General features: G+C 43.6%; 1 protein-coding gene, 1 non-coding gene and 2 pseudogenes across 4 annotated transcripts; 2 read left to right on the top strand and 2 right to left on the bottom strand.

Annotated features, from left to right (window-relative positions):
• Positions 1-4,969: 4,969 nt before the first annotated feature.
• PTPN2 (protein tyrosine phosphatase non-receptor type 2) lies at positions 4,970-102,895 on the bottom strand. 3 transcript variants are annotated; one of them, XM_053571888.1, is made up of 11 exons: positions 102,665-102,853; positions 84,768-84,858; positions 56,039-56,139; positions 52,722-52,820; positions 48,221-48,355; positions 41,973-42,182; positions 38,660-38,812; positions 23,939-24,120; positions 17,742-17,843; positions 16,066-16,101; positions 4,970-5,337 (listed from the first exon to the last, which is right to left on the bottom strand). In XM_053571888.1, the coding sequence occupies exons 1-11, from the start codon at positions 102,731-102,733 to the stop codon at positions 5,316-5,318; spliced, it is 1,200 nt and encodes a 399-aa protein (XP_053427863.1). In that variant the 5' UTR covers positions 102,734-102,853; the 3' UTR covers positions 4,970-5,315. The 3 variants fall into 3 exon arrangements, with proteins under 3 accessions (XP_053427863.1, XP_053427864.1, XP_053427862.1); XM_053571889.1 differs by lacking the exon at positions 16,066-16,101; XM_053571887.1 differs by lacking the exons at positions 4,970-5,337; positions 16,066-16,101 and having other exon boundaries at positions 17,032-17,843; positions 102,665-102,895.
• On the top strand, positions 50,564-50,670 carry LOC128572161 (U6 spliceosomal RNA). The gene has a single exon (XR_008376073.1). It is a non-coding gene; the product is annotated as a U6 spliceosomal RNA (small nuclear RNA).
• LOC128571842 (THO complex subunit 3-like) lies at positions 73,643-75,755 on the bottom strand (annotated as a pseudogene).
• Positions 102,896-105,931: 3,036 nt separating the features above from the next.
• Positions 105,932-106,923, top strand: LOC128571994 (protein C1orf43 homolog; annotated as a pseudogene).
• Positions 106,924-137,491: the final 30,568 nt, after the last annotated feature.

Below are 137,491 nucleotides of genomic sequence, written 5' to 3' on the forward strand. Positions count from 1 at the left end.
TGACAGCTTGAGACTGTCGCAAAAAAAAAGAAAAATTCAGCATCCTTTTCTAACAAGAATACTTAAGAAAACAGGCATAGGTGGCATATTTCTTTCTTTCTTTCTTTTTTTTTTTTTTTTTTTAGAGACAGAGTCTCACTTTGTCGCCCTTGATAGAGTGCTGCGGCCTCACTGCTCACAGCAACCTCCAGCTCTTGGTTTAGGCGATTCTACTGCCTCAGCCTCCCAAGTAGCTGGGACTAAAGGTGCCCATCACAGCGCCCAGCTATTTTTTTGTTGCAGTTTGACCAGGGCCAGGTTTGAAGCCATCACCCTCCGTATATGGGGCTGGCACCCTACCCAGAGAGCCATAGGCACCGCCCTCTTTCTTTTTTTTTATTGAGACACAGTCTCACCATGTTGCCCTTGGTAGAGTACCCGGGCATCACAGCTCACCGCAACCTCCAACTCTTGGGCTTAAGTGATTTTCTTGCCTTACCCTCCCAAGTTGCTGGGACTATAGGCGCCTGCTACAACACCCAGCTATTTTTGTTGTTATTGTTGTTGCAGTTGTTATTGTTGCTTTAGCTGGCTTGGGCCAGGTTTGAACCCACCAGCTTCGGTATATGTGGCTGGCACCGTAACTACTGAGCTATGGGCACCGAGCCCAGCATCCATTTCTTTTTCTTTTTCTTTTTTAAGAGATAGAGTCTCACTTTATAGCTCTTGTTTGAGTGCTGCAATGTTACAGCTCACAGCAACCTCCAACTCCTCAGTTTAGGCAATTGTCTTGCCTCAGCCTCCTGAGCAGCTGGGACTCCAGGTGCCCACCACAATGCCTGGCTGTTTTTTTTGTTGCTTCAGTTTGGCCAGGCCGGGTTTGAACCTGCCACCGTTGGTATATGGAGCCGACGTCCTATTCACTGCCACAGGCACTGCCCCTGTTTTTTACTTTTTTGTTGCGGTTTGGCCAGGGCTGGGTTTGAACCTGCCACCCTCGGTATATGGGGCCAGCACCCTACCCAGTGAGCCACAGGCGCCGCCCTGTTTTTTACTTTTTAAAAAGCAATTCTGGGGCGGCGCCTATGGCTCAGTCGGTAGGGCGCCGGCCCCATATACCGAGGGTGATGGGTTCAAACCCGGCCCCGGCCAAACTGCAACCAAAAAATAGCCGGGCGTTGTGGTGGGCGCCTGTAGTCCCAGCTACTCGGGAGGCTGAGGCAAGAGAATCGCTTAAGCCCAGGAGTTGGAGGTTGCTGTGAGCTGTGTGAGGCCACGGCACTCTACCAAGGGCCATAAAGTGAGACTCTGTCTCTACAAAAAAAAAAAAAAAAAAGCAATTCTGATTCCCTTCTTTGGAGTCTGCTCTGTGCCCCAAGCACAATTTTCTCACGGAGACAGAAAGTTACAGCATTACTTGACTTCAGTGACTCCCTTCCATACCTAACAGCACTCACTGAACTTCTGCTTGGAATGCAACCATATGCCAGCTAGAGGTGTCCCTGGGGCCTTCCCCATTTCACTGACAACTTTTCTGGGGGAAACTTAAGTGTCCCTACTGTCTTGATTAGTGGAAGGCTGGTGTGATGGTTGATTTTAGGTGTCAACCTCACTGGATTAAGGGATGCTCAGATAGCTGGTAAACCATTAATTATTCTCAAGGCTTCAGGACACATGGAGCCTGTTGTCTTCTGCTGAAAGGTAAACTCAGAAGGTAGTTGTTCAGAAGATTGTGGTGCCCCAGGTGTGTTTTAGAGGGTGTTTGTGGGGGAGAGGGCATGTAAGTCGCTGGACTGAGTGGGGAAGATCCACCCTCACAGAGGCTGGGCACCAATCTGCTGGAGGCTGAATAGGACAAAAAGGTAAAGGGTGAATTCTCACTCACTTCTGGAGCAGGAATGCCCTTCTTCTGGACAATTCCAGGCTCTCCCATGAACTCTGGGATGCTCATCAGCAGCCCCGGGTTTCTCAGGCCTCTGTCTCACTGGCTTCACGGGCCGCCAGCATGCAGCAGCCTGCTATGGGGCTCGGCATCCACAGCGCAACCAGGGGCAGCTCCTCTCGTCTCATCTCTGGGTTCCCATTGGTTCCATCTCTCTGGGGGACTCTGACTAACACCAGGGAATGTGTTGGGCTACTTCACCTTACCTCAGCTTCCTTAAATTGTCCAAAGAGCCAAACAGAACTGGAACACGTTCTTCAACTTGAGTCTCACACCAAGCTCTGTCTGGTCTCCCTCTGGCAGGCGTCAGCTCACTGCTCGATCCTTCCAAAGTCCAGCCATGTGGCCAGGGTTTTCACACCAATCCCATTTCAACAATAGCTGCATTTCCAGAGTCGAGGAATGGTTGGGAGAGATTCATCCAAATACCCAGAGAATTCCATGAAGTTTCTGATTCTGTTGGGTTAGTAAACTTTGGGCAACAGGCCAGGCTTCTTTCAGAGGCATCTAGCTGGGCCCTGGCAGTCAGGGCACCCTGCTGACCACCTGGGTTTGCCACAGACCTGGCAAGCTTCATTCTTGCCTCGCCACTTCCCTTTGCAAACTGAGGGCCCAAGGTGCCATTCCAGAGAACATTCAGAGCCCACGTTTTCCTGAGTATCTCTGCTTCTGACTTCCCTAGTTCTGGAAAGCTAATTTTTCCACATCTAGATAGTCGGTGTCTGTTCATTTCCTGAGAGCACCTCATGTGTTTATTTACTGTTTAACCCTCCTGAGACTGTACCCAGTGCCTTGTGTAGTGCTGAGCACGTAAGTGTATAATAGTCCTTAAATGACTATTCCAGGAATTCTAAATGGCTTGGTGCAGCTGCAACTTGGGGTGATTGCTGAGGACAGACAGGGGACAGCCAGAAGATGGAGTGGTACACACAGTATGCTAAAAGATTTGGGATTGAAAATACAGGCAACCTTTTCCTAAAGCGACATTACAGAATTTCAAGGAGGGTGACAATGAGAGCTGCGCAGAGTGCAATGGCACCAAGAGGGGCACATGGCAGGCAGTAAGCCTGGGGCTGTGACCCACAGCAGGTAAGTTTAAATGGCGGTGGCGGAGCAGTGGGGGTTGCAGAGTTAACAGGACCTTGGGACCAAACCAGGCCTGGAGCCTCAGTGGAGGATGAAGTTCAGGTTTTCAGGGGCTGCCACCATGCTACCAAACTGACTGAAAGACAGAAGGAACATGACACTGAATGAGGGGCTGAAGAAGTTTTAGAGGATAAGGAACTTTCACAGTGACCAGTTAAGAAATAGAACTGAATATGTGGTTTATAGCCCTGAAGTGAGAGCTGACTGGGAATGGAAGTTGCATGAACTGGCTTAGCATCAAAGACTTGTGCAAAGACAAACTTACCCAAAGTGAAGTGTGTTAAAACCAAAGGGCCAGAGACAGAGTTCACGGAAACTCCAAAATTCAAGAGTCTGGCAGACGAACCAGAATGAAGAAAAGCCTGAGAAAGGTTCGGGGAATCAAAGGACAAAAGACAGAGCCTTTGATGCTGTAGCCACGAAGTCATGAAAGGTGAGAGCTGAAGATTTTGCTCGGCTGCAGCACTGGCCCAGCAACCTTCCCAGGCCACTCTGGGAGGGTACAAAACAAGAGTCTGGTAATATGGGGCAGCCTTCATGGGAAGTGAGGACACAGAGGTAGCTGAAAGGATCTGATTCTTTCCAGCTCTGCTGACACATGGGAAGATGGCCTTCCTATTTGCTTTGTGGTGTGATAAACTTTCCGTGTATACTTCAAGGAAGATTTAGCAGGAATTAAGTTAACTTCTAAAACAGACACAGAGAACCTGGCATATAAAGGAAAAAGGAACATACTGATTTAAATTTTTAAAAGATGAAATAGATGTATTTATGAATTGTATAAGAATTTCACAATTGGCAAAACAAAAAAAAATAATGAGTTATTACACCTTAAAATGCTGCTCGTGTAATGTGGGGAGGCTTGAGTGTCTCTAGACAGCAAACCCATCAGCAGTGATCTGACAAATGATGGGTATGCAGCCTGCACCCATGCCTGCGTGGGGATGAGACGGTAAAGGAAGCAAATGCCTCACTCCGGAAGGAACATTTGGCTTCCTTATTATAGAAAATATCTGAGGCAAGTATAACACCCAACACAGAAATAACCTTGTGATTCTTAAAAACTGCGCCAAATTGCTGTGCTTACTTGAAAGTAATTCTGACCTTAAGGCAATACCATTACCTATATTAATATTTTTCAAGGTAACAAAAGGAGTATTATAACTGTTCTGCTGTTGCTTTTACCTAACCAGTACTATTAGGACAGAAAGACTAGTAAGGGGTAAATAAAAACCTTTACGGGGCGGCGCCTGTGGCTCAGTCGGTAAGGCGCTGTCCCCATATACTGAGGGTGGCGGGTTCAAACCCGGCCCCAGCTGAACTGCAACCAAAAAATAGCCGGGCGTTGTGGCAGGCACCTGTAGTTCCAGCTACTCAGGAAGTTGAGGCAGGAGAATCGCTTAAGCCCAGGAGTTGGAGGTTGCTGTGAGCTGTGTGAGGCTACGGCACTCTACCGAGGGCCATAAAGTGAGACTCTGTCTCTACAAAAAAAAAAAAAAAACCTTTACAAGTGGCCATTATTTTGAACCTTTTTTTTTTTCTTGAGACAGAGTCTCACCTTGTTGCCCTGGGTAGAGTGCCCTGGCGTCACAGCTCATAGCAACATCCAACTCCTAGGCTTAGGCGATTCCCCTGCCTCAACTTCCTGAGTAGCTGGGACTACAGGCACCCGCCACAACACCCGGCTATTTTTTGGTTGCAGTTTGGCCGGGGCTGGGTTCAAACCCGCCGCCCTCGGTATATGGGGATGGCTCCCTACCCATTGAGCCATAGACACTACCCAGAACCAATTTTGATTTAAATATCAATTGCTAGTTACAGAAATTTAAGAGTAAACCCATAGGAAAATATCCATAATTTGAAGCAGAGCTGTCCTAAGACAATGCACACAAACCAACAAGTCTATTCAATAAAAATATTTAATGCTGCCAAAAGGTATAAAAATACAGTAGGAATGGCAGTACGATACAAAGTAGTCTCTCCTAATTTATTTCTTATATATCTTTCTACATTTCATACATGTATTAAAAAACACTTAACGATACATCAAATTAGAGGTTCTGCAAAGTCTTCTGCTGGTGGATGCTCTTCGTTCCCTGGATGTGAAGTTCACTTTGTAAACAGACGGCCGTGAAGCCATCTACAAGGCCAGCGGCCTCACCGCAGTGTCCAGAGTGGGCTTCGGTCTTGCTTTGCACATCAATGGTTCAAAACTTATAGCTGCAGAATATTCTCAAGTCATGAATATTTAGGTGTCTGTCAATCTTGGCCTAAAACATAAAATAAGAAGTCGTCTATTCAATTCATATTTACCAAACACACAGACATACGTAGATACACACAAACATAAAAGGGCTAACAGTGAAATAAAAGGCAACCAAAAATCATTCCAACATATCACTTCCAGCCATAGTAAGTGCTTCACTGTCACCTGCCAAAGGGCTTGATTTTTACACAGAATTGGTGGTACAAGGAAGACCCTTAAAGCACCATTACTCATTTCTTCAAGTAACTATGTATTATTTAGTCATCCCGATTTACTCAAGAAATGACCTCTGTATGGGATACTAACAGAAAGACAGCTTTTTAAAAAATGGTACCCATGAGGATTTACAAAGACTATATGGCATATACCAGACTTACCAATACTTTGAAATTCAGTGCAAAAGTATAATCCCATTTGGGCCTCCACTGTTTAAGACTGCTAAAAATATTATCAATGTAATATCTGAACATAAAGTTAGTTTGTATTTTTTTTTTTTTTGTAGAGACAGAGTGTCACTTTACTGCCCTTGGTAGAGTGCTGTGCCATCACAGCTCACAGCAACCTCCAGCTCCTGGGCTTAGGCGATTCTCTTGCCTCAGCCTCCCCAGTAGCTGGGACCACAGGTGCCCACCACAACGCCTGGCTATTTTTTGTTGCAGTTTGGCCGGGGCCGGGTTTGAACCCACCACCTTCAGTATATGGAGTTGGCACCCCACTCACTGAGCCACAGGTGCCGCCCGTTAGTTTGTATTTTTAAATCACATATTAGCAGGTTTTTGTCCTGAAGGATAATATTAATTATAGATATAAAATCGAAATGACATGATACTTAAGTTACTATCAATCCTAAAGAAAACACAGACATAAAATAATTCACAGACTTATTGTGTTTTAATGCCAAAGAATAAAATTTTAGAGGTTAAAAATAGAGAGATGGAATAACTATTATAAGGTAGCTGAGTTTTTCATGTTATTTGCCTAATATTTGCAAATAAATGAACTTCTCGGGAGGCTAATAGTATTATTCTTCCCCCAACTCCCCTCACTACCACAAGAAATCCCAAAGCTAAATATTTGTATTTTATCTCCACATGTAAAAACAAGAAATATAAACTACATCTGCACATTTAATCAAAACCCCCAAAATGCTGGGTGGGGTGGCTCACGCCTGTAATCCCAGCCAGGCGGGCTGATTGCTTGAGCTCAGGAGTTCGAGACCAGCTTGAACCAGAGCAAGACCCTGTCTCTAAAAATAGCTGAGTGCTGTGGTAGGGCACCTGTAGTCCCAACTACTCGGGAAGCTGAGGCAAGAGTTTGAGGTTGTTACGAGCAGTGACGCCACCGCACTCTACCAGGGGTGACAAAGTGGGAGTCTGTCTCCAAAAAACAAAATACCCTCCCAAAAATACTATGTCTGTCCTGCCTACTGGCTCCCTCCTCTTATGAAAGGCACCTTGTATCAACTATCTTCTCTGATTTTCCAATGCTGATGGAAAAACTTCATATTACCAAGAAAATATTTTCATCAGATGTCTGTAAGTCAAAAAGAGAATTTCAGAACCCCGAACCAAAGTTGGTAGAGTACGGAAAAGTACTTTTTTATTGATTCTGACGGTTGCTGCTGCTTCCAAACAAAACAGAAAAAACCTTATCTACATATATGTATATACATATGCATATATATAGTTTTGTATATATGTGTGTGTGTGTGTATATATATATATATACACATATATATTTATATATACATACACACATATATATTTTTATATATATATACACATATAGTTTTTTTGTTTTGGAGACAAGAGTCTCATGTTGTGACCTTTGGTAGAGTGTTATGGCAACACAGCTCACAGCAATCTCTTGCCCCGTCCCCCAAGTCCTGGGATTACAGGCACCTGCCACAATGCCCGGCTATTTTTTTTTTTTTTGCAGTTTTGGCTGGGGCAGGGCTTGAAGCCAGCACCCCTGGTATATGGGGCCGGCGCCCTACTCCTTGAGCCACAGGTGCTGCCCTGCCCGGTTATTGTTTAGAGATGAGGTTTCACTCCTCCTCAGGCTGGTCTCGAACTTGGCCTTGCAAAGTGCTAGGATTACAGGTATGAGCCACTGCACTCTGTTTGAGACAGGGTTTTGTTCTGTTGCCCCAGTCTAGAGTGCTGTGGTGTCATCACAGCTCACAGCGACCTCAAACTGCCTGAGCCAAGCAAGTTGCTGGAGAACAGATGAACACCACAGTGCCCAGCTAATGTTTCTGGTTTTTTTGTAGAGATGTGGTCTCGCTCTTGCTTAGACTGGTCTTGATCTCCTGACTTTTAAGAGATCCTCTTGCTTGGCCTCTCTAGGTGCTAAAATTATAGGTGTGAGCCCCTACACCTGGGGGTAGAAAATATATATATACACACACGTGTATGTGTGTGTGTGTGTGTGCAGTCCAAGCATTGAGTAGTCTGTCCTTTGAAATAAAGGAACAATTCAAAGTGAATGAAATAATGATTTGGTTTAGAGAATATTCTGATGTTCCAGTTCAAACTGTTGCACAAAGTTTTCTTAAATTTGCTTTACTTAACAAAAGACAGAGGCTGCTATTGTAGCCTCCAGCTCTGGGTTCAAGTGATCCTCCAGAACTGGCTCCTGAACAGCTGGGACTACAGGCATGTGCCACCATGCCTGGCTAATTCTTTTATTTTTGTAGGGACAGGGTCTCACTATCTTGCCCAGGCTTGTCTTGAATTCCTACCCTCAAGCAATCCCCACCTCAGCCTCCCAAGGTGCTGGGATTGTAAACAAGAGATACCATACTCACCCTACTTTGGGTTTTATTTATTATTTTTACATTGGTTGACTATTTCCCCATTTACATATTTGGTGTAAATACTCCATAAAGAACATAGTGAGACACAGTGGAAGAAGTATAAGAGTTGTATGGGTTAGGCTCAGCACCCATAGCACAGTGGTTATGGCGCCAGACACATATACTGAGGCTGGCGGGTTTGAACCCGGCCTGGGCCAGCTAAAGCAACAATGACAATTGCAACAAAAAAAATAGGTGGGTGTTGTGGCAGGTGCCTGTAGTCCCAGCTACTTGGGGGGCTGAGGCAAGAGAGTCACTTAAGCCCAAGAACTTGAGGTTGCTGTGAGCTGTGATGCCACAGCACATTACCAAGGGCATAGTGAGACTCTGAGAGACTCTTGTCTCAAAAAAAAAAAAAAAAAAGAAAGAAAGAATTGTATGGGTTAGAATTTGGATCTCAGTTCTGTACTAACTAGTGGTGCAGTCTTGGTTAAATTATTCTTTGACCTCATTTTCTTATTGTGAAAATAGAGATAATAATGCTATCTAAGGGCTGGGCATGGGGGTGTAGAAGGGGGAAGGAATCCCACTTATAATCCTAGCCTTCTGGGAGGCTTAGATGGATGGTCTGGTTGAGCTCAGGTGTTCAAGACCAGCCTGAGCAAGAGTGAGACGCATCTCTATGAAAAACAGAAAAACTAACCAGGCACAGTGGTGGGTGCCTGTAGTCCCAGCTACTTGAGAGGCTGAGGCAGGAAAATTGTTTGCACCCAAGAGTTTGAGGTAGCTGTGAGCTATGATGCCACCACAGTACTCTAGCCTGGGTGACAGAGTGAGGATCTGTCTAAACAAAAGTGCTATCTACACCTAGAAGAGGTGTTGTGGAGATTAAATTTACATTATGTATTTAAACTGGTTGCCAGAACTGTAGGTGTTCCACATAAACTGTTGCACTGTAGTTTGTTAGAGGTTTTACCAAGAATGATGTATCATTTATATCCACTAAAACAGTGCTCTTAAAAAATTCACTCATTGCGGGCAGCACCTGTGGCTCAGTGAGCAGGGTGCCGGCCCCATATACCGAGGGTGGCGGGTTCAAATCTGGCCCCGGCCAAACTGCAACAAAAAAACAGCCGGGCGTTGTGGCGGGCGCCTGAGGCAGGAGAATCGCCTAGGCCCAGGAGTTGGAGGTTGCTGTGAGCTGTGTGACGCCACGGCATTCTACTGAGGGCGATAAAGTGAAACTCTGCCTCTACAAAAAAAAATAAATAAAAAATAAAATAAAATAAAAAAATTCATTCATTGCTCCTTTGCAAATGTAATTCTGGGGGTAAGAAAATAAGATTAAATCACTGGAAGGGTTAGCTATTTTAAAAGACAATTTAAGGCTGGGTGCAGGGGCTCATGCTTGTAATAGTTTAAGCCCAGGAGTTTAAGGGTTCAAAGCTGCAGGCAGCTATGATCATACCACTGCCCTCAAGTCTGAGTCACAGAGAGAGACCCTCTCTCTTTAAACAAAATAAAACAAACAAACAAAAAAGGATATAAAGCTGGTGAGCGGGTGGGTCATGCTTGTAATCCTACCACTCTGGTGGATTGCTTGAGCTCAGGAGTTCCAGGCCAACCTGAGCAAGTGTGAGACCCAGTCTCTATTAAAAATAGACAAACTGCCTTGGCATTTGTAGCTCAGCTGGTGGGTTCGAACCCAACAACGACAATTACAACAAAAAATAGCTGGGCGTTGTTGTGGCAGGCACCTGTGGTCCCAGCTACTCGGCAGGCTGAGCAAGAGAATGGCTGAAACCCCAAGAGTTTGAGGTTGCTGTGATCTGTGATGCCATGGCACTCTGAGGGCGACATAGTGAGACTCTTGTCTCAAAAAAAAAAATTATAAAAATAGACAAACTAGGGGGGTGGGGCCTTGGTGTGTGTCACACTTTATGGGGGCAAGACATGATTGCAAGAGGGACTTTACCTAACAATTGCAATCAGTGTAACCTGGCTTATTGTACCCTCAATGAATCCCCAACAATAAAAAATAAATAAATAAATAAAATAAATTAAAAAAAAAAAAAAGAAACAACAACAACAACAAAAAAATAGACAAACTAGCCAAGCATTATAGCAGGTGCCTGTAGAACCAGCTACGTGGGATGCTGAGGCAGGAGGATCAAGTGAGCCAGAGTTTGAGGCTGCTGTGAGCTATGATGATGTCACAGCACTCTAGCCTGGGTGACAAAGTGAGATTCAGTCTCAAAAAAGAAAAGAATAAAAAGAAAACGTATTTGTAAGACTAAAAAGATAAATGGGCTTTATTTTAGAAAATTCTAATACATTCACTTGAATAAATTTTTGCTATTTTTTATTTATAAGGCAAAAACAGTAAAATGAGTCAAAACATAGTGCCCGTAGGTTGGTGGTTAGGGCACTGGCCATGTACACCAAGGCTGGTGGGTTCAAATCCAGCCCAGGCCAGCTAAACAATGACAACAGCAACAAAAAAATAGCCAGGCATTGTGACAGGTGCCTGTAATCCCAGCTACTTGGGAGGCTGAGGCAAAAGAAGAATCATTTAAGCCCAAGAGTTGGAGGTTGCTGTGAGCTGTGACCCCGTCGCACTCTACCGAGGGTGACAGCTTGAGATTCTATCTCCAAAAAAAAAAAAAAAGCGTCAGAACAAATCAAATGTAACAAGCTGGACTTGGTCACCTGGTACTTCCTGTGCAGCGGTGGCCCTGGCGCCGATTTATTATTTTTAGTAGAGACGGGGTCTTGCTTTTGTTCAGGCTGCTCTCGAACTCAAGCAATCCACTTGCCTCCGCCTCTCAGAGTGCTAGGATTACAGGCGTGAGCCACTGCAACCAACCAAACAACACACAAATATTCTAATGAAATGAGCCAAGGGGCCTCACAACACTGTCTTAAAAATGGTTTACCTAGGTTCCCTCTTCTGAATTCAGCAAGTTCAAAGAAATGAAAAGTTTTTTAATTGTAGTAATTTGATATGTCAAAAGCATAATATATCTGAAAAACATACATATGCCAAATTAGAGCAATAATAATAAATCATTTGATGCTTCTTAGAAAAATGGTGTCTAGGGTGGCGCCTGTGGCTAAAGGAGTAGGGTGCCAGTCCCATATGCCGGAGGTGGCGGGTTCAAACCCAGCCCCGGCCAAAAAAAAAAAAAAAAAAAACGAAAAATGGTGTCTAAGAAAAAAATTCCCATGCAAGTCTCCTTGTAGATCCTCCACACATTCTACCTGCGCTCGAACCAGACATCAGACTCTAATATCCTCATTAAACTGTACAATTCTCTATTTTTATTTTATTTTGAGACACAGCCTCAAGCTGGGTAGAAGCTTGTGGCAACTTTACCTCGGCTGCCTAGATTGCAGCTCAAAGCAACCTCCAACTCCTGGGCTCAAGCGATTCTCCTGCCTCAGCCTCCCAAGTAGCTGGGACTACAGGTGCCTGCCACAACACCTGGCTATTTTTTGGTTGCAGCTGTCATTGTTTGGCGGGCCTGCGCTGGATTTGAACCCGTCAGCTCAGATGTTATGTGGCTGGCACCTTAGCCACTTGAGCCACAGGCGCTGGGCCATAATTCTCTTATTCTACTCGAAATTAAAAAACAAAACTGAAAGAACTCAAAAGGTTGAACGTTTCTTCTCCCAAGAGATTGCCCAGAAACGGTCAGGGCTCGTCAAGATGTTTTCACCGTCAGTGTTGCTCCCCAGTCAGCCCCTCAGACCAGCTGCTGCCTCCACCTGGCCTGTGCTGGGGCAGACGGCACACAGCAGATGAGGGGCAGAGTGACACTGAGGACAACAGGTTTCTTCAGAATCTAGCAGCCATGGGAAGGAATCCTTCTCTCAAAGAGTGCTGAGAGAAAGCAGCTGGGCAGGGTCGCTCAATGCTACTACTCGAGCAGTTGGAACATGCTAAACATTTAGAAAGTTCCTGCCACTGAGGGAAAAATGGATAACCAAACTCACACCATTTTCTTAGAAATTATGACCTTAGGCTGGGCAAGGTGGCTCACGCCTGTAATCCTAGCACTCTGGGAGGCTGTGGTGGGTGGACTGCTTGAGCTCACGAGTTCGAGACCAGCCTGAGCAAAAGCAAGACTGTCTATTAAACAGAAAAACTGAGGCAAGAGGATCGCTTGAACCCAAGAGTTTGAGGTTGCTGTGAGCTATAATGATAACATGGTACTCTACCCAGGGTGACAGCTTAAGACTCTTCCCCCGCCCCCCCTCCCCGCAAAAAAAGGTTAAAAAAAAAAAAGAAATTGTTACTTTAAAAACATTACTCAAAAAAGAGAGAAAAAAAATCGTTTCTGATTGTGAATGAACAACAAAATGGGTATATTTGGCCAGGAACACAGAACACAACCAGTGAGTGTGTGCATAGCATTTAAACCGTGGGAGAGCAGGGACGGAGGGGTTTGCACGGCCTGAGCTTCTTTCTACCAAGGTATGTTACCATTTATACAGACATTCAATGGAACGGAAACAGCTGTGGTTTGTAATACATACACTGTTGTAGGGGCTCTTGGTGATATCCCTTGAAGGAAGGTATAAATATAGCTATTCACTATGGAATTCAAACAAACCAAGAAAAAAGATGAATTTTCATATAAGTATATTGAAATGTATTTATGTATTTATTTGTTTATTTTTGAGATAGAGTCTCACTCTGTTACCCTGGGTAGAGTGTCGTGGCATCATAGCTGGAGGTTGCTGGAGTTAGGTCAACTCCAGAGTAAACCATCCAGGCAATAACCAAGACCTATATTCAAATCTACTACCTGGAAAAATATTACAAGGCTTCTTAAAAGAAAAAGACTTTAAGCTGTTGCTATAGAGTTGAGAGTGGGATGTGGGTTTCTGCTGTGCACTTAGTTCCAAACTATGGGCAGAAGCGTCAAGTGTGACCAAGGATGACCTCAGAAACACACCTGCCCGGCCACGTGAGCAACAGATTGTGGCTAGCTCTGCCCTGATGATATACTCAATATCCCCAGAGAGCCCCTGTGGAAACCCAGTGGAAGGAAAAATAAACCAATTTTACCAAGGCTTGAACTCTGGCCAGACATGGAAGGAAATGTGGTACATACCTAATGGCATTTGGCTTATAACAGACTACATTTTTTTTTTTGGTAGAGACAGAGTCTCACTTTATGGCCCTCGGTAGAGTGCCGTGGCCTCACACAGCTCACAGCAACCTCCAACTCCTGGGCTTCGGCGATTCTCTTGACTCAGCCTCCCGAGTAGCTGGGACTACAGGTGCCCACCACAACACCCGGCTATTTTTTGGTTGCAGTTTGGCCAGGGCCAGGTTTGAACCTGCCACCCTTGGTATATGGGGCCGGCGCCTTACTGACTGAGCCACAGGCGCTGCCCTATAACAGACTATATTTAAAAAAAAAAAAATCTCTCAAAGATTTGTATCTGAAAGTAAAAACCAAGGCAGACTAGATTTTTAAATCTGTACAAGAGGCCAGACACACAGGGTTCATGCCTATATTCCTAGCACTCTGGGAGGCCATGGGGGGAGGATCCCGTTAGCTCAAGAGTTTGAGACCAGCCTGAACAAGAGTGAGACCTGGTCTCTACTAAAAATAGAAAACCACTCAGGCGTTGTGGCAGGTGCCTGTAGTCCCAGCTACTTAGGAGGCTGAGGCAAGAGGTTTCTTGAGACAAGGAGTTTGAGACTGTTGTGAGCTATGATGCCATGACACTCTACCCAGGGTGCCAGGGTGAGACTCTGTCTCAAAAATGAATGAATGAATAAATAAATAAATAAATACAGATAACTGTACAATAACCAGGCAGGCTATTTGGAAATGTAGGTACTCACTATGGAATGCAGTGGTCAATACATACTTTTAATAACACCAGGCTCTGGGCTGTGACTAGATACAGACTCTAACCAATGGTATTTTTCGAAGTGGGAAATAAATGGCAGTCTTTGAGAATTATCTAATTCTAAAATACACTGCTAAAAAATAAAAAAAGTGAAATACACTGTTCATCTGAAACTCTTCAACCCTAGCACCATAAAAGCTAGAAATGCCATGTCTCCAGCTGATAATGGCTGAGTAACACCACCAGCTACTGCATATGCTTATCGTGAGGATCAACAGGATAAATGTAAAAAGAGCTTGGTACATGGTCTGGCATGGAGCAAACGGTCAATAGGTAGTGCCTATCATCACTCTGAAAACGGGAGGACTATTCTATGTCATAAACCACTTTTTAAACCAATATATAGTTTTTGATTCATAATATTAATTCCAGTTTATTTAAGACGAGGGGGACAAGTCCAAGTGTGCATGGAAGTAACTCAGAGTTACACCCACTGACACACCTGCCAACAGCTACTTCAAAGGAAAATGAGTAACAAGATTTTCAAATTTCCTTTCTCTTTTATTGTTCATTATGAGGAAAATGAACCAAAAAGATAGAAGAGAAAAAGGGCAAATAGGTAGAAAACTTAGCAAATATACAAAATCACCTCCAGCCATAAGAAATGGCCTATATATTGTTCTAAAATCCCCTATGTACTTACTATATATTGCTTTTTAAAAACTCTTTTATAGGCCGGGCATAGTAGCTCATGCCTATAATCCTAGCACTCTGGGAGGCTGAGGCAGGTAGACAGGTGCCGAGCCATGATTTTCATTTTTTATATGGCAAAATTAAACAGGGAGAATTATATTTTTGTATTTTATACATGGTCAAGTATAGATACAAATCACTAGTAGGCTAACATAAAATAGTACTTGGCTGACTCAGCACCTGTAGCTCAAGCAGCTAAGGCGCCAGCCACATACACCAGAGCTAGCGGGTTCGAATCTAGCCCAGGCCTGCCAAACAACAATGACAACTACAACCCAAAAAATAGCCGGGCGTTGTGGTGGGCACCTGTGGTCCCAGCTACTTGGGAGGCTGAGGCAAGAGAATTGCTTAAGCCCAGGAGTTGGAGGTTGCTGTGAGCGGTGATGCAACAGCACTCTACCCAGGGCGACAGCTTGAGGCTCTGTCTAAATTAAACAAACAAAAAAATAGTACTTGGCTGAACTTGGAAAGGAGTATAAACCAAAGGTTGCTGTCAATTTATCAGAGGCATAGATACAACTGGAAATGCACTAAATGTGAATTAAAGATTCTTTTCTGAACATAATAACGCTGGTTTCAAAACAAAAACTTTTTTCTTCCTTAACCTATTCAAAAGGTGACATTACTTTATTAAAGTCAAACTACACATGTGTTAAAAATGAGAAAATGTTACCTAACATGCTGCCATGTATTTTCAATAATTAGTACCTGGCACCCACCAAAATTATTATTGCTGGTAAACACTGAACGCTCTTTAAAGCTTCCAATGTCATCACCATTCTCAAGGATCTACTTGCTTGGAGGAAAGATAGCTGAAATTTGAAGAAGTACAACGATGTATTCACTACACTAAATGTAATTTTAAAAACACATCACATCCAACACCACCCCAAAGGACAAAAAGCAGGCAAAAAGCACAGCAGAAATGCTGAACCCAATGAAGCACCTTCACTTGGCAAGGGGTTAGCATTTGTTTCCTCAAGTCTTTACCTTTGTGTTTAAAGCAAGGATACCTTCAATGGGAAATAAAGCCTGCCTACATTTGACTTACAAAGTAATATGTTACATTTTAGCAAAGATAAACCAATGCAAATTGGAAAGAAAGATTTTAAGTGAATAATGACCTAAATTGTAAAGGTACTGACACCTCAACCCCTAACCCTAACCCAGCCAAATACTATTATTATTATTATTATTATTTTTATTTAGACAGAGCCTCAGGCTGTCGCCCTGGGTAGAATGCCAGGACATCACCGCTCACAGCAGCCTCCAAGTTTAAAGCAGGCAGACATAAGAAAATGTCCCTCTTACCTCCTCTCCATTCCAAGGTTCCAGGACACAGATACACTGAATCAGGACACAGGCACATGTTATATAAAACCTCATTTAATACATAGCGCCACCTACATCCTACTTTCATAGTTGCAGCATGATTTAACACATTTAAGAAGGCTACAAAAATCAAAAATCAAAGAATTTTTCTATACCAATAGTTTCCAAACTGTTTTTAAATTATAATTATCTCCTTTAAAATAATTAATAAGTAATTAATTATCTCCTTATAAAAGGAGAAAAAACAGACATACTATGGTTGAAAGTAACCCCTTGGTCACCCTCCTGGAAATCCAATGAGCAGTTTGAAACCCACTAAATTATGTCTCCTCTCTAGGCCTCCTAGCAATGAAAGCAAATAACAACTATTTCAAGTAAAACAGGTTCAAGTAAAACAAGTTAAACACCGAATGGAATGTTGGGATCTGAAGAAAGCACTCAAATAAGGAGTCAAATTCACTAAAAACAATATGCTTTGAAAATACTCATTAAGAAGTTAAAATGACAATATAAGTTGTGTACATCATACTATTTATTGAAGTACAAAGAACTTTGAAAAAAATTTTACTTTAAAACTTCCGTCTAGTAAACTGAAACTGTGGAGCATAAAATTCTGCTTCTTACTTTTACTTCCTAAATCGTGATTTACCCCAATTATAAATTAGGGTAATTACACTGAAATTGTAAAAAGTAAATCATAGCAATGGGCTTTACAAAAATCAATTTCTTTACAAAGCCTTGACCGATGGTTACCTGACCATCCCGGTAAGAATTTTCCTTCAAAGGTATTTTTAGGAAAAAAAAAATTATTTTTCTTTTTAAAATGGGGAAAACTGCAAAACAAAAAAAAAATGCAAATATATAGTAGAAATTGCTTTTTCAGAGTTCTAATTGCTCATATCAAATTTCTCTTTAGAAAAATGGAAAATGTATCCAGTAGAATTGAATCAACATACAATTTATTTTTTTAATGGTAACATATTTTTCAAATTGAGCTTTTAAAAAGTACAGTTAACTACAAAATTAAGATTAAAACTTATAAAATATATTTACCGTGAAATGGTAAAGAATGTAAAGTGTTGCTGCCCATGTTCAACAGTACATTATACATTACACACATTATTTAAATGTCATTTTCTTTCCATTAATAACGTAGATAAAACCACAACATTTATTGCTTATATCAAGTGCAGGTTGAAATCCAGACAGCCGCCAAAAACATCCTGGGATAAAGGATTTCTCAGTGTTGGTCAGGTGAAATACTAAGTCTGATATGTATGAATACAGTTGCAAAATGTACCAGTTTGTAACAAACATGAATGCATTTATTTTAGACGCTGCCATTTACAGTGTGGGTTTCAGAGGAACCTGCTGTGAGTCCTGAGTGGCCGGGCTTCTGACTGGGCACACCACCTATCTGACGGATGTCTACTCTACTGCACCATTTATGGGATATGGGGCATTTGCTGTGAACAGACAAACCTGTGAGAGTAACACAGCACTGTCAGCTACTAGTGCAGAAGCTTGCTGGACAAAATTAATTGTTTATTCATAGGACATTTTGCTGAAAAAACAGTGTCCAGCCAACAACGGCGCCAACCAAAATGACTGACACAAACCCCATCTTAGTGAGAATAGGTTGCCAATATAACCACCTTTTCCTTTTTCGTTCAGTCTCATTTAGCCTCTGTTTCATCTGCTGCACCTTCTGAGCCGTGGTAGCTTTTCTGTCCTCTCGAATACGTTTCCGTAGAACACTATGAATAAATAAAGACAAATAAAAGAAGTGCATACCCAGCAGGATTTAATTCTTCTAATACAGAGGACCAAAACACAAATAAAGCTACATACAACTACGTATGTTTTATCTCACTTAGACACCGGAATAAAAAGGGGGAAAGCCTCTATATTCTAAATGGTCCAGAGATGTGCTCTGGCAACAATTGCTGGTACAGTTTTATATTAATAAGTTATGTTTAGTAGGACCTGCAAGTAATAATTTGAACATAAGGTACCTTCTTTCTTGAGAAGTGAATTGATAGTTTTCTTTCCTTTTGTGCTAATTAGCCAAAGAAGCAGGAGTGGGGACACAGGGGTCCACCCACTATCCAGCTGATCTTCTGAGGTCACATTTGACATATCACAAAAGCAGTCTATTGAATATCTCCATGAATATTATGTTGTGGGAATGCTGTTCTTCTGTTTGCCCATACATACCTCTAGCTTCTATTTTCCTATTCAATACAGAATTTCAGTTTCGATGGAAGTTCTAAGGCACCCAAGATACTTGGTCCTAGTACCACATGAAGAAAAATGGCCACGCTGATACTTGGGAAGAGGGTGAGGCAGCAGGATCACTTGAATGCAGGAGTTCAAGTTCAGCGTGGGCAATACAGGGAGACCGAATCTCTCAAAATGAAAAAACTAATGGCCAATGGCAGTATGTAGGTTACTATTTCTCTCTCTCTTTTTTTTTTGATGGTTTTTGGCCAAGCCTGGGTTTGAACCCACCACCTCCGGCATATGGGACCGGTGCCCTACCCCTTTGAGCCACAGGCGCCGCCCTGGTTACTATTTCTTATTTAAAAAAAAAAAAAAAAAAAATCTCACAAACTTCATCTCCTGTTTTCATTTGTCTGTATTACGCCCTACCCAGCTCACCTGCCCTCAAATTAAACATTATAGCCATGGTAATTTTTCTAAACCATAACTAGCTCTGAATAGTAGCTTGATTAAAAATCTTGAATTCAGGACGGGTGCAGTGGCTCATGCTGTAATCCCAGCACTCTGGGAGGCCGAGGTGGGTAGACTGTTTGAGCTCATAAGTTTGAGACTAGCCTGAGTCGGAGTAAGACTCCATCTCTTAAAAACAGCCAGGCATTGTGGTGAGTGTCTGTAGTTGCAGCTATTTGGGAGACTTAGGCAAGAGGATTGCTTGAGCCCATGAGTTTGAGGTTGCTGTGAGCTACGATGCCATAGCACTCTACTGAGGGTGACCAAGTGAGACTGTCACAAAAACAAAAAACAAAAAACAAAAACTTCAATTCTTCTTCCATGTGTGCTATATCAAGAGACAATTTTTTTTCTGGCCAAATGTTTAAAACTGAATCTAACTACGAAAAACAATGATTAAATCCAGATGGTGACGTATTCCAAAATACAACTGGTCTAGAGGCCTGGTCTCAAAGGGGACCAAAGAATCAACCAAATAGTGAATTTTTTTTTTTTTTTTTGGTTGCAGTTTGGCCGAGGCCAGGTTTGAACCTGCCACCTTCGGTATATGGGGCTGGCGCCTACCCACTGAGCCACAGGCACTGCAAGTGAATTTTTTTTATTTAAAAAGAGGCTGAGATCCTGAAAATGTTCTAAAATTAGATTACGGTGATGGCTACACAACTCCGTACACGTATTAAAATTCATTGAATTGTATAATTTAGATGAGTGAATTTTATGGTATGTAAATTATACCCCCCTCCCCGAGCTATTTATTTAGAAAGCCATAACGTGGGCATTTTAGACAACTGAAAAAGTTAATATGCACCACATCACAATACTTTTATCAATGTTACATTTCTTTGATATAATGGAACCTTCGGGGATTGCTGGTGGGAATGCAAAATGGCGCAGCCTCTGTAGAAAACTCCCAATGGCTCCTCAAAATGGTAAACACAGAGTTGCCCTGTGACCCTGCAATTCCACTTCTAAACCCAAGTTCTTATACCCACCAGAACTACAACATAATGTTTACGCAAACACAGGTCAATATTCTCCTGCTGTACAGAACTTTGTTCTAAATTTGTTCCCCACTAAAACAGAAACCTTCCCTTCTCTCTGTGTCTCATTTCAGTTCTGTTCTTCCACGCTCCCTCCTTCCACTCCCTTAGCGCTTCTTTCCGTTCTCACCTTATGGCATTTAATCTGCAGCCTGGGTGCTTGTTTCACCCCCGTAACCTACATCGACTCACGGCTGTGTCTGCTCGTCTGTGTGTGTCCTGTGTGCTTTCCCAAGTCTTCTTCAGTATTACTCGTCATATAGACAGCTATCCCTGGCTGTCTGAACTCTAAATATTTGCTATAATGACCTGTAAAAATTATTATTGGGAATTCACTAAGTTGAAAATTCACTATGACAAATATGTACGTACATACCTGCTAGGGAAGATACTACAGTGTGTTCATGTGCAGAAAAAGTGTATGTAAAATATCAGATATAAAAGTATAGCAGGGTTGGCCTTCCACGGGTCCCTATTTTGTTTTTGATAAGAATCTATGGATACTATCAATAAGAGTCCAATTTGGATAAAATCTTTAATGTATGGTATCATTTAAAAAAAATTTTTTTTTGAGACAGAGTCTCACTATGTCATCCTCAGTAGAGTGCCATGATGTCACGGCTCACAGCAATCTCCAACGCTTGGGCTTAAGTGATTCTCTTGCGTCAGCTTCCCAACTAGCTGGGACTACAGGTGCCCACCACAATGCCCGGCTATTTTTGTTGTTGTTATTGTTGCAGTGGTTTCAGCTGACCAGGGCTGGGTTTGAACCCGCCACCCTCCATGTATGTGACTGGCGCTGTAAACCACTGTGCTATTGGAGCTGAGCCTCATTTAAAATTTTTATTGCAGTACAGAAGGCAGTTATAATTTCTAAGCGGTACTTTATAATACTGTGATTTACCATATAAACCCAACAATGAGTTAAGTTGTTATATTATTACAGTACAATTAGGACTTTAAGTGCTGTATAGGACTTTAAAAGGGATTTTACTATATTTGGGGAAATTGGTTATGGCTTTTGGTTGGGCTGAGGACATTTACATTATCTCATTTAAAATAACAGAATAGAGGTTTTGCTTTCCACAAACGTACAATATAATTCAGGAATGGACTAGATGCAAATACCAAGACAGACTTTTACAGGTAGTTTCTGGGTCATGAACAAGATAGGTTCTGTAGATTTGTTCATTAGTTGAATTCATATGTAAGCTGGAGCAGCTGCTAAGTGTAAGTCATACCTCAGTTGGATGTTTGTAACTGGGGGATTGTCTGTATTTTAGTTTGAGAACACAGTTCTGGAGAAGGATGGACTACACCATTTGTGATATACTAAAACTCTCCACTTGTGATACAATAAAACTTTTTTTTACTTCATTGGGTCTAAGGAAACTATATCCATGTAATAACCTGCCAAGTGAGACCTGGCCCAGGTTTCCCATACATTTGCGTAACTTAGGTCATTAACCAAGAAGGAATGCCTCCTGTGCACCCTTGCCCCTGGAAGAGCACAGAGCATCACTCTTGGCAGCACATGTAGTAGCAACTGCCAAAACTCTATACTCTGGCATACTCTATACTACTTGAACATGTAGAAGAAGGGAAGGGCCTAAGCGATCAGATTTTTCTTCCATTCAAATTGTTCTCTAGGCCAGGCACTGTGGCTCATGAAATAATCCCAATACTATGGGAGCTTGAGGCTGGCAGATTGCCTGAGCTCACGAGTTCGAGACCTGCCGGAGCTGCAGCCAGGCCCCAGCTCTAAAAAATAGCTGGTTGTTGTGGCAGGCACCTGTAGTCCCAGTTAGTCAGGAAGCTAAGGCAAGAGAATCACTTGAGCCCTAGAGTTTGGGGTTGTTGTGAGCTATGATTCCACAGCACTTTACTGCGGGTGACCAAGTGAGACTCTGTCTCAAAAAACAAAAGAAAAACAAACAAAAAAGCAGTATTATTTCCTTATTTAAAAGTTATATTTAAGATGGAAAAGGAATAAACAACTTTTTGGTTTCACCTGTAGCCTAAAACTACTGAAGCAATAAATTAGGAGTAACATTGCTAAGTTATAATAAATTCTTCCACTATAATCTATAATAACACATGTACTATTTATCACCATGTGTTGTTAGGCTTTTATAAAATTTCAGATATACAATTTTTATATTAGAAAACCACAGAAGTGCAGCTACAATGTATGACAGACTTGACTTTTTTCAGAGTACACACGAAAACTCTAATAAATATGACAACATATAATTTCCTACAATAAAAAAATATATTTAACAAAAAGGAAAAAGTCATTTGGAGATGCAGCAGAGAGAAATAAAATGAGCTCATTCACTTTGCTCAGTAACTCATACCAGACACCAGCTCCCTAACATGTGTGACATGAGTAGAGCCTTAGAAATATAGTTTTGGTTTAAGTTTTCGAATAGTTCACACATTCACATGGACTCAAAAACCAAAAATGTATGAAAGGGTATTTTATGTAATTTTTTTTTTCAAAACTACCTTTTCTTCCTCCAACAATGGAATTAAGTTTAAATATTTAAGTATTTTATAATTTAATTAAAAGTGTATTATTACATTTTAATTACAACACATTCTATGATTGTACAAATGGGAGTTATTTATACCATTCATTGTCTGTACCATACTATATCTTTTAGCACCTAATTATATTAATTTTTTTACTCAATTAATATTGTTTTAAACAGCTTTTTAACTAGTTCCTATGTACTGAATTTTTCATAGGTCTGAAAGCTCCTTGAGAACAAGTATGACATCAGATGCTACTTGAACATCCTTTGGTAATAAATAGGTATAGTAATTCAATAAACAGAGGACCTATGTTATTTCACATCCACTAAATTTATTAAAATAAAAAAGCCTCATCTTTCTGAGCAGCGAGTCTCGGGAAGCTCACCTCGCACTGTTCTCTTCCACAGTACCCTGCACTTTCTGAGCAGAGAGTCACAGGAAGCTCACCTCGCACTGTTCTCTTCCACAGTACCCTGCACTTTCTGAGCAGAGAGTCACAGGAAGCTCACCTCGCACTGTTCTCTTCCACAGTACCCTGCACTTTCTGAGCAGAGAGTCACAGGAAGCTCACCTCGCACTGTTCTCTTCCACAGTACCCTGCACTTTCTGAACAGAGTCACAGGAAGCTCACCTCTCACTGTTCTCTTCCACAGTACCCTGCACTTTCTGAGCAGAGAGTCACAGGAAGCTCACCTCGCACTGTTCTCTTCCATAGTACCCTGCACTTTCTGGAAGCTCACCTCGCACTGTTCTCTTCCACAGTACCCTGCACTTTCTGAGCAGAGAGTCACGGGAAGCTCACCTCGCACTGTTCTCTTCCACAGTACCCTGCACTTTCTGAGCAGAGAGTCACGGGAAGCTCACCTCGCACTGTTCTCTTCCACAGTACCCTGCACTTTCTGAGCAGAGAGTCACAGGAAGCTCACCTCGCACTGTTCTCTTCCACAGTACCCTGCACTTTCTGAGCAGAGAGTCACGGGAAGCTCACCTCGCACTGTTCTCTTCCACAGTACCCTGCACTTTCTGAGCAGAGTCACGGGAAGCTCACCTCGCACTGTTCTCTTCCACAGTACCCTGCACTTTCTGAGCAGAGAGTCACGGGAAGCTCACCTCGCACTGTTCTCTTCCACAGTACCCTGCACTTTCTGAGCAGAGAGTCACGGGAAGCTCACCTCGCACTGTTCTCTTCCACAGTACCCTGCACTTTCTGAGCAGAGAGTCACGGGAAGCTCACCTCGCACTGTTCTCTTCCACAGTACCCTGCACTTTCTGAGCAGAGTGTCACAGGAAGCTCACCTCGCACTGTTCTCTTCCACAGTACCCTGCACTTTCTGAGCAGAGTGTCACAGGAAGCTCACCTCGCACTGTTCTCTTCCATAGTACCCTGCACTTTTGAGCAGAGAGTCACGGGAAGCTCACCTCGCACTGTTCTCTTCCATAGTACCCTGCACTTTTGAGCAGAGTGTCACAGGAAGCTCACCTCGCACTGTTCTCTTCCATAGTACCCTGCACTTTTGAGCAGGGAGTCACGGGAAGCTTACCTCTCATTCTTCTCTTCCACAGTCTCCTGTACTTTGGAGGAAAGTCCTGTGCATCGGTCTCCTGTCATTTTTTCATCTTCTAGACCTATTCTGTTCCCATTGTATTTTTCAGTAATTATTTTGCTTGGTGAATGATCAAAAGCAGGCGATAAGTCTTCCTTAGATAGCTCTTTCCACCGTTTCTAGGTAAGGAAGAGGAATGACAAACAAAAGCAAATACTACTATTCAAAGTAGTAAGATTTTAACACAGACATCCAGATCCATGAAGCTCAGTGACCCCAAACAGATTTCAACACAAAGAGGTCCTCTCTAAGGCACATTATTATAACCAAACTGTAAAAAGACAAAGGAATTCCAAAAAGCAGGAAGAATTTTAAAAAGTGTCAAAAGTCACCTATGGGGAATCCCCAGCACATTTCTATCAGGAGATTTCTTAGCAGACCAGGAGAATAGGATGATGCATTCAAAGTTCTAAAGGGGGGGAAAACCCCAAAACTACTAGGAGCACCTTTTCCTTCAGAAATGAAAAAGAAATAAAGCCTTTCCCAGATAAGCAAAAGCTGTAAAAATCTGTCAGCACTAGAATAGCCTTATAAATAATAATTAAAGCAGATGCTTCTACTGGAAGCAAAAGGACAGTAATCACTATCATGAAAATATACAAAAAGATAACTTCACTGACAGAGGTGAATCATCATCAAACTCAGAAAATTTTACTCCTGTACTGGTATTAAAATCTTTCAAATCTCTAGTATGATGGCTAAAAGTCAAAATGTCAATGATAATGATAGCTACAATAAGTGGTTATAGGACACTCATCATAAAATATATGAATTAAGGAACAAAATTATAAATTGTGTGCGTAGGGTGAAAGTCTAGTTTTATCATTTTAAAAATCACACAGTAACCACAGATTATTATTTGCGGATATACAAATAAGAAAGAGAAACGGATTCAAGCTTATCAACACACAAAATCACCAAACCACCAAGGTAAACAATAGAGAGGAATAAATGAACGAAGTATGTAGAAAATGAGCAGGAAAAAAATGAAAAGAATGGCAGGAGTAAGTCTTACTTATCAACACCCATTAATACGAATAAACTAAATTCTTCATTGTGAAGATGCACAGTGGCTAAAGAATTAAAAAAACAAATCCAATTACACGCTGCCTACAATAAGAAACTCACATCACCTGTAATGATATACATATACTAAATATGTATAGCAGGAATAGCTATACTTTTGTCAGATAAAATAGACTTTTTTTTTTTAAGTATTGTAGCACTGTACTCTATTTTTATTTTATTTTTGCAGTTTTTGGCCTGGGCTGGGTTTGAACCCGCCACCTCTGGCATATGGGGCCGGCGCCCTATCCCTTTGAGCCACAGGCGCCGCCCAAAATAGACTTTTAAGTAAAAAAAAAAAAAAAATTAAAGAGGCCAGGTGCAGTGGCTCATGTAATATAATCCTAGCACTCTGGAAGGACAAGCGGGTGGACTGCTTGAACTCAGAAGTTTGAGACTAGCCTGAGCAAAACCAAGATTCCATCTCTAAAAATAACCATTGTGCTGTTATTTGGGTATGTGTGGCAGACACCTGAAGTTCCAGCTATTCAGGGGGCTGAGGCAAGAGGATCACTTGAGCCCCAGAGTTTGGTCTGCTGTGAGTTATGATGTCACAGCATTCTGTGACAAAGTGAGACTCTGTCTCAAAAAAAAAAAAAAAAGAATTAAAAAAGATATTAAAAGGCAGCGCCTGTGGCTCAGTGAGTAGGGCGCCGGCCCCATATGCTGAGGGTGGCGGGTTCAGACCCAGCCCCGGCCAAACTGCAACCAAAAAATAGCCGGGCGTTGTGGTGGGCGCCTGTAGTCCCAGCTGCTCGGGAGGCTGAGGCAAGAGAATCGCGTAAGCCCAAGAGTTAGAGGTTGCTGTGAGCCGTGTGACGCCACGGCACTCTACCGAGGGCGGTACAGTGAGACTCTGTCTCTACAAAAAAAAAAAAAAAAGATATTAAAAAGGTCATTATGGCTCGGTGCCTCTAGGGCACCAGCCACATATACCAGCGCTGGCGAGTTCGAATCCAGCCCAGGTCTGCCAAACAACAATGACAATTGCAACAACAAAATACCAGGTGTTGTGGTGAGCACCTGTAGTCTCAGCTACTTGGGAGGCTGAGGCTGGAGAATCACTTAAACCCAAGAGTTTGAGGTTGCTGTGAGCTGTGATGCCACAGCACCTACCCAGGGCGACATGGTGAAACTCTGTCTCAAAATAAATAAATAAATAGGTCATTACATAATGATAAAGGGGTCAATTCAGCAAAAGGATATAATGATTGTAAATATATCTGCACCCAGTACCAGAGCACCCAAATATATAAAGCAAATATGAGATGGAAAGGTAAAGACAATCTGCAATACAGGAATAGAAGGGGACTTCGACGCCTCACTGTCAGCAATGCACAGATCATCCAGACAGAAAATCAAAACCAAAACATTAGTTTAAAACTGCATTTTAAGGGTAGTGCCTGTGGCTCAAGGAGTAGGGCGCCGGCCCCATATACCATAGGTGGTGGGTTCAAACCCGGCCCCAGCCAAAACAAAACCAAAATAAATAAATAAATAAATAAAACTGCAAAAAAATAAAAAACTGCATTTTAGTCCAAATGCACCTAAGAGATATTTACAGAATATGACATGTAAGCCACAGAATACTCAGTCTTCTCAACAGAACATGGAACTTCCCAGAATAAATCACGTTAGGCCACAAATCATCTCAAAAAAATTAGAATCATATCAAGCATTTTTTCTGACTACAATGGAATAAAATGAGAAGTCAATGATAGTCGGGAACTTTGGAAACTATACAAATACACTAAAATTAAAGAACATGCTTCTGAAAAACCATGTGTCAATGAAGAATTAAAAGAAAAATTTAAAAGTTTCTTGAGAAAATGAAAATGGAAACCCAATTCCCAAAACCTATGGGATATAACAAAAACAGTTCTAAGAGGGAAGTTTATAGCAGTAAGTGCCCACATCAAAAAAGTAGAAAACAAGATAAAACTAAATCCAAAATTAGAAGGAAATTATAAATATCACAGCAGAAATTTTAAAGAGACTAATAAAACACAAAAGATCAACAAAAACAGAGTTTTTAATATAAACAAAAGCAACAAACTTTCATTTCAATTGACTAAGAAACAAAAAGCAGACTCAAATAAAATCAAAGTTGTAAAAAGACATTACAATTGACACCACAGAAATACAAAGTATTATAAGAGGCCGATGGAAGACTGAGGCAAAAGAATTGCTTAAGCCCAAGAGTTTGAGGTTGCTGTGAGCTGTGACGCCACAGCACTCCATCCAGGGCGACATAGTGAGACTCTGTCTCCAAAAAAAAAAAGAGGCCGAGCACAGTGGTGCACAACTGTAATCCTAACACACTGGAAGGCTGAGGTAGGTAGGTAGATTGAGCTCAGGAGTTCGAGACCAGCCTGAGCAAGAGTAAGACCCTGTCTCTACTAAAAATGGAAAAAGTAGCTGGGCGTCACCGTGGGCACCTGTAGTCCCAGCTACTCGGGAGCCTGAGGCAGGAGGATTACTTGAGCCCAAGAGTTTGAGGTTGCTGTGAGCTGTGATGATGTCACAGCACTCTATAACGACTGACGGAGTAAGACTCTGTTTCAAAAAATAACTAAATAAATAAGTTTTTAAAAATCCCCCCCCAGCTCGATGCCTGTGGCTCAAGCGGCTAAGGCGCCAGCCACATACACCTGAGCTGGCAGGTTCGAATCCAGCCTGGGCCCACCAAACAACGACAACTGCGACCCAAAAAAACAAAAAAAAATGGCCAGGCATTGCAGCGGGCGCCTGTAGTCCCAGATACTTGGGAGGTGGAGACAGGAGAATAGCTTCAGCCCAGGAGCTGGAGGTTGCTGTGAGCTGTGATGCCATAGCACTCTAACCAGGGTGACAGCTTGAGGCTCTGTCTCAAAAAAAAAAAAAAAATCCTCCCCAATCTCCAAAGTATCATAAAAGACTATCATGGAAAATGAAACATTAAATTGGAAAACCTAGAGGAAATAGCTAAATTCCTTAACATATACAACCTACTAAAACAGAACCATGAAGAAACAGAAAACCTTTAATGAAAAATAATAAGTAACAAGATTGAATCAGTAATAACAAGTCTCCAATAAAAAAAAAAAAAAAAGGCCAGGAGCTGATGACCTCACTTCCACCAAACATTTAAAGAAGAATACCAATTCTTTTCAAATTATAGGAAAAAAGTAAAGAGAAGGGAAATCTTCCAAACTCATTCTACAAGGCCAACATTACCCTGATTCAGAAACCAGAACTACAGGCTAAGATCACTGATGAACAAGGTTGCAAAAATCCTCAACAAAACAACAGTAAATCAAATTCAACAGTACATTAAAAGTATCATTTGGCTCAGCACCCATGGCACAGCGGTTACAGCGCCAGCTACATACACCAAGGATGGCAGGTTTGAACCTGGCCCAGGCAAGCTAAACAATGACAACTGCAACAACAACAACAAAAAAACAGCAACTTGGGAGGTTGATGTAAGAGAATCACTTGAGCCCAGGAGTTTGAGGTTGGTGCGAGCAGTGATGCCACGGCACTCTACCGAGGGCAACATGGTATCATTCACCATGTTGATTCATCCCAGGGATGCAAGAATGGTTCAACACGGGCCACACGCAATGGCTCATGCCTGTAATCCTAGCACTTTGGGAGGCTGAGGCAGATGGACTGCCTGAGCTCACAGGTTCAAGACCAGCCTAAGCCTAGCGCAAGACTTCATCTCTAAAAATTAACAAGCATTGTGATGGGCGCCTGCAGTCCCAGCTACGCTGACGCAAGAGAATCGCTTAAGCCCATTAGTTTGAGGTTGCTGTGAGCTATGACACCACAGCACTCTACCCAGGGTGACATAGTGAGACTATGTCTCAAAAAAAAAGAAAAAATGATTCAACATAGGCAAATCAATTTGCCTTTATAATATTACATTAACAGAATCAAGAAAAAGATCATATCAATAGATACAGGAAAAGCATTTGATAACATTCAACAAACCTTTATGGTAAAAACTCTCAACAAATTAGGTACAGAAGGAACAAACCTCAACACAATAAAGGCCATAATGATGAACCCACAGGTAAACACAGGAAGAAGAAAGCTTTTCCTCCGAGGTCTGGAACAAGACAAAGATGTCTACTTTCACCAACTGTATTCTACACAATACTGGATAGAAGTCCTACCCAGAGCAATAGGCAAGAAAAAGAGAAATAAGGTCTTTAAAGAAATAAAGCCAACTGATTTTCGATAGAGATACCAAGAACATACACTGGGGAAAGGACAGTGTCTTCGACAAATGGTGATTCACATGCAGGAGAATGAAAACAGACCTGCACCTCTCACCCCACATACAAACTGACTCCAAATGTACCGAAGACCTCAACTGAGACCTGAAATTATAAAAGTACTGTGAAAAAGAGGAGACACTTCAGGGCATTTGTCTGGGCAAGGATTTTTTTGTTAACAAGAGTCTCACTCTGTCGCCCTGGGCAGAGTGCCATGGCATCACAGCTCACAGCAACCTCAAACTCCTGGGCTCAAGGATCCTCTTGCCTCAGCTTCCCAAGTAGCTAGGACTACAGGTATTTGCCACAACCCCCTGCTACTTTTGGTTTTTTAGGGACGAGGTCTCACTCTTGCTCAGGCTGGCCTCAAATTCCTGAGCTCAACCAATCCACCCGCCTCAGCCTCCCAAAGTGCTAGGATTATAGGCAAGAGCCACTGTAGCTGGCCTGGGCACGGATTTTTTGGACAAGACCTGAAAAGCGTAGGCAACAAAAGCAAAAACAGACAAGTGGGATTACAGTAAACTAAAAAGCTTTTGTAAACAACCAAGAGTGAAGAGATAACCTACTAAATGGGAGAAAATACCTGTACCTGACAAACAGTTAATATCAAGAATATATAAAGAATTCAAACAATTCAACATCAAAACCCCAAATAATACAATTAAAAAATGGGCAAAAAACATGAACAGATATTTCTCAAGCACGACATACAAATGGCTAATACACAAAAAAAAGACCAAATAACCAACTAATCATCAGAATAAAGCAAATCAATATCACAATGCCTTACCCCAATTAGAACAGCTATTATCAGAAAGACAAGAAAATAATGCAAATAAAGGTGAATTCTTACACCTTTAGTGGGAATGTAAATTCCTCAAAAAATTAATACTAGAACTAACACATGATACAGCAATCCTGCTTCTGGGTATTTATGCAAAGGAAGTAAAATTAGTTTGTTGAAGAGAAATCTACATTCCCATGTTTACTATAGCACTATTCACAATAGCAAAGATACAGAATCAACCGAAGTATTCAGCAATGAGGGAGAAAGAAAATATGGGATATGTGTGTATATAACAGAATATTATTCTACCATAACAAAGAAAGAAATCCCATCAATTGCAGCAAAATGGATGAAGCTGGAGAACATGACGGTGAGTGAGATAAGCCAGGCACGGAAAGACAGACATTGCGTGATCTCATTCACGTGTGGAATCTGAAAACGGTAATCTCGTACAAGGACAGACCAGAATAGCGGTTGCCAGAGGCTGGGGAGGGTAAAGAGCGGGGGCGACAGGTGTAGAGTCACAGTTAGAGGAGTGAGTCTGGTGTTCTGCTGCACAGTACAATGACTATGACTAACAATGCTTTATTTTATATTTCAAAATAGGATGCAGAATATCTCACCACAAAGAAATGATAGATGTATGTGGTAACAGATGTGCTAAATATCCCGATCTGACCATATATAATATATACGTGTATCAAAATATCACACTATACTCCAGAACTATATATAATAAGTAGGTGTCGATTAAAAACAAAATATAACTGGCATTAAATAAAAATGTAAAAAAAGAGAAGATTTTAGCCAAAGTTAGATTTTGCCTGCCCCCCAATCCAGGGTCCTAATCCACAATCCACTTGTTAGGTAACACTGGAGCAGTGACCACGACCGCACTTGAGTGACATTTGCTACTTTCTTGGTCCTGGCTACTGTCTAAGAGAGAACCAACCATGAGATCTCCAAGCAGGTACTTAGGATACCGAGGACTTTAATTTGGCTGTCCCTTCTAAGCACACTTACAGCCCCAGGTAGCTAGCCCACCACTGGGCTAAGGAAACATCCTCTAACACACCTAGACTTCCGAACAGATAACTGAAAGCAGAGCTCACACCAAGATGAGGAGAAATTTCATTTTCTTCTGTCAAAAAGGACACTGTCACCTACTCTGAGAGACTGCAGTGGTGACCAATGAGAACAGCATGAGGAAGTCCAGCATCACATCTGCCAAACACTAAGTTTCCTGTGCCCTCCTGCCACCAGACCTAGGAACAAAGGTAGGGAAGAAGAGGCCCATGTGTATCTGGGCCCCTGGAGATGAACCATAACTGCACAGCACCAGGAGGGCGCATGTGTCCCATATGCACTGGGACCATGTTCTCTGAAGTCCTTCAAGGGCTGGGCACACAGCTGCCTTCCATATACATGACAACAACGGTGGGCAAGACAGCAGCAGTGGGAGCCGATGGTTTTGATCACCTGTAACTCTGACTCTTGCTCCAGTGACCTGGTATTGATACCATGCTGGAAGCAAGGAGTCTTGGATCTAATTAACAAAGGACACTCTACTTGTTGTCTGAGGAGTGTGAAGATTTTACAGAGATGTAACACTGAGACTTACTTCTTTTTTTTTTTTTTTTTTTTGAGACAGAGTCTCAAGCTGTCACCCTGGATAGAGTGCCGTAGTGTCACAGCTCACAGCAACCTCAAACTCTTGGGCTTAAGTGATTCTCCTGCCTCAGTTTCCCAAGTAGCTGGGAAAACAGGCTCCCACCACAACATCAGGCTATATTTTGTTATTGTTGTTGCAGATGTCATTGTTTTAGCTGGCCAGGGCAGAGTTCGAACCTGTCAGACTCAGTGTATGTGGCCGGTGCCCTTCCCACTACAGGGACCGCCCTGAGACTTACATTTTTCTTGTACTTATGGAACATTCATTCCCCCGAGTTACTGCTGTGCAAAATGGTATTGTTAGAAGGAATGCTTATATATATATTTAGATTCTTCCTAAAACACCCTGGGAAATCCACACGCTGGATAAACCAGTTTCTAGTCTGTCTTGTCACTGTACAACAGAGGAATTAAAAAGAAAAAGGCATTTTTATCACATTCAACCTTTGCCACATAGGGCTACTTAACTTTGTCACATAATTGATGTATCTCTTTTGTTCTGTAATGGTTTATCTACAAAAGAACAAGAAAACCTGAAATTGTAATCTGCAGTATTTGGAGGACACTGTGCCAAAAGGATGAAAATACACAGTTCTCATGAGCAGGCGAGATGAGGCTGCAGGGGGCAGACTGGAGCAGTGTGGTCTCTACTCGAGCAGTGTGGTCTCTGCACCAGGAGAACCAGGGAGGTGGGGCTAACGGACCCTGAGCAGGAACCCTGCGGCAACTCCTGACAGTGCCCTGGAGAGATGTTTTCTCCATAGATAACTGTGTCAACTTTCTTTCTTCCCCTGTGTTACATTTTTGTTACTTACTCCAAACAGATTTTACACAAAGATGCCACAGTAGAGCATGTACAACACACTGTGCTGGACTCTGACACCTCACATGAACTGACTCTGACGCCACAATCACCTCCGGGAAGGAGCATTGACACCACTGTCATCACCACCCAAGGCTATGCAACTAATAAACAATAGGGCCAGAGTTTGTTTTTTTGAGATAGAGTCTTACTATGTCGCCCTCCGTGGACTGCCATGTCGTCATAGCTCACAGCAACCTCCAACTGCTGGGCTCAAGCAATTCTCTTGCCTCAGTCTCTCAAGTAGCTTTGACGACAGGTGCCCACCACAACGTCCAGCTTTTTTTTTTTTTTTTTGAGATAGAGTCTCACTTATTAACCCTCAGTAGGGTGCCATGGTGTCACAGCTCACAGCAATCTCCAGTACCTGGGCCTAGGCGATTCTCTTGCCTCAGCCTCCCAAGCAGCTAGGACTACAGGCGCCCACCACAATGCCCAGCTATTTTTTTGTTGCAGTTTGACTAGGGCCAGGTTCAAATCCGCCACCCTTGGTATATGGGGCCAGCGCCCTACTCACTAAGCCACAGGGGCCGCCCTACGCCCGGCTATTTTTTAGAGATGTGGTCTCACTCTTGCTCAGGCTGGTCTTGAACTCCTAAACTCAAGCAATCCAACCACCTCGGCCTCCCAAATGCTGGGATTACAAGCGTGAGCCACTGCGCCTGGCAGGAACAGAGTTTTCACTCACACTGCCTGGGATGATTATTTTGGAACACTTCCCAGAATATGCAACAAATTCAGAATATGTCAATAAGAAAAGTACTCAACTGGAGCCAAGCAGCCGAGGGCCCAGGAGGCAGGTGGAGATGTGGGCGCTCTCCCTGCTCCAGCCCGCGTGAGATCTAGAAAAAAATAGGTCTGCGCCTCCTATGGAATCAGAAAGATCCTGAATATCAAATGCAACCTTATGTAATAAGAACAAATCTGGAGGCATCACTTTACCAGACTCCAGGCTATACAACATGGCTGTCATAAACAAAGCAGCATGGTAATGGCATACAAACAGAGACACAGACCTGTGGATCAGAGCAGAGAACATGTGAGTGAAGCCATCCTCATAGTCCCCTCTGATCTCTGACAAACCAGACAAAAACATACACTGGGAAAAAGAATCTCTATTCAATGAGTGGTGCTGGGAAAACTGGACAGCCACATGTAAAAGACTGAAAGAGGACCCACATCTCTTGTCACTCACAGAAACTGATCATAGTGGACAATAGACTTAAACCTATAACAAGAAACTGTAAGAATTCTAGAAGAAAATGTTGGAAACTCTTATAGTGGCCTTGGTAAAGAACTTTTGAAGAAGACCACAAAGTAGTCACAGCAACAACAGAAATAAACAAATGTGACGTGATCAAATTTTAAAAAAGTATCTGCACAGCCAAAGACACAATCAGTAGAGCAAATAGACAACGTACAGAATGGGAGAAAATATTTGCACGCTATTCATCCAATATAGTTCTGATAACCAGAAACTATAAAGAACTCAAGCAAATCAGCAAAAAAAGATCAAACATTTAAAAAGTGGGCAGAAGACATGAACAGAAACTTTTCAAATGAAGATAGACTAATGGGCAAAAAACACATGAAAAAATGCCTTGTGTCTCTAATAATCAGGGAAATGCAAATTAATACCACATTAAAGATATCAAACTTAGGGCGGTGCCTGTGGTTCAGTGGGTAGGACGCCGGCCCCATATACTGAGGGTGGCAGGTTCAAAAGCTGGCCCCAGCCAAATTGCAACAAAAAAATAGCCGGGCGTTGTGGCAGGCGCCTGTAGTCCCAGCTAGTCGAGAGGCTGAGGCCAGAGAATCGCCTAAGCCCAAGAGCTGGAGGTTGCTGTGAGATGTGGCCACGGCACTCTACTTAGGGCAAGAAAGTGAGACCTTGTGTCTACAACAACAACAACAACAACAACAAAATATGTATATCAAACTTAACTCCAGTGAGACTGGCTTATATCAAAAAGTCCCCAAACAACAGAAGCTGGTGTGGATGTGGAGAGAAAGGAACACTCAGACACTGTTGGTGGGACTGCAAACTAGTACAACCCCTATAGGAAATTCTATGAAGATACCTCAAAGAACTAAAGTAGACCTCCCATTTGATCTAGCAATCCCACTACTAGGCATTTACTCAAAGGAAAAAACAAATTTTATGAGAAAGACACTTGCACTCAAATGTTTATTGCAGCACAATTCAGTGTCAAAAGATGTGGAAACAACCCAAATGTCCATCAATATATGAGGGGATTAATAAAATGTGGCGTATGTATATCGTGGAATACTACTGAGCCATAAAACACAGTGATCTAGTAGTATCTTTTGTAACAACCTGGATGGAATTGGAGAACATTCTCCTAAGTGAAGTAGCATAAGAACACATGTATTCAAAACTAAATTGGAACCAGTTGATTAACTATGTGTATGTAAGGAAGCAAAACTCAATGGAATTCAAAAAGGTGAGAGGGGGAAGAAAGGGGATGTATAAATTTACACCTAATGGTTATACCACACACTTCTGGGTGAAGGGCATGCTTATAACTTTGACTTAAAATATACAAAAGCAAACTAATGTGTGTATCCCCATTATACTCTAGAAAAAAAATGTATGTCAGAAAGAAAGAACAAAACAAGCGAAAACAATAAATAATGCAAATTAAAAAAAAAAAAAGAAATAAAGAAAAGTGCTCAACTGGCCCGGAAAGATGGTTCAAGCCTATAATCCCAGCACTCTGGGAGGCCGAGGCGGGTGGATTGCTTGAGCTCACAGTTTCATGACTAGCCTGAGCAAAGAGCAAAACCCTATCTCTACTAAAAATAGAAAAACTGAGGCAAGATTGCTTGAACCCAAGTTGGAGGTTGCTGTGAGCTATGATGCCATGGTACTCTACCCAGGGCAACAGCTTGAGACTCTGTCTCAAAAAACAAAAAAAAGAAAAGTACTCAACAAAGAAGAACAAAAAGACAAATCTAATGCTAATGAATTAAAACAAAGGACAAAACTACCATCCTGCCATGTCTGTTCAGCAAGCCCACTCTTTGCCCTCCCTGCATCATACATGTGAGCAGGCACTCCTGAGTCACCTGTGCTGCCTCCGTCTGTCACTGCTGACTGGTGAAAGCCCAGGAACTACATCTCACTGTGTACGAACTCACATGAGTGCTCCTGCCGAGGTTTGTACAGTTCAATCATCCTTTCTAAACTCTACAGTCATGCTGAAACACACCGTGTATCAAATGCTGCTAAGAGCAATCTTCCACATACTGCCTGGAACCTAACGCCACCCATTTCTATCACTGACGAAAACAGGAAAGTGATATGATTAAACTTGAAATTCCCTGTAATTTGTTAGACCATTTGTATTTCATCTTTTATCAGTCATTTCAAATTATCAGCTAGAAATCTTATAACATCACATCTGAATTGCCAAACTAGATATCTACTCTGGTAAGTTTACTGTCATCACTGATACTGGGAGTTTGCTAATAAATACATAGTAATATCAGCAACTACTTTCTGTATTTGTTCCTGACCTTGTGCCAAGAGGCAATTACAGATTATCTATATTTATCTAGGAAGGTCAAGGAAATTGGAATCTTAAGATATAATCACTTTAGATGTGTAATATTAACAGCTCTCCTGTGTTCACATAGGTTTTTTTTCTTTTCTTTTTTTTTTTTTTTTTTTGCAGCTTTTGGCTGAGGCTGGGTTTGAACCCACCACCTCTGGCATAAGGTGCTAGTGCCCTACTCCTTTGAGCCAGAGGCACCGCCCCTACCACATAGGTCCTAAATCACTTCATGTCCATATGTGCTGAAATTCTTCACAGAAAACCTAACACATAACTGTATCTAATAGCGAAAATACAACTCACAACATATAAATCTAAAATAAGACTGAAATTGAGTCCAACACAGTTTAGTAGTTGTGGGGCAGCGAGGTGGCCGGGAAGAGGGTAAAGGCAGTACCAAAGATGAAGAAAAATTTCATGGACCAAGTACTATTGAGCAGAGAAAGAGTTCCCCCAAAAAAGGAGAGGAAATGGAATCCTACAAAATGCACAACTCAAACCACAAAAGGCATAAAAAGAAAGAGTAGAATAGGGGCGGCACCTGTGGCTCAGTGTGTAGAACACCGGCCCCATATACAGAGGGTGGTGGGTTCAAACCCAGCCCTGGCCAAACTGCAACAACAACAACAACAACAAAATAGCAGGCGTTGTGGTGGGCGCCTGTAGTGCCAGCTACTCAGGAGGCTGAGACAAGAGAATGGCTTGAGCCCAAGAGTTTGAGGTTGTCGTGAGCTGTGACTGACACTAGGCACTAGGGCACTCTACTGAGAGCAACAAATGAAACTCTGTCTCAAAACAAAAAAGAAAAAAAAAAAGAGTAGAATAGGCTCGGCGCCCATAGCACAGTGGTTAAGATGCCAGCCACATACACCAAGGCTGGTGGGTTCGAACCCAGCCCAGCCCACTAAACAACAATGACAACTATAACAAAAAACAGCCGGGTGTTATGGCAGGTGCCTGTAGTCCCAGCTACCGGGAGGCTGAGGACAGAGAATTGCTTAAGCCCAAGAGCTTGAGGTTGCTGTGCCTTGACGCCACGGTACTCTACCAAGGGTGACATAGTGAGACTTTGTCTCAAAACAAACAAACAAAACAAAACAGGAAATCAGTGGCTCCCGTAGCTTAATGGGTAGGGCGCCAGGCACATACACCCAAGCTGGCAGGTTCAAACCCAACCTGGGCCAGCTAAACAACAATGACAACTGCAACAAAAAAAAATAGTTAGGTGTTGGGGCAGGCACCTATAGTCCCAGCTACTTGGGAGGTTGAGGCAAGAGAATTGCTTAAGTCTAAGAGTATGAGGTTTCTGTGAGCTGTGATGCCTCTATCCAGGATGACAGCTTGAGACTCTGTCTCAAAAAGAAAAAAGAAAAACAGGAAATCAATAGACAGAATGAAGGAAAACGAAAGCATGTTCTTTGAAAAGATCAATAAAATTAATGAAGTCAGGCTAACTAAGAAAAAAAAGAGAGAGGACACAAATAACATAGTATCATAAATGACACAGGGGCCATCACCACAGATCCACGGACATTAAAAGATAACAAAGGAATATCATTAACAACTTCGTGCCCTTGAAGTCAATAACCCAGATGAAATGGTGGATTCCTTGAAAGACACAATTTGCTAAAGCACCCATGAGAAGAAATAGACAATCTGAACAGACCTGTATCTATTTATAAATTTAATCATTAATTAGTAACCTTCTAAAAAAAAAAAAAAAAAAAGCACCAGGCCCCAACAGGTTCACTGGTGAATTCTAAAAAGCATTTAAGGAAGATGTAACAATTATCTATTATCTCTTTCAGAAGTAGAAATAGACGAAATACTAACTCATCCTATGAGGCTATGGTAAACTTGTTCACATATGAGAAGAGGAACAAAAAAAGAGCCTATCTACCCATATTATCTATGATAGTATTAAAAAATAAGTAATACCATCTACTTATATTCAATAATAAAAAGTATTTTCATGAGAATAAGGCTCACAACAATGTAACATTTTACCAGTATTTCATTATATCTGCTGTAAGTATTCAAGTTGCTCATTGTTATAATGTGAAATATCTGTTATATAAACTAAATATTATGTAATCCCATGTTAAGTATTTAATGGGGCAAAAGTAACTAAATTTTCTGGTTTATTTTAATAATTAAATGCTTAAACCACCCTTTCATGAAAATTCAGTTTCTTTAATGAAATCTTGTTCCCACAGTAGGTCTTTTAAATAACATATAGCATTTAACCTGAGGAATATACTCAAAGAAGCGAACTTACATTTTACAATTTTAAAATAGGCAGTTGGATTTACCATATTAATTCAAATACACTTTTTTGGAAAGGAGAAGATAAGGGCTCAAGCTGAGTATAATTATTTGATGCTGTGTTTAACAAGCCAGTATTATTCTTTCGCAAGAAAAGTTTACCTGTATATTAGAATCTCCCTTTATATACTTTGCTCCTTCTATTATAGCCATATATGAGAATCTAAGTTGATCTGGTGTCTGAATAAGTCCCATTCGGTATTTTCTCATACTCAGTAATACTTGCTTAATGTTAATATCTTCTCCTTTTTCCATCTGCAAGAAAGGTAAAAGTAAGTCAAGCCTTTTGTCTTTAGAGTTCATGAAACAGAAGCAATACTGGATCACAAATAAAACTTTTACTATATATTAACTCCTCCTCAGGAACGAGAATAACTAAACACTGCAGTTGTAACTGTTGTGCACATAACCACCTCAATCTACCCACCTCCCTGCTCAAGTAGTAGATGTAGGACTTTTTTTTTTTTTGACACAGAGTCTCACTTTGTTGCCTTCAGTAGAGTGCTGTGGTGTCACAGCTCACAGCAAACTCAAACTCTTGGGCTCAAGTGATTCTCTTGCCTGAGCCTCCCGAGTAACTGGGACTACATGTGACCACCACAACACCCAGCTATTTTTTAGAGATAGGGTCTTGCTCTTGCTCAGGCTGGTCTCAAACGTGTGAGCTCAAGCAATCTACCCACCTCAGTCTCCCAGCGTGCTAGGATTACAGGCCACCATGTCTGGCCAAGGACTATTGATCCTTTAGCTGACTCACAACTGATTATAAACCAATCTAGCAATCCCATTCATTTTAGCTGATAATTGGTCAAAGGAAGGATGTACAATCAGTTCTGGCTAAATCCACTGGGATTAGTTTTTGTTTTCTTGGTTTTTTTTTTTATGTTCTTGGTAGGAAAACCATTTTGCCCACCACCCTCCGCCTTCTTCGTGTTTACACCACAGGACATGATGCCTGGATGCACAGCAACCACCTAAAGATGAAAAGGAGAGTTAGAAAAAGCCTTCCACAGTGACACTGCTGAGCCAGCACACCAGCTCTGAACTATTTATTGATCTGGTACTAGAAGTCCACTCCACCTCTCCCCTCTGCCAACTGAAGAAGAAAAAAACTGAAGTTTTTTTCTTGGCATGGTTGGCAGGAAATGGGTGTCGTTAATAAAATAGACACCAAGGCTTTTAAACATGACGACATTCACTTTGATGTAATAATCCAGTTTTAACCAAAGTATACTGTATATAAGCAGGGCAGTTAAGTAGTATAGTAGGTATGTTAAGTCTCAGGTATTTCTTTTTTTTTTTTTTTTGGCCGGGGCTAGGTTTGAACCCACCACCTCCGGCATATGGGACAGGCACCCTACTCCTTGAGCCACAGGCGCCACCCAGGTCTCAGGTATTTCTAATTCCTGGCTTTCACTGGAGTTGTACTATACACAACATTCCTCCAAGAGTATCACTTCAGTGGCCACACTTGCTGTTACAGCATGTGTATTTGCAGTGAGTAACATCATTATGTTTCCTCATCTGACAAACTACTTTTGCTAGTGGTCATGTTAGAAAGCTTAAGAATGTTGAAATACAGGCGGTGCCTGTGGCTCAGTGGGTAGGGCGCTGGCCCTATATACCGAGGGGGGTGGGTTCAAACCCAGCCCCAGCCAAACTGCAACAAAAAATACCCGGGTATTGTGGTGGGCACATGTGGTCACAGCTACTCGGGAGGCTGAGGCAAGAGAATCGCCTAAGCCCAAGAGGTGGAGGTTGCTGTGAGCTGTAACGCCACAGCACTCTACCAAGGATGACAAAGTGAGGCTTTGTCTCTTAAAAAAAAAAGCTGAGATAGCTCTCTTGGCCTTAGCGTCATCTTTCTAGAAACCCCCGCACCATGAGACTCAAGTGGAGGAAGAAGCAAATGTTCAGGCTGAAGCACAAAGGCAGACACACAAGGCAGAGGCCCAGGTGAACCGCCTGCCTATGCACACGTGAAGGACATGGGAGAGACATGGATGCAGCTGCTGGGCTGCAGCCTGCTGTCCAGAACGTGTGTCTCTTAGTGGACCTAGAGCCTCGTCGCCATCTGATCACCAAGGCCGCCCCTGAGAGCCCCATCTCACACACCAAAACAGTCCCTATTGGTCCTGTGCCCTGGACCTGACATTCTAGACTCGTTCTGTTCTCAATTGTGGCTGAGTGTAACTTTCAGGGCGGCGCCTGTGGCTCAGTGAGTAGGGCACCAGACCCGTATACCCAGGTGGTGGGTTCAAAACCGGCCCCAGACAAACTGCAACAAAAAATAGCCAAGTGTTGTGGCGGATGCGTATAGTCCCAGCTACTCGGGAGGCTGAGGCAAGAGAATCGCCTAAGCCCAAGAGCTGGAGGTTCCCATGAGCTGTGATGCCAAAGTACTCTACCGAGGGCGATAAACTGAGACTGTTGTCTCAAAAATAAAAAATAAAAAAGCATATAATCAATCAGACTGTCAGAACGAACGAACGAACAAACAAACAAAAGAAAAAAAGAAAAGCAAGCTAGTTGAGGTGAGTGCAATCAAGTACAGTTAGGTTTACAGGACAGAGAAAAGACCATTAAAGGGAAAGGAGAACAGCACAAGGCGCTGAAGTCAGATTAAGAACCTTGGTCTCCTAGATCACCCAGGTTACTGATAATCTTAAAACAAGCTCAGGAAAGCAGAAATTAAACTATAGGGAACACTAAAAGAACAGATGGTGTGGAAATCAAAGCAGAGGTATTAATGGGTTTGACTCCATAATACAAGGAAGAGAAAGAAATAGAAGTTGGAAGGGGAATGAGGGCAGAGAAGCTTCTATTTTCCAAGTGGGAAAAATAAAGGTCCTGTGAAGAGAAGAAACAGCTGAGGCTGTATCCAGACTGGGTAAGGAAATCATCAGTGGAGAAAGAATCAGCCCCTGGGGCAGAGACAGAATCTCAGGGGGAATAATAATGGTATCACCAGGGACTACCAGGGACTCTGCAAATGTTCTAAATATATTAATTTGTTGAATTTCCACAGCAACACTGAGGTGAGTCTATTATTATCTCTTGTTTTTAAAGAAAAAGAGACAAAGGGCTTGTCTGAGGAGGAAGGAATTCAATATTACACATAAATTTGTATTTGAGGAAAAAGGAGGGGATCTGTTATTTTGTAATAAAAAAAATGCAAGGAAGAAAAAAGCCTCCTTGGCAATCTCTATCATCTTCTCGGACACATTCCCACCATTCAAGAACAAGAGGCTGTTGAAAGGTTAGAGATGAGATTTTTAGGTTTTTACAAGAGACGGCAGAAGTTTGAGAAACCCAGTTCTGGGAAATGACATCAGAGCTTACTCTGTGCCAGTGGGAACAATAAAAAAAAAAAAAATCAATCAGACTAAAATAAGAGAAGAGAAGAAGCACTTACCAGAACTAGGCAGGTGTCTACCAGGGAGAAGGTGCCTGAGCGCCCAATGCCTGCACTGCAGTGGATCACCGCAGGCCCGTGGTCAGGGTTCAAGGAGCCAGATTCTCTCACTTTAAACAAGAAATTGAGAAATGAAGCTGGTGATTCAGGGACTCCAAAATCTGGCCAGGTAGTATAATGAAAGTGAGATATTGTTCTGGTTTCACCGCTCTAAAAAGTGAAGATCAAGGGAGGAGAAGTTAGTTCTAATTTTTTTCTTGCAAAATTAAAAACTACTTTAGAAAGACCATGTGTTTTACATAACATTTTTAATCCTTGTGGACTTATATGATGTTTTTTCCATTTGATTTCTTTTTTTTTTTGCACAGGGTCTTACTCTGTCACCCAGGCTATAGTACCATGGCATTAGCCTACTTCACAGCAACATCAAACTCCCGGGCTCACATGATCCTCCTCCCTGAGCCTCCTAAGTAGCTAGGACTACAGGCTCCCACCACCACACTGGGCTGACTTTTCTATTTTTAGTGGAGATGGGTTCTTGTTCTTGCTCAGACTGTTCTTAAACTCCAAACTCAAGCAGTCCTCCCACCTTGGCCTCCCAGAGTGCTGAAATTATAGACCTGAGCCACTAAACCTGGCTTGGTATTAAGGAACTCAGTTTGGTTTTTGATAATCACAAAATTATAAATTAGGGAATTTTTTCTGCATGTGAATTTGGAATACCTGTGTATATATACCACTTATTATTTTGGAGGTCTATTCCAAGCTTTTTACTTATTAATCCTATCTATACAAGAATCCAACTAAAACCTGTTTTCCACATGAGAAAACCAAAGCAACGGCTAAGCAATCTGCTTAAGGTCACAAAGCCAGAAAATGGCAAAGCCAGGATTTAAAAAAGCAGTCCAGTGTAGCAGCTTACACCGGGCATGCTACAAATACTTTAATTCATGTATCATTAGTGGATTCTTTTTTTCTATTTTAAGAAATTCCTGTATATGTGAAACTTGGTAAACGGTCTGTGAAGCTAGTGAATGATGCCCCATGATCATATCAATGTACACAGCTATGATTTAATAAAAAAAATAAATAAATAAAAAATAAATAAATTCCTACCTGGGCAGTGCCTGTGGCTCAGTGAGTAGGGCGCCGACCCCATACACGGAGGGTGGCAGGTTCAAACCCAGCCCCAGCCAAACTGCAACAAAAAAATAGCCAGGCATTGTGGCAGGCACCTGTAGTCCCAGCTACTTGGGAGGCTGAGGCAAGAGAACCGCCTAAGCCCAGGAGTTGGAGGTTGCTGTGAGCTGTGCCACCACAACATCACTATACTGAGGGTGATGAAGTGAAATTCTGTTTCTAAAACAATAAAAAAAAAGAATTCTAAAGTTTATTTTTAAAACATAATCTCTTCATATGATTTATATAATAAAGTCTACTACAAAGGCACAGAGGACTAACTCAAGAATTAATTTAAAGGAATGATCTTTACATTTTTAATTGAAATTGCTCCTCTGATTGCTGCCTTTCCCTATAGAAATAGCCTCTGGCCCTGGCGCTGCTGACATGCTGAAGCGGCTCACCAGTGCTAATGGCTCCTGTCTCCTGGGCCTGCCCGGCATTCACTACCACTTCCTGGATCTGCCTGATGATCTTTATTTCTGAGGAACTCATTATAAAAATGTTCCTCAGCCTTTTGCCAATTGCCTTTTGCCCCAAGGAGCACTTCTCTGCTTTATACTATTTATTTCTGTAAAGCAAGCAGTGATCTTCTACTAATATATCTCCGTGCAATTTTTTTCAGGTTTTTTTTTTTTTTTTTTTTGAGACAAGAGTCTCACTCTGTCACCCTTGGTAGAGTGCCGTAGCATAACAGCTCACAGCAACCTCAAACTTTTGGGCTTAAGCGATTCTCTTGCCTCAGCCTCCCAAGTAGCTGGGACTACAGGCACCCGCCACAATGCCCGGCTATTTTTGTTGCAATTCTCATTGTTGTTCAGCTGGCCTGGGCCATGTTCAAACCCACCAGGCTCGGTGTATGTGGCTGGCACTATAACCACTGTCCTATGGGCACCGAGCCCAATTTTTCAGTTTTATTACAGGACTTTGTTTTTTTTAAGGGAGGAGGTATGAAGCAATATAAAAAACTTACTATGTTTAATGGTTCACAGCTAAAGATTATTACAATATCCTGCTCCCAGTAAACATTTTCAAAATTAGAGGTTAGCTTTCGGCTGGAGATAGTGGCTCATGCCTATGATCCTAACCCTCTGAGAGCTCCTGAGGCTAGAAGATCAGCTGAGGCCAGGAGTTCAAGATCAGCCTAAACAAGAGTGAGACTTCTTCTCTACAAAAAAACAGAAAAATTAGACAGGCATGGTCGTACATGCCTGTACTCCTAGCTACATAGAAAGCAGGAGGATCTCTTGAGCCCAGTAGTTTGAGGTTGTAGTGCGCTATGAAGAATCACTGCGCTCCACACTGGGTGACAGAATAAGACTTTGCCTCAAGAAACAAACAAAAACAAAAAAATCAAGAGCCAATAAGAAAAAAAGGGAAGTAAGGTCAGGCATGGTGGCTCAGACCTGTAATCCTAGCACTCTGGGAGGCCGAGGTGGGTAGATTACCCTGAGTTCATGGGGTTCAAGACCAGCCTGAGCAAGAGTGAGACCCCATCTCTAAAAAAGCCAGGCGTTGTGGTGGGCACCTGTAGTCTCAGCTACTCAGGAGGCTTGGCTTGAGCCCAAGAGCTTGAGGTTGTTGTGAGCTGTGACGCCATGGTACTCTACTGAGGGTAAAGTGAAACTCGGTCAAAAAAAAAAAAAAGGAAGGAGGGAGCGAGGAAGAAAGAAAAGTGAAGTATATTCACTACATTAAAATATGGAATTCAGGCTTGGCGCCTGTAGCTCAAGTGGCTAAAGGTGCCAGCCACATATACCAGAGCTGGCAGGCCTGCCAAACAACAATGAATCCAGCCCGGCCTGCCAAACAACAATGACAACTACAACCAAAAAATAGCCAGGTGTTGTGGCAGGCACCTGCAGTCCCAGCTACTTGGGAGGCTGAGCCAAGAGAATCCCTTAAGCCCAAGAGTTGGAGTTTGTTGTGAGCTGTGACACCACGGCACTCTACCCAGGGCGACAGCTTGAGGCTCTGTATCAAAAACAAACAAATAAAATAAATAAATAAATAAATAAATAAATAAATAAAAAATAGGGAATTCAAGGCTGTGTTCAGTAGTCCTAGCACCTTGGGAGGCCAAGGTGGGTGTATTGATCTCTTGAGCTCAGAAGTTCGAGACCAGCCTGAGCAAAAGACCAGGTCTCTACCTAAAAATAGAACAACTAACCAGGCACTGTGGTGGGTGCCCGTAGTCCCTGCTACTTAGGAAGCTAAGATAAGCAGATCACCTGAGCTCAAGAGTTTGAGGTTGCTGTGAACTATGATGCCACAGCCCTCTACCCAGGACAACTGGACTCTATCTCAAAACAAAGAAAAAATAGGGAATTTACATTTCAAATAAAGAAGGCTATGCTGTAGTTTCCTTCTACAAAGCAGTGACTGGGAAGTTAATAAGGCAACTCCCACACAGGAATGAGTTAAGAGGTTGGTCCTTGATTAACCTAAGAATGTAGTTAGCTCGTGTTTTTGTTTCAAAAAGCCAGATTCCACTAGGTGTTTTCAACCTCATTTTCTCCCTCACTGACAACTCTGCCCTGCTTATGGCCAACATCGAGGCCAGTCTTGGTCCACACCACCCTAAATCTGACCCAGCACAAACCAGTCAAACCCCAGGCCTGCTCCTGTGTGGGTGGGTGCGCCAGCTTGCTCCCCAGACTGCGGCTTGAGCCCCTCCAGTGCTGCACAGCTCATTACTGATCACACCCTGGCTCAGCACGTGTGCTTATCCCACAACCTTGTGCCACTGCTTGCTTTTTCTTTGCTTATATGATTTTGGCTCAAGTCTAGTCATCTCTTGATTTTTTTTAAATTCAGGTCACACTGCCTGGGATATTAGAAATTGTTTCCCAGAAATGCAACTATTTGTAGCAGCGCCCATAGCTCAGTGGATAGGGAGCCAGCCACATACACCAACGCTGGTGGGTTCAAACCTGGCCTGGGCCAGCTAAAACAACGACAACTGCAACAACAGCAACAAAAAATAGCTGGGCATTGAGGGGGACGGCAGTAGTCCCAGCTACTTGGGAGGCTGAGGCAAGAGAATCGCTTAAGCACAGGAGTTGGAGGTTGCTGTGAGCTGTGATGTCACAGCACTCTACCCAGGGTGACAGCTTGAGACTCTGTCTCAAAGAAAAAAAAAAAAACCCAAGATGATTCAGAGAACTATGTGAAGCTTGTGGAAATACAGTTCTATTTCCGGGAAAAAGGTTAAAAAAATTTATTTAGAGCTGGGTGTGGTAGCTCACACTATAACCTAAGCACTCTGGGAGGCCGAAGTGGTCAATTACTTGAGCTCAGGAGTTCGAGACTAGCCTGAGCAAGACAGAGACCTGATCTCTACTAAAAGTAGAAAAAAAAATAGCTTGGGCGTAGTGACAGGTGCCTGTAGTCCCAACTACTTGGGAGGCTGAGGCAAGGATTGCATGAGCCCAAGAATTTGAAGTTCCTGCGAGCTAGGACACCACAACACTCTAGCCAGGGTGAGACAGTGAGACTCTATCTCAAAAAAAACAAAAAAAAAAAACAAAAAGTTATTGAGTTATTAAAGGGTCTCAATGCAGTTTATGACATATGTAAATGGAACAGTAGAGACAAAATAAATACACTAACGGGAATTTATAAATAAATTTAAGCATTCTAATTCTAAAGCCTTTTTAAGTAATTCAATCACCTAAATAATCAAACTTATTTATGATGCCATGGAACCTGGATAAAGGAAAACCAGAGCCCTGCCTTAGGCACACAACATATGCCCCTGCTTACCCTGTGCAGTGAGACAGGGCGGTGCTCCAAGAATCAACCATAAAAAGGTGCTGCGCACATCTGAAAGGTGTCTACACGTGTGTATAAACCCCCCCGTCTTCAAAACTTTTTAATCAAGTATTAATCACTTACTTCACCTCATGGCTAACTACAACAGTACTCACCACGTAGAGCAGACACATTCCTCAAGGCACGTTTGGCTACACATTTCCCCACTTTACAGCTATCCCAGTGTCTATTAGCATCTCAGAATTAGTCTTCTGTATTTTCTAGCTTATTCTAATTATAATACAAAGAAGGCAAGAGGGGCAAATGGGAAAAGGGGGAGAAATGCCTTGATCGCTGGCTGGCAACAGCGGGTTCATAACCCACTTCAACCAAGGACCAATTCATAGACTCAAAGGACAAATCCAAATAAATATTTTTAAGGTCATATGCTACGCCAGGCGTGGTGGCTCACACCTGTAATCCTGGCACTCTGGGTGGCTGAGGCAAGTGGATCGATTGAGCTCACGAGTTCAAGACCAGCCTGAGCAAAAGTGAGATCCAGTCTCTACTAAAAATAGGAAAAATGAGGCAAGAGGATCACTTGAGTCCTATTTGGAGGTTGCTGTGAGCTATGACACCCTGGCACTCTACCCAGGGCGACAGCTTGAGACTGTGTCTCAAAAAAAAAAAAAAAAAATCATATGCTACATGTATTTCATAATTTTTCCAACTCAATAAGGACAAATTCTATGTTGTGAATCACCTGAATTAACAATAGTAAGTTATTTTCTTGACTATTTTGCTATTCCCAATAGGAGTAAGTACGTGGAGCTATTTACTGGTTACAGGGAATCATCTGGTACCCCTGACAGCGCTGGTAAGGACAATAACATCTATTTCACAGATGAGAAAACACCAGGAAGGCTGAAGAGCAAATCCAAAGTATTCCGCAGAGCTGAGACCTGGATCTGGGTCTGCCTCACTTCAAAGCCCACCCCTGTTAATTGCTAAGTTTTTTTCTTTTTTAATTGTTTGGGATTCATTGAGGGTACAAAGAATTAAGTTGCACTGATTGCATTTATAAGGTAAAGTCCCTCTAAACATTTTTAATAATTAATTTCAATCTCCACACATCAACCTCAACTTTGAAATTCTTAGTTTCTAGGCTTTCTTGAAAGTCCTCAGAGAGACACTGAGGACAAATGAGTACAACCAGACACTATTACAGACATTATCTGAACATATGTGCTATATTAAACATCAGATCTAATAATGAAGAGTTTAAAGGACAAACATCTGGGCACAAGAAGTCTTACACTGATATTCTCTAACTGCAGCAGGTGGACTGTATAGTAAGACTTCACGTCTTCTGACAAGAGCTTCACACTGAATCCTGTCTCTTTAAACAGCATCTCTCGGTCATCTGTTGGCCAGTACTGTGCACATTTAACCTAAATTTTAAAATATATATATGATTATTTTTACTTAACAGACATTAGGAAACCATGGAAAGTTAAAAAGTGAGAACAAACCACATACATACTTGCTAGATACCTGTCAAGTACCCAAACCTATTATGATTGACACTTTATAAAACGGCTTTATAAATGTTCCTATAACTTATAAACTAAAGAAGTCATAAACAGATATTATATTCAAAAAATTAATTATTTTTAAAGCATAACCTGTATTTTAAACATCATATGGGATTCACTTTATGTTTCTAAAAGTATGAAATTCTCACAAGAATCTTACCTTCAAATAGTATTAAAAAGGCTTTATTTTACAAATACTTTCCACAAATACCTATAAATCTGCTACTAAATACTCCATCTAGAAATTACATTGTTATATACTTAAGATTAAATCAGGAGCGGCGCCTGTGGCTCAGTGAGTAGGATGCCAACCCCATATACCGAGGGTGGTAAGTTCGAAGCTGGTCCCAGCCATACTGCAACAACAACAACAACAACAAAATAGCCGAGCATGTGGCGGGTGCCTGTAGTCCCAGCTACTCAGGAGGCTGAGGCAAGAGAATCGCTTAAGCCCAAGAGCTGGAGGCTGCTGTGAGCTGTGATGCCATAGCTCTTTACCGAGGGCAATAAAGTGAGACTCTGTCTCTTAAAAAAAAAAAAAAAGATTAAATCAGGAGAGAGAATTAGAATATAAACTCCCTTTATCTAGAGTCATTACACTTTTGAAGAACTATTGAAATGGAATTCAAATTTGCAATGATAAAAGTATCTTCCCAAAGCCAAATTATGAAGCCAACAGACTGAAGAAAAATGAAATTAAAAAAATCATTTCTTTCATGTTTACATGGATGGAGCTGGAACATATTCTTCTTAGTAAAGTATCTCAAGAATGGAAGAGAAAGTACCCAATGTACTCAGCCCTACTATGAGACTAATTTAGGGTTTTCACATGAAAGCTATAACCCAGTTACAACCTAAGAATAGGGGGAAGGGGGAAGGGAGGGGAGGGAGGGGGGAGGTGGGTAGAGGGAAGGGGATTGGTGGGATTACACCAGCGGTGCATCTTACAAGGATATATGTGAAACTTGGTAAACGGTTTGTGAAGCTAGTGAATGATGACCCATGATCATATCAATGTACACAGCTATGATTTAATAAAAAAAAAGAAAAAATCATTTCACTACGAAAAAATACCCCCAAAAAATCCTTAAACAATGGCCATTTTTTTCCAAATTACAAGAAGCTATAAATAATTAAATGCCAAAATGAATATTAATGACTGCTATTAATATCACAAAAGGTGCTGAAAGACATTTTTAAAATGATGGAAGTAGGAAACTGTAAGGGTGCTGAAAGACATTTTTAAAATGATAGAAGTAGGAAAGTGTAAGAATTACCACAACTCAGAAACAAGGTGACGGAAGTCAGAGAATTACAAATAGAGCACGTCATGTCAGAAATCAGGGTAAACTAGAAGAAAAAGAGGAGGGAAGACACACAACAGATAATGCCTTCAGAGAAAAAGGAAAAAATTTTTAAAGTAAAAAGGGAATGAAGAGAGAGAGAAATAAGTTTAGAAAGAATGACAAATATAAAAGATAAACAAAGAAAATCTAAGCCAAAGCAAGCAAGGCAAAGAAGAAATACTAAAAACTGTAATTAATTAGTTCTTTAAAAAAAGAAAAAAGTGAGGCATGACAGCTCATGCCTATAATTCCAGCACTTTGGGAGGTCAAGGTAAGAGGATTGCTTGAGGCCAGGAGTTCAAGATCAGCCTGAAAAACATAGTGAGATACCATTTCTATATAAAAAAAATGTTTTTAAACAAGCTGGCTGTAGTGGCACCCGTCTATGGTCCTACCTACTTGGGAAGCTAAGGCAGGACGGCCTGAGCCCAGGAGCTTGAGGTTACAGTGAGCTATGATGACGCCACTGCACTCTAACCCGGTCAACAGAGTAAGAACTTGTCTTTAAAAAAAAAAAAAAAACAGCAAGAGGGACTTTACCTAACAATTGCAATCAGTGTAACTGGCTTATTGTACCCTCAATGAATCCCCAACAATAAAAAAAAAAAAAACAAAGAAAAGAGAAAGAAAAATACTTTTAAAAGGAATGAAATTCGACTCTCACCATAAACTAACAAAACAATAAATAAAAAAGTTTTTTAATTAAAGAAGTACTTCATTGCTCGCTTTGGCAGCACATATACTAAAATTGGAACAATATAGAGAAAATTAACATGGCCCCAGCACAAGAATGATATGCAAATTCGTGAAGTGTTCCATATTCTTAAAAAAAAAGAAGTACTGCAAACCAAACACTGAAAGAATACATCATGGGGCAGCGCCTGTGGCTCAGTGAGTAGGGCGCCAGCCCCATATGCCGAGGGTGGCGGGTTCAAACCCAGCCCCGGCCAAACTGCAAAAAAAAAAAGAAAGAATACATCATGCACCCGGAAAAACTGACCCAGAATGCCCAACCACTACAACAAATTTTGATAAAATTAATGATATTTGAAGAAAAGGAAAAAAAATCCTTTGCGTAATGCAGGAAAAATGAACAGGAGACTTAATACAATAAGATGTCCACTTGACTCAGACAGAATGCCAGAAGGAAATGGAATAATATGTTTAAGTTGCTCCAAAAGAAGACACGTGAGCCAAGGACTTTCTATCCTGCCAAAATGACTTTTAAGTACTAAGACAGCAAAAAAACCATCACTGATGTGTAAGAAATCAGAGTCCTTCCTTATGATCCACTAGAAAATGAGCTTTAACTATTGAAGAGACATCAACAAAGACTGGTAATGAACATTACATACATATTTACACATAAGACTAACATTTAAAAAGAGACATAAAGGAGAGGCTATAGTTTGCTATTTGTTTTGACAATGTAGGTTAGGTACATCTAAAAAAAAATAACCAGAAGAAAATAAAAAAATACATTAAAAACTTTTAAACCCAACATTTGGGAGGCCAAGGTTGGTGGACTGCCTGAGCTCACAGGTTCAAGACCAACTTGAGCTAGAGCCAAGACCCTGTCTCTAAAAATAGCCAGGCGTTGTGGTGGGTGCCTATAGTGCCAGCTACTCAGGAGGCTGAGGCGAGAGGGTCACTTGATCTCAAGAGTTTGAAGTTACTGTGACCTATGATGATGCCACACCACTCTACCTAGGGGGGCAGAAAAATTTGAGACTATGTCTCAAAAAAATAAATAAGTTAATTAATTCCTGTAGCAGTTTTATCATATTAATACAATAATTATACTCCAAAACGAAAGGGACAAAACTTGCAGATCATCTAGTTTGCAATGCTGTGCAAACTGACAATGTTGTCATCATGTAATTTTTAAGATCATAAAAACCATTGTAAATGACTCTGTGGACCCTGTGGGGACTTCTGGAATATCAATGCCACTTCAGATTAGAAACAGATTAGAACATTTTCACTATCGTTGAATACCAGCAACTATTTAGAAAAAAGTAAGAATAAGGAATCTAAAAGAAGAAACGTACAGGATCTTTAAGCTAGAAGATACCTTATTGACAGTAATTTCCAATTTCTTTGACAAACAAGGAATCTAAAGCTACAGAAGTTAAAAGACTCATCCAAAGATTTACCACTAATTGGCACTGTACAATCAGATTCTAACTTAAAATTTCAATAAATTTATACTTGCCCATATTTATTATTTCATGACGTCTGAGCCAACTATAAGTTATAAACATAAAAGACTATTATTTCAATCTTTTTTTGAAAATAATAAATTATGATGATTCTAATATAGCCTAGGGATTCTAAAGATCTCTGTATCACTACTTGTCAGTATTTCATTATGCACATTTGTATCTTGGAGAATAGTGCTCTGCAATTGCTATATAAATATTTAAGGCAAGAAAGGAAACGAATACATTAATTTTTCTGGTCAGAAACACACTGGCCACTAGCCTTTACCAATTAAATACTAAAAAAAGCAATGAACATTCAAAAAAATATGAAAATCTTTCTAAGTTAATGATCCCATGCAGTATATTGTAGTTATAAATATGGCTCAGCGCCTGTGGCTCAAGTGGCTAAGGCGCCGGCCACATACACTTGAGCTGGCGGGTTTGAATCCAGCCCAGGCTGCCAAACAACAATGACGGCTGCAACCCAAAAAATAGCTGGGCGTTGTGGTGGGCGCCTGTAGTCCCAGCTACTTGGGTGGCTGAGGCAAGAGAATCGCTTGAGCCCAGGAGTTGGAGGTTGCTGTGAGCTATGATGCCATAGCACTCTACCCAGGGTGACAGCTTGAGGCTCTGTCTCAAAAAATATGAATATAAATATCAAATATTACTTACCGAGTCTTTCTCCACAATGCGGTTTAGCATGACAACAGCTTTGGTCTTTTGTTGCCAAACCATGAGCCAGAAGTGGCAGCATGTGTTAGGGAGTGGACCCTGTGAGAACAGAGCAGAAAGAGCAGATGACAAAGGGGACAGAACAAGCCTCAGGGGAGCCTCTCCTCCATGTCTGCCTCTGGGATGGGAAAAGACAGGCTTAGGAGAAGCAAACCAAAACTTTTAATACACCTGAATTAAAAAACAGCCCTGTAATAATTAGAATTTTTGATTTTAAGTGATCAAAACTGATCTTTATTTACGTAGTCAAGAAAGAATTAAGATATCAGGCGGACTTCATAGTTGGGGGGCTGACAAACCAGGCGTTGGTAGGAATCAAGAGCAAAAGCACCGGCAAGTCTGTCCCAAAGAGAGTCAACTTGGGACACTGCTTCTGATGCTCTCACTACTATCACCCTGCTTTTGTTGGCACTGCCATATGAAGGTGGCTGGAGCATTCGTCCATACTATAAGCAAACCAGAGTCAAAATTCGTGAGTGGGAGTATCTGATAGCTGCAGAGAAGGTAGGCAAAGGAAATTTCTGTGCCTTTCATCTTTGATAGGAGAAAAACAGGCCCTGCCTCCCATGGGTCATGGAAGATCAACAGCAAGAGAGTCTGTGCAGCCACTGGCCGGCCGACCAACCTAAGCCAACTAGTAAAAGATTTCCAGCAAAAGTGGAAATCACCAAAGGACCTGAACGCCTAGGAAACTGCTGATCTACAAAAACATGGCATGTGCATCCTCAAGGGCAGAGTTAAAAGGAGTAATAGTCACACTACATTAATGCCAGGGGGAAAGCAGTCATTGTAGATACTTCCAACTACCTCCACATACAACAGCACAGGGAAACAGAAAAGACAAACCAGTGAAAAGCCCATGCCCAAATTACAGCTGACTAAATGAGTGCAGGTTAAAATGAAGTTTTACCTGTACTTAGAGTAACTCTGCACACACACTGACCGCACTGGGCAGGACGGCAGAGTTGTGAGTTATAGGCAGAGTCTGGGCACTGGGACCAGGGCCCCCCCAGCTCCTGCCCCACATGCAACAAAGGGACTCAGCTGGTTCTAGACTCTAGACTAAATACACCTTTACAGCAGATACACTCCTTGGCGCATAGAACATGCTCAACAAATATTACGTGAACAAACCCTGAGTCAAAGTTGTAAAAATCCTAGAAATCTACTAGAAGCCTGCAAACCAATGTTTGAGGACAGTCTTTCCCACTCAACACACGTATCTATCATTCATCTACTTCTAAAACAAAACATACAGCCTAAAAGGCAAAAAGCAACAAGAAAATCCCCAGTAAAATAAATGCCTTTTTCTTGGAAGCAGCAATTTGCCAGTGAGGCTACTCCTTGGTCTGCACACCCAAATCCAATGGCTCTAACAACTAAATATTAAATAGGAAGACAGGTGCTAGTGTATAAAGACCATGGGTTTTTTTCTTTTATTTATTTATTTTTAGAATATTACAGGGGCACAAATGTTTTGGTTACATAAACTGTTTTTCTCCCCTCCCCCCCCCTTTTTTTGGTTGCAGTTTTTGGCCAGGGCTGGGCTTGAACATGTCACCCTCAGCATATGGAGCTGGCACCCTACTCCTTGAGCCACAGGTGCAGCCCCCACTTTTTTTTTTTTGAGACAGGGTCTCCCTCTATTGCCCAGACTAGAGTACAGTGTCATCATCGTAGCTCACAGCAGCCTCAAACTCAATTGATCCTCCTGCCCTAGCTTCCCAAGTAGCTAGGATGTATCTACAGGATGTAGCTACAGGTGTGTATCATCATGCTCAGCTAATGCTTAAAGATTTTGTAAAGATAATGTCTCACTATGTTGGCTAAGCTGGTCTTAAACTCCTGGAGGCTTAAGTGATCCTCCTACCTCACCTTCCCAAAGAGGATTATAGGCATGAGCCACAGCACCAGGCCTAGAATACAGGCTTTTTTTTTTTTTAATCAGAGGGACAGGAATTTATTTCTCAGCTCTTCCATTTAGTAGCAATGCTACCAATTTTATTCATCCACAAAATGAGAGATAATATGCTAAGATATTTTAAATAACTAATTCTGCTCAGTGAGTAGGGCACCGGCCCCATATACCAAGAGTGGTGAGTTTAAACCTGGCCCCGGCCAAACTGCAACAACAACAAAAAAGCCTTAGTATTGGCTTGGCGCCCGTAACTCAATGGTTAGGGTGCCGGCCACGTACACTGGGGCTGGTGGGTTTGAACCCAGCCCGGGACTGCTAAACAACGACAACTACAACGAAAAAATAGTGGGGCATTGTGGCAGGCACCTGCAGTCCCAGCTACTTGGGAGGCTTAGGCAAGAGAATTGCTTAAGCCCAAGAGTTTGACGTTACTGTGAACTGTGACTTCAAGGCACTCAACCGAGGGTAACACAATGAGACTTTGTCCCCCCCCACAAAAAAAAAAGAAAGAAAGAAAAACGAAAGAAAGAAAAGAAAAAAGCCTTAGTATCTCTGGGTCTTTTATTTTTTTTTTTTGTAGAGACAGTCTCACTTTATCACCCTCAGTACAGTGCTGTAGCGTCACAGCTCACAGCAACCTCCAGCTCTTGGGCTTAGACGATTCTCTTGCCTCAGCCTCCCAAGTAGCTGGGACTACAGGCGCCGGCCACAACGCCCGGCTATTTTTTTGTTGCAGTTTGGCTGCGGCCGGGTTTGAACCCGCCACCCTCGGTATATGGGGCCAGTGCCCTACCCACTGAGCCACAGGCGCCGCCAGGGAAGCAAGGGTAACAATATTTACCACAGTGTATCATCCTGAGGTTAAAATTACATAAAGCACATAGAGAACAATGCTCCCCATTAAGCCTTGGGCACCTGGTCTCAGCATCCTCACCTGACCCTACAGGTGGCCAGACAGCACCCAAGTACATGCCGGAGGGTAGATAAGAGCTTTCCAAGCCTCAGATAAGCTCCAGGGCATGGAAATAGAAAGGGAAGAAGCTAACAAAGCTTAACCTAAGCTTCTGTCAAACACAAAGCAAGGTAGAGAATTTGCCTACAAGGAACAGGCCTCCATTTTCCTTCACAGAATGTATAAAGTTAAAAATAACTTGGCTGTTCCTTAAATATTCAAAGCCTCAAAACTTTATAATGCCTATAATTCATTGCACCACCAGAAAAAAATGAAGTAGCATTTCATTTCCAAAAAAATTCAACGTATGCTTTTAGCTCTGTTTCAAAGCAGAACCACCACAAAAATCTTTGTTTTCAGGCATCTGCTGGGCATCATGCTACTTGCCTGTGTTAAGACGTATCTCCTTTGTGCCTCTTCTATGTCAACTAAGCTGGCATTAATATAATCATTTTCAGTATTTTGCAGTTTAACACGACTGTGATCGTCTGAAAATAAAGGAGAAACCGTAACTGTCAATAAAAACATACCACCTTTTTATCTTAATATGAATGTTCTAAGTATTTATAAAAGGACAGGAGAAATAAAACAAAGAGAAAATAAGTACCATCGAGGAGTTAAGGCACATCCTAAATTATTCCCTGTTTTCTGAGGAAGTATAAAACAGAATCTTGATCTTGTTTATTACTGTGGTGCTGGGAAGGGAGTGCTTCTTTTTGTAGTATATTACTTATCATAACAGGAAAAGGTAGCCAGAGTGAAACATAGCAAAATGAATAAAGCACTTACCTTCCTAGAAGTAAAAGGATCATTCAGACTCTTGGGGCCTAAGAATTGACTGGTCTACCTTAAAAAGATAACTGGCCTCAAATAGATGACACTAGATTTCCAGGGTAATTATATTGCAAGTTCTTTATTCTTAACAGATATGCATTCAACTACATTTAAATAATCTTTAGCATTTAATTATGTTTAGGTTAAATGCTGAAAATATTAAGGACAACTGGAATATTCAAATTGTATTCTTTAAAAGACCACTGAAGAGGCCTGGCACCTGTAGCTCAGCAGCTAGAGAGCTAGCCACATACACCAGAGCTGGCGGGTTCAAATCCAGCCCGGGTCTGCCAAACATTTAAAAAATACACAGACACACACACACACAGAAAAACCACTGAAGATACTTCATCAATTAGATTGTGTTAATAGACGTATTTCTAGTTTTTTGTGTTTTTTTAGAGACAGCGTCTCAGTTTTTCACCCTCTGTAGAGTACTGTCACAACACAGCTCACAGCAACCTCCAACTCCTGGGCTTAGGCGATTCTCTTGCCTCAGCCTCCTGAGTAGCTGGGACTATAGGCGTCCACCACGATGCCCATCTATTTTTTTGTTGCAGTTTGGCTAGGGTGGGTTTGAATCCGCCACCCTCAGTATATGGGGCCGGCACCCTACCCACTGAGCCACAGGCGCCACCTGTATTTCTAGTTATTTAAAGTAAAAATCTCACAAACTTAGAATTTGTGCTAATTTAAATATGTGAAATATTAAATACGACCCCGTGCATTCAGATGAGAGCAAGCAATGGGTAACAAGGAGAAACTCCAGAGCACAACAACATAACTCAGTGAGAAGCCTGCCACACACCGTGGGGAGCACAGTACTGTTCTACTGTAAGTTGCTCCCTCAGGGAAATCTATACTAAATATTCACTCTCCCCCTTCACTTTAAGCTAAAAAAAAGTTGATATAATCTCCATGTGAAAGAAAATGTTAAATGGTTTTAGTTTCACACATCAATTTATCTGAGATGTTTCTGCTGGACTGAACCCAAGACCTCTGTAAATATTATATGTCATTTGCCAACAGGAAAAATTAAGATCTTGTTATAGTAAATCACACTAGTGTTCTCGGAAAGATGATGTCAACAAGCACTTTTTTAAAAATAGTCACTTTTTTTTTTTTAACAGTTTAATCACCCTCTCACTGTTACATTTGTGAAACAGTAAAAAGGTCAGCAATCTAATTAACAAATTAAAGTCTATACATACCCTTGGGTAACAAAACTGAAAGAACAATGCATACTTTTAGAATGCTAGACAAGCCTTAAAACTAAAGTCCCACTAAAATATCACGCCAAAGGAATGTTATTTCCTCATGTTGTAATCACAGAAAAACACAAAGCCAAAGGCTATTCACATCTATTGCACAACTGGAAATAGTCCTGCAGTGAGAATCCACAGACCCAGGAAGGGTGGCGTCCCAGGCCTGGGAGTTCCGTCACCCTGCATGGTGCCATCCCAGACCACTGCACAGCTTTGGAGGAATACTACACCTAGACAAAGGCCTTCAGCAGTTCAGTTTTAAGAATATTTGATATCCTGCCTTCAAGATTTTGCACTGGAATTCACAGTCATTTCCTTTTAATCTTTAAAATCTACAACAGGTATCATGCCAACACAGGAATCGCATCCCAGCATAAAAACAGACCATTCCTTGGAGCAAGGTGGGGTATGGTGCTACCTACCTGAAAGGCACCAGGGGCCCTGCAGGGCCTGGCCCTAGCCACTGGCCTGGCTTCTTGCCTAACATCAATTTGTACACAGCAAAAGCAAGCAACACTGAATTCACTGATGAAAATTCTTTTTAATCTTGCTACAACACTAAAAGAAGAAACTGATACTTGGGAAAACTGTATAGGTATTTAGAACAGAACCAGCTACTAATGTTGGTTGAACCAGTTATTTTCTTCTTAGAAATAATTAAAAGCAAAACAAATACACACATCACTAGATATTTATTTTAATATCTAGTGATTTTAAGATTAATAAAATTTAAAAGTATACATATAACTTTTTTATTCAGAAGAGACTCTGTAGAGAAAAAAATGAGTTTCTGGTGTTAACTAAAACACATCTCAAAATGACTAAAAATATGGCTAATATAGGTACATATGTTTCAGGGGGTAAAACTTTCAAAGCCAGTTTTATGAGAAACTGTGACCTCAGACTTTACATCCTTTGGCAAAGAACAAGGTGCACAGCCAGCAGGGCTCAGTGCTGGTGGCAGCACCCTTCACCTGGGGTCACAAGTCACAGGTCTTCGTTACCTGCTCCATTACTATCAGCCCAGAATCTGGGTGAAGTGATCCCTACAGACCAAACTTTTGACTTCTATATTTTAAAAACCCAGAAAGGTACATGTTTTCTCTACTTCCATAGGAACTCCTGGAATGAGAAAGTCAAAGTGAGTGTCTCATAACTTGTGGGCCATACAAAGTCCCAAGGCCCAAGTACTCTATTCTAAGTCTATGGTTCTCTTCCCCTTTCTTATCTTTTAAAAGGATATAGTAAAGGAAGAAAAATGAAGATAGTTCAAACTATACTGCATGAGATACAGCAAAAGCAACCAAACCACACTTCCACAGGAAATCTTATTTCTCAACTATCAAGAACATAGACTTTTTCTACAGGCATCATGTGCTAATTCTTGTTGGAGTGTACGCAGAAATGCAATACCCACACAGAGCTGTGGTTCATAACTTGGATAAAAATCAAGTCACCTTCTGATGAACAGTCCCCTCCCCTCTTACCCTCAGACACTGTGTATTCTGAGAAACAGGGCCAATGCTCAAGAAATGACTAGCACAAGCTGTGGCCTGAGCTGATGACACAGATTAGCTTCCTCTTTCAATACTGTCACAGTAAGCTTTTTTTTATTTTTTATTTTTTTAGAGACAGAGTCTCACTTTATTGCCTGCAGTAGAGTGCTATAGCATCACAGCTCACAGCAACCTCCAACTCCTGGGCTTAGGCGATTCTCTTGCTTCAGCCTCCCAAATAGCTGGGACTACAGGTGCCCGCCCCAACACGCGGCTATTTTTTTTTTTGCAGTTTGGCCGGGGCTGGGTTTGAACCCACCACCCTTGGTATATGGGGCCGGCGCCCTACCCACTGAGCCACAGGTGCCACCTAGTAAGCTTTTTTTTTTTCAAACCCCACAGATTTCACCAAATTTATCATTATGTAAGGACATCTTCTTTGGAAAGTTTTCCAGGACAAACAGGAAGGAGGATTCACACCCATCATAACATCCCCACAGGTCACACCACGCCAGAGGTCTAGAAAACCTAAACACTGGGTGAGGTCAAGACCAATCCTTCACTGCTGCATTAGCAGCTGCCTTTCCCCCTTACAGTTTCCTTTTTCAACCAGAGATCATAAGTTTTCAAATAGTGACATCCACACCAATATGGTACTTCCCTGCCAAGAACTCAGAGCATTTTACAGATACACCACCCTCTTCAACCCTCCAAGTACAACAGTTGAGGAAAAATATTATGAATTTTTTTCATAAATTGAGCAAAGCTAGAAATAAAACCCAAGTAACCATAAACTCTACCACATGCACAGAGAAGAAACACACCCTCAGTACACACAGAAAATTCACATTTCTATTGTTGGTTCTGTAAAGAAAATTCTATTTGCAGAGAGGTTTCTCACTGACCACATGACCAGGCAGAACCCACTATCAAGGACTACTCCGTGCTGGCCACTTGTCAAGTCTGTGCAACATCGTACCCGGGGTACCTCTCTGCAGGTTCACGGCCCTGTGAAGCGGACACTGTCACACCCACTTTACTGTCATTCAGGGAAATAAAGTCATCAGTGTAAGACAACACGGTAGAGAAGCACAAGATAGGAAACAAAGGCAGGTTTGTGTGATATGACGAACTACTGACTTCCTACGTTGCACTCTCTCTCTCTAGCACATCCAAGGTAGTACCTCTACCACCCTGCCCACAGCCCTAACTCTTCCCAGCACCACATCTCATGTATTTTTCCACTTGGGAGTGACTTCCATCCCATCTCCCTGCAAACCCCACTCCCCATGTCAGTTCTTGTCTCAACAGCCTCTCTGATGGAACCCCCTCGACCATCTGGTCTATTCCTTACACTCAACACCTTCAGCATTCCTGTTTGATTTTCAGTCAACAGACATATTTTAAGAGCCAGGCAAGAGGCACATAAGACATTACCTGTTGGAAGCTTTTTAAAAGGAAACAACCTCTGCTCAGGAAAGGCTCCCAGCGCTGCAGCACACACTAGCACTGTGAGAGGAGCTGGCCAGCCAGCCACATGGGCCCAGCAAGTTGCGCAGCCTCTGCTGCTCATGAGGGAGGACAGGGAGTTCTTGCAACAGGACACCAATAAAAGGGAACGGCACATCACAAGGGGGCAGTAAAACCGGAGAGGCTGCAGAGCCAAGCAGAGATCCTCAATGTATCCAGAGCAGCTGTGGGCTGGGTGACTGGCACAGGCCCTGGACCCTGGTGATGTGACTTGGAAGAGCACATTTGATTTTCAAGAAAATAATTCCTCGCAGCATAGAAGATTGACTGGAACAAGGAGGAAGACAATTTCACACACTGATATACTGAAGTCTTAATCGAGAGGTGAGGGCCAGGTGAGGTGGCTCACACCTCTAATCACAGCACTCTGGGAGGCCAAGGCTGGTGGACTGCCTGAGCTCAGGAGTTCAATACTAGCCTGAGCAAGAGTGAAACCCTGTCTCTACTAAAAACAGGAAAAAAACTAGCCAGGCATTGTGGCAGCCACCATGTAATCTAAGCTACTCAGGAGGCTGAGGCAAGAGGACTGCTTGAGCCCAAGGGTTTGAGAGGTTACTGTGAGCTGTGATGCCGTATCACTCTACCCAGGGTGATAGTGAGACTCTGTCTCAAAAAAAAAAAAAACTATAAGCATTTCACCATTGTCTTGTGGGGACCTCAGTTACTGAAACACTAGGATCCTGAAATAAGGGACACTCGGATGTGTTTTCTTGTCTGAAAGATGGAATAGCTGGACAGGACCAGTCCTTGGTATCTTCACCAACAGACTCTCCTTGATACCTTATGAGGATATTAAAGTACAAAATTCCTTAATAATTCCTATTTTAACTTAAAAATGTATAGGAATTTCAAAATTCTACTTTATCATGTATCTGTGTTTTAATAGCTCCACAACCATGTCCTCTCAGTTCTGAGCACAGCTACTGGTCCCGGAAGCAGGGCCACGCTCCCGTGACTCCTTGCTTTCCTACACATTTCCATCCCTCCCCTCCAGCTCCAGGGCAAGGGCTCTAGGACAGAGTTCCCCCCAGAAGAGCTGCAGCTCACTCGGGGGCCTCTGTCAGAAGGGTACTGTCAGGGCAAGATCCTGACCAGCTCAGTGGAGGGAGGCAGCTGCAGCTCACTCGGGGGCCTCTGTCAGAAGGGTACTGTCAGGGCAAGATCCTGACCAGCTCAGTGGAGGGAGGCAGCAGCAGCAACCTTCTTACCAGAATTAATCTCTTTGCAGCCAGAGACCCTGTAGGGTTCACCAAGGAGCCCCACTTCCAGCAATATGCTTCCTGGGACCCACTTCAAGGTCACCAAATTCAGAAGGACAGATACTGGTAGAATACACAGACCTTATTCCAATTACTCAAATTCACAAGCATTCATTTTTGTAAGTGTACACAGTTCTATGCAGTTTCATCATGCGTGGATCCATGTAACCACCACCACAAAGCTCCTTGCGCTGCCCCTTGGCAGCCAACCCTTTCATACCCAAGCCCTAATCTGCTGATGTGTTCTCTATCACAGAATCTTGCTCAGGAATGTTACATAAATCACAATAAGCAACCTCTGAGGGCTGGACTTGGTTTATGCTCAGCATAGTTCTTTGAGGCCCATCAAGTTGTGGTACCCGCAGTGATCTTTTCACTGCTGACCAGTTCCGTGAAATGAGCACTCTGCCATCCTTGCCCACGGAAGGACACGTGGGCTGTATTTCTGAGTTGGGGCTGTTACAAATAAAGCTGCTAAGAACATTCATGCATGTGTCTTTTTGTGGACATAAGATTTCATTTCTCTGGGATAAATGCTCAGGAGTGCAAATCCTGGTCATATAAGGTAAGTATATGTTCAGTGTTACGAGAAATTGCCAAACTATTTTCCAGAGTGTCCATGCCACTTCACATTCCTACCAGGCACGCGCCATATCCAGCTTCCCGTATTCTGAGGGTCTATGGCCTCTGTACTTTAGCTGTTCCAGCAGATGTCCAGTGATACCCCACCACAATTTTAGTTTGCGTGTTCCGAATGGCTAATGATGTTTTTCATAAGCTCATATGCTTATCTACTATCTCCATTCATATCTTTTGCCCATGTTCTAAGGGGAGTATTTGTTTCTACTATTAATTTTTTTTTCCTTTTTTGCCCAAAGAATGTCTGCCACAGGATACTGTTAAATTTTGAAAGTTCTATATGTATTTCAGATATAAGTTCTTTGTCAGATAAGTGGTTTACATTTTCTCCCTGTTGATATATATCTTTTCATTCTTTTTCTTTTCTTTCCTTTTTTTTAACTTAAGAGACAGAGTCTTGCTTTGTCGCCCTCAGTAGAGTGCCTTGGCGTCACAGCTCACAGCAACCTCCAGCTCTAGGGCTTAAGTGATTCTCTTGCCTCAGCCTCCCGAGTAGCTGGAACTATAGGTGCCCACCACAACACCTGGCTATTTTTTTTTGTTGCAGTTTGGCCAGGGCCAGGTTTGAACCCACCACCCTAGGTATATGAGGCCGGCGCCCTACTCACTGAGCCACAGGCACCGCCCTCATTTCTTTTTTTTGACAGTCTCACTCTGTTGCCCAAGCTAGAGTTCAGGGGTGTCACTGTAGCACACAGCAACCTCAAACTCCTGGGTTCAAGCAGTCTTCCTGCCTCAGCTTCCCAAAGTGCTAGGATTATAGGTGTTGAGCCACCACTTAGGGCCTCATCCTTTCATTCTCTTAATAGGATCTTTTGTAGAGCAAAAGTTTTTTATTGAGACAGTGTCTCCCTTTGTCACCCTTGGTAGAGCGCCCTGTTACTGTGGCATCACAGCTCACAGCAACCTCTCAACTCTTGGGCTCAAGCAATTCTCTTGTTTCAGCCTCCCTCGTAGCTGGGACTACATTTTGATAGAAACTGTTAAATTTATAAGACAATTTGGGGTGAACTGGCATCTTGACTATGTTGAGTCTTTTTTTTTTTTTCTTTTTGGCCGGGGCTGGGTTTGAACCCACCACCTCCGGCATATGGGACTGGTGCCCTACTCCTTGAGCCCCAGGCCCCGCCCTATGTTGAGTCTTTCAATCCACAGAGAAAGCAGTCTCTCCATTTATTTAGACTATCTTTTGATTTATCGGTATTTTAGTGCTTTTAACATAACAGGTTCTATATGTGTTTTGTTACATTTGCCCCCCAAACATTTCACCTTCTTAGACCAACTATAAACAACACTATATTTTTAATCTTGGTTTCCACACGTACGTTGGTAATATATAGAAAGACAACTGGTTTCTGTATGATGATCTTGCATACTGCAACTTTGCTTAACTCACTCATTAGTTCTAGGGAACATTTGGAAGAGATTCTTTAGAATTTTCTACATAGACTATCATGTCATCTGCAAATAGGGACAGTTTTTTATTTCTTCCTTTCCGATCTGTATGCCTTTATATCCTTTTCTTTCTTTCTTTTTTTAGACAGTCTCTTGCTACCCTGGGTAGACTGCCATGGTGTCATCATATCTCATGGCAACCTCATATTCCTCATATTCTTGGGCTCCAGCAATCCTTCTGCCTCAGCTTCCTGAGTAGCTGGGACTACAGGTGCACATGTCCAGCTAGTTGTTCTATTTTTAGTAGAGACGGGATCTCACTCTTAGTAGAGGCTGGTCTCGAACTCCTGAGCTCCAGCCATCCACCTGCCTCAGCCTCCTGGAGTGCTGGGATTACAGGCATGAGTCACTGTGTCGGTCTTATTTCTTTTTCTGGACTCCATGTGTTGGCTACGATTTCAGTACCCTAGATAATATATTTTTAAAAATTCTTATGTTAAGTAATTTAAAAACCTACAGAAAAATTCCAAGAAAAGCACAAAGAACTTTTCTTCCTCAATCAAGACAGCAAATTGCAAACACAATACCTCACCAACCCGAATATTGTTGATGTGTACATTCTACAATGACACAGTGCAGCCATTAAAATCACAAAATTAACTGTGATGCCTACTGACTCAGACCCCATCTGAGTTCAACAATTGTCCTAATAATGCTCTAAAAATATTCCTCGGTGCCTGAAGCTCAGTGGCTAGGGTGCTGGCCACATATACTAGGACTGGCGGGTTTGAACCCGGCCCGGGCCTGCCAAACAACAATAACAACTACAACAAAAAATAGCCAGGCACTGTGGCAGGCGCCTATAGTCCAGCTGCTTGGGAGGCTTGCAAGAGAATCACTTAAGCCCTAGAGTTTGAGGTTGCTGGGAGCATTCTCCTAAGGGCAATGTAGTGAGATTCTGTCTCAAAAAAAAAAAAAAATCCAAAGAAGGACTCCATCTATAATCACACATTGCATTTTTCTTTAGTCCCCTTCAACCTACAACCAACCCTCAGTCTTTCCTACTCTCTCTCAACCCTTTGAAGACTGCAGGCCAGCTGTTTACAGCGTCTGTGTGAGCCTTCTGACATTCCTGTGAGCATGTTCAGGTGTGTGTTTGCACAGGGTCATCAGAGTGATGCTCTGTGATCCTTGAATCCTCTTAGGCAGCTCAGGATCTTGAGGTAACGCCTCCTGTTACTGACTACTTGTTCAAGGTTGCCATCAGCCAGATTTCTCCACTGTATAGTTAATGTTCCCCAGCTACAAACTATCAGTATTTGATAATGCAATAAAGAAAATAAAATATACTCAGAATAACACTTTAAATATATTGATTGGACAGCGCCTGTGGCTCAATAAGTAGGGCACTGGCCCCATATACCGAGGGCGGCAGGTTCAAACCTGGCCCCTGCCAAACTGCAACAAAAAAAAAATAGCCAGGCATTGTGGCGGGTGCCAGTAGTCCCAGCTACTCAGGAGGCTGTGGCAAGAGAATCGCCTAAGCCCAAGAGCTGGAGGTTGCTGTGACGACACAGCACTCTACCAAGGGCAATAAAGTGAAACTGTGTCTCTAAAAAATAAATAAACATATTGATCGGGCGGTGCCTGTGGCTCAGTCGGTAAGGCGCCAGCCCTATATACCAAGGGTGGTGTGTTCAAACCCGGCCCCAGCCAAACTGCAACCAAAAAAATAGCCGGGCGTTGTGGCAGGCGCCTGTAGTCCCAGCTACTCCGGAGGCTGAGGCAAGAGAATCGCTTAAGCCCAGGAGTTGGCGGTTGCTGTGAGCTGTGTGATGCCATGGCACTCTACCGAGGGCCATAAAGTAAGACTCTGTCTCTAAAAAAAAATAATAATAATAATAAAAAAAATAAATAAACATATTGATCAATCTTTCAAATATTATAGGGACTAAAATGTTAAGTGTTTGCTTTTATTCTCTTCAGAAATCTTATGTGTTCTTTAGCCAATACATGTTAGCCACAAAAGTAAAAATTTAGAAATGCCAGTGCTTTTACATGTTTATTGAGAAAATCTTATGAAATATCTGGGTATTATATTCAACTGTACTAGATATTTATGAAACAATGAATGGTGGTGAGTAAAATCGTCATCCACGTAATTGACAAATGATTTCAAGTATTTATTCAAAGTATCTTCTGCCCAGATAACTTGCATTCCTTGCCTCTGTATTTGTGAATGTCCCTCCAGGTAAGTGTATTATTTTATATTTTTAAAATGAAAAAATAAACTTAAATGATAGAGCATTCCCCACAAACGTGAGTTTCAGAGAAAATCAAACTAAACAGAAATAGAGGTGGTCATTCATCCACTGCTGTGTATATGAGGATGCAAACTCCTCTACCGCTAGAAGATGGAAGTCATAACCTGCAGCCTTGGCCTCACGAGGAAGATACCTACATTTATGGAAGGCATGTTGTGTTTCACCTAGAGTCAAGCTAAGCATTGGCCCACATTCTTTTTTCTTTTTTTTTTAAATTTTCTCTATACATATACATGTGTTTATTTGGTTTCTACTTTTTGCCTTCACAAAATCAAAATGGCTTAAAATTTAATAACAATAACAATGTTTAAGATAAGGACTAGAAACAAAAACCACATAAAGAATGAATGAAGATAAATACATTCAAAAGAGAAATCAGACGATTATTGCTGCAACAAAATATTGAGCAATGTAACAATGCGAAAAAGTAACGTTCACATTGTCAAGTAAGAGTATGTCTATCATAGAATGCTTTGACTCTGAGGTTCAGTATGGAGTCATCAGTTAACTTTTTTTTTTCCCAAAGTCTCAAAAAAATAGAAAACTAATATTTATAAATAAAAATAAAAGATAATTTCAAAAAACAGATCATGCAAATCTTATGGACAATAGAAGAAATACTTGAAATCATTCTACTTCATCTGGATATACCTGATATTAAAATTGGAAAAAATATTTCATTATAAAGGGAAATTACAAACATATATCACTTATAAATGAGGATGCAATATCCTAAACAACATATTAACAAGTTGAATTAAAAATTAATGTTCAAGTAATATACTTTGGTCAAAATTAAATCCAATTTATGTGAGAATTAGTCACTATTTTCTTTTCTTTTCCTTTCCTTCACCCCCTCCCTCCTTCTCTGTCTGCTCTCTCCTTCCCCCACCGCACCATGTCATTAATCGTCATTAATTGTCCTCATATCAAAGTTGAATACATAGAATTCATGCTTCTCCATTCCTGTGATGCTTCACTAAGAATAATGTGTTCCACGTCCATCCAGGTTAACATAAAGGCTGCAAAATCTCCATTTTTTTTAAATGGCTGAATAGTATTCCATAGTATACATATACCACAGCTTGCCAATCCATTCCTGGGTTGAGGGGCATTTAGGCTGTTTCCACATTTTAGCAATTGTAAATTGAGCTGCAATAAACAGCCTAGTGCAAGTGTCCTTATGATAAAAGGATTTTTTTCCTTCTGGGTAGATGCCCAGAAATGGGATTGCAGGATTAAATGGGAGGTCTGACTTGAATTCTCTGAGTTTTCTCCGTACTTCCTTCCATGAAGGTTGTATTAGTTTGCAGTCCCTCCAGCACTGTAAAAGTGTTCCTTTCTCTCCACATCCGCGCCAGCATCTGCAGTTTTGAGATTTTGTGATATGGGCCATTCTCACTGGTGTCAGATGATATCTCAGGGTGATTTTAATTTGCATTTCTCTAATAATTAGGGATGATGAGCATTTTTTCATGTGTTTGGTAGCCATTCATCTGTTCTTCTTTAGAGAAGGTTCTCAACCACAAGACTCTTGGAAGTCATCAAAAAATACAGTAATGTCTCAGGATATAAAATCGGTGTCCACACGTCAGTTGCCTTTGTATATACCAACAACAGCCAAGATGAGAGGTTAATTAAGGACATAACTCCCTTCACCATAGCCCCAAAGAAAATGAAATACTTAGGAATATACCTAACAAAAGAGGTGAAGGACCTCTATAAAGAAAAGTATGAAACTCTAAGAAAGGAAATAGCAGAGGACTTTAAAAATTGGAAGAACATACGATGCTCATGGCTGGGAAGAATCAACATTGTTAAAATATCTATATTTCCCAGAGCAATCTACCAATTCAACTCCATCCCTATTAAAATACCAACATCCTATTTTCTTTTAGTCTTTTTTTTTTTTTTTTTTTTTTTTTCAGTTTTTGGCCGGTGCTGGGTTTGAACCTGCCACCTCTAGTATATGGGGCCAGCGCCCTACCCCCTTGAGCCACAGGAGTCACCTCCAACATCCTATTTTCAAAACTTGGAAAAAATGATTCTGCGTTTTGTATGGAACCAGAAAAAAACCTGTATAGCTAAGGCAGTTCTTAGTAATAAAAACAAAGCCGGGGGCTTGGCACCTGTGACTCAAGTGGCTAAGGTGCCAGCCACATAAACCTGAGCTGGTGGGTTCGAATCCAGCCCAGGCCTGCCAAACAACAATGATGGCTGCAACCAAAAAATAGCCAGGCATTGTGGCGGGTGCCTGTAGTCCCAGCTACTTGGGAGGCGGAGGCAGGAGAATCGCATGAGCCCAGGAGTTAGAGGCTGCTGTGAGCTGTGATGCCACAGCACTCTACCCAGGACGACAGTTTGAGACTCTGTCTCAAAAAACAAAACAAAACAAAGCCGGGGTATCACCATACCAGATTTTAGGCTATATTACAAGGCCACAGTGGTCAAAACATGGTACTGGCACACAAATAAGAGACACAGACATTTGGAAATGAATAGAAAACCAGGAAATGAAACCAATAACTTATAACCACCTAATCTTCAATAAACCAAACAAGAGCATATCTTGGGGGAAACACTCCCTATTCAATAAATGGTGCTGGGAGAACTGGATATACACAAGTAAAAGACTGAAATTGGACCCGCACCTTTCTCCACTCACAAAAATTGATTCAAGATGGATAAAGGACTTAAATTTAAGGCATGAAACAATAAAAATCCTCAAAGGAAAAACACTGGAAGATATCGGCCTGGGGAAAGACTTTATGAAGAAGACTGCCATGGCAATAGCAACAACAGCAATAAACAAATAGGATTTAATTAAACTGAAAAGCTTATGTATAGCCAAGGAGACAACCAAAGCAAATAGACAACCTACCCAATGGGAAAGGGTATTTGTGTATTTTTGAATCAGATAAAAGCTTAATAACTAGTATCTATACATAACTTAAATTAATTCACAAGAAAAAAACCAACAATCCCATACATCAATGGGGAAGAGATATGAACAGAACCTTCTCTATTCTTTTTTTTTTTGAGACAGTCTTACTTACTATGTCACCCCCAGTAGAGTGCCATGGTGTCACAGCTCCCAGCAACCTCAAACTACTGGGCTTAAGCGTTTCTCTTGCCTCAGCCTCCCGAGTAGCTGGGACTACAGGCAACCACCACAACATCAAGCTATATTTTGTTACAGTTGTCATCGCTGTTTAGCTGGCTGGGGCCGGGTTCAAACCTGCCAGCCTTGGTGCATGTGGCTGGCACTGTAACCACTGTGCTACAGGCACCGAGCTTTGTGAAGGGATTCTTAAAGACTAAATATCTTGCCCCTCATCAATTTTAATCCATCAAGTTCATCCATTTCAAAATTTATTATTAGTTGGCAACCCATACAAAGGTAGAACTTTCCCCATTGTCCCTTTATTTATTGATTTGTTCCTTTATTATCAGTATAGGTTCCTGGATTCTAACTTTACTTAATAAGCAAGCAGGCTCAAGCGGGTGCCCGTGTCCTTCTAATGTGCCGTCACCATTTTCTGAGCATGTCCTTATGTCCTGGCACTACAAGACATTCCAGCTATTCCTATTCCTTCCCTGTCCCAGCCACAGGCGCCGCCCTGTTTGGACTTACTTAATTAAACATGTTTAATTTCAGTCTTACAAAAGGAACCCATATAAATCAAATGTGTATGTTTTATATCAGCCTCAAAACAGTAAAACCTGAAGGAAATTATGTAAAGTTCTGATTACTCCAGCTCCTGTATCAATTTAACTAATAGCCTGCTCCAATGTCGTAAAACTAAAAGTCCTAAAGAATGACTTTTGCTGTATGGACAAGAGGTTTTTCTCATGTTCCAACTAATGCCACTAAGGAACCCTGTTCTCTAGGGAAATTAGCACCTTTTTTGCCTAAAGCTGGGGACCTGAATAACATCCCAGCTGGAAAAACCTGCCAGGCTCAAGATAAATAGTTTCTCAAAAGACTGTCCAAATAATGTTCACCTATTCAGCCCGGCTGAATATATTTCCTTGTCTTTGTTTGTGATGCCAACTGTGGTAACCAAATTAACGGATGAAATAGGCCAACTAACTCTTGCCATAGTAAAAGCCTTGAATGCCAACTCACAAGCTGTCAATGCTCTAAACACAGAACTCAGACAAGTCCTGGAAACTATCTCAGAAAACGAAGCAGCCATTAATTGTTTACTTTTAAAACATAATCACAGATATGTAGAATTTAAAGGAATGTACTGTTTTAATTCATTGTTTTCTTGGTTATCTAATTCAGGTTGGTTAAAAGCCTTAGTTATGAGTGTAGGAATTATCTCTACTTTAGAATTGTTTGTTTGTTGGTGCATCCAATGTACTCCATGTTTTATGTCCCCCTGCAACTGTTGTTCTCCTGGTATCGTAAAATTAACTACTCAGGATCACGAGCAGTCCTAAGTTCTATTTACTGGGGACCCTTGGATCATCCTTCTTTAAGGAATCCCTAACTGCCCCCCTTTTTGTCATAGCCCAAATCAGCACTAAGCAGTTTGGAGCAAATCAATGACCCTTTTTTCCCTAACAGCAGTTAGAGCCTCTACTCGGAGAGAAAAAATTGATACACGGTTCCCCAATTGAGACTGCCATTTTCTAGGCCTGAGCAAACAGAATTTTTTTCCAAACAGATTCTCTGAACACAAGCAGGATTTCATCTGCATGGCCCCTCCTGGAGTGGAAAATATTCATTCTGCTGCTTTGCCTGAGGCAGGAACTATGAGGACCTGATTCATTTGCTAATACATTCATTCACTAATCAACAAGCCAGAGATGTTTCTGTCTGCCACCTCCTCACCAAGTGTGATTTTTACACCTAAAATCCCCCTGTTTGGCACAGGTACATGAACCCCAGACAAAAGATCCATGCAGGTCTTCCCATTTGGGAATTTCTCCCCCTCCCTGCTGGAGGCTTTGTTGCCCTTTTCTCTGTGTACCCTCTGGAAAACAAACTTTGTCCTGTCACTTAAAAAATATATATACTGCTGGCTCGGCATCTGTGGTTCAAACGGCTAAGGCACCAGCCACATACACCTGAGCTGGCGGGTTTCAATCCAGCTCGGGTAGGCCAAATAACAATGACAACTACAACCAAAAAATAGCCAGGCGTTGTGTAGGGCGCTTGTAGTCCCAACTACTTAGGAGGTGGAGACAGGAGAATCACTTGAACCCAGGAGTTGGAGGTTGCTGTGAGTTGTGATGCCACAGCACTCTACCCAGGGCGATAGCTTGAGGCTCTGTCTCCAAAAAAAAAAAAAAAAAATACACACACACACATATATATATATTACTTATACATGTCATCTCTCTTTTGTGCTTAATTATTCTTGCTCAATCTTGCCAGAATTTATTATTCTTACAAGGAACCAACATTTAGTTTTGTTGGTCCTTTGTATTAATAACATTTAACTCTATTTCTGTTCTTTTAAAAGAATTATTTCCTTTCTGCTTTATGTTTATTGTGTTATTTTTACTCTAAATTAGGTTAGACAGCACATTATGACAGTTGTTTAAAGCAACTGTAGTGCTGTTTTCTTCTGCTTTGTGCAAATTTTGACACATAGTATATTATGTATTATTCACTGTTAAGTTTCCATTATAATTTTGTCTTGATCTGTGTATTATTTAGAAAAGTAAAAATTTTTAAAAATTTCAAAATTTATGGAATTATCAAGAACTGATAATTTTCATTAAGATCTGAGAACATGGCCTGTAAGAGAGCAATTCTTAATTTTCAAGATTTACTTTACAGCCTCGTTAATGGTCCTTTTTTCTCCTTTTCACACATAGTCCTTGTAAGTCATAAAAGAATGTTCTCTAATACAGAGTTCTCTATACTTTTCTAAAAGGTGTTGTACAAATATTCTACTTCTTTTTCTTTTAAAAGAGGGTCTCACTATGTTGTCCAGGCTAGAGCGCAGTGGCAGGATCACAGCTCACTGTACCTGAAATGCCTGGGCTGAAGTCATCCTCCCACCATAGCCTCACAAGCAGCTAAGACCATAAGCCATGACACCACCCACCACACTAGCTAATTTTTTTTTTTTTTTTTTGAGACAGAGTCTCACTAGGTCACCTTGGTTAGAGTGCTGTAGCATCATACCTCACAGCAACCTCTAACTCTTGGACTCAAGTGACTCTCTTGCCTCAGCCTCCCAAGTAGCTGGGTTTACAGGCGCCCACCACAACACCTGGCAGTTTTTAGAGACAGAGTCTCACTCTTGCTCAGACTGGTCTCAAACCTGCAAGCTGAGGGCAATCCACCTGCCTTGACCTCCCAGAGTGCTTAGACTTATAGGCATGAGCCACTGTGCCTGGCCACACCAGCTGTTTTTTAAATTTTTCTGTAGACACTATGTTGCACTCAAACTCCTCAAGGGATCCTCTTGCTTGGCCTTCCAAAGTGCTGGAATTATAGACATGAGCTACCGAGCCCAGCCTGGATCTATTTCTTTAAAAGTATTTTGTTTTCTTAAGCAGCCCATGAACATGGATTTGTCAATTTCTCCCCATAATTCTGTATCATTGAGGCTATTTTATTAGTTGCATACAAATCTTACAGCTGATATTAACATGTAAATTCCTTTTTTTTGAGACAGAGTCTCACTATGTCGCACTTGATAGAGCGCTGTGGCATCACAGTTCACAGCAATCTCAACCTCTTGGGCTTACGCGATTCTCTTGCCTCAGCCTCCCAAGTAGCTGGGACTACAGGCACCCACCACAACACCCGGCTATTTTTCTGTTGTCATTATTGCTTAGCTGGCCCTGGCTGGGTTCGAACTCGCCAGCCTTGGTGTATGTGGCCGACACTGTTAACCACTGAGCTATGGGCGCTGAGCCTAGATTCTTTGTTTTTAGAAGTCTCATAATTAAAGATAGTTTATTAAATGCTCAATTCTCAAAATTACATATTTTTAAGTTATGAAAAACCCCTCCATCCCCATCCCACACTGCTTTAAGCCCTTCCTCTACACAAGGTATTATCCAAGTAGTATCAAGCTCAACAACACCCACTACATATCCCAAAGTGGAGAGGACAGGAGGTCCTGAGGACAAGTATGATGGGTTTCTCACCCATACTGTGGAGTGTTCATCAGCTAACTGATGCTGGAAAGGGAAGAAAGGAAATAGCTAACACACACGATAAGGAAAGGAACTGGAATGGGCAGCCTGACAAAAGACTTTTACCATCTGTATCAATTTACATGTTTAGGGTGCCCACCAACTCTAAGAGAACAGACCAAACCAAATGTGCAAAGAAAACCCTCTGCCAGGGCCTCCTCTCCCTGTGATCCCATCTCAGGAACATTAGAAGTCCAAACAGCTTCCCAGTTCCAGCTTCCTGACTGCTGTCATATGCAGACAGAGGCCATTTGGGGGGCCAAGTCACAGTGAAGGTCGGAGATTCGCCTGCACCTCCCACAGCTTGTCTCCTGTTTCTACTTCAGCAATGTCAATAAAATGATCTTCTGATGCTGATGCCCCATCTTCCCATCATGACTAAAACTGAGTATCCCCACAAGCTAATCCAGCCTAGAAAAGCTCCGGACACATACCTCCCAAAGGCTGACCAAAGCATCCGCACTTCCTGTAGCAAAGTACTTCCCCCTGGGGTTAAACTCCACACAGATGCAGTTAGAAGGATGGGCGCTGATGGACTGCAAGGCTTTAGTTCTGGGTAGGGAAGGATGTTGATACAACTGTTGCCGTTTGTCAGGAAGAACACCTTACTGTCATTGTTCCAGTAGATTTCATTCACCTCAAACTTGGAACTGCTCTTCTGCTTTGGAAAGTTGTGTCTTGGCATCAATAAAAGTCACATTATCCTTGTTGCCTACAGCAAAGGTCTGCCCGTTGGGACTCCAGCAAATATTAATGTTCTCTCCTGGGAACCCAGATATAATCAGCAAGGTAATCTGTTTGCTCATAATCCTCCAGAGTTTATTTTGTTACTCTTTAGAATTCACAGTGGCAATGCATTTGGTAGTCCTCACATCCCAGATGCGAATGGTTTTATCTCCAGATACAGTAATAAAAAGGTCAGGATTACTTGAACGCCAACAGAGCTGGTCCACACTATCCCCATGTCCCTGATAATTGTTTTCTTTGACCAACCGGTCCCTCTCCAGCAAGAAGACGCTGGCCATCTTGTCAAAGGACCCCAAAGCTAAGCTAAGCCCATTGCAGCTCCAGGTCACCAAGTGCACCTTGGCACTATGTGCTGGGAACTCTCGCGTCTTGCTGTGGCCATGGCACCGCACAGTTCCTTTATCCCAAGCACATAGCACCACTGGTTGCTGCTCACTGAGCACCAGGGGGCCATCAAGCTAGGAGGACCACTCTGGCCCAGCACTGAAACTGACACTTAAATTCAAAGTAGCAATGCTATTTGCTGGGATTCTTAAAAGGGGGGGTGGAGGGGGGCAGTAAACATACAGGTTTTCCTTACTTCTTCCCTATGCAGTAACTCATTTATTATTTTATTTATTTTATTGAGACAGAGTCTCAAGCTGTCTACCCAGGGTGTCATAGCTCACAGCAATCTCCAACTCTTGGGCTCAAGTGATCCTCTTGCCCCAGTTTTTCTAGTTTTTAGTAGAGACAGGGTCTCGCTTTTGCTTAGGCTCAGTAGCTCATTTAAAAAGTATGTTTAGGCTCGGTGCCCCTAACCCAGTGGTTACGGTGCCAGCTACATACACCAAGGCTGGTAGGTTCGAACCTGGCCTGGGCCTGCTGAACAACAACAATAACTGCAACAAAAAATACCTGGGCATTGTGGCAGGCGCCTATAGTCCCAGCTACTCGGGAGGTTGAGGCAAGAGAATTGCTTAAGCTCAAGAGTTTGAGGTTGCTGTGAGCTGTGACACTACAGCACTCTACCGAGGGCGACAAAGTGAGACTCTGTCTCAAAAAAATAAATAAAATAAAATATAAATATAAATAAACAAAATAAAAAGTACATTTATTAAGAATCCTCTAGTATGGTAGCAGCAACAAACTATGGACTATATAACCAAACATACTACTGGAATCAGATATCTGTGTTAATTTCCTTTAAAATCTGTTTCACATGGATGAACCTTAAAAATATTATGTCAAGAGAAACCAGTCACAGAAAGACAAGTAACGACATGATTCTACTTACATAAGGTCTGACAAGTTCACAAACTCATCCTAAAAAAAGTGCTACATACCTCACTGCTGAGTGTCACTACGATCTCCTTCAGAGTCCTCCCCTTGGGAAGCGAGGCACCAATACCAGCACCTAGTCCATCTTTCAAACAAGTTTGGAACTCTTTTTCCAGACTGGCCATCAGAGCTGTCGTTGTATGTACCTTGATGTCCTGAATGTCATCAAAATGTCCTTTTTTAAATTTTTTCTGAGGCACAGCCTTATGCTCCATTGCCCAGACTAGAGTGCCATGGTCTCAGCCCAGCTCACATCAACCTCAAACTTCTGGGTTCAAGTGATCCTCCTGCCTTAGCCTCCTGAGTAGGAGGGACTGCAGGCGCGTGTCCCCATGCTTGGCTAATTTTTCTATTTTTAATGTAGACAGGGTCTTTCTCATGTTTAGACTGGTCTCAAAGTCCAGGATCTCAGCCCATCCTCCCACCTCAGCCTTCCAGAGTGCAAGGACTACAGGTATGAGCCACCAGGTCTTCCTTTCAATATTTCCTTTATGTTTCAGGCAAAAATAAAGGTCATTAAGGGCCAAACTGGGGCAGTGCCTGGGGCTCAGAGGCTAGGGCGCCAGCCCCATATTCTGAGGGCAGTGAGTTCAAACCCAGCCCCAGCCAGCTAAAACAGCAGTGGTACCTGCAACAAAAAAATAGCCAGGCATTATGTCAGGTGCCTATAGTCCCAGCTACTCGGGTGGCTGAGGCAAGGAGTCACTTAAGCCCAAGAGTTGGAGGTTGCTGTGAGCTCGAGGACAACAAAATAAGATTCTGTCTCAAAAAAAAAAGGGGGCCAAACTGGGTGAGGAGAAGAGGGTATTCCAACGGTTATTTGTTTACTGGCTAAAAACTTCCTTATAGACAGTGCCATGTAAGCTAGTGCATTGTCATGACGCAAAAGCCATGAGTTGTTTGTGAAAAGTTAAGGTCATTTTCATCTAACTTTTTCATGTAGGCTTTTCAGCACTTCCAAATAGTAAATTTGGCTATGTCTCCAGTTGGTACAAATTCATTATTAACATTCCCTCTGATTTCAAAAAATGTTAGCAACATCATTTTGCCTCTTGATTTGGACTGACTGAGCTTTTTGGTCATGGAGAACTGGTTGACTTCCACTGTGCACTTTGACACTGTCTTTAAGGGATGTATTGGTGTACCCAAGTTTCATCACCAGTGATAACACACCTCAAGACACTGTCTACCTCTCCAAAAGGTCTTGGCAAATCTGACCTTCCTTTCTGCCTTTGTTCATCAGTGAGCTCCTCCAGGACCATTTTGGCACATGCCTTTCTCATGTCAAGATTTTCAGTTAAGGGCGGCGCCTGTGGCTCCGTGAGTAGGGCACCAGCCCCATATACCAAGGGTAGCGGCCAAATTGCAACAAAAATATAGCCAGGCATTGTGATGGGCGTCTGTAGTCCCAGCTACTCAGGAGGCTAAGGCAAGCGAATCACCTAAGCCCAGGAGCTGGAGGTTGCTGTGAGCTGTGATGCCACGGCATTCTACCAAGGGCGACAAAGTGAGACTCTGTCTCTAAAAAAAAAAAAAGATTTTCAGTTAGGATTTTGCTGTTTCTTTACCAATGCTTACTTGATCTATGATGCTTCTCAAAATCAGCTGCTGATTTTGACACATAATTCAATTAATTTTGGCAACATTTTTGTCAGTTCTGCTGGTTACTAGTTGCCCTGACCTCTCTTCATCAGTGATACTTTCTCTCCCCTCAGACAAATGTTTAATCCATTTGTACACTGCTGTTTTCTTCATGGCTTTATTGCCATGAACTTGGACTAACAAGCCCGACTTCACTTCCACTCTTTTTTTTTTTTTTTTTTGTAGAGACAGAGTCTCACTGTACTGCCCTGGGGTAGAGTGCCGTGGCGTCACACGGCTCACAGCAACCTCCAGCTCTTGGGCTTACGCGATTCTCTGGCCTCAGCCTCCAGAGCAGCTGGGACTACAGGCGCCGGCCACAACGCCCGGCTATTTTTTTGTTGCAGTTTGGCCGGGGCTGGGATTGAACCCATCACACTCGGTATATGGGGCCGGTGCCCCACTCACTGAGCCACAGGCGCCACCCCACTTCCACTCTTAAAAACACAATGAATACGGCGGCACCTGTGGCTCAAGGACTAGGGCGCTGGTCCCACATGCCGGAGGTGGCAGGTTCAAACCCAGCCCCGGCCAAAAAAAACCAAAAAAGAAAAAAACACAATGAATAGCACTCAGCAAGATAGCACCACACACTGACAAAAACACAGCCGTGAGACACTGATATACCAAGGTTTATGAAATCAAACCAAGCTGTTTATACAGTGCTGCCAACATAAGTGCACAGCAAGTTCACAAACTTAATTGTCAGACCTCATATTAGGTACTAAAGCAATCAAACTCTTAGAAACAGAAAGTAGAATGGTGTTTGGCAGAGAATGGAGAGAAAAGAAAATGGTGACGAGTTGTCTAAGGTCATGCAAGATGGAAAAGTTCTAGAAATCTGTCATACAGCAACACACACAGTTAACAATACTATGATGTGGCTCGGCACCCGTAGCTCAGTGAGTAGGGCGCCAGCCACATATATCAAAGGTGGAGGGTTTGAGCCCAACCTGGGCCTGCTAAACAACAATGACAACTGCAAACAAACAAACAAAAAATAGTCGGGCGTTGTGGCAGGCGCCTGCAGTCCCAGTTACTTGGAAGGCTGAGGCCAGAGAATCACTTGAGCTTGGGAGTTTGAGGTTACTGTGAGCTGTGATGCCATGGCACAAAAAAAAAAAAAAGCACAGAAATACTGTGATATACACCTAAAAATTGCTAGAACAGAAATTTTATGTTTTTTTGTTTCTTTTGCCACTACCACCCCCAACACAGAAATTTACTGTTTGCCAGGAAAAAAAGAGATAACCATTACACCAAAATGAGGAACAGGAAAGAAAAAAAAGAGAGAGAGAACCATTCACTACACTACTGCTGGCACTTTTCTTTTACAACAAACAGGAAAATGGATTTTTTTTTTTTTTTTTTTGAGACAGAGTTGCACTATGTCACCCTGGGTAGATGCCCATGCATCACAGCTCACAGCAACCTCAAACTCCCAAGCTCAGGTGATTCTCTCGCCTCAGCCTCCCAAGTAGCTGGGACCACAGGCGCCTGCCACAATGCCTGGCTACTCTTTGGTTGTAGTTGTCATTATTGCTCAGTAGGCCGGGGCCGGATTCAAACCCGCCAGCCCCAGTGTATGTGGCTGGTGCCCCAATTGCTGAGCCACAGGCACCAAGCCAGGAAACTGGATTTCTTTACCTATACATGAAATAGTAAAAAAGGCTTCAAAATTTGGCAGCCGTCTAAAATAATATAAAGATATTATTAGCCAGGCATTGAGGCGGGTGCCTGTAGTCCCAGCTACTCAGGAGGCTGAGGTAGGAGAATTGAATGAGCCAGGAGTTTGAGGTTGCTATGAGCTATGACCTAACAGCATCTTACCCAGGGTAACAGAGCAAGACTTTGTCTCAAAAAGATATTCCCAAAGTGACCATTAAAACCTACTTCTCTTTTTTCAAACGACCAACTTCTAGCCCATCTCTTCTATGCTATCTCATTACTGACTGAGACAGCTAAGGCAACTATGGATTGTCGCAATTACAGGACAATTGTGGATTTCTTCAAATTCTTTTTATTTCAAAATAGCCTTTTCTCTTTAAGTTTCTCATATTCCAAATGTAGTTTCCATATGTCAGTCTGAGGACTGGTGCCAAGATGGCTTTAAAAGAATCATGCAAGAAGAATGTTTAAAAATATAGTTTTCCAGACCTGCTAAATCCAAACCTAGAAAAGAAAGGAACTCTGAATTTTTTCAAAAATTCTTCCATTCCCTTTTATTTATCTTGCTGGCTGCCATTCTCTCAAAAGCTGCCCCTGACTCCTTAGGCAGAGATGAACACCTCTTCTCAGCCCCATCAATATACTGTTCTATCTCACAGTATCTGTAACATAATTACATATTTATCTCCCCAACTATACTGTAAAATATTAGAAGGCAGAGTGCATATATTCATCATTGCAGTGTCAGCACATAGCATAGCATCAGACATGCAATTGGCTTCTTGAAATGTTTTCTGAGTCAAACCAACAACAATAATCTATTATAGGGCGGCACCTGTAGCTCAGTGGGTAGGGTGCCAGTCCCATATACAGAGGGTGGCAGGTTCAAAGCCAGCCCCAGCTAAACTGCAACAAAAAATAGTCAGGGGTTGTGAAAGGCGCCTGTAGTCCCAGCCACTCGGGAGGCTGAGGCAAGAGAATCACCTAAGCCCAGGAGTTGGAAGTTGCTGTGAGCTGTGTGATACCATGGCACTCTACGAAGGGTCATAAAGTGAGACTCTGTCTCTACAAGAAAAAATAAATAAATAGATAAAAATTATCTATTATATATAGAAACACAAGTTTAAATGATACCAGTCACCAAAGATGTATCACTATCACCTCAGGAGCTTTTAAAAAATACACACTCCAGGTGGCACCTGTAGCTCAGTGAGTAGGGCGCCAGCCCCATACACCAAGGGTGGCGGGTTCAAACCCAGCCCAGGCCAAACTGCAACAACAACAAATAGCCAGGTGTTGTGCTGGGCGCCTGTGGTCCCAGCTATTTGGGAGGCTGAGGCAAGAGAATCACGTTAAGCCCAAGAGCTAGAGTTTGATGTGACACCACGGCACTCTACCGAGGGCGACAAAGTGAAACTCTGTCTCAAAAAAGAAAATACACCAGGAAGGCTATGTTAACCAGTGTGATGAAAATATGTCAAATGGTCTATAAAACCAGTGTATGGTGCCCCATGATCGCATTAATGTACACAACTATGATTTAATAAAAAAAAAATACACATTCCTGGGCCCATCTAGACTTGTGAAAAAGAACCACCATGTACCTACTATCTCCATGACGACTTCCTCTATCAGAAGAGAATTCCATTCATGGGAAAGTGGTTGCTGAGTTGATATGTATAGAAAGAGGACTTTGATTGCAATGAGTCAAAATGAGGGAAGGGGAAGAATATTTCAAAAAGGGAATGACATGTTTGAAGTGAAAGGGTGTTAAAAAACAGTCACACTGGGCTCAGTGCCGTAGCTCAGTGAGTAGAGCGCCAGCCACATACACCAAGGCTGGCGGGTTCGAGCCCGGCCCAGGCCTGCTAAAACAGGCTGCTAATGACGATTGAAACCAAAAAATAACCGGGCATCGTGGTGGGCGCCTGCCTAGTTACTCAGGAGGCTGAGGCAGGAGAATCGCTTAAGGCCAGGAGTTTTAGGTTGCTGTGAGGCCACGGCACTCTACCTGGGGTGACAAAGTAAGACTCCGTCTCAAATAATAAAAAAAAACAAGAAACAGGCTCGGCACCTGTGGCTCAAGTGGCTAAGGCACCAGCCACATACACCTGAGCTGGCGGGTTCAAATCAGCCCGGGTCTGCCAAACAACTACCGCTGCAACCAAAAAATAGCCGGGCATTGTACCAGGCACCTGTAGTCCCAGCTACTTGGGAGGCGGAGACAGGAGAATCACTTAAGCCCAGGAGTTGGAGGTTGCTGTGAGCTGTGATGTCACAGCATTCTACCAAGGGTAACAGCTTGAGGGTCTGTCTCAAAAAAAAAAAAAAAAACTTAAAGAAAGAGTCACACTGACTCGGTGCCCATAGCTCAGTGGTCAGGGCACTGGCCACATACAGAGGGGCTGCTATGTTCAAACACAGCTCAGGCCTGCTAAACAACAATGACAACCGCAAAAAAAAAAAAAAAAAGCCTGTAGTCCCAACTACTTGGGAGGCTGAGGCAAGAGAATCGCTTAAGTCCAAGAGTTTAAGGTTGCTGTGAGCTGTGACACCACAGCACTCTACCCAGGGTGACATAGTGAGAAGGGAGGGAGGGAGGCAAAGAAAAGCAACAGTCACACTAGGTCAGGCGCGACGGCTCATGCCTGTAACTCTGACACTCTGGGAGAGTGAAGGAAGCAGACTGCTTGAGCTCACAAGTTGGAGACCAGCCTAAGCAAGAGCAAGATGCTGTCTCTTAAAAAAAAAAAGGGGGGGGGGAGGTGGCACCTGTGGCTCAGTGAGTAGGGCGCCGGCCCCAAATACCATATACGGAGGGTGGCAGGTTCGAACCTGGCCCTGGCCAAACTGCAACAAAAAAATAGCCGGGCGTTGTGGCAGGCGCCTGGAGTCCCAGCTACTCTGGAGGCTGAGGCAAGAGAATGGCCTAAGCCCAAAAGAGCTGGAGGTTGCTGTGAGCTGTTAATTTAAGGGCAACAAAGTGAGACTCTGTCTCCAAAAAATATATATACCTGGGCGTTGTGGTGGGTGCCTGTAATCCCAGCTAGTCAAGAGGCTGAACCAAGAAGATTGCTTGAGCCCAAGAGTTTGAGGTTACTGTGAGCTGTGAAGCCACTGCACTCTACTAAAGGTGATAAAGTGAGATTCTGTCTCAAAAAAATTAAATAAAAGACAATAAAATAAAAAGCTGGGCATGGTGGCATGTGCCAATAATCCTAGCTCCTTGGGAGGCTGAGATGAGAGGGTCACTTGAGCCAAGGAATCTGAAGTTGCACCACTGCAACCTGGGCAACAGAGCAAGATTTTATCTTTAAAAACATTTTAAAAGAACATAAGGCTGGGCACAGTGGCTCACACATATAATCCCAGCACTCTGGGAAGCCAAGGCAGGAGGACCGCCTGAGCTCAGGGGGTCGAAACCGGCCTGAGCAAGAGTGAGACCCATCTCTTAAAAATAGAAAAACTAGGCTCGGTGCCTGTGGCTCAAGCGGCTAAGGCGCCAGCCACATACACCTGAGCTGTTGGGTTCGAGTCCAGCCTGGGCCTGCCAAACAACAACTACAACAACAAAATAGCCAGGGTTTGTGGCAGGCAACCTGTCATCCCAGCTACTTGGGAGGCGGAGGCAGGAGAATCGCTTGAGCCCACGAGTTGGAGGTTGCTGTGAGCTGTGATGTCACAGCACTCTACCTAGGGTGACAGCTTGAGGCTGTCTCAAAAAAGAAGAAAAGAAAAACTAGCTGACTGTTATGGCAGGCATCTGTACGCCTAGCTTCTCAGGAGACTGAGGCAGGAGGATTCCTTGAGCCCAAGAGTTTAAGGTTGCTGTGAGCTATGATGTCACAGCACTCTACCCAGAACAATAGAGTGAGACTCCTTCTCAAAAAACAAAAACAAACAGGGCAGCGCCTGTGGCTCAGTGAGTAAGGCACCAGCCCCATATGAACCAGTGGCTGGTTCAAACCCAGCCCCGGCCAAACTGCAACAAAAAAATAGCCAGGCATTGAGGCAGGCAACTATAGTCCCAGCTACTTGGGAGGCTGAGGCAGGAGAATCGCCTAAGCCCAAGGGCTGGAGGTTGTTGTGAGCTGTGATGCCACAGCACTCTACAAAGGGCAATAAAGTGAGACTCTGTCTCTAAAAAAAAAAACAACAGAAAAACATAAACTAAAGAAGCCACTACCATAAAACTGAGTTTATAATAGGAAAATGTTTGCAATATCTTGCTAAGTAGGAAAAGAACTACAAATTATGATGTGCCAGATTCTAAGTTGGGTGAAGTTCCCAGCACTTTGGGAAGCCCAGACAGAAGGAATGCCTGAGGCCGCTGAATTCAAGTGCAGCCTAGGGACCATATAGGGACCTAATCTCAACCAAAACGATAAAAATTATCTGGACACAATGGTGTATGCTCAGCTACTTTTGTCCCAGCTGCGGTGAGCTTTGATGGTGCCAATGCACTTGGCCTAAATGACAGACAAAAATAAAATAAAAAAATTCCACTTTTGAATTATGTGTGTTTACTCAGAAGAATGCCCAAAGAATATGAATACCAAAGTTTTTTGTTTTTAAACTATGACTTATTTTCTCTTACACTTTTCTAAGTTTTGTAAGTTTTCTGCCGTGAATACATATACTACTTTTATAATTTGGGGAGGAAAAAACCCAAACTCCACCACAAAAAAATTTTTTTTTGAGACAGAGTCTCACTATGTTGCCCTCGGTAGAGTGCCTGGCATCACAGCTCACAGCAACCTCAAACTCTTGGGCTTAAGCGATTCTTTTGCCTCAGCCTCCCAAGTAGCTGGGACTACAGGCACCTGCCACAACGCCCAGCTATTTTTTTGTTGCAGTTGTTTAGCTAGCCCGGGCCGGGTTTGAACTTGCCACCCTCGGTGTATGTGTCTGTCACCATCAACACCACGTTACAGGTGCAGAGCCAGCCACCAACAATGTTTTAAACAATACTTATAAAGACAATGGAATAATGTGGAAAGGAAATATACATACAGAGGTGCCAAATAAATGGATACTCATGATATCAGATGTTGTCCATGCATTACCTTTCGCGGCTGAGTGGAATGATGGCTATGATGTGCAGCGTGCTATCCGCACACAATGGCAGAGCTCAGTCAGGACCTGTATTTGTCTTTTGTTACCAGAATATATCGATTTTATAATTTCAATAGTTTTCCTGTTCTTAAAATGTATGTGCATTATTTGGCACCTTCTGTATATGCATGTATTATCACACACATATGATTACAATTATTTTATTTATTTATTTATTTATTTTTTAGAGACAGAGTCTCACTTTGTTGCCCTTGGTAAAATGCCATGGCATCACAGCTCACAGCAACTTCCAGCTCTTGGGCTTAGGTGATTCTCTTGTCTAAACCTCCCGCATGGCTGGGACTATAGGCACCTACCACAACCGTGGCTATTTTTTTGTTGTTGTTGTTGCAATTTGGACAGGCAGGGTTTGAACCCGCCACCCTCAGTATATGGGGCCGATGCCTTACTCAATGAGCCACAGGCACCGCCCACAACTATTTTAAAGAAAGGGAAATTACGCATAAAATAAGGATAGGAAATACAATGTACAGCAAAATAATTGTGCTTGTGTTTGAAGGATGAAATAATTATGGGTAATTATTTTTTATATTCTATGCCTTGAAATTTGTCTTCAAAGACTGTTTATTATGTAATAAGGGGAAAATTACTGCATTTATCAACCCTTACCCCAATCCTTCCCTTTTCACTGTATCCTGCCTCCTAAAACAAACCAAAAGCATACACATGCACACAAACCCCTGAGTACTTACATGGGCTTACATCTCTGTATCTGTTTCGATTTCTGTTTTCTGGAAACTTGGCCACTCTGTGAGGATAGTCATTGGACTCATTTCGAATTTCCTTAAAACAACAAAAATATACTTTAATATCCCTCTTAAATTTTATAAACAAAACATATTTTCTCAGCCAGTATGAAATAAAACGTATTGACCCTTTATGATACACTGAGTACTATGCAAAAGCACTGGGTCCCTCAGGTCCTTCAGTCCTCAAACACAGAATCGGTGGGGCTCCCCATTTTGTGTTTAAGGCAGGACAGGCTTAAGGGCTCTCAGAGGTTAAACAATCCACCAAGGGTCATAAAGCTAGTGAGTGGCAGCCCCCCATATTGAACCAAGGTCCTTTAGGCACTGAGGTCATGAGCTCTTAATCTATTTATTCACTGCTAATTTAGGCTCTGTTCAGGACCTATCAGCACAACACACTTCACCCAGCAGAACTAATGCAGTGGAGGTGACCACAACACATTCAAACTCTGATCAAATCTCTTATAACAACAACAAAAAAAAACTCTTATAACATCAACCTAAATTGTAGTTTCTACCATAATATTTTTATCTATTTTTTCACCTTCCTGCCATACACTATAATTTTTACTTTACTTTGAACTCAGAATATCCTCACATTTAATTTCTAGAACTGTAAGTGCTTAGCAACAACTAGTATGCCTGAGGCTCATTTTAGGACCCTCAGTATTCTCTGTGTTATAGTTCTGTTTCTTTTCTTTTTTTTTTTTTTTTGAGACAGAGTCTCACTAAGTCGCTCTCAATTGAGTGCCATAGCATCACTGCTCACAGCAACCTCCGATTCCTGGGCTGAAGCGATCCTCTTTCCTGAGCCTCCCAAGTAGCTGGGACTACAGGCGCCTGCCACCATGCCCGGCTATTTTTTTTTTTTTTTTTAGCTCAAAGACTTACAATAATAGCCTCCATTCCTAAGTGTGAGTTGTACATAAAGGGGGAATGTTCTTATGTTTGTAACTTGGGGACTACCTGTATACCGTAGCAAACAGTTACTGCAAAAGAGGGAGGACCCCAAGTGCAATGGGAGGTGATGGTAAGTTAAAATTTACAAAACACAATAGAACAGACAAGTCCTTGGGGTTAAAAAATACATTCACAGCGGCACCTGTGGCTCAGTGAGTGGGGCGCCGGCCCCATATGCCGAGGGTGGCGGGTTCAAACCTGGCCCCGGCCAAACTGCAACAAAAAAATAGCCGGGCGTTGTGGAGGGCGCCTGGTAGTCCCAGCTACTCGGGAGGCTGAGGCAAGAGAATCGCATAAGCCCAAGAGTTAGAGATTGCTGTGAGCTGTGTGATGCCATGGCACTCTACCCAGGGCCATAAAGTGAGACTCTGTCTCTACAAAAAAAAAAAAAAAAATACATTCACAACATAAATACATTTTATATTCTCAGCTAATAATAAAAAGAACTCTTGGAGTGACCCTGTTCTCTCAAATCTCTAATCATACCATTTGGCTCCTTCCTTTAATTTCAGTGAATTAGAAGAGCCCAGAAATGCACGTGAGCTGCCAATTCCAATACTCCTGCTTTCTTACTAAAGGTCCCTGACTATACTTTCTGATTACAATGAGCCCAACTGAAACCTATTCTTCTCAGCCTCCTTTAGCTAAGAATGGTACTGCGACAGTCTGCCAATGGGAGACTGTGTACTGATTACTCTTTCAATGAACCTTAAACTTTCTTTAGGCTCACTATGGCTCAAAACTGTCCCCATCATACAAAATACATGCAAAGAGGACACCGTGTTCTAAACAACACAAATGAAACACACACATACCCCCAAAAAGAAAAACCCATCCAAGCTAGATGGAGTGGTTCACACCTGTAATCCTAGCACTCTGGGAGGCCGACGTGGGCGGATCCCTTGATCTCAGGAGTTCAAGACCAGCCTGAGCAAGAACAATACATCATCTCTACTTAAATAATAGGGGGGAGGGGTGGGAAACTAGCTGGATGTTGTAGTGCATGCCTATAGTCCCAGCTTCTTGGGAGGCTGAGGCAAGAGAATCGCTTAAGCCCAAGAGTTTGAGTTTGCTGTGATACCACAGCACTCTACCCAGGGTGACAAAGTGAGCTTCTGTCTCAAAAACAAACAAACCAAAAAACCACTGGAGAAAATGTTTCGTAATCACAGAAATAAAAGCCTTTTTAAACAATGTCACAAAACCTAGAAACGGCTGATAAATCTGATTTCAGAAAAATTTAAGCTTTTCACATGAAAAATACCAGTAAAGGTCGAAAGATAATGTTTTAAATACTTGGAATATGTGACAAATGCTTACCTCCTTTAATATGTAAAGTTGTTAATATGCTCCTACATATCAAAAAGAGAAAGGAAATACAAGTGGCTTTAAAAAAACAAGAAAAACTATTCACCTTCATTCATAACAGGGAAAAAAAATAAGATCATTTTTCACCTATCAGACAAAGACAAAAATTTGATAACTGGGTAGGTCGAGGTATAGGAAAAGAAAACAGGCACGTTCTTATTACCATGGGAATGTACACTGATAGAATTTCTCTGAGAAGTCATGCATTGCAGCATTGTTTATAATAACATAAGACTAGAAAGTCTTGTCCACTTATATAATAGATCACTGGTTAAATAAAGAATACTATTGAAATGTTAAAAAGACCTTGTGAGAGGTGGTGCCCTTTGCTCAGTGGTTAGGGCACCGTCCACATATATTGAGGCCGGCAGGTTCGAACCCAGCCCAGGCCAGCTAAAATCAACAATGACAACTATGGCAACAACAAAAAAAAAAACAGCTGGGCATTGTGGCAGACACCTGTACTTGCGAGGCTGAGGCAAGAGAATAGCTTTAACCCAAGAGTTTGAGGTTCCTGTGAGCTGTAACACCATGGCACTCCACCGAGGGCAACAGAATGAGACTCTGCCTCAAAAAAAAAACCTTGTGAGATCTATATAAAAATATTTCGAGATATAGTAAGTGAAAAAGTAAGGCACAAAACAGTAAGCTAATGTCTGTTTCATGAGGGTGGGAGAGATGGACAGAGGAAAGCAGGCAGGCTTACACATGGACAGAGTAACTCTGGGCAAATACATAGGAAAATGGCGGCAGTGATCACCTAAGGGAGAGCTCCAGGGGAATGAGACTTACAATTTTATTACCTACTCTTTTGTATTGTTTAATTTTTGTCATGTTTACTTAATCCTAACCAAACCAAACTATTTGTTTTGTTTAAATACAAGCTCTAAAGTTAAGTTCTGGATTCCTATCTGGATCTGCTAAAATAGAATATAAACTTGTAGAAGTCCTGTTTATCATTTGTAATTACCTCTTAGGTAATCCACATAAAGTACATAGCCCATACGATCGTTAAAATGGGCTATTTTATTCTTCAAACTCTCCTCCTAACTAGAGGAGCTTTTCAAAGAGAAGTGTGATATAGAGAAGAATTTATTCCACCAGGCATCTTTAAAAAAAAAAAAAAAAAATACAACTTATTTTATTTTTATTTGTTGCAGTTTTGGCCAGGGCTGGGTTTGGACCTGCCACCTCCGGCATATGGGGCCAGCGCCCTACTCCTTTGAGCCACAGGTGCTGCCATTCCACTAGGCATCTTATCTCCCCAACCAGGAACAAGAATTAAGGGCCATAAGCAAGCCGGAATACCCTAAAACAATGGTTTGGGGTTTTTTTCTTCTTTTTTCTCTTCTCTTTCGCATGTGCAAGCAGGTCTGGGTGCACATCCCACTGCTCTGGGGTGGGGGACCTGCTGTTACCCTCCCTTCGGCAGGCCCGGGTAAAACAATGGTTTTTAAACGTATTCAAAATACTTCTGACTTCATTGCATCCTTTCATGGTATCTCTACAGGGAAAACGCACAGGGCCAGGCAGCAGTGGCTCATGCTTGAAATCCTAGCACTTTGGGAGGCTGAGGCGGCTGAACTGCCAGAGCTCAGAAGTTCAAGACCAGCCTGGGCAAGAGAGACCCCATCCCTAAAAATAGCTGGGCATTATGGTGGACACCTGTAGTCCTAGCTACTTGGGAAACTGAGGCAAGAGGATCACTTGAGCCCAAGAGTTTGAGGTTGCTGTGAGCTATGACGCCACAGTACCCTACTGGGGACAAGAAAGTGAGACTCTCTTTCCAAAAAACAAAAAAAATATATATATACATATACATACACATATATGTACAAACATCTAACTAATGAAAAGAAATGAACACTTTCCCTCAAATAATTTAGGATTCACTTAGAGATTTAAAGTGTAAGAAAAAGAAATTTAGGGCAGCACCTGTGGGTCAGTGGGTAGGGTGCAGCCGGCCCCATATACCGAGGGCGGCAGGTTCGAACCCAGCCCCAGCCAAACTGCCACAAAAAAATACCTGGACGGGTGGCACCTATGGTTCAAGGAATAGGGCACCAGCCCCATACACCAGAGGTACTGGGCTCAAACCCAGACCCGGCCACAAAATAAAAATAAAATCTTTGGGCAGCACCTGTGGCTCAGTGGGTAGGGTGCCAGCCCCATATACCGAGGGTGACGGGTTTGAACCTGGCCCCGGCCAAACTGCAACAAAAAATAGCTGGGCATTGTGGCGGGTGCCTGTAGTCCCAGCTACTCAGGAGGCTGAGGCAAGAGAATTGCCTAAGGCCAGGAGTTGGAGGTTGCTGTGAGCTGTGATGCCATAGCACTCTACCAAGGGCAATAAAGTGAGACTCTGTCTCTAAAAAAAAAAGAAAACAAAAGGAAATTTAGGCTCAGCATCTGTAGCTCATGCGGTTAAGGCGCCAGCCACATACACCAGAGCTGGAGGGTTGGAATCCAGCCGGGGCCTGCCAAACAACAATGACAACTACAGCCAAAAAACAGGTGGGCATTGTGGTGGGCATCTGTAGTCCCAGCTACTTAGGAGGCTTAGGCAAGAGAATCGCTTAATCCCAGGAGTTGGAGGTTACTATGAGCTGTGATGCCATGGTATTCTACTCAGGGTGACAGCTTGAGGCTCTGTCTCAAAAAAAAAAAAAAAAGAAAAAGAAATGTATGTATTTCATTCCCTAAGTAGCAATTCATCATCACTCACTTAATGGGCGCAATGTAGGGGTGTGTGGCACACCTTTTGGGTGTGGGACACAACTACATGAGGGACTCTACGTAACAGATTCAAATATTGTGACCTGGTTGTTTGCATTCTCACTCATTGGGGCAGCACCTGTGGCTCAGTGAGTAGGGCACCAGCCCCATATACCAAGGGTGGTGGGTTCGAACTTGGCCCTGGCCAAACTGCAACAAAAAAAATAGCCAGGTGTTGTGGTGGGCACCTGTAGTCCCAGCTACTCCGGAGGCTGAGGCAAGAAAAGCACCTCAGCCCAAGAGCTGGAGGTTGCTGTGAGCTGTGATGCCACAGCACTCTACCGAGGGTGACAAAGTAAGACTGTCTCTAAAAAAAAATAAAAGAAACTCATTGATTTGGGTTTATTTTAAGGTCCTACCTTTTTCTTACAAAATTAAGATTATTCTTTTACGATTTCCTCAATTTGTATTTGCTGCTTCACCACAACAGTTCAAGGTTGAATATTCTACAGTGCAGGATGTAAAGTTTTCTGTGCATAAAACAAAGCGATGTACCAAATATTAAATTGTTATTTGATATTTTTTGTGTGGTTGTTTGATTTTTTTTATTGCTGGCTTGCTTAAGATTTTTTTTCTTTTTGCAATTTTTGGCCAGGGCTGGGTTTGAACCTGCCACCTCCAGCATACGGGGCCAGTGCCCTACTCCTTTGAGCCACAGGTACCGCCCTTGTTATTTGATATTTTTAAACAAATTCTGCATAAGTGTAAAACAGGTCTTACTCTGTGGCTCAGGCTGGAGTGGAGAGTTGCAATCAGAACTCACTGCAGCCTGAAACCCTTGGGGTGAAGTGATCCTCTTGCCCCAGCCTCCCGAGCAGCTGAGACTAAAAATGTGCACCACCATGACCAACTAAAAAATTTGTATAGAGGGGGTGGCACCTGTGGCTCAAAGGAGTAGGGCGCCAGCCCCATATACCAGAGGTGGCAGGTTCAAACCCAACCCCAGCCAAAAACTGCAAAAAAAAAAAAAAACAGTATAAAAAAAATTTTTTTTTATAGAAATGGGGATCTCAGCTCGGCGCCTAGGCTCAAGTGGCTAAGGCGCCAGCCACATACACCTGAGATGGCAGGTTCGAATCCAGCCAGGGCCCACCAAACAACAACGACAGCTGCAACCAAAAAATAGCCAGGCGTGTGGCGGGCACCTATAGTCCCAGCTACTTGGGAGGCAGAGGCAGGAGAATCGCTTGAGCCCAGGAGTTGGAGGTTGCTGTGAGCTGTGATGCCAGGCCAACAGCTTGAGGCTCTGTCTCAAAAATAAATAAATAAATAAGAAATGGGGATCTCACTATGTTGCTCAGGCTGGTCTTAAACTCCTGTTCTCAAGCAAATCTCCTGTTATCATCCTCCTAATGTGCTGCAATTATAGGTGTGAGCCACTGTGCCTGGCCATTTAATAAAATATTGTAAGATACTATTTCATCCTGGCAATGATGGAAACTAAGTTAAAATAATGGAGATTTTAAAAATAAAAATTTACGCCCACAAGTTGGAGGTTGCTGTGAGCTATGATGCCACGCACTCTACAGAGGGCAATATAGTGAGACTCTGTCTCAAAAAAATAAAAATAAAAAAAAGATAAATCAGACATACTGTGTTTTGAAAGGAATCAGAAAAGCACATGGAAAAAATAAACACACATGTATCTATCACATCAAAAAAGAAATCTACAGATAAAAGCATTTACACTTAAATCAGTTTCTTGATCACAACTCTCATTCTGAGGATTACCAACCCCCAACAATCTTTAAGGGGCCTATTAACCCACTAAAATCACATGCTAAATTCAGGGGGATTTTACTTATGTGGATATTTCTCTTACATACAAGTTTCATCTTAAAGGTGTTTAAAGTTTTTTTTCTTTTTTTTTTTTGAGACAGAGTCTCAAGTTGTTTCCCTGGGTAGAGTGCCGTGGCATCACAGCTCACAGCAACCTCAAACTTTTGAATTTCAGCAAGTCTCTTGCCTCAGCCTCCCAAGTAGCTGGGACTATAGCACCCGCCATAACGCCTGGATATTTTTGGTTGTAGTTGCCAGTGTTGTTTGGCAGGGCAGGGCTGGATTTGAACCCGCCAGCTCCACTGTATGTAGCTGGCGCCCTAGCAGCTGAGTTACAGGCACCGAGTCAATAAAGGTGTCTAAAGATGTTTAAAAGCAAGAATTTCACCATTAAGTCAAAACAAATTCCTGAACCATTAGCACTACTGGATCCTATACAGAACAATAAAATAGCACTCCATTTAAATACATTTGAAATGGCATTACATTCATTTTTTTTTTTAATTTATCCATTTTATTTTATTATTATTTTATTATTATTTTTTTTTTTGTAGAGACAGAGTGTCACTGTACCGCCCTCGGGTAGAGTGGTGGCGTCTCACGGCTCACAGCAACCTCCAACTCTTGGGCTTACGCGATTCTCTTGCCTCAGCCTCCCAAGCAGCGGGACTACAGGCGCCTGCCACAACGCCCGGCTATTTTTTTTTGTTGTTGCAGTTTGGCCGGGCTGGGTTTGAACCCACCACCCTCGGCATATGGGGCCGGCGCCCTACTCACTGAGCCTCATTTTTAATAACCATTTCACACAACAGCACTGCAAGGTAAACATCATTCCAATTAAGAATATAACAAAAATTTGGTATTCTACTCAAAACAGGAGAGTCAAAATTTTTAGTATTTAATTTTCTTTTATTATTATTATTTTTTTTTTTTGAGACAGAGTCTCACTTTGTTGCCCCTGGTAGAGTGCTACGGCATCACAGCTCACAGCAACCTCAGATTCTTGGGCTCAAGCGATCCTCTTGCCTCAGTCTCCCAAGTAGCTGAGATCACAGGTGCCTGCCACAATGCCCAGATATTTTTAGAGATCTTGCAAGAGATCTTTAGAGGACTTGCTCTTGCTTAGGCTGGTCTTGAACTCCTGAGCTCCAGCAGTCCACCTGCCTTAGCCTCCCAGAGTGCTAGGATGATAATAGAGGTAAGCCACCATGCCTAGCCTAATTTTCCTTTTTTTTTTTTTTTAGAGACAGCCACTAGGCTGGAGTGCAAGGGTATGACCATAGCTCACTGCATCCTCAAAACTCCCTTGTCTCAAGCAATTCTCCTACCTTAGCCTCCTGAGTAGCTGGGACTATAGGCATGTGCCACACTCAGCTGAATTTTTTTTTTTTTTTCATTTTGTTAAGAGATGGGGTCTCACTATGCTGCCCAGGCTGAACCCAAACTCCTAGTTTTAAGGCTTCCTTCAGCCTCAGCCTCTTTTTTTTTTTTTATTTCCTTGATTTTGTTGTTGTTGTTGTACAGAGTCCCGCCTTATGCCCTGAGCAGAGTGCAATGGTGTCATAGCTCACTGCAACCTCAGACTCAGGCTGTGGGCATTTTGCTGCCCCAGCCTCTGGAAGCCACTGGGATTGCTGTATTTTCTATTTCTTTAATAAGTCGGGGCCTCACTATGGCTCAGACAAGCCTTGAACTCCCGCCTCAGTCTCCCACAGTGCTAGGATTACAGGCATGAACAAATTTATACTCTTTAAAAATTAGCCTGTTTAGGCTAGGCATGATGGCTCATACCTGTAATCCTAACACTTTGGGAGGTTGATGCAAGTAGATTGCCCGAGCTCAGGAGTTCGAGACCAGCCTGAGCCAGAGCAAGATCCTGTCTCTAAAAATAGCTGGGTGTTGTAGAGGACGCCTGTAGTCCCCGCTACTCGGGAAGCTAAGGTAGAAGAATTGCTTAAGATCAGGGAGTTTTGAGGGTGCAGAGAATTGCTTGAGCCCAAGAGTTTGAGGTTGCTGTGAGCTATGACACCGTAGCACTCTACCAAGTGTGGCAAACTAAGACTGTCTCAAAAAAATAATAAAAATAAATAAATAAAATAAAAATTAGCCTGCTGAACTGTATCTCTTCCTCAGTTATCAGCTGCTATTTTAAACTTTATATGCTAAATAAGTTTAGGATTTAATATACGGCTAATCACTATTATCCAAAATAAAAAAAAATAAAGGAGGGTAGTACCAAAAGTTATCATTTATTATCCTCTAACTCTTAACAGCTTTCCAACAAGAAAAAAACACATTAATGGAGCAGTAAGTGGAACTACGACGTAGACAAGGAATATAGAGTAGAGAATCAAGCTAAGAATTTCCAGGGGAAAGCAATCACAGGCATGAAGCACATCTGTCCACATCTCTGATTTACCAGACTATTTTCATGACCAAAGGGAAGTAGCAGGGGAAAGAGAGCAAGCTAATTAAGAGAATGAAGATGAGGCAGCAAACAGCGGACTATGAGAGCTATACTGGTTCTTTGTCAGGGAACCAGTAATTCTCTGTATTGTAATGATCTGGATAAGTCAAAAAAGGCTTTTTTTGGAGACAGAGTCTCACTCTGTTGCTCCAGCTAGAGTGCCATGGTGTCATCACAGCTCACAGCAACCTCAAAATCCTGGGTTCAAGCAATTCCCCTGCCCTAGCCTCTCGAGTAGCTGAGACTATAAGCACTAACCATGACACCCAGCTAATTTTTCTATTTTTCTATTTTTAGTAGACAGGGTCTGGAACTCCTGAGATCAAGTAGTCCATCCACCTAGGCCTCCCAGAATACTAGGATTACTGACGTGCGTCACCCTACCCAGCCCAAAAAAGGGCTTTTAAGATTCTGGTTAAAATCAAGAAATCGAACAAGAGGCAAGTGGAAAAGCTAGAGGAAGAATGCAACTATCTGGATTCCAATAGACAAGAAATAATCTATAGAAGCTATATCAAAATGCAAAACGGCATGAATTCTAGGGGTATACTCTCCACTGGGGGGGCACACCTCCCAGGGCTGCTTTCCCTTCAAGCAGTGGTTTTACCTTTTGAGGAGTTGCGGACAGATCCATTAAGAATCTGATAAAAGCTATGGAATCACCCAGAAACTAAATACCTGGGCACATACATACACATAATTTAGTATACAATCTCAGGTGGGGGGGATTGTGAATCCCTTTCAAGTCTGATCCATGCATCCCAGATACTGTTTTAAAGGCCTCAAGTCCCAAAATGATCCTATTTATTACAAAACATTCCACTCCCTCCTCGCCATCAAAAATAGGATGATTCCGGGCAGCACCTAAGGCTCAGTGAGTAGGGCGCCGGTCCCATATACCGAGGATGGCCCTGGCCAAAAATGCAACAACCAAAAAGAAAAAGAGGATGATTCCCTCAGTGCCATTAATCAAAGTAAATTATAGGAAGAAAGTGACACAAGGAGCCAGGCAGTGCTGAAATGAGTCAAAAGGAGTGCGCGTGGCTCTAGGTGTGTCATTAGTGAGTGCTGTCCCATTACCTAAGGCACAACCTTGTGCTGGACCACTGGTTCCTCAGCCACAAATGAGGGGTTTAAAATAAAGCAGTGATTTAGCCGGGCGTTGTGGCGCACGCCTGTAGTCCCAGCTGCTCGGGAGGCTGAGGCAGGAGAATCGCGTAAGCCCAAGAGTTGGAGGTTGCTGTGAGCCGTGTGACGCCCCGGCACTCTACCCGAGGGCAGTACAGTGAGACTCTGTCTCTATAAAAAATAAATAAATAAATAAAGCAGTGATGACAATTTTAAAGGGAAGTTTTCTTCTGTTTAGTGAATACTTACTGAGCACCTAACATATTTTGGAAACTATAGGTAGGTGATAGGAAAATAAAATAAAGGAGGCGGCACCTGTGGCTCAGTGAGTAGGGCACCAGCCCCAATATCGAGGGTGGTGGGTTCGAACCCAGCCCTGGCCAAATTGTAAAAAAAAGAAAGAAAGAAAAGAAAAGAAAAATAAAATAAAGGTCGGGCACGGTAGTTCACACTTACAATCCCAGAACTCTTGGAGGCCAAGCATCATTTGAGGCCAGCAGTTTGACCCCAGTACAAAGAAAACAGAAAAATAAGTGAGGCATTGTAGCAGAACTCAGTGGTACCAGCTACTCGAGAGGATCCTGGAGTCCTGGAGTTCGTGGTTACGGTGAGCTATGACACCACTGCACAGAGTCAGACCCTGTCTCCAAAAAAATAATTTAAAAAATTAAAAGAAAAAAAGAGAAAAACAAGACCACCCTCAATGAGCTGACTCATATTCTAATAAAATAAAAGGGACTTAGGAATCAGAGAGAAAGCACACTTTGCCTAAGGAAACCAACATCTAATCTTGAAGACAATTCCCAAATAAAATAGGCAGAGTATATTCAATATGTGTGAAGACTTCAAGGTGTGAGAAGAAGTGGGATTTTCAAGGGAATTCAGAAGAGTTTGTTTAACCATGTGAAAGCACTGAGATCAGACAATAGGTAGGAAAATGTGTAACCAGCTGGCAAGAAAACAGACACCTTTGACTCACCTGCCTACCTGCCTGCTCACTGTAAGTATGAGAAGAACCGACTGCATTTGGTACCTGACTTCCAAAAAATTAGATGGCTCACAATGGTAAAAACTGCTCTCACTCCGACAATATTAGAACTATGAAATTCTAATAAAGAACAGTCAGGCGGCGCCAGTAGCTCAGTGGGTAGGGCACCGGCCAAATACACTGAGGCTGGCAGGTTGGGAACCCAGCCCAGGCCAGCTAAAACAACAACTGCAACAACAACAACAAGAAAAAGTAGCTGAGTTGGGCGGCGCCCGTAGCTCAAGGAGTAGGGCCCTGGCCCCATATATGGGGGTGGGGGGAGAGGGGCAGAAAGGGGGTGGGGGGGTTCAAGCCCAGCCCCAGCCAAAACTGCAAAAAAAAAAAAAGAATTATTAGCCGGGTGTTGTGGCAGGTGCCTGTAGTCCCAGCTACTGGGGAGGCTGAGCCAAGAGAATCGCCTAAGCCCAGGAGCTGGACCAAGGGCAACAAAGTGAGACTCTGTCTCTAAACAAACAAACAAACAAAAAAATAGCTGGGCATGTGGTGGGTGCCTGTAGTCCCAGCTACTTGGGAGGCTGAGGCAGGAGAATGGCTTGAGCCCAGGAGTTTGAGGCTGCTGTGAACTACAATGTCATAGCACTCTACCGAGGGTGACAAAGTGAGACTGTCTCAAAAAAAAAAAAAAAGCAAAGAAAGAAAGAAAAAATAAAGAAAAACAGTTGAGTTCCATCATTCACAAACTCTGATTGATCAGCCAAATTCCTTCTGAGCCATCACTTACTAGAAACATCTCATGACTAAGCTTTGCCATTTCCCCACAGTTTTACTTTCTTTTCCCAAAAGACTCAGAAGACTCTATTCCTTTTCCCTGCCCTTATGCCCCAGTCTGATTCACACAACAATCAGCAGTGACCAAAGCAAATGCCAAAAGGCAATCATAAACACTGCTCAAAAAGCCAGAATTAATCTCAGACTACATTAATGTCATCAGTTTGTCAATCAGACCAAATTAAACTTTTCCAGAAATCTGCCTTTGCTAACTGTGCCCTTTCAAGGCCAATACTTCTTTCTCTCCCCAAATGCTCTTAATTCCATTGACTCCCGCTTTCTGAGCTTTCTGGCTCCATCATCCTTCCTATTTTCTTCAAACTCTACCTCTCTCAAAATCATATGAACATACCCCATACCTCTTTTCTCCTAAGAAGTCATTCACATAACAAACATCTGTCAAGTGCTCATTAAATGCTGGTACTGTGCAAAGTGCTAGCACTGCCTTCATCAGGCTTTGATGAGGTAATGAGGAAGATAAACCAACCCAAGAATTCATTCCCAAGGAACTTCCTATTATCAAAGTCATGTTATAAAACCAAATGTTCAAAGTAGGTAAAAGAAGAAAGAAGCCAGAGAGTTTCAGACCCAAAATATTCAATTATTTTTTTCCTGCAAGAATTAATTAGGTGTGAGGCTCAGCACCCATAGCTCATTGACTAGGGCGCCGGCCAAATACACAGAGGGTGCGGGTTCAAGCCCGGCCTGGGCCTGCTAAGCAACAATGACAATTATAACCAAAAAATAGCCCGGCATTGTGGCAGACACCTGTAGTCCCAGCTACTTGGGAGGCTGAGGCAAAAGAATCCCTTAAGCCCTGGAATTGGAGGTTGCTCTGAGCTATGAGGCCATGGCACCATACCCAGGGCAACAGCTTGAGGCTCTGTCTCAAAAAAAAAGAGAAGGTAGTTAAGCAAGAAGGTAAAGAGGAGGGGGGGAAAGTTCCAATGTAAAGGGAATTACATTTATAAAGGCCCTGAGGGGAGAATGGACACACACTTCCAGGAACAGAACATGGTGGAAAGAGCTCATTTTAGCTATGTCTCCCCACTCCTTCAAGTTGGGTTTCTTAAAAGAACAGGCTACATTTGGTAGTTTGCACTTCTTCCCCCCTCTTCTCAACTCTGGACGTGTCTTCTGTAGTCCACTGAAATTGCTCTCTTGGAGCCTAAGCCCAAAAGCTGGAGATTGCTGTGAGCTGTGACGCCAAGACACTATATGAAGGACGACAAAGTGAGACTCTGTCTCTAAAAAAAAAAAATGGAAGGACAGGCATGTTAGTTCACGCCTGTAATTCCAGAACTTTGGAGGCACAGGTGGGTAGACTGCCTGAGCTCACAGGTTTGAGACCATTCTGAGCCAGAGCCATCTCTGAAAAAAAAAAAAATGCCAGGCATCATGTCAGGCGCCTGTAGTCCCAGCTACTTGAGAGGCTGAGGAAAGAGAATCACGTGAACCCAAGAGTTTGAGGTTGCTGTGAGTTAAGATGTCATGGCACTCATCAAAGGTGACCAAGTGAGACCCTGTCCACCCCCCCCCCAAAATAAAGAAAATATGGAATTGCAATGAAGCCCCAGGAATCCACGTCCCAGAATGGGAGCACCTCAAGAGCAAGAACCTGCTGCTCCCACTCGGGGAGACTGTGGCAGGAGGATCCCTCAAGCTCAGGAGTTTGAGACCAGTCTGAGCAAGAGCTAGACCCCATCTCCACTAAAAATAGAAAGATTAACCAGCATTGTGGCATGTGCCTACAGCCCCACCCACTTGCCCAGCTGAGGCAAGAAGATCACTTGAGCCAGGAGTTTGAAGTTGCAGTGAGCTAGGACCACACCAATGCACTCCATCCAGGGAGACACAGCAAGACGCTGTCTCAAAATAAATAAGTAAACCGGCCCAGTGCCTGTAGCTCAGTGGCTAGGGCACCAGCCACATACACTGGAGCTGGCAGGTTCAAATACAGCCTGCCAAACAACAATGACAACTACAACCAAAAAATAGCCGGGCATTGTGGCGGGCGCCTGTAGTCCCAGCAACTTGGGAGGCTAAGGCAAGAGAATCACCCTAGCCCAAGAGCTGGAGGCTGCTGTAAGCTGTGACACCACGGCACTCTACTAAGGGCAACAAAGTGAGACTCTGTCTCAAAAAAATAAATAAATGAAACCCAAACCCCCAGGAACTTTGTCAATGGCATTCTCTGCAGAATCTTCAAGGCCCAGAGCAAAAGCCAGAGCCACTGGGGTCAGTATATATTTTTGTAGAATGGCTGAATGGTACTTCAAAGAACACAGGAAAACACTTAGTCCAAACTCTTCCTGAATTGCTTTCCATTACTAATTTTCTTGGTTTGTGACCTACTTTTACTGTAACACCCATAGGCATGACAGTTTCTACTGACCAAACTAATGCTCTTGCTTTTCCATTAGAAACTAATATGAGTGGCTGGGCGCAGCGGCCTTACACCTATAATCCCAGCACTCTGGGTGGCCAAAGTAGGAGGATCGCTTGAGCTCAGGCGTTCAAGACCAGCCTGAGCAAGAGTGACACCCCCATCTCTACTAAAAATAGAAAAACTAGCTGGAAATTATGGCGGGTTCTTATAGTCCCAGCTATTCAGGAAGCTGAGGCAGGAAGATTGCTTGAGTCCAAAAGCTTAAGGTTGCTGTGAGCTATGACACCATAGCACTCTACCAAAAGAAATAGAGTAGGGCGGTGCCTGTGGCTCAAGGAGTAGGGTGCCGGTCCCATATGCTGGAGGTGGCGGGTTCAAACCCAGCCCCGGCCAAAAAACCACAAAAAAAAAAAAAAAAATAGAGTAAAACACTGCCTCAAAAATAAAAATAGGGGTGGCACCTGTGGCTCAGAGAGTAGGGCGCAGGCCCCATATACAGAGGGTGGTGAGGTCGAACCCAGCTCCAGCCAAACTGCAACAAAAAAATAGCCAGGCATTGTGGTGGGCGCTATAGTCTCATCTACTTGGGAGGCTGAGGCAAGAGAATCACCTAAGCCGAAGAGCTGTAGGTTGCTGTGAGCTGTGATGCCACAGCACTCTCCAAGGGTAACAGAGACTCTGTCTCTAAAAAAATTAAAATAAAAAAATAAAAGGGCTGCGCCCATGGCTCAGTGGGTAGAGTGCCAGCCCCATATACTGAGGGTGGCAGGTTCAAACCCAGCCCCGGCCAAACTGCAACAAAAAAATAGCTGGGTGTGTTGTGACAGGCACCTGTAGTCCCAGCTACTCGGGAGGCTGAGGCAAGAGAATTGCCTAAGCCCAGGTGTTGGAGCTTGCTGTGAGCTGTGTGATGCCACGGCACTCTACAAAGGGCGACAGAGTGAGACTCTGTCTCTACAAAAAAATAAATAAAAATAGTTGAGTGCCCATAGCTCAGTGGGTAGGGCGCCAGCCACATACACCGAGGCTGGCAGGTTTGAGCCTAGCCCAGAACAGCTACAACAACGACAACTGCAACAACAACAAAAAAATTGCTGGACATTGTGGCAGGTACCTGTAGTCCCAAGATCCTTGGGAGGCTGAGGCAAGAGAATGGGTTAAGCCCAAGAGTTTGAGGTTGCTATGAGTTGTGACGCCACAGCACTCTCAGAGCAACTGCCTGAGGCTCTATCTTAAAAATATTTAAAAAATAAAAAAACAAATAATAATGTGATGTAGACCAATCAAGTAAACTACAGGATTCATCAATAAGAGTCCATAGAAGAGTTTCCTTAACTCTGCACTCCCTAAAAGTGGATGGGGAATGTGCAATGGTTGCCAAGTACATATATTTCTCTGGCAAGACATACCACAATTTTAACTGAATTCTCAAAGATCTCACACACACACACACACACACGCACAAAAAAAAAACAAAAACAAAAAGAAGAAGAAAACCAAAATATGAGGCTGAATTAAGTTGTAGCATCCACTTTTCTCTTCTCAAACCTGTACCTGGATTATATATCCCTTATGCCTTCCTCAGAAGACAGTAGCCTCTGCTACAGTGAAAGTAACTGGAGAACATGCAGCTGGCAGGCTCTCACATAAAGATTCCTACTAGACTTTGCATTTCAGACTGTCTATAACTGAAATGTCCTTATAAGCATTCCTTAAAAGTTAGTGCTCTACCCTAACATACTGCATTTCCGTGTCAATCAGGGTATTTATAATACTCCCTGCTAACCTGATCTAGAAACCATTACATTTCAAACATATAAATAGAAAGTATTTTTTACTGTCATCTAATTAAATCGTATGGGGGAAAAACCCAGATTATCCAGATTAACAGGAAAGCTCTTTTTTTCTTTTTCTTTTTTTTAGAGACAGAGTCTCACTTTGTTGCTCTGGGTAGGTGCTGTGGCGTTACAGCTCACAGCAACCTCCAGCAGCTCTTGGGCTTAGGCGATTCTCTTGCCTCAGCCTCCCGAGTAGCTGGGACTACAGGTGCCCACAACGCCCAGCTATTTTTTTATTGTTGTTGCAGTTTGGCCGGGGATGGGTTTGAACCTGCCACCCTCAGTATATGGGGCCGGCACCCTACCCACTGAGCCACAGGTGCCGCCCACTTTTTTTCTTTTACAGAAACTAAACATCAGAAGTAGCATTTAACTCACCAACCAACAAAATCAATCTTTCAAGTAACAAGCCGATGATTAAACATAAGCAATTAAATCATTTTTAAAGAGATAAAATTTTGTTTGAATTAAAAGGTCCTCTAGTTGTTGCTAGTCACAGTGTTCACAGCATAGATTCCGCGACTGTGACTTGAACAGACAAGATTATCCTACGAGGTGGGCTTCAGAACCACAGCGGCCAACCGGGAGAAGGGAGCACGACGACACTTTCGAGGGTGACAGAAAAGTTATTTTGATTTGAGCGGTGCCTGCACGGGTTATACATTTGAAAGTCGTTTGAACGCAGAGATCTGTGAGTAAAGAAAATTTGAGAATGCTTTATCCCTTAACTAATACGACCGCAGCCTCCTCTCGTCCCGGGAAGACTGTGAGTGGAAGACCACAAGCTAACACGCACGAAGCCGCAGAGAAACCCCACCGCGAGACCCCGGGGACACTGCCAGTGCCCCAGCTACCCAACCCTCGGAGGCTTCACCTGCGGAACTGCAGGCTCCGCGACCCCGGGCCGACCCGGACCCGGACCCGGACCCCGACCCCGACCACAGCGCGCGCTTCCCAGGAACACCTGGCCCACGCACAGGCCGTGGGAGCCAGCGCCCCCGGCCTCCGACCCCAGTGCCCACACAGATTCCCATGCCTCGGCGCGCGCCCGGCCCAGCAACGCCAGCCACAAGGGGCCGCTGTGGCGCCGCCTTCCAGAATTAAGTCTACGCTTGCGCCAACAACAAGGCTCCTCATCCAAAGCCTTCCACCCCCACGCAAAGGCTCAAGAGAGCGGTCGGCGCAGGCGCGCCCCTGACGCGTGCCGCGCCGCCACTTCCGCCCGGAGCCAGAGGCTGGGGAAGCGGGTGGGAACCGGTAGGCATGGGCCCGGGTCTCAGAGAAGAAAGGCGGCCACCGCCAAACGGGCGGACGACTCACCAAGTACAGGGGCTGCCAGCGACACTGAGCATCCAACTCCTCGAACTCCCGCTCGATGGCAGTGGGCATGGCGACGGGAGTGAGCTGGCGCGAACGGAGCCTGCGCCGGCCGAGAGGCTCAGGCCCCGCACGATCCAGGGAGCGCACTGTCGCTTCGGCGCATGCGCGCTCTGCGCCCCGCCCCCGCCCCACGCTGAACCCTGCGGGCGGTGGGGAAAGTACCTGGGAGCGTCGGACGTCAGCGCGCCGACTGGGCGCCGGAGTGCGCGCCGGGCCTGACGGCAGCGGGGCGGGGCGCACCAGGTGGGAGGGGGCGGGGCCAGGGGACCACCCAGGGACTAACGCCTGGCTCTGGGTGGGCGAGGACCCGCCCCGGCAATGGCGAGGAGTGGCTGAGGGAGGAGGTGAGGGACGCGGTGCTAAGTTAACCCGCAGTCAGTCGCCCGCCAGCACCCCGCCGTCCTTTTTACGGTCCCATTTCTTCCTTGTTTAAAATGCATTTGGATTTTATTTAAGACGTTGTCAAATTTCTCATCCCTAGTGTCAGCTCCTTCCCGCCTGCAGGTATTGTGCCAAATAAACTGCTGTAGCAAAAGGAAAGGCAACCTTTCCTGGAACTTGGGAGGATACATCTATTTAAGAATTAGTGTTATCTGAATGTAAAATAAGCAAATCTTTTACCAAACATACTGGTAGCGGAAGTCAGATTAGGATAGTTCATAACCAGGCGCGGTGGCTCTCGCCTGTGATCCCTGCACTTGGGAGGCCAAGACGGGTAGATCTACTGAGTCTCGGGTTCAAGACCAACCTGAGCCAAAGCAAGACTCCCATCTCTAAAAGTAGCTGGGCATTGTGGTGGGCGCCTGTCGTCTCAGCTACTTGGGAGACTGAGGCCAGAGAATCGCCTAAGCCCAAGAGCTGGAGGTTGTTGTGAGCTGGGACGCTACAGCACTCTACCAAGGGGGACAAAGTGAGACTCTGTCTCTAAAAAAAAAAAAAAATAGAGTGAGAGGCAGTCTGTACTAAAATTAGAAAAAACTAGCTGGGTGTCCCAGCTACTCAGGCGGCTCAGGCAAGAGGATCATTTGAGCCCAGGAGTTTGAGGTTGCTCTACCAAGAGCAAAGTGAGACTGTCTCAAAAAAAAAAAAGTTCATTGTTAATGAATTTGTCAACATATCATGCAATACTGTTGTCATAAGAAACTTGAAGAGTTAGAAAAAGTTTAGTTGTGCTGTATCATATTGACATTTAAATTTCAATAAATAAAATTTAATTTAATTTTTAATAAAATGAAATTAAGATAACAGTTTCCCACTTAGACTAGCCACATTTGAAATGCTAAATAGGGGGGTGCGGCCTGTGGCTCAGTGGGTAGGGAGCCAGCCCCATATACTGAGGGTGGTGGGTTCAAACCTGACCCCAGCCACTGCCAAATCGCAGCAAAAAACTAGCCAGGCGTTATGGCGGGCGTCTATAGTCCCAACTACTGGGGAGGTGAGGCAAGAGAATCACTTGATTCCAGGAGTTGGAGGTTGCTGTGAGCTGTGTGATGCCCAAGCACTCTACCAAGGGCGATAAAGGACAGTACAACAAACAAATGCTAAATAGACATTTGTAGCTAGTGGCTGCCGGATCACAGCACACACGTAGAACATTTTTTTTTTTTTTATCATCCAAGAAAGTTCTTTTGGACAGATCTACTTGGAGAATGTTAAAATAACTTGGATCACAAACGTGTCCTTCATCCTGTAGAGGTGAGAACCCAACCCGTACAGTGGCTCACAGTCTGTAACCCCAGGGCACTGAATTGCTTGAGATCTGGAGTTGGCGGCCAGCTTGCGCCAGAGGGAGAGATCCCCGTCTCTAAGAAAATAGCTAGGCTTTATGGCATTTGCCTATAGTCCCAGCTACTGGGGAAGCTGAGGCAAGAGGATTGCTTGAGCCCAAGTTTGAGGTTGTTGTTGTTGCAGGAAGACGAGGCCCAACGGAGAGAAAGCGCACCCAAACACCATTTTTATAACAGGAAGGGCTTTATTTACTGGTCAGGAGCTTATGGCATAGAAGAATTCCAAATGGCCGGGCTCCCAAACTGGCTTGGTCTTTCCCTTTTTATCAATAGTCAAAAAGTTCTGACCCACAGGTACCCTTCTTATTGGCCAGTTTGAATCAAAGGGAAGAGACTATTCCAGCCCCTACAACTACAGGATTTCACAGAACATGGAAATTTCCAAGTTCCAGGAAGTTAAGTTTACAAATTCCTTTTTTTTTTTTTTTTTTTTTGTGGTTTTTGGCCAGGGCTGGGTTTGAACCCACCACCTCCGGCATATGGGACCTGTGCCCTACTCCTTGAGCCACAGGCGCCACCCTAAATTTACAAATTCCCAAGAGTTGAGTCACCATGGAGAGGACCCTGCAGGTGTATCCTTGTGGTCTTGAGAAGACCTGTTCTCTTAGACCTCACCCTTCTCAGGTATCCTCTCTTATTCCCCCCTTTGAGACTCCAATATATTTATATATTGATATTGGGGTCTCAATATCAGCTTGCTTCTGCAGGTGCCAATATTAATTACTTTTCAACACTGACATTTCAGGGACTGTGAGTCTTCTTGGGTTCTCTACTCAGGTGTTAATAGTACCATGGTGGTGGGCTAATACACATATAAGTTTTTACTTTTCCCTGTGTGAGATTCTTCACCCCTTTTCCCCAAAGTCCAAAGTCTGATTAAGACAAGTCCCTCGAGTTTCCTCAGGTTTCAGCCAAGCATTGACCAGCCAGCTCCCAGTATGTGGCTGGAGCAGGGCATATTGACCATCCTAAAAGTTACCTTTACTTTCCAAGAGGCAGTGAAGTTCTATTCAGCCAGCTGTGATGACTCCAGGTGAGTATTCCTTTCAACTTTGCTGTTGAGTGTATGGTCAGGATGAAGGTATCAAGTTCTTTTTACCTTGGTTTGAGGAGGGCCAGGTTCTGATCCTGGACCTAGACTTGGTTCCCTTGATCATCCAGAGCATCAGTTCTCAACCTGTGGGTCGCGACCCCTCTTTAATAATGAAAAAAACAGGCCGGAACCCGTTTAGGTCACATGCTGATGGGAATCGGGAAGGCGTAGTGCTCCTTTATTAGCTCCTGTGGGCCGTGTTTTCAGGCCGGATCTGTCTTAGTCTTACCCCCTAAGGAAATGGCCTGGGAGCTCCTGGAATCCCAGGCGCTGTCTGTGGAGCCCAGGCTGAGGAGGCAGGGCAGCGGGGTAAATCCGAGGGAGGTCATGGCATCTGGCAGTAACTTGCTGTCCAGGGTGAATGTCGTGCTGGTGATGGCCTATGGGACCCTGCTGTAGCTGTGAACTTAACTCTCCGACCCTGCCCTGGTGAGAGCCCTCCCCCTGAATCCTGGGGCACAGACCCCAGGCCTCCCTGCTGCTGCTTCCCTGACCTGCACCCGTATTGACCACCTTGCTTTGCCCCAAGTTTTACCCCGAAAGCATCCCTGAGAGCCTCAATCTGGGGATTTGGAATGAAGGACTTGAAAGAGGAGAATGATATTCAACTATCCAGGGTTCAGGATATCAAGTATGAACCCCAATTCCTTAGAAATGATGATGCTAGGCTCCTGCAACTGGAAACCCAAGGAAATCAAAATTGCTACAACTATCTGTACAGGATGAAAGCTCTGGATGCCATTTGTGCCTTCGGGATCCTGTTTCGTGCTGATGGCTGGCATCCTCATTCCTTAATGGGCAAGAATTTCCACTCCTACCTACTAGCTCTATGAAACACTACCCTGTTTCACTGAAAATAAGACATCCTCCAAAAATAAGACCTACTTACAGGAAAGATAAGACGTCCCCTGAAAATAAGACCTAGTGCATTTTTGGGAGCACACCTTAAAATAAGACACTGTCTTATTTTTGGGGAAACAGGGTAGTACTCCCTTCAAGGGTGTGCGCAAAGCCCTTATTGATACCCTGCTAGATGGCTATGAAACAGCCCGCTATGGGACAGGGGTCTTTGGTCAGAATGAATACCTGCGCTATCAGGAGGGCCTGAGTGAGCTGGCCACTGTGGTCAAAGCACAAATTGGAAACTCTCAGCGACAACACCAATCAGCAGCCAAAGACCTAACTCAATCCCCTGAAGTCTCCGCAGCAACCATCCAGGTGACATACCTCCCCTCCAGTCAGAAGAGTAATGTGCCAAACACTTCCTCGAATTGAAGAGCTTTAAGGATAACTATAACACCTTGGAAAGTACTTTGTGATGGAACTGAAGGACTCTCACTGCAGACTGAAACAGACAGCTGCAGTGTGCCAGACAGGCTACTTGCTGGGAGCCCTCAGGACATCTGGCTCAGCAGACCCAACCTATATCAGCTGAGGCTCCCATTGTATCCAGAGTTCTTAGACCTTCTGGCTAGACAGTCATTCCCAACTCCATACAGGCATTTTCGGAACACTGGCTAAGATTTTATAGCATTTTTTTCTGGATTTGAATTCAGATGTTACTCTCCATGTTTCTGTCTAAGCCTCCTTAAAAATCCTCACTGGGTTTTAGCCATAGTTCACATACCCTGTGTCAGGCTATTTAATCCCATAGGTGAAAGTTGGAGTGGGGTGCTTTCTCTGTCTACCCCTTCATCCATGGTTAAATAGAAACTGTTTGGAAGTTAGGGTATCTCAGGTTTGATTGGTGGAAAAGGCAGACAGAAACTGTCAGGGAAATGTGGTGAGGAAGGGGGTGGTATATGGGAACAACTTAACCCTGGTGCTCCTCTTAAACCAAGATGTGTTGAAACATTAACACAGCTTTCCTAACATGCAAGGTTCTGTCCTGCAACTTTCATTCCCATGCTGTGTTGTACATAAAAGGGAATGTTCAGGCACCTGGTGCCAGGCTTTGAGACAATGGGAAGGAATTGTTTCCCCAAACCAATGCAATGGTCTGACTTAAAAATTATTTAATAAAATGAACTATTAAAAAAGAAAAAAAAATGAAAAAACACTGCAGCGTTAGGAAGGTTGAGAACCACTGCTCCAGAAAGAAAGGATGTACAGACACAAAAGACTAAACAGAATACGGTTAATTACCTCAGTGGAGATTTTCCTTCCTACTCTTTCTAGGGTTTTTGTCTATTTAGTTCAGTCTTTCCCAGTTCTTTTAGGAGTTCCTGCTAAATTGCAGAGGATTGACAGAGGCCTCTGAACAACACCAGTGGCAAGGCTTGTATCCAGTTAAGCTTTGCTTCCTGGCAGAGTTTACTGATCCCTGTTCTTATGGCCTTGTTTATGTATGCACTTTACCCTGTCTAAGCTTTGAAGCCTATAAGTTACATATAGTTTCCAGATGATACTTAAAACTTTAGTTATTATTTGCGCTAGTTCTGTCATGAAGGCTAGTCCATTGTTAAATTTAAACCAGAGTAGCAACCTAAACCATCGAACACTTTATCTGGGCAACACTTTTAGTACTTCAGGAGTCTTTTTTATCCCAGTGGGGAAGGCTTTTACTTATTCCAAGTATGTGCAGACCATCATCACTAGCAAGTACTTGTTCCCTCTAGACCTGGGCATTTCAGTAAAGTCTATCTGGAAGTCCTCGAAGGGCGTTGCTCCATACAACTGGATTCCTGGGGGAACCATCAGTCCTTGGTGGGTGTTGAATTGGCTGCAGGTGACACACTGTTGACTGACGGTTTTGGCCAGTGCTGCCAGATGGGAGATGTAGAAGTACTGGCCCAGGAACTTCACCAAAGACTTCTGTCCCAGATGAGTGCTCTTGTGTATAGCTGTCACCAAGGTGGCTCATAGAAGTTGGGGGACTGTTATTCGTCTACCTGGTATCTTCATCCATTCTCTCTGTATTTCTTGGTTCCCCTCCATTGCCAACCATTCCTTCTCTTCCCCAGAGTAGATAGGTGAGAGCTCCAGAACCCACAGGATTTGGGGAGCCACTAGCAACAGCTGGTAGGGTTTGGATTTAGACCTTTTGGACTCAGTACCGACCCTAGTGTTCCCTTTAGTGATGGTGGAAGCATCTCCTTGATGTCCACAACAGTGCATCATGGCCACCTTCCAGGGTTTCTATACTGCCTCCAGCAAGTACTCTGCCTCTGAAGTATCTCCTGCTGATAACTAATGTCTTTTCCCCCAGAATCGAATAGTCCCTTTTCTTTGTACAATGCCCTGTGTACTTGGAGAGTCAGAAAAGCATACTGGGAGCCTGTGTAGATACTCACACTTTTCCCTTGACTTAGTTCTAAGGCTCCAGTCAAGGCAATTAACTCAACCTTCTGAGCCAATGTTCCTTGGGGTAGGGACTTAGCCTCTACGTCTCTGTTAAGGTGACCACTGCATACCCAGCCTGCTGCTCACCTTGGTCCGTCATGTAACTGCTTCACTCTACATAGAAGTCCCAGTCTGCATTTGTCCAAGGATGGTCACACAAGTCAGGTCTGCTAGAATACACATTATCCATAACTTCCATACAGTCATGCTCAGTCTTTCTTCCACTGACTGGAAGGAACATGGCTGGATTCAGAGTGTTCTTGCATTAGAGAGCCAAAAAAGTCCCTTAGTGTCCATTAACATGACCACAGAGTGGGGTATTTTCACTCTGAGATCCTGCCCTAGAGTCAACTTATCAGCTTTTTGCACAAGGAGAGCAGTAGCAGCTAGAGCTCTGAAGCATGGTGGCCATCCTTTTGCTACTCTATCCAGCTGTTTTGAGAAGTAAGCCTTGGCCAGGACCCAACCAGCTGGGTTAACACACCTACAGACATCTTTCCTCTCTCTGAGATTTACAGAGTGAAGGGCTTGGCCAAGTCTGGTAGCCCCAACGCAGGTGCATTTATCAGCCTCATCTTTAGCTGGGGAGAAGGCATGTTCCTGTTCTCCTCCTCATTCTAAGGGCTCTCCTTTCTCTCCTTTAGTTGCCTCATACAAGGGCTTAGCCAAGATGGCAAAGTTGGGGATCCAAAGACAACAAAAGCTGACTGCACCTACCAATTCCAAAACCTGCTTTCATCTCATGGGAGTGGGGAGGTGATTAATGACCTGCCTCCATTCCATACCTAGATTGATTCCTCTCCCCTTCTGGATAGTAAATACTTGATAATCCTGCTTTCCACTGGCAAATCTGGGCCTTTTGTTTGGGCACTTTATAGCTACATACCTGTAGATGTCATAAAAGATAGTCTGTGCTTTGGGTGCAGCCCTTCTGGGTAGAGCGCCCTTAAAGAAGGTCATGGACATATTGGAGCAGCACACATTTTAATTCCTCAGCTGGGAATTTCTGGAGGTCATGAGCCAGCACTTCTCCAAAAATTGTGGGTGAGTTTTTTGTTTTTGTTTTTTTTGTAGAGACAGAGTCTCACTTTACCCCTTTCAGTAGAGTGCCATGATGTCACAGGACTCAAAGCAACCTCTAGCTCTTGGGCTTCAGCGATTCTCCTGCCTCAGCCTCCCAAGCAGCTGGGACGACAGGCGCCCGCCACAACACCCGGCTATTTTTTGGTTGCAGTTCAGCCAGAGCTGGGTTTGAACACGCCACCCTCGGTATATGGGGCTGGCGCCCTACTCACTGAGCCACAGGTGCCACCCATGGGTGAGTTTTTGAACTTCTGTGGCAACCTGGTCCATGTATACTGGATAGCAGTTCCCGTGTCTGGTCTCTCCCACTGGAAAGCAAACAGCCTCTGGCTTCCCGGAGCCAGCCTTATACTGAAAAAGGCATCTTTTAAGTCTAGGCAAGTGAGCCACTTGGCTTCAGTTGGCAGCAGACTCAGCAGAGTATACGGATTAGGCACAGTATGTGAAGTGTGACAGTTACACCATTTACAGGGAAATTCTCATTCAGGTCCTAATTTTTCCTGAGGTATCTATATAGACACAGTAGATAACATTTAATACTGCACAGATTTTTCCAGTGTAGCCAACAGGTGACCTTTGTTGAGTCTTAAGGCTTCAGAGCAAATATAACTAATGTATATAATTCTATGCTCTTTGGCCAGTCTTCTAGTTCCATTTAACAGATTAGTTTAATAAAACAGTTAAGTCTCATTTTATGAGTTAACAGTACAGACAAGGCTTAGATCTAATACAGGTGGGCCACAGCCTCTTTTCTCTGTGAATCATTTTTCTCAGTTGGCGCCTGTGGCTCAGTGAGTAGGGTGCCGGCCCCATATACCAAGGGTAGCAGGTTCAAACCAAGCCCCTGCCAAACTGCAACAAAAAAATAGCTGGGCATTGTGGTGGGCGCCTGTAGTCCCAGCTACTCGAGAGGCTGAGGCAAGAGAATTGCCTAAGCCCAGGAGCTGGAGGTTGCTGTGAGCTGTGTGATGCCATGGCACTCTACCAAGGGCAATAAAGTGAAACTCTCTCTCTTCAAAACAAGAACAAAAACAAAAATAAAACCTTGGAGTAAATCATTTTTCTCTCTCCAATTTCTCACTTTACTAAAGACAAATTATAGCAGAACTAACTTAGTTGCCAAAATAAACTGTACCTTCAGTATACTGGGTCTGATTATTTGCATAAAGTGCAGTAAGAATAAATATTATTCTAATAATAATTATTAGACTCTTCTTTCCTTTAAAATTGGCTTTGCTGGAATCTTTTATAAGAAATTTCAGGCTGGACTGTCTTGAAAGTCTTTCCTGAGCCCAGGTTTCATCTGTGCCATTAGGTACCTGTATGCATTGGGTAAATTCCTCTTCTCTTGAGGTCCCCAAGCACATTTCGATTCCCAGACCCATCAGCAAGTGACCTTCATTACTTACTACAGATCAGGAAATTGTTACTGATGGGTATCTGGCCAGTTTTCCAAAGGGCTTTTTTTTTTTATTGGCCTTATAAAGTCAACCTGAATTCCTTTATGCAGTCTGGACATCTCTGGAAATGCTATTCCATCCAAAGCCTTGATAAAATAACCAGTGCCTTCATCATGTCCTATAGAACAAAACAGATTCTTAATGAACTTACGCAAATAACTATATTGTCAGAAATTAAGAATACTTACAAATGGCTTTCAAATTCCAGAGAAATCAAGGAGAGAGAAAAAATACATGTTTCAAATTCTCCTCATAAGTACATGCATTGCTTGAAAAGCTACAAACAGCTCAAAACACAGAAAACGGTTTTCTTGACTTTTGGAAAACAGAACATAGAAAGAAACAACTATATTTCAAACAAAAAGCCATAACAAACTAGCCCAGTTCCACATAACTGATATCTGTTCTGTTTGAAGTTAGGTTAGCAATACTCATAGACATGTTAACTTTCCAATGAAAGTTCTAAAAGTCTGCTTTTAGTCCGAAGGTACTCAATTTCCAAAGACATCAGGAATTTGAATTCAGGAGAATTCATTAGCCTCTCTTAATATTTCTTTTCTTTTTTGAGATAAACTCTGGACTCATTCAGTTACAAAAAACACTTTTTTTTTTTTTTTGAGATGAATTAAAATTATTACCGACAATCTACGTTAGGATAGACCAATGCTTTATAGGTGAGGACAGACCAATGATTTATATTATTGGAATATATATATATAACCATAATCCATGCAAAATTAATCACCATTTCATATTTGATGTTTTCTATACATTTTTAATAAAGTGAATAAGTTTTTTTTTTTGTTTTTTTTGTGGTTTTTGGCCTGGGCTGAGTTTGAACCCACCACCTCCGGCATATGGGACTGGTGCCCTACTCCTTGAGCCACAGGCGCCGCCCAATAAATTGAATAAGTTTAATTTGTTTTCCTAGGTCTTTCAGTGGTCTTAATATTTAAAAAAGACCAAATTTAAAGCTGTGGTTTTTTGGGGTTTTTTTTTTTTGAGACAGAGTCTCACTTTATTACCCTCGGTAGAGTGCCGTGGCATCACAGCAACCTCCAACTCCTGGGCTTAGGTGATTCTCTTGCCTCAGCCTCCCAAGTAGCTGAGACTACAGGTACCTGCCACAACGCCCAGCTATTTTTTGTAGCAATTTGACAGGGGCTGGATTCGAACCCGCTACCCTCGGTACATGGGGCCAGCGCCCTACCCACTGAGCCACAGGTGCCACCCCAAGTTGTGTTTTTTTGTTTAGTTGGCCCAGGCCGAGTTTGAACCCACCAGCCTTTGTGCATGTGGCCAGCGCTGCAACCACTGTGCTACAGGCACCAAGTCCCAAATTTAGAGTTTTGATTTTGGAAGGTTTCTAAAATATCAAAGGCTTAAAACATTTGTTTAAACAGAATTACAGGGCAGCATCTGTAATTGGTTCAGTGGGTAGGGTGCTGGCCCCATATACGAAGGGTGGCAGGTTCAAACCCAGCCCTGGCCAAAATGCAACTGAGAGAAGATACCTGAGAAGGGTGAGGTCTAGGAGAACAGGTCTTCTCAAGGAGACCACAAGGATACACCTGCAGGGTCCTCTCCATGTCGACTCAGCTCTTGGGAATTTGTAAACTTAACTTCCTGGAACTTAGAAATTTCCAAGTTCTGTGAAATCCTGTGGTTCTGTGGGGGCTAGAATAGCATCTCCTGTTTGATTCAAACTGGCCAACGAGAAGGGTAGTTGTGGGGTAGAACTTTTTGACTGTCAATAAAAAGGGAAAGACCAAGCCAGTCGGGGAGAGTGGCCATTTGGAATTCTTCTATGCCATAAGCTCCCGGCTGGTGAATTAAAGCCCTAGACTTTATTTATTTGTTTTTTTGAGACAGAGACTCACTTTGTCGCCCTTGGTAGAGTGCTGTGGTATCCAAGCTCACAGCAACCTCCAATTCCTGGGCTTAGACGATTCTCTTGCCTCAGCCTCCCAAGTAGCTGGGACTACAGGCGTCCACCCAATGCCCAGCTATTTCTTTTGTTGCAATTTGGCTGGGGCCAGGTTTCAACCCACCACCCTTGGGGCTGGCACCCTACCGACTGAGCCACAGGTGCCACCCACTCGACTATTTTTTTTTTTGGCAGTTTTTGGCCAGGGCTGGGTTTGAACCCGCCACCTCTGGCATATGGGGCCGGCGCCCTACTCTGTTGAGCCACAGGCACCACCCACACTCGACTATTTTTTGTTGCAGTTTGTCACTAGGTTTGGTATATGGGGCCAGCACCCTACCCACTGAGCTACAGGTGCCATCCTAATTTGAAAATCTCTTACACTTCAATGAGAAAAAGTTGACCAGCTCTGTGCCTGTTGCTTAGTGGTTAGGGCACAGGCCACATACACTGGGGCTGGCGGGTTCTTACGCTGCCCAGGCCAGCTAAAACTACAATGACAACAACAACAAAAATAGCCAGGTGTTGTGGTGGACGCCTGTAGTCCCAGGTACTGGGAGGCTGAGGTGAGAGAATCGTTTAAGCCCAAGGAGTTTGAGGTTGCTGTGAGCTGTGATACCAGAGCTCTCTACTGAGGGCAACATAGTGAGACTGTCTTAAAAAAAACCCGAAAAAATTGACCACAGCAATAGAAAATAAATGAGAGTATTCTTTTTTTTTTTTTGAGACAGAGCCTCACTATGTCACCCTCGGTAGAGTGCTATGACATCACAGCTCACAGCAACCTCCAACTCCTGGCTTAGGTGATTCTCTTGCCTCAGCCACCGAAGTAGCTGGGACTACAGGTGCCTGCCACAACATCCAACTATTTTTTGTTGTTGGATGGCAACTATTTTGAAGTTGTCATTGTTGTTTGGCAGGCCCAGGCTGGGTTCATACCTGCTTGCTGCTGAGCTACAGGCACCGAGCCTTGGCCTAAATTTGTGAGGGAACAATAAGGATGCACACTGTACATGGCAGTACAGCTCCCAGGGGACCCAGCAGGCCAACTAGGGCTGCCACACTTGGCGGGCCAGTCCAGGGGGATCAGGGATCCAGTGAGAGTAGGCTAGAGCAGCCTCCCTGGAGGCCTCTCCACTGAGCACTCTGATCAGGGGAGCATGGGCTGGCGGGCCAACAAAAGGGCCATGACCATGTGCAAGGCCTGAGGCCTGGGACCTGGCCTTGCAGAGGGAACAGGAAGCCCCATGCAGGCCCCAAGTCCTCAGATGCTCCTGCCCCATAGGCCACAGGCTTGGCCATCTCAGCCTCAGCCCCTGACATTTTGGGGAGAGAAGGGGTCCAGGGAGAGGGAAGGGACAACCTGTGGCTAAAGGGGGTGGTGTGGTCTGCAGTTACTTAACAGGCCCTCCCCAGATGTGTCTCTCCTAGCTAAGAGCCGGTCACTTTCTTGAAGGGCATTTTCCTGAAAGTTTGGTCAAAAAATGTGGGTGCACATTATACAAGGGAGTGCATTTTATTTTATTTTATTTATTTATTTATTCATTGAGACAGAGTCTCACTTTGTTGCCCTTGGTAGAGTGCTGTGGCATCACAGCTCACAGCAACCTCAAACTCTTGAGCTTAAGTGATTCTCTTGCCTCAGCCTCCAAAGTAGCTGGGACTACAGGTGCCCGGCTATTTTTTGGTTGCAGTTGTCATTGTTGTTTAGCAGGCCCAGGCTAGGCCCAAACCCACCAGCCTGGGTGTATGTGGCCAGTGCCCTACTCATGGGTGCTGAGCCAGGAGTGCATTTTTATACAGCAAGGTGTGGTATAGAAAATTGTTTTTCTGGGTGCCCCCTGTGGCTCAGTGGGTAGGGCCATAGCCCCATATACCGAGGGTGGTGGTTCAAACCCGGCCCAGGCCAAACTGCAACAACAACAACAAAAAAAAATAGCTGGGTGTTGTGGCTGGCACCTATAGTCCCAGCTACTCAGGAGGCTGAGGCAAGAGAATTGCCTAAGCCCAGGAGTTGGAGGTTGCTGTGAGCTGTGACACCACAGGACTCCACTGAGGGTGACAAAGTGAGACTGTCTGAAAAAGAAAAAAAGAAGAAAGAGAGAGAGAGAAAGAAAAAAGAAAGAAAGAAAATTATTATTATTTATTTGTTGAGACGGATTCTCACTATGTCACTCTCGGTAGAGTGCCATGGCATCACAGCTCACAGTAACCTCCAACTCTTGCACTTAAGTGATTGTCTTGCCTCAGCTTCCCAAATAGCTGGGACTGCAGGTGCCCACCACAACGCCCAGCTATTTTTGGTTATAGTTGTCATTGTTGTTTGGCAAGCCTGGGCTGGGTTCAAACCCTCCAGCTCCATTGTATGTGGCTGTAACATTAACCAAAATTTTATTTGGCAGGCCTGGGCTGGGTTCAAACCCACCAGCTTTGGTGTATGTGGCTGTAACATTAACCATAATGTTAACTCTCAGTAACTCTCAATTTCTGTGAAAAACCTATCAAGTACGTAAATCAGTGTAGCTGGACAGGGGAGCATGGGCGGCCTGGGTGTTCTGAGGCCTCACCACGATGATTCCTCTAGAACTCAAAGTCTTAAGGTTCAAAACCAAAGATAAGCTCAGAGTAAAGTGTTGCAAGATTTTGGAGCCCAGGAGTCAGCCCTTGCTGATACCAGAATTTCATCTTCAGTAGGTTCTTGGTCTTGGTCATTCGAAGAATGAGTCTGCGGACCACAGATCAGTGGTAAGACAGGATTTATTTACAGTAAAGAATACAGAATCGCCAGAACTCTTAGCAGAGAGAGAAAACCCAAGTCTCTCTCCCTCTCTGTCTGTCTCCAAGCTCTTTGTCTAGGGGTATATATAGCCACATGGGGTCCTCAGAAGTTACATTTAGTGTGGCTGAGACAGCTGGGTCCTGTCTAGGACAGCATGTCTGGAACTTGTCTGTATCATTCTAGGTCACAAATGAATGGCTACAATTCCTTTCATTATCAGGCCTAGGAAACTTACATGAAATTGATCAGGCCTAGGAAATGGGGGTTCCCTGTTCAGCTGTAAAGTGCAAGGGGAGGGAAACCTAAGGTGCTGGTGTCTCCCCAGCAATTGTCTGGCCCCTCCAGCTACTGAAGCCTCCTGCAGGTCCCCACTGCCTACCCTCCAGCCCACTGGTTCCTCTGCTCACTGCCACTGCACCAACACCCTCACCCCCACCTCCACCGAGCTGGCTGGGGTGCCTGTATCATTGCAATTTTAACTCATAAATTAAGCAAGTGTTAAAAGTACTATAGAAGTAACAGTTTTATGACCCGAAACCATCCAGCAGAAAAAGCCTAAACTAGTAGACTCAGGCAAACATGTCTAAATTAAATTTTCAAGACATTTTATTTTATTTCGCCAACAATTTTAAACTATTTTTATTTACCACAGGTTATATTAGTTATATGAACATGAAAAGCTTTGGGCTTATTTAATTTATGCACACTAATTTATAAGTCAATTTGGTACCATAGGCAATAGACAAAGACATACATGTGTCCATACATAAAGTTATATACATAGCTGTGAACGGACCCCACAGCCTTGATTTCAAATCTCTAGACATGAGACTGGGAATGCTCACCAATCCAAACAGACAGTTGGGTTCAAACCACATCGCTGAGAATGGAACAAGTCAAATTCTCTGCTGGGCACGGTGGCTCATGCCTGTAATCCTAGCACTCTGGGAGGCTGAGGTGGGTGGATCTCCTGAGCTGAGGAGTTTGAGACCAGCCTGAGCAAGAGTGAGACCCCATCTCTAAAAATATCTGGGTGTTGTAGTGGGCACCTGTAGTCCCAGCTACTGGGGAGGCTGAGGCAAGCAAATCGCTTGAGCCAAGAGTTGGAGGTTGCTGTGAGCTATGATAACACAGCTCTCTACCAAGGGTGATAAAGTGAGACTGTCTCAATAAAAAAATAAAATAAAATAAAGAGTCATCATTTTATAAACTTAGTGGCTTTTAATAAAGCCTCCAAAGATCAGACTCCTTTAAAATGAAAGAGGGGCTGTGTCCCTCATGCCCATTTGCAAGCTTGTGCCAAACTAAATGCTAACTAGAGCCTCAAAGGAAAGCTTCACCACAAAACCACAAACTGAGTTCTGAAAGTGCAAAAAAGCAAAGTGAAAAGTCAAACAAAAACAAGCCTGAGGCTCTGCGAAGCCAGAATAGCCACAGCCCATAGAAAAAACAGGAGTTTCCCTTCAATGGCCTTAGGGACTGTTGTATGAGGGAGGACAGCTGGCTGCCAAACAGGGCATCAGCCCCATCTCTCAGCCCTCTGGGCAGCACAACAGAGCAAGGACAGAGTGATGACTTTTCCTGTGATGACTGTCCTCTCTCCACTGGCTCCAGAGAGTCTCCCAGTCGGCTTCAGTGGTCTCTGTGGGGGAGAGAGACCTACACTATTCAACCAGTTTTGCTCAAGTCACATTTACAAGGCACTTGATGTGTAAAGGATTTATTATTTTCCAAGAAAGTAGCATTGGTTAATAAAGGGGAGAAGAAGACTCCATTTGTACTACGAAGCTGCCCCTTTTAAAATAAACTTTTAGATATTTTAACAGCAAAATAGGCAGGTATTTACCAAAAAACTTTCATAAGCATGGGAAATCCACATTTTTTAACTGCTTAAGATAAAAATAATTTAAGTATGAGATATTTCCATTATCAATAAATATTTTAATGACTTATTATCAGAAGACAGTGTATCAGTCACAGGAGTGAAGCTTGGAATTACAGTGCTCAGGATCACACCCAAAAATCTGCACTTAAAATAAATTATGTTGAAACAAGGAATAGGGGCGGCGCCTGTGGCTCAGTGGGTAGTGCGCCAGCCTCATATACTGAGGGTGGCAGGTTCAAACCTGGCCCCGGCCAAATTGCAACAAAAAATTAGCTGGGCATTGTGGCAGGCACCTGTAGTCCCACCTACTCGGGAAGCTGAAGCAAGAGAATCACCTAAGTCCAGGAGTTGGAGGTTGCTATGAGCTGTGTGACGCCACGGCACTCTACCGAGGGCGATAAAGTGAAACTCTGTCTCTACAAAAAAAAAAAGAAATGAGGAATAGTATGTCAATAAGCTGAGTAAAGCAGCAGTTGCTGGGGAAAAAAAAAAAAAACATCTCTAGGAGAATAATTTTAAAAATTCATATTCATTATTTATAATAGCAACAAATTAGAATATAAACATTCATCAATAGGAGCACTGGTTAAAATCCCTGGTACACAATATGTGCTTGCAAAATATTTATTGGATGTTATATCAATGTACACAGCTATGATTTAATAAAAAAAAAAGAAAAAATATTTATTGGATGAGTAAATTGAATGTTGCAGTTTCTATATTCCCCAGGTTAGATCCTGCAGCCTCCACTTGATTTTCTTTGCGAGCCCCAATAGTTCTCCAGTAAATTTTGCCTATGTTTATGCTTTCACCTCAAAAACTTGATGGATAAATACATTAAATGTGGTAAAAACCATATTACCTTTTTTTTTTTGTAGAGACAGTTTCACTTTATCACCCTCAGTAGAGTGATGTTGTGTCATAACTCACAGCAACCTCTAGCTCTTGGGCTTAGACGATTCCCTTGCCTCAGCCTCCCGAGCAGCTGGGACTACAGGCACCCGCCACAATGCCTGGCTATTTTTTTTTTTTGTGGTTTTTGGCCGGGGCTGGGTTTGAACCCGCCACCTCCGGCATATGGGACCGGCGCCCTACTCACTGAGCCACAAGCGCCACCCAACGCCTGGCTATTTTTTGTTGCAGTTTGGCTGGGGCCGGGTTTGAACCCGGCACCCTACTCACTGAACCATACGCGCCGTCTGCTCAGGCTGGTCTTGAACCCATGAGCTCAGGCAATCATCTTCCTCAGCCTCCCAGAGTACTTGGATTACAGGCATGAGCCACCATGCCCGGCAGCTTTTGTTTTCTTTTCTTCTTTTTAAAGATGATGCTGCAAATATGTCTGTGTGTATGTGTGTATACACATACATATATATATATATAAAGAATATACTTTTTTTTTTGAGACAGAATTTCTCTCTGTTGCTCTGAGTAGAGTGCTGTAGATGTCATAACTCACAGCAACTTCAACCTCTTGGGCTTAAGTGATCCTCTTGCCTTAGCCTCCCAAGTAGCTGGGACTACAGGTACCTGCCACAGTGTCCGGCGAGTTTTTCTATTTTGAGTAGAGACCGGGTCTCCCTCTTGCTCAGGCTGGTCTCAAACTCCCGAGCTCAAGCAATTCCCCCCCCACCACCACTACCTTTGCTTCCCAGAGTGCTACAATTACAGGCCTGATTCATAGAAATGTACACTTTTTTTGTGTGTGTGTGTGGGGGGGGGGTTTTTTTGGCTGGGGCTAGGTTTGAACCCACCACCTCTGGCATATGGGACCAGCGCCCTACTCCTTGAGCCACAGGCGCCGCCCAGAAATGTACACCTTTTGAATTAATGTGGTCATTTGCTGATATACCAAATCCCACTTTAGCCCATAGAGGGCTTGGAAATGAAGTGAGCTATCTTCACTTGACGTGGATATCAATGTGGAGCACTAGTAATTAGGAAGACCTCTTGGAGATTATAGGCGTCAACCTGCAGAGAGATGTCTCAAGAAGTCATAAAATGAGTGAAGGCCCTCCAGTGACGATTAGTAAGATGCATCATTCTGGTGGTGGGCATATTTAGGTATACGTAGAATCAGACAGGCAGGACAATGGAGAAAAGATTTTGAGGAAATACAGGGGTCATGACAAGCAGAGAGGAGTTTTTAGTGTAGGGCTTAGCACAAGGTAGGGGAATCGAGCAGATGATCCCATTCAAACTATGGGAGCGGGCTGGTAGGGGAGAACCAGGACACGGCATGACTTTATCCTCCACAGATACTGTCATCTGTCTGTATTACATCTTCAAAGTAACCTCAGGAGGAAAGTATTATCCCCATTTTGAAAATCTAAGGTATGTATTTATCTCCGTTTCAAAGGCTCAGAAAGCAGAGCCTGAGGCTCTCATTTATCTCTAATAAAAAAATGTTTTCTACTAGGGAGTGCAATCCTGGGAGCCGGAGTAAGGCCCAGGGAACAAAAAGGTAAGGTGGAAGGGGCCACTTTAAGACGGTGGGTGGTCTTTAAGCTGGCCACTGCTTGCGGGCAGACAGAGGCTGTGGCCAGGGAGCCGGTGCCTGCTTCGCTGACTGCTCTGCTGACCGCCCGGACGCTGAACTGCCTTGGGCAGAAGTAGGGCACTGAGCAGGGGCCCATGAGGGAAGCCCACTGGAGCCATACAAAGCTGACCCCTGCAGCTGGAATGTGGAGAAGACAGGCATGTGGGGAGGAGCAGGACTGCTGTCAGGTCTGGAAGAAAGTGTCAGGGAAGTAGCTGAGGGCAGAGAGCAGGAACTGAGTTGCAGCTAGGAAATGTTCCCCAGTCAGAACACAAAGCGAGGAGTCCCTGATGTCCTTAAACTGACCTGGGGCGTGATTAACATTGTGGACATCCACCCCTGTGTAACCCCAAGCTGTGAATCACCCCACTGGATGGGCAATGACAACCAGTTCTGCTGGCACAAGCTAGTGAACAGAGGCCCGGCGTGCCGGCTCACACCTGTAATTCCTGTACTTTGGGAGGCCGTGGCAGGACAATTCCCTGAGCTCAGGCATTCCAGACCTGCCTGAGCAAAGGCTAGACCCCATCTCTACTAAAACTGGGAAAACTAGCCAGGTGCTGACGACACAGCACTCTACTCAGAGTGACAGAGTGAGACTTGTCTTGTCTCAAGACAAGGCAGCCTGGGCCTGCCAAACAACGACAACTACAACCAAAACATAGTCAGGCATTGTGACGGGCGCCTGTAGGCCCAGCTTCTGGGGAGGCTGAGGAAAGAGAACTGCTTAAGCCCAGGAGTTGGAGGTTGCTGTGAGCCCTGACTCTACAGCACTCTACCCAGGGTGATAGCTTGAGGCTCTGTCTCAAAAAAAAAAAAAAAATAGAACTCAGGCATAGACTCAGCACCCATAGCTCAGTGATCAGGGTACCAGCCACATGCACTGGGGCTGGTGGGTTCAAACCTGCCAGAGCCTGCTAAACAAGGACAACAACAATAAAAAAATAGCTAAGCACTGTGGTGGGTGCCTGTAGTTCCAGCTACTTGGGAGGCTGAGGCAAGAGAATCGCCAAAGCCCAGGAGTTGGAGGTTGCTGTGAGCTGTGACACCATGGCACTCTACTGAGGGTTATAAAGTGAGACTCTGTCTCCAAAAATAAATAAATAAATAAACACATACATACATACATAAATACATAAATAAATAAATAAATAAAATAAAGTACTACGCTGATAAGACCATGTACGTTCAGTGTAGACTCAATTCCTGAGTTGATCTTACTAGAACTGCATGTTGTCACAGGCTTACACAGCTGCCCTGCAAGAGGTGGGCTTCCCATAGGTGCAGGGAGAGCCCCAAGCAACCTCTGTCGTGGCCTTTTATTGAAACATTATACACAGGTGTGGGAACCCAGGTACTCCAGCTACGTGCTTAACAGATCGCTAAGTGCTTTTTCTTCCACTGGCTCCACTCCCACCCTGCTGCACCATGAATGTCCAAAGTATAACACCTGCTTACTAACCAGCGACTGATCTTATCTTATTAACACATGCAGCTGCTTGAGGGGTCTCTGGGCAGCAAAACATCTCCATGCTGGCTAGGATTGTTGCTTAGCTGGCCCGGGCTGGGTTTGAACCCGTCAGCCTCAGTGTATGTGGCTGGCGCCCTACCCACTGAGCTACAGGCACTCAAGACTCTTAGCTCAATCATATAAGCATAGTTCTTTACCATGTAAAGTAATCTGCTCCCAGGTTCTGGAGGTTAGGATGTAGATATGCTTGGGAGGCCATTATTCAGCCGAAGTGTACTATTCAAAATGAACTTTATTAGCCATCAGGGAGACGACTAGATCCTCACCTAGAATATTGCAGTCCAAAGGGCTTAGAAAGTTTCCATACCTCGGGGCAGCGCCTGTGGCTCAAAGGGCTAGGGCTCTGGTCCCATATGCCAGAGGTGGTGGGTTCAAACCCAGCCCTGGCCAAAAAACCACAAAAAAAAAAAAAAAAAGAAAAAAAAAGAAAGTTTCCATACCTCTAGGTATTTCTTATAAGTAACCTACAAAAAAATTCCATATCTCCCAGGCTATAGCAATACACACCTCAGCTGTCCCAAATAGCCAGGCCCTGGGGTAATGATCAAATTAACAGAAAACTCAATTTCCTTTTGTGAGTCCCAGGACAAGACCCATTACAAAATGAGGATTTGGGAGCAGAAACCTCTGTCTGTTGGGGGGAGGGGACACAAAGAGCGGCACATGTTAGTTACAATAGCAGGGAGGACTACCTGTAGGGCATGTATCCTCATCTTTCTCTGTAAAGATCAAAAGAAACATATCCTACAAATACCATGGTATGAATGCAGAGAGAAGGGAACACTTCTACACTGCTGGTGGGAATGCAAACTAATAAGACCTTTTTGTTTTGTGGGGTTTTTTTAGAGACACGGTCTCACTTTGTCGCCCTTGGTAGAGTGCCATGGCATCACAGCCCATAGCAACCTCCAGCTCTTGGACCCAGAAGATTCTCTTGCCTCAGCCTCCTGAGTACCTGGGACTACAGGCACCCGCCACAACGCCCGGCTATTTTGTTGTTGTTGTTGCAGTTTGGCTGGGTCAGATTCGAACTCGCCACCCTCAGTATATGGGGCTGGTGCCCTACTCACTGAGCTACAGGCGCCACCCCAATATGACCTTTTTAGAAAGAAGTTTGGAGACTACTCAAAGAACTAAAAGTTGACCTACCATTGGATCCTGCAATTTCCTCTACTAGGTATATACCCAGATGATCAAAAATCATTTTACAAAGACATTTGCACCAGAATGTTCATTGCAGCCCAATTCATAATAGCCAAGACATGGAAATGGCCCAAGTGCCCATCGACCCATGAATGGATTGACAAATTGTGGTCTATGTACACCATGGAATACGATGCAGCCATAAAAAAGATGGAGACTTCACACTTTTATGTTTACCTGGAAGGAGTTGGAACATATTCTTCTTAGTAAAGAATCTCAAGAATGGGGAAAAAAATATCCAATGTACTGAATACTACTATGAAATCAATATATAATCACCTACACATTCATATGAATGGTTAAACATAACTATAGTTGAGAAAGTAGAAGGGAAGAGGAGAGAGAGGGGAGGGGAAGGGAGGGGGGAGGCAGGAGGAGGGAAGGTATCTGGGAGGACCTCACCTAATGTGCATGATGCAATGATACATTTCAAAACTATTAAGAAAAAAGTATAATTATTATGGATGTGTTTATTAGTTCAAAAGCGTTTATTTTTTTTTTGGCCGGGGCTGGGTTTGAACCTGCTACCTCTGGCATATGGGGCCGGCGCCCTACCCCTTTGAGCCGCAGGTGCCGCCCTGTTCATCAGTTCAGTGTAAGCATTTCACATTGTATATCACTGAACCACATAAATGCATCAATGTACACAGTTATGATTTAATAAAAACAAATAAATGCAAAAATAAATAAGTAATAGTCGATACTAGCTGCTTCTTAGAACAATTTGTGTTGGTAGGACCCATTATGGAACAAGGAAGCATTCTTTCTCTTTCTCTCCTGGCCCCCAAACATTTTTCAAGTGCTTACTGTGTGCCAGACATGGGCTGTCAGGAAGAAGGCCTACACTCTCAGTCACTCTGCTGGTGCCTGCCAGATTGCTCCTGCAGCTCAGGTGCCATAGCTGTCAGTTGTTTCTGTGCTTACAGGACGGCCACCTGATCTCTGCTTACAGGATGAGGTCCCAGGTCTCCACTCCAGCATGTGGGTCTTACCCACAGCATTCTCCCTGGGACTCACAACAGGAATCTCACACTCCAGGAAAACCAATCTAAATAGTGATATCTGTTCTTTATTGTGTTAGGTATTAAATTCTTGCCGCAGAACACCATAAAGTGTCCTTCCTGTGGGTTACAGTTGACAACATTGAGGCTTCTGGTTCCCATGGTCACTGAGTTGCTACCATGCTGCACAGCCGCCTGAGGACACCCGCCTGGCATGGCACCTTCGTCCTCATCTGGCTCAAGGCCTGATTTCTTACTCCCAGCCAGGTCTGTCCATGGCCAGCGACACCAATGAATTTCTTCTTCCCCCAATTCCCACACCAGTCTGTTCTGTAAATAGTCTCCTTGGAATTTGATCCTCAGTTAAACGACTTCCAGAAGATCAAGATTTTCTAGTGTCACAAGATTTTTCTGGTGACACTAGAAAAAGGAAGGGCTCCTGGAAACCATCCAGGGAGCCAAGCACTCCAGATCTCAGTTAAAGGCGATCGCTGAGGTCCTTCCTACACATAAAAGTATGAAGCTCTGTAATTTCTCTCCTATTATGTCCTTTTAATATCTAATAAAAATTAGAGCAGAAGTAAAGATTGCAGGAAAGTAAGCAAGAAAGATCTTCCTTTCCTTATTCCCAGCCACTGCGGCATCCCAACCCTGAAATACACACCCTTCTTGGCAGTTCAATCCAAAAATGCCTTCTAACCCTTTCACAGGAAGAGATAGAGTCCCTGCTGCAAATGTTGCTGTGTGTGCACTGACAGAACAGCAAGGGTTCCCTCCACACACTCTTGAGTGTTGACCTAAGGTAGGAAGATGGCCTTCCTGGCCTTCTGCCATCTCCCTCTGTCCTTCCCAGCCCCTCTTGCTGTCCCTGTAAGAACCACAGCAACACCTGGCTCCTGCCTCAATCAGAAAGAAAAATGTACCCTAGGGTCTCCCTCCAGAACTTAGGAGTAAGAAGCAAAGGATGCCTGTGTGACAGCCTTCTCCAGCACCTGCCATGGGGAGATGGGAAGGAGAACTCTACTTCCCAGAGCCTCTAAAGGGGAAGGCCTTGAAAGGCAAACCCCAGACAGACCCCAGGCAGACCCCCAGGCAGATCCTAGGCACTATCCAGGCACACCCCCCACCCAAACCCCAGGAAGACCCCAGGCAGACTCCAGGCATGCCCCAGGCACACCCCCAGGCAGACCCCCAGGCACACCCCAGACAGACTCTAGGCAGACCCCCAGGCAGACTCCAGGCAGACCCCAGGCAGACTCTCAGGCAGACTCCAGGAAGACCCCCAAGCAGACCCCCAGACAGGCCCTCAGGCAGACCCCAGGTTGATCCCCAGGCACACCCCAAGCAGACCACCCCACTGCCCAGGTGGCAGCCTCTGGGCCCAGAACACTGATGTTAATCCTCAGAAATCTCAGAGATGTCAGTCTGTAGCCAGCTTCTCCATCCGCAAGATGCACCTCCTTATCCCCTACAAAGGCCCCAGTGCAAGAGGATGGCCTCATCCTCCCCACTCTGTTGTGAGATGAGTCTCGCTAGGTGTCTCACATTTATAGGTGTCATTCAAGCAAGGTGCTGGCTTCTCTGTGTTCTTGATTATTTTCAAGAATGTCTGCTTAGTGAACAGCCTTATAAAACAAACAGTCCCTCTCCAGGGCAAAGGGCAGTATGCTTACGCTCTTGGAAGGCAGAGTATCTTCTTGCAGAGCAAATGGGTCGGCAGCTTACTGCCCATTAGCAGACACCACACTGGTCGTGCAGGGGTCATCTGGCCCCACCATGCGGGGGCTCAGGGAAATGGGGCAAGAAAATGTGGGAACTCAGGTGATTGCTGCTGCTGTGAATAGTCCAGCTTCTGCCAGCACCCAGTCTGTGACAGCGTAACCTACATGCTGGCAAGTAGGATAAAATCCCCGGGGCTTGCAGGTGCTCCACAGTCCCTATGTGGCCTCAGGGCAAAGCAACCTCCTGACTTCTGTCAGGGCCTCATGCGTCCTTTCCCATTTGCCCTAATCACAGAGCACTTCAAATTTATCAAGTCAATTAGCAACGAATTTAGAAATGTAAAAATGTTATTTCCATTTGTCAACTGCTGTGTTATAGGTCACGGAAAATATCAGAATTTGCTGACACCTAGGAATCTGCAGGCAGAGGGCAGTCCAAAGACCCATATGAGATGTTTTAGTGCCACCTAGTGGCTCTTGTGTAAGAAGGACGCTACCGGGCAGATGGCCAATTGACCTGCAGTCCCTTCACGGTTGAGCAGAAGATGATGAGCAGGAAAAGGCCTATTGTGCAGTTTCAAGGACAGGAAGTACAAAACGGAGTGAGACCAAATACACTGGTCAGGGCTTTCTCACCCTGGTCTTCTCTCCAGAGAAGCAGAACTGGAGACTCATAGATATAGTTTAAGGAGTTTATTTAAAGGAATTGGCTCATTTCACTGTGGGGATGGCAAGTTTGTAATCTGCAAGGCAGACACAGGCTGCCTTGCCTGGGCCAGATTTCTATGCTGCAGTCTTGAAGTCGGATTCCTTCATTTTTTTCTGGGACATTTCAGTCTTTGCTTTTAAGGTCTTCAACTGAGTGCATGAGGCCCACTCACATCATTGAGGGGAATCTCATTTACTTAAAGGCCATCATCTGTAGATGTCAATCACTTCTATGAAACACCTTCATAGCAACATCTAGGCAAGTGTTTGAGTAAACAAACAGACGCCATAGTCTGGCCATGGGACATATAAAATTGCAGTCAACCCCTTCTCAGCACCTACACATATCTCCTTAACCACACTTAATTTCCAAATAACAATAACAAAATCATACTTACACCTAAACTGATTCAACCATTCTGGGTATAACCAGAAACACACTAATCCTTTCCTAGGAGAAGATGTAAAGTGCTTGGGTGATATTTCCTCTTCTCTTTGACATCCTGTATCTTTTTTTTTTTTTTTTTGAGATAGAGTCTCACTATGTTGTCCTTGGTAGAGTGCTGTGGCATCACAGCTCACAGTGACCTCAAACTTTTGGGCTTAAGTGATTCTCTTGCTTCAGCTTCCTAAATACCTGGGAATACAGGCACCCAGCAAAATGCCCGGATATTTTTTTGTTGTAGTTGTCACTGTTGCTTAGCTGGCCCTGGCTGGGTTTGAACCTGCCAACCTCGGTGTATGTGGCTGATGCCATAACCACTGTGCTATGGGTGACATCTGTATCTTAAATACTATGATATATGATACATCTTACGTTTTACAAGGGAATGCCAGAGGAAAGAGACAAAGGTATTTGCTACACACACACACAATATATTTGTAACCAAATACGGAAGAAACACTATTTACAATTACAGTCCTAATTTCTGTAAATGGCCATGTGGTTGTAGTTGATATTTATAACTACCTTCTTCCACTACCTATCCCATTTGTCCTCAGCAAGCATTTCAGCTAGTTGAGGTTCTTTTTTTTTTTCTCACCATGTCGCCCTTGTAGAGTGCTGTGACATCACAGCTCACAGCAACCTCAAATTCTTGGGCACAAGTGATTCTCTTGCCTCGGCCTCCCAAGCAGCTGGGACTACAGGTGCCCACCACAACGCCTGGCTAATTTTTGTTGCAATTGTCATCGTTGATTAGCTGGCCCGGGCCGGGCTCAAACTCACCAACTTTGGTGTATGTGGCTGGCGCCATAACCACTGTGCTACGGGTGCTGAGCCAATAGTTGAGGTTTTTTTATCTCGTGTGGTGACTCAAACCTTCATTCCTGAAAGGACTAGGCCATCACTTGTCCTGCTCGAATTAGGCTTTTGCAGTTTTCCACTAACTTTAATCACAGGGCAGGGCATGGTCATACTAAGAGATGACATGTTCTTCCTTACGTCTGTTGTACAGTAGCAACCCGATTTTTCCTGGTACCCAGGGTCAGTCAGCGCAGCTCACACTGTTACCCTCCTCTTTGCTTATTGGCCCAGAGGCGTGTGGAGCCCTATGTAGCTGGGGGCAGTCTAAACTTCTGGTTTGGTGGAATCACTGTCATGTCTCCTGACAGCATTCCTGTCTCAGGAACTAAGTCCTCTAGGCCAGAAGAACATAAAGTCATAGGAAGGGAAGGGGCAAGAGTATTACTAGTGGAGTCTGATCCAGCAGCCAGTGCCGTGGTCTCAGCCAGTCACGCTCCTCTGCAGCAGCGTGGCTGCTGTCTTACGGTGGCCATGCTCACATTGCCTTTGGCGACTAAGTGCTGGCATGTGTTGCCTGCTGTCCCATGACCCAACTGCTCCCACTGCACTTAAGGATCCGCAGCCAGTGGCAGCAGCTCCCACTGTAATTTCAGACCTACAAGGAAGAGCAAACATAGCAGCTCTTCAAGAATCCTGGGGCTCCCCTCACAAACTTCTTTCTCAGTCACAGTAAAAGGTGTGTCCTCCAGGCCCTCCCAGGTGGGTGAGCGGGTCTTACGTGTTATATCTGCTCTAATATTCCCATCTCCCAAGCCTTTGTCTACCTTCCTCCACAGTGTACCAAGGCAGTTATGGCATTTCAACTTATTTAGTGTAGGCCACCTTCTGGTTCATGTTCCAATCAATCAACCAAACTGTTAGAGTCTTTTCTGACCCCTCAAGCCATAACACTAAGTCTTAAAACTCTTCCTAGTGGGTCTGCAAAAATAAATTCAGCCTTGTCCAACTTACTGTTCCTCCCACCTTATTCCATACCACAATATCCATTTCCACACATAGTTTTCTGGTTTCTGTCTGTATAAGCCAGAAACATCACTCAGTTCTTCTGTAGCACAATGTCGCTCCTAGAGGGTCAGACTTTGCTTCTTACCTTTTGGGGCCTGCAGGGCCTTGGGTCTCATTATAGTTCTAGAAAAGGGGTGCCTAGGGCAGGTCCTAAGGAGACAGGCCGGGGTGGAATGCAGCTCCCAGGGACAGTGGGTGACTTCCTTGAATAGGGGTGGAAAGGCTGCTTTTACTGGCAGAGAGGACTCAGCAGAATTCAGGGGGTCAGTGTCCCATTGTCATCAGGGTCTGCCCATATGTCCCCAAATTTTCAGGAGCCTGTTCCTTCCTGATCTCTCCCCTTCCTTTAACAGCAGAGGTTTCCTGATAGGTTGGGAATTCAGTTTGTGTTGCAATTCAACCACTTGCGGGAGGAGACTCTGGATTTGGCTTTCAGAAACCTCAGCTCTGGCTCAGCGCTGATAGGTCAGTGGTTAGGGTGCCAGGGCTGGCGAGTTTGATCCTGGTTTGAACCACTGTGCTTGGGGACCATGCCAATTTCCTATGTTCTTATAAATTCTCTGTTTGAAATAACTGTAAGGGATATTGTTGTTGTGATTGGATATTAACTGATATAAAGTATATATAATATTAATGGCAGTTGATATGTTTTTAAATGTATATACCCAAGAGGATTAATGTGGAAGCTAAAGCAATTGAGTTCAATAAGAAAACACATATACAAAAATTAACATGGGGGTGGCACCTGTGGCTCAGTGGGCAGGGAGCTGGCCCCAAATACCAAGGGTGGGGGTTCAAACCCGGCCCCAGCCAAACTGCAACAAAAAATAGCCGGGCGTTGTGGTGGGCGCCTGTAGTCCCAGCTACTCGGGAGACTGAGGCAAGAGAATCGCCTAAGCCCAGGAGTTGGAGGTTGCTGTGAGCTGTGACGCCACGGCACCCTACTGAGGGCAAGATAAGGAGACTCTGTCCTCCTCCCCCCCAAAAAAATAAAATAACAGTTTTTGTAGCCTGAGCAAAAGCAAGACCCTATCTCTACTAAAAAGAGGAAGAAAAAAACCCCAAAAAAACCTGAAGTAAGAGGATCCATGGAGCCCAAGAGTTGGAGGGTGCTGTGAAATATAATACCATGGCACTCTACCCAGGGCAACAGCTGAGACTCTGCCAAAAAAAAAAAAAAATTTAACAGTTTTCTTTTTTTTTGAGACAGAGCCTCAAGCTATTGCCCTGGGTAGAGTGCCAAGGCATCACTGCTCACAGCAACCTCCAACTCCTGGGCTTAAGTGATTCTCTTCCTTGGCCTCCCAAGTAGCTGGGACCACAGGCGCCCGCCACAGCGCCTGGTTATTTTTTGGTTATAGTTGTCATTGTTGTTTGGCAGACCTGGGCTGGATTTGAACCTGCCAGCTCTGGTGTATGTGGCTGGCGCCTTAGCCGCTTGAGCTACAGGCGCCGAGCCAATGGTTTTCTTATAAACAATATTGTATATGTAGTATTCACAACGGTATAAAACTATTAAAAAAATTTTTCTTTTTTTTGAATTTTTGGCCAGGGCTGGGTTTTAACCCACCACCTCCGGCATATGGGGCCGGCTCCCCACTCCTTTGAAGCACAGGTGCTGCCCAAAACTATAAAAATTTTAATAAGCCTTATGAGAAACATGCAAAATTATATGAAGTGAATCTTTAGAGATATAATGAAGCATATATAATGCAAGCTATATAAATGAAGAAATAAGGCATGCCTATGGTCATTTTTAATTTAATTTAATTTTATTATATGTTTTCTTTATTCCAGTATATCCAAAATATTATCACTTCAACACATGGCCCTAGGCATAATGCAAGTGTTGACAACCCACCTGCAGCTACCATGTTGGACAGAGCGGCTAACACATGCCTATTCTAGAGCAATGGTGACAGCAGGTGTGACAAGGACAGAGGACAAAGAGATGAGCCTCTCGCCATGTCAACCAAATCTTGACCCAAGAACATTATACCCACTATGCTGCCAGTGGTAAGACGTCTGCCAATATTTTCCTCTCCTATGGCCATTTTTGCATGTTAGTGCATTAGCAAGGGAAGGGTTAAATAAACCACAGCATGTCCATATTTGGGAATATATTGGTTAAAAAGAATTGAACTATACCTACATGGAAATATCTCCAACACATAGCGTGGGTTTTTTTTTTTTTTTTTTGTAGAGACAGAGTCTCACTGTACTGCCCTCGGGTAGAGTGCCGTGGCGTCACACGGCTCACAGCAACCTCTAACTCTTGGGCTTACGCGATTCTCTTGCCTCAGCCTCCCGAGCAGCTGGGACTACAGGCGTCTGCCACAATGCCCGGCTATTTTTTTGTCGCAGTTTGGCCGGGGCTGGGTTTGAACCCACCACCCTCGGCATATGGGGCCGGCGCCCTACTCACTGAGCCACAGGCGCCGCCCAGTGTGGGTTTTTTTGAAAAGCAAAAATACGTACAGTATTTTAAAATTTGTATTTACAAATCCAAACAAGGTTTCTTTGTACTACATACACATTCACATTTTGCGTTAAGTAAATCTGTAGAATAAGGTATGGAGGGTTACACGGTAAAAATTACTTATCTATGTGGAGGAGGGTTAGATTGTAGGTGAAAGAGAACATAACTTTTTTAAACCTGTCTGCACCTGTATTTTAAAACAGGTCTTTATAATCATTATGTAATTTAAAAAACTGGTCAAGAGAATGAGAAGACAAACTAGACTGGGAGAAAATATTTGCAATATATCTGGTAGAGAATTGCTATCCAAAACAGCCCAATTGGGTGGCGCCTGTGGCTCAAGGAGTAGGGCGCCGGTCCCATATGCCAGAGGTGGCGGGTTCAAACCCAGCCCCGGCCAAAAACCACAAAAAACAAAACAAAACAAAACAACCCAATTAAAAAAATAGGCAAAAGGTCTGAACAGACACAAAGATCTTCACCAAAGAAGATACACAGATGACAAATAATAATATGAAAAAATGCTCAACATCATGTTATCAGGGCAGGCAAATTTTTTTTTTTAAACAGTCTCACTTTATGGCCCTTGGTAGAGTGCCATGGCGTTACAGCTCACAGCAACCTCCAGCTCTTGGGCTTAGGCGATGCTCTTGCCCCAGCCTCCGGAATAGCTGGGACTACAGGTGCCCGCCACAACGCCCAGCTATTTTGTTGTTGTTGCAGTTTGGCTGGGCCGGGTTCAAAGCTGCCACCCTTGGTATATGGGGCCGGTGCTCTACCCGCTCAGTGACAGGCGCTGCTCCAAGGGCAGGTAAATTAAAACCATAACAAGAACACAGGCTCAGCACCCATAGCACAGTGGTTATGATGCCAGCCACATACACTGAGGGTGGCAGGTTCAAACCCGGCCCTGACCATCGTAGCAACGATGACAACTGCAGCAAAAAATAGCCAGGCATTGTGGTGGGCGCCTGTAGTCCCAGCTACTTGGGAGGCTGAGGCAAGAGAATTGCTTAAGCCCAAGAGTTTGACATTGCTGTGAGCTGTGATGTCACAGTACTCTACTGAGGGTGACATAGTGAGACTCTGTCTCAAAAAAAAAAAAAAAGAAAGAAAGAAAGAAAGAAAGAAACCTCAGCCAGAAGAGATAGTGTTTCTTTTCAGGGCAGACATAAATTTAATAGTCTGTCGTGTGGTAGGTGAGCTAGGAATCTGAAGCTCTGAGTTCATCCTTTCTTCCCCCCTATTTTGCATGAGCACAACTAAGAGCAACCAGCCAATTTCATGATGGTTATTAGCTTGACAAAAATGTTCTAATGTGTCAAATATATGGCTACCCAAACCTCGCTACTCATAAGTATTTGAGTAGGAGCACTCACTGGTGATATTCTGAGTATCACTGTTGCTGTATCACACCAGGGACTACTGGTGCTCCTTTTACCACTGGGAATAGTCATCCGTGCCTTTCAATCTAACTGTATTAGAGTGAATTAAATTGAATTCCAGAAACCACAGAACCATTTCGAAAACTCATCTTTAAGATTCTGTTCCTTGGGCGGCGCCTGTGGCTCAGTCGGTAAGGCGCCAGCCCCATATACCGAGGGTGGCGGGTTCAAACCCGACCCCGGCCAAACTGCAACCAAAAAATAGCCGGGCGTTGTGGCGGGCGCCTGTAGTCCCAGCTGCTCGGGAGGCTGAGGCAAGAGAATCGCTTAAGCCCAGGAGTTGGAGGTTGCTGTGAGCTGTGTGAGGCCACAGCACTCTACCGAGGGCCATAAAGTGAAACTCTGTCTCTACAAAAAAAAAAAAAAAAGATTCTATTCCTCTAGGGTGGCACCTGTGGCTCAGTGGGTAGGGTGCCAGCCCCATATACAGAGGGTGACGGGTTCAAACCCAGCCCCTGCCAAACTGCAATAACAATAACGCGTTGTGGCGGGCGCCTGTAGTCCCAGCTGCTTGGGAGGCTGAGGCAAGAGAATCGCTTAAGCCCAGGAGTTGGAGTGGAGGTTGCTGTGAGCTGTGTGAGGCCACAGCACTCTACCGAGGGCGATAAAGTGAGACTCTGTCTCTAAAAAAAAAAAAAAGAAGATGGATTCTGTTTTCAGCGGTTCTCAACCTCGCAACCCAACTGTAGTAAAGGGCTGCGGCATTAGGAAGGTTGAGAACCACTGCTCTAGAATCACTCAGTGAAAACTCTGCATAAGTCAGCATTTTCCAGAGAAACAGATTTTATATGCATGTCTTATTTATAGGAATATAAAAGGGAATTCTAGGGCGGTGCTGTGGCCCCATATGCTGGAGGTGGTGGATTCAAATCCAGCCCTGGCCAAAAACTGCAAAAAAAGAGGGAATTCTAAGGTATTGGCTGACTGCTGTGGGGGCTAAGTCTAAGTCTGAAATCCTTCAGACAGACTGGTGGGCTGGATACAGGTGGGAAGGGATCCTGCAGTCTAGATTGCAGGGCGGGTGGGCAGGTTAGGGACTCAGGAAGGATTTCCGTTGTTTCCCTCTGAGGCCAAATTCCTTCTTTTTCTTTAGGAAAACAGTCTTTGACTTCAAGGCCTTTAATTGAATGGATGAGGCCCATTCAAATTATCAAGGGTAATCTTTTTTATTTAAAGGCAATGATAGTAGGGGCGGCGCCTGTGGCTCAGTGAGCAGGGCGCCGGCCCCAAATACCAAGGGTGGCAGGTTCAAACCCAGCCCTGGCCAAACTGCAACAAAAAAATAGCCAGGCGTTGTGGCGGGCGCCTGTAGTCCCAGCTGCTCGGGAGGCTGAGGCAGGAGAATCGCCTAAGCCCAGGAGTTGGAGGTTGCTGTGAGCTGTGTGATGCCACGGCACTCTACTGAGGGCAATAAAGTGAAACTCTGTCTCTACAAAAAAAAAAAAAAGGCAATGATAGTAGATGTTAAATCACACCTTAAAAAAACCTTCATAGCAGGGCAGCGCCCGTGGCTCAGTCGGTAGGGCGCCGGCCCCATATGCCGAGGGTGGCAGGTTCAAACCCGGCCCCGGCCAAACTGCAACCAAAAAATAGCCGGGCATTGTGGTGGGTGCCTGTGGTCCCAGCTACTCGGGAGGCTGAGGCAAGAGAATTGCTTAAGCCCAGGAGTTGGAGGTTGCTGTGAGCTGTGTGAGGCCACAGCACTCTACCAAGGGCCATAAAGTGAGACTCTTGTCTCTACAAAAAACAAACAAACAAAAAAAAAACCTTCATAGCAGGCTGGCCTGTGGCTCAAAGGAGTAGGGCACTGGCCCATATGCTGGAGGTGGCAGGTTCAAACCTGGCCCTGGCCAAAAAAAAAAAAAAAACAAACACCTGCCCCCCCCCCCCAAAAAAAAAAAACACCTTTATAGCGCCATTTAGATTACTGGTAGGGGATCAGAAGATGGGGGCTGGAGAAACCCTTTCCCCAGTCTCAGCTGCAGCAGAGGTGAGAATGGGTGAGTCTGGCTTCCTGTGCAGGCAGGGAGTCTAACAGCAGCCAGGAGAAGCAGAGTCTGCAGGAACTCCAGCTGTTGGGAACTTCTGGGCCCCTGCTTTTTCAGCTGTTGCTGGTGTTGAACACCTGCAAGTGTTAAGCTGGAGTATTGGTTCCTAGCTTCCTGCCTATTAGTGGTAAATGTTTCAGCATCAGGAGCCTCAGAGGATCGGGGATGTCATGGTAAAATTATTTTCCTTTATTCTTCCTGCACAAACAATAGAAACAGTTTCCTGTAGTTACTAATCTCTAGGTAATCTTTTCACTTTTAATAATGCCCTCTGATATATTTGTAATCAATTTCCTATGTTCTTTCTTTTTTTTTTGAGACAGAGTCTCACTATGTCACCCTCAGTAGAGTGCTGTGCCATCACAACTCACAGCAACCTGAAACTCTTGGGCTTAAGCAATTTTCTTGCCTCAGCCTCCCAAGCAGCTGGGATGACAGGTGCCCACCACAATGCCTGGCTATTTTTTGTTGCAGTTGTCATTGTTATTTAGCTGGCCCGGGCCGGGTTTAAACCTGCCACTCTCCGTTACCAAGGGTGACAAACTGAGACTCTGTCTCAAAATAAATAAATAAATAACAAGAACACCAAATGATTATCGGAATGGCCAGAATCCAGATGCTGGCCAGGATGTGAAGCAGCAGGACTCTCATTCATGGATGGTGGCAATGCAAAATGTCACCACCAGTCTGGAAGATGGTTTGTCGGTTTCTTACAGAGCTAAACACATTCTTACCATGTGATCCAGAGGTCATATTCCTTGGCATTTACTCATAGGATTTGAAAATGCATGTCCACACAAAAAAATTGCATGTAGATGTTAATAGCAGCTTTAGTCATAATTACCAAAACTTGGAAGCTACCTAGACGCTCTTTAGTAGGTAAATGAGCAGTGTTACATCTTGACAATGGAATACAGGATGTCCCCAAATCACCTTTATTTACAAAATATTCATTATTCAATTTTACAAAATATATATATATATATTTTTTGAGACAGAGCCTCAAGCTGTCACCCTGGGTAGAGTGCTGTGGCATCACAGCTCATAGCAACCTCCAACTCCTGGGCTTAAGCGAGTCTCCTGCCTCTGCCTCCCAAGTAGCTGGGACTACAGGCACCCGCCACAACGCCCGGCTATTTTTTGGTTGCAGCCATCATTGTCGTTTGGCGGCCCTGGGCTGGATTCGAACCTGCCAGCTCAGGTGTATGTGGCTGGCACCTTAGCCCCTTGAGCCCCAGGCGCTGAGCCAATTTTACAGAATATTTACAAAATAATCTCTGTATGTTGACCATGTCTTTGTAGAATTTTTGTAATGAATATTTTATCAATAAAGGTAGGTTTAGCTACAATTTCCCATTTTCCCTATGTATGGTAACTTAAAGGATACCCTGTAATACTGTGTTCAAAAGGAATAAGTTGGCTGGGCATGGTGGCTCATGCCTGTAATCCTAGCACTCCGGAAGGCTGAGGTGAGTGGATAGCTTGAGCTCATGAGTTCGAGACCAGCCTGAGCAAAATTGAGACTCCATCTCTATTAAAAACAGAAAAACGGAGGCAAGAGGATCACTTGAGCCCAAGAGTTGGAGATTGCTGTGAGCTATGATGCCACAGCACTCTACCCAGGGCCATGGCTTGAGATTCTGTCTCAAAAAGAAAAAAAAAAAAAAAAGGAATAAGCTATCAAGTCAGGAAAAGACAAATAGGAACTTTTTTTTGTTTGTTTTGAGACAGAGTCTCACTATGTCACCCTCAGAAGAGTGCCCTTGATCACAGCTCACAGCAACCTCAAACTCTTGGGCTCAAGCGATTCTCTTGCCCGCCACATCGCCCAGCTATTTTTTTTTTTTTTTTTGTAGAGACAGAGTCTCACTTTATGGCCCTTGGTAGAGTGCCGTGGCCTCACACAGCTCACAGCAACCTCCAGCTCCTGGGCTGAAGCGATTCTCTTGCCTCAGCCTCCCGAGTAGCTGGGACTACAGGTGCCCGCCACAGCACCCGGCTATTTTTTTGTTGCAGTTTGGCCGGGGCTGGGTTTGAACCCGCCACCCTCGGCATATGGGGCCGGCGCCCTACTCACTGAGCCACAGGCGCCGCCCCGCCCAGCTATTTTTTTTTAAATTTATTTGTCATTGTTTAGCAGGCCCTGGCTGGGTTTGAACCCACCAGCCCCGGTACATGTGGCCGGTGCCCTAACCACTGAGCTACAGGTGCCGAGCCAGGAACTTTATTTTTTCATTTTTTTTAAATTTCAGATTAAGATGAGGGTACAGGCTCGGTGCCTGTAGTTCAAGCAGCTAAGGCTCCAGCCACATACACTAGAGCTGGCAGGTTCAAATCCAGGCCAGGGCCTGCCAAACAACATTGACAACCTCGACCAAAAAGTAGCCAGGCATTGTGGCGGGCGCCTGTAGTCCCAGCTACTTGG

This window comes from Nycticebus coucang, chromosome 19 (assembly GCF_027406575.1).
Source record: "Nycticebus coucang isolate mNycCou1 chromosome 19, mNycCou1.pri, whole genome shotgun sequence".
Classification (NCBI taxonomy): domain Eukaryota; kingdom Metazoa; phylum Chordata; class Mammalia; order Primates; family Lorisidae; genus Nycticebus; species Nycticebus coucang.

Coding starts and splice junctions, on each gene's coding strand:
- PTPN2 (XM_053571887.1), bottom strand. CDS start 102,733: ATGCCCACTGCCATCGAGCGGGAGTTCGAGGAGTTGGATGCTCAGTGT. Junction 42,183..48,220: donor TGCAGTTAGAGAATATCAGT/GTAAGACTTCTT, acceptor TTCACTTTTTAG/AGCGGTGAAACCAGAACAAT. Junction 24,121..38,659: donor AGGGAGATTCTAATATACAG/GTAAACTTTTCT, acceptor TTCCTTACCTAG/AAACGGTGGAAAGAGCTATC.